We start from the raw sequence: 144,179 nt of genomic DNA, 5'->3' as shown, positions 1-144,179 counted from the left end.
CGTGGTGATTCTTCTGTAAAACCGAAAATCTCCCGATCTTAGAGGACAATCGATGATTTTTCTGCAAAATCATTTTTCTGCGAAATCTGGAATTGCCCGATCCTAGAGGAGAATCAGCGATTCTTCTGTAAAATTAGGAATTGCCCGATCCTTGAGGTGAATAGGCGATTTTGAACAGTGAATCGCCTCTTATTATTAGGTCATAAATCACGATTTCAATCGCTTACGATTCTTCTACAAAATCGGGAATCGCTCGATCCTAGAGAAGAATCGACGATTCTTTTGCAAAATCGGGAATTGCCCGATCCTAGAGGAGAATCGGTGATTTTGAATCGTGAATTGGCCCTTATTACGTCATAAATCACGATCTTTAAAACCGGTAATAGCCTGATCTTAGAGGAGAATTGGCGATTTTGAATCGTGAATCGCCCCCTATTACATCATAAATCACGAAGAATTCCCAAGAAAATCGGGAATTGCCCGATCTTAAAGAAGAATCGGCGATTTTGAATCGTGAATCGCCCCCCTATTACGTCATAAATCATGATTCGTAAAACCGGGAATTACCCGATCATCCTCTAGGATCGGCGATTTTGAATCGTGAATTGCCCCCTATTACGTTATAAATCACGATCTGTAAAACCGGAAATTGCCCGATCATCCTTTAGGATCGGGGATTTTGAATCGTGAATCAAAACCGGGAATTGCCCGTTCATCCTTTAGGATCGGTGATTTTGAATCATTAATCAAAACCGGGAATTGCCCGATCATCCTTTAGGATCGGCGATTTTGAATCGGGAATCGTCGTCATAAATCACAATTCCAACCGCAATCAAAACCGGGAATTGCCTGATCATCCTTTAGGATTGACGATTCCAACCGCAATCAAAACCGGGAATTGCCCGATCATCCGTTAGAATCGGCGATTTTGAATCGTGAATCTCCCCCTATCATCCTTTAGGATCGGCGATTCCAAGTGCAATCAAAACCGGGAATTGCCCGATCCTACCCGATCATCCTTTAGGATCAGTGAATTGCCCGATCATCCTTTAGGATCGGATCGACGATTTTGAATCGTGAATCGCCCCCTATTACGTCATAAATCAAAACCGAGGAATTGCCTGATCATTCTTTAGGATCGGCGATTTTGAATCGTGAATAGCCCCCTATCATCCTTTAGGATCGGCGATTGCCCGATCATCCTTTAGGATCAGCGATTTTGCATCATAAATCAAAACCAGGAATTGCCCGATCATCCTTTAGGATTACGTCATAAATCAAAACCGGGAATTGCCAGATCATTCTTTAGGATCGGCGATTCTGAATCGTGAATCGCCCCCTATCATCCTTTAGGATCGGCGATCGGCGATTGCCCGATCATCCTTTAGGATCGGTGATTTTGCATCATAAATCAAAACCGGGAATTGCCCGATCATCCTTTAGGATCGGGCCCCCTATCATCGGAATTGCCTGAAAACCGGGAATTGCCTAATCATCCTTTAGGATAATTATAATTTTCATTTTTATAATATGGTAAGCTTTAACATAAATTTAAGAATATTAATTTTAAGATATGATTCATATACATTTCAAATATTTCTCTGTCTCTACCAAAACAATCTCTTCCATTAAGTTTATTCTAGAATTCTAAAAAATTATATCTTAAAAGATTTGAAGTATTATTTCGAAAATTGATGCGCATTCGAATAAGTATGTATTGATAATCAAATATTTTATTTAATTATTTAATTATTTAATTATATTATAAATCTTGTAATTTATTATTTTTCTTACAGTTTTCAATATAACATTTTAAATTAAATGATATTATAAAATATTTTAAATTTGCTATTATTTATATAATAAAATATAAATCAACAATTTTCGTTGCAATATATAATATTATAGTTAGATAGGTTGTAATAATTTTGGATTATAGTTAGTTAGGTTGTAATAATTTGGTTTTTTTTTTTTTAATGGATTAGGTTTTTCCGTCAATTCGAGATTTTAGTGGCCATTTTTTATCGATTTAATCCATTATTTATTGTAGTCTATGTATGATTATATACTTTATCCATGGTAATTCTATGTTTTTTGTTTTAACTTTTATGTGATGAAAATTATAAAAATGACCATAGAATTACCATGGATAAAACTTTTATGTGATGCAAATTTAATGGTTAGCATAAGTTCATACAGGGAAATAACATCTAAATTATTCATAAATTGATTAAAAATGAAAGTTAATAATGTAATACCCATATTTCTTATTGGATTATTAAAAAATAACATTTATAATAAATTTTTATAATTGTTTTGGATTTTTTTTATGGCTTAATCTGATCGATTCGGCCGATTTCCGATTCGGATCGCTGATTCACCTATCTAGATGGATTTTTGAGGTACCTGATCAGGGGCACTGATCCGTTTTTTAAATTAATGGTTTAAAGTATATATCGCATTCTGCATTTTTGTGTAAAGAAAACTTGGAAAATTTTCAGAGCTTGCTATTTTCATAATTTTTATTCTCAAATATTTTACTGATAAGAATATCGACTTTTCATTTTGGGTTTTATTTCATAGAGGGAAAATTTCGCTAATATCTCTTTGCCTCATTAAGCAAATATCTATGATATCTTATATTCTGCATTCGTCTCTTGCTTTTTTAGGGAGTCAAAATATACGTAGGATGTCACTTATTTTCCATTCTACCCATATTTGATTTTAACATACTCACAAAAATACACAAGACCATGAATTGGAATAGCAGAAAAAGGCCAAACTAATAAATTGTTGAAAAGTTAGGTGTATTTTAATAAATTTATTTTTTTAACTTTTCTTTTTTAAATTTTCTTTTAAATAATCCATGTTCTAAGCTCTAAGTTCTGAATGGGGGTGTTTTTTTTTTTGGACCGAGAGATCGGTTTAGAACTTCTAAACCAATTTTTTTTTGGTAAATAAGCCGGTTTAAAACTTCAAAAAGTTCCTGAATGGTTGTTCACATAAATAAATAAATATATATATATAAAAAAAAAAAAAAAAAAGAAGCCTTAGCCCAAAAATTTTGACCAGAAGGAAATATTGCGTAGTAACTTGAGACTTTTTAGCACAATTATGGTGTGGTCCAATATTTGGAAAATTTACTTGAAGGTCTCTCTTTTTTTGTGTTTTTATTTTTATTTTTTATATTCTAGTTTTGTGCAAACATAGGCCCGATCTTTTAATTCATTCATTTTTTGATTTTTTCCGTTTGATCTGCACTTTTATTCATTTTATATTTTTGCCGTTTCTGACCAATCCGCTCTCCAATCGGATCGACCCACTTCTGCTGTTTGATATTGAAAACTTCAAACTGCCCCATGCTTCTTTTGTTTTTTTCTTCCCAAAATCAGAACTTTTAAAATCAGTCTCCCATGGGTCGATTTGGTTAAAGCTCTAAAAAACTCCCCATTGTCCTAGATCTATCGGATATTGTTGGAATGGATGGTCCAGATTGGAATTTGGGGTGGGGCATTTTGCTCTAAATCCATTGAGTGCTATCATTTCCGTTGGTTTATTTGCGATGATCTGATTTTGAATGCATTTTTCCAAGGATGTATACACTGCTTCCCAAAATTTCGTATTAGAAAAATCCAACAAGCTCTTATTCCAAGAAAAAAAAGAACATATCTGAAGAAAAAAACAAAAAAAAATTAAATGTCAAGCAAGATGAAACTAACACCTTCACAATGTAGTACCACACACAGTAATCACCATGTTGTGGATTTCATTTCCACCACTAACACCACCCTCTTAATGCCGATCACTACAAAGTAATTTTGGGCAAAATCGAAACTTCAAATTAACAAGGTATAAATTATTTTATTTAAAAACCTTCATAAAAAGTTTTTTTTTTTTTTAAAAAAAAATTCAAACCCTAAAAGACTTTGGATTTTATATCAAATATGTCAATTTTTTAAGCGTTGCAAATTATCAAGATGCTAACCAATTAAGCTTAGGCTCTTTTCCTAAATATATCAAATTTTATAGTTAAATAGAATAGAAGTTAGGAATTATTGTTGTAGGGTGATGTTTCAACCAGTATATTCTTTTGTAGGGTGATGTTTCAACCAGTATATTCTTACTAGTCTATGTGAGGCTAATTATCTACTCATGGGTTTTGTTGACACATATGGCTATAAGGCCTCACATGTCTTAACCTACATTTGTGGGAATTCAATATATCCAATGGTCATATGGTCCAACGTCTATATGAACGTTACCCCTTGTTTTTCTCAAAGACTCGTTGGAGATTAACAAATCCTTTCGTTTTCTCAGAGACCCGCTGGAAAAAATACAACGGTTATCCCTTTTTCTCCTTATAAAATGGGAAGTCAGAGAGATGATGCTAACAACAAGGAAAATGTGTACTCTCTCTCTCTCTAAAAAGTAAAGGGATAAAAAATATGGGCTCAGTGATCACCAACCTTATTGCACCCCTTCTCTGATATTGGGTTTAGTCTCTTCCACGTTTCATCAATTTTTATTATCATTGGTATCAGAGAGCGGTTGCTATAATGATCTTGGTGCTGTTGTAATTTTCTCGATCTCAATTATGTGCTTTTCTTTGTTGTCTCGTGTACCTGAGCCGTGAGTTCTTTCCCTTAATTTTTTTTTATTTTTATTTATTTATCTGTTATCATTTTTTTGGAAGGTTGCCATCTTCCTACTTTTAGGAAAGTAAACTATTGGCATTATTGCAGTAAATTTCAGTGCATACCACGTATTATCACAGAATATCACGCATTTTGATAAGCATGTATAGTTACCTGGAACCTTACTCTGGCATTTTAGACCAACTCGGCCATCTCAACGTGTGTATATCTCATTCCTTTATCATCGCAATTGTTTAAAGGATTAGCATGTATATCTTTGTTTAAGAGATTGCTTGGAATTACAAAGTGATATTGATAAAATGATGGAATGATATATATTTTAGATTTCATATGGTAGAATTTTGTGTCACAAAGATATAATCGCCACTGTGAATAAAATTATCCGTGCGGCTAAACTTTTTTTTCTTCGATAAATATCAGCGGCTACAAATTGTGTTATTCTATTGCCGTAGATATTGCCGCTATATATAAAATAATTCATGCGGTTGAATTTTTTTTTTCTTCACTAAATATCAGTGGCTACAAATTGTACTCTTTTGTTGCTATTAAAAAAAAGAAAAAAAAAACGGAAGGGTTTGAATACATATTTTTGCTTTCACATATATTGCTGATATTTCTATTAAAAAGAAAAGAAGAAAGGGGAGGCAAAAATTATGGAAGACTTATTTTTTGCTCATTTTTTTTGTATTGCTGATATTTGAATGCAATTAATGGACTTACGGCCAGGGCTCATACACCTTGATATTGCTCTTGCACCCTTGATAAATAATAATAAAGGGGAATTTTATATTATTTTTTATAATTGTAGTACTTGCTTATAGATTGAGAGATTGCCTATTTCATCAATTTTTTTTTGGCATCACTTAATTATTGATATTATTTATTAAATAATTGCAGCTCTCTCTGTATATGTATTGACCATATAATAAATAATTTTGGTGGCTTGTTTAGCTTCTTTAGAACTTAGAAAGTCTAGATTACTCACACATAACTTAGCAAATGGTTAATAGAATTGTAATGGCTGAACTTCCTAGAGTTGAAAAATTAAATGGAAACAATTTTGGCATGTGGGAGAGAAAGATGAAGTATCTCCTCATTCAAGATAGAATAATATATATACTAAGGGAAGATCCAGCAATGGTTGGTGATAAACCAACTGAAGAAGAAAAGAAAATGTTAGAAATTTTTTTAGAAAATGTTAGAAATTTTTATAGAAAATGACCTCATAGCAAAAACTTCTATGTTAACTTTTATGCAAGATGACTTTATTAAAGTTTTCGAGCATTATGAAACATCAAAGAGCATGCTGGAGGCAATAAAAACTAAATATGACTCAACATCTGAAACGCACATCCAATTGCTATTAGAACAATATAACTCATTTAAAATGAATGAGGGTAATAATATAGTGGAACATAAAAATAAAATGCTTGTAATGGCTAAGGACTTAGCCATTGCTGGGAATGAAGTCCTTGAGCGCATGCAAGTTTCCACAATCTTAAATAGTCTTCCACCTTCATGGAGGATGGTAACAATTGCATTTAGGTTGAATGTAAAATCTCTTACTTTAGGAGACCTACCTACACAACTAGCTTTAGAGCAAGAACACATGAACAAAGATAAAAGAAGTGAGCTCATGCTTGTTCAAGGATATCCCAAATCTAATCAACCCAAGCTTAACAACCAGAAATTTCAAAGGAAGTTTAATAAAATGAACAATAAGTTAAAAAAAAGAGGAATTAAGCCCTACAACCAAGAATCTAAACTACGACCACCAAAATTCTTCTTATATGGTCAGCCAAGTCACTTCAAGAACCGCTGTCCACATAATAGAAACCCTCAAAATCCAAAGAATAGGGAAAATGGAAGAAAGATGCATGAAGTTGTTTGTATGGTTCATGAGTGCCTGATGACAGACCATGACATCAAAGGATGATGGGTAGTCTCAGGTGCTAATCGACATATCGTAAGCTCAAAATGCCTCTTCGATGACTTTAAAGAATTAAAAGCTGGGGAGAAACGTATTTACATGGGAAACAACCCTATTCTGATGTTTTAGGTGTAGGAACTTTCAGGTTATATGTAGGGGCAAATGTCCTTGTATTAATTGATGTATATTTTATCCATTGTATGAGACGATATATTGTATCTGTCCCCTTGCTCATTAGAAAGGGTTTTGAAGTTCGCTTCGATCATTGAAAGTATCAATAGAAAAGCGTGGACAAATTTATGATTGTGGACACTAGGTTGATGACCACAACTTGTTCATTCTTCATGTAAATGAGAAAGCTGATAATAAAATTACAACTTATTCTGATTATGTTGATTGTGCAATGGTTGTTGATGCATATATTTGGTATCTTAGGCTTGGCTACATAGGAAAGACAAAATAAATATATTAATAAAGAAAGGTCTTATTCCAAATCTAAATAATGTCAAATTTCCAACCTATCAACACTGCTTATCCAGAAAAATGACTAGGAAATCATTCAATAAAATGGAGAGAGCTAATGAGTTATTGAATGTGGTCCACTTTGACATTTGTGGGCCCCTCAATGCTAAAACTTAGAGGGATGTCAAACTTTATCACCTTTATTGCTGATTTTTCTAAATTTAGATATGTTTATCTAATCCACCATAAAGCAGAAGCTTTAGAAAAATTTAAAATATATAAAAATGAAGTAGAAAACCAATTGGGTAGGAGCATCAAAGTTCTTAGAGCTGATAGGGGAGGTGGATACACATACGAAGCATGCAATACTTATTGTCAAGAATATGATATTAAAAGACATACCACTATGCCTTATACACCACAGTAAAATGGAATAGTTGAAAGGCGTAATAGAACCAACTTAGAAATGACTAGATCCATGATGACTCATATTAATCTACCCAAGATCTTTTGGGGAGAAGCTATAAACACATCTATGTATATTTTTAATAGGGTTCCAACTAAGGCAATAAATTCTAACCCTTATAAACTGTGGATAGGTAGAAAACCTGATCTATCTAACTTAAAGAAGTGCAGGTTGACTGCCCATATCCTAATCTCATATCAGCATAGAAATAAGTTAGAAAACAAAACACTTATTTGTAATTTATTAGGATACCCCGAAGGTTCAAAGGGATGTCGATTTTATAATAAAGATAAGTAACTTATAGAAAGTAGAGATGTTGAGTTCCTATAAGATTTTATTGAAGAAAACCTACGTGTAGTGGAAATAATAATCGACTTAATATCATAGATGACTTAGAACCACTACCTACAATGGATATGGATAGCCCTGATCAACTTGATGATGTTGAAATACCCATACACCCAATGTAAATGGTCAAAAGAGGTTTAGAGCTCATCCATCATACCTTGATGATTTCTATATCTATATGAGTGAGGAAATAGACAACCTTATTGACCTAGATGAAATTTATGACCCTTTTGACTTTAATGATGCTATGAAGTCACAAGTATCTCAATAATGACTTAATGGCATGAGAGAAGAATTAGATTATATTGAAAAAAATAAAGTTTAGGATCTATGTGATTTAACATCAAATAGGAAACCTATATGTTCTAAATGGGTACTTAAAAGGAAGTTAAAATCTGATCGATCACTTGAAAAATTTAAAGCTAGGTTAGCAGCAAAGGGTTTTATCTAAAGAAAGGGAGTCAACTATGTCGACACTTATTCCTCGGTTGCAGCGTTTATATTCATTAGAATAATTTTGACAATCATTGCATATTATGACCTACAACTTTACCAAGTGGATGTAAAGACTGCATTCCTGAATGACGAACTAAAGAAAACCATCTACATTGTAACAATCCTAAGCTTTTTTTTTGAAATATATATATATATATATATATATATATATATATATATATATAATATTAATAGTATTAACAGAAATAAATACAAATAAATAAATAAATATATAAAATAATAAGTATATATTAGTAATGATAATAATCATAATAATATTAATATACTGTTAAGATATTGTTGCTTTTATATTAACAACAAATAAACCATCAGCTTAAGATTAAAAGTGAAGATGTACTTAAGACAGCTTTCAGAACAAGGTATGGCCATTATGAATTTTTAGTCATGCCTTTTGGATTAACCAATGCACCGGCTGCATTTATGGATTTGATGAATCAGATCTTTAGGCTCTTTTTGGATAAATTTATTGTGGTATTCATCGATGATATTTTAATTTATTCCAAGAATCAGAAGGAACATGAGCAGCTTGTAAGAATGGTATTGCAAATATTAAGAGAAAAGAAATTGTATGCCAAACTTAATAAATGTGAATTTTGGCTTGAACAAGTGACATTTTTAGGACATGTTATATCAAAGGAAGGTCTATCAGTTGATCCTTCAAAGGTTGAAGCCGTTGTTAATTGGAAACAACCAAGTAATGTGACTGAAGTTCGAAGCTTTTTGGGATTGACAGGATATTACAGAAAATTTGTAGAAGGATTTTCTTGAATCGCAACCCCATTGACTCGATTGACACAAAAAAATGTCAAATTTGAGTGGACAAGTGAATGTGAGGAGAGTTTTCAAAAACTAAAAGTTCGATTAACTTCATCACCTATTTTAACTATTCTTGAGGGGAGTGGGGGATTTGTGATTTATAGTGATGCTTCACATAAAGGCTTGGGCTGTGTATTAATGCAATATGGGAAAGTAGTGGCATATGCATCCAGACAGTTGAAAGAATATGAGAAAAAATATCCAATTCATGACTTGGAGCTAGCTGCAATAGTATTCGCTCTAAAAATATAGAGGTATTATCTATATGGTGAGCAATTCGAAATATACACGGATCATAAGAGTTTGAAATACCTCTTCTCTCAGAAGGATTTAAATATGCGGCAGATAAGATAGATGGATTTCTTAAAAGATTATGATTGTACAATCCATTATCATTCAGGAAAAGCTAACGTTGTGGCCGACGCTCTAAGTAGAAAATCTACGGGAGTCTTAGCTCATCTAATGATCCAAGAAATGAGATTGTTAGAGGAAATAGTGGATTGGCATCCAACTCAGTCCATTAATGGTGTGGTAAGTATGATTGCCAACATTAAGGCAGAACCCCAATTAATCCAATAGATTCGATTGGCACAAAAGAAAGACCCTCAGCTTATAAACTTCTCTTTCCTTCTCTTCTTAAATTTGGTTATTTTGATTATTTTTAGATAGATTTAATTTTGCAGTAGATTTTCTTTATTTTGGCAAAAAGATCATGCTGGCACTGCCAGTGATTTGAAGAGAAATTGGCCTTTCGAGATTAATTAGTCTTTAAATCATAATTCGATACTTCTCTATAAAAAAATTAATTAATTAGTTTTCATAGCGATAGATCAGGGGATCTTAGATTTGAGATCTTCTCTGTTTAGCACGGTAAACACTTATTAAGGGGTCCGAATTTCTACGTGTGAGTCCGTGGACTCATAGAAACCGTGTCCTTATCTAAATTTATTGTCAAATCAAATAAATTATAGTGGACTAAAAAATAAAACAGAATTAGGCTTGGGCTTGAGTGGTTCGTAGTTGGCGTTAGCAATGTAGTATCTCAAGTTTGACTAAACATGAATCCCCACTGAAATAAAAATTCTAGTAAAACATAATTGGATATCTTTTTTTTAGAAATAAAGTTTTGACATTTAAATATCATAAAAAAAAAAAATTAAATTTTTAATTTTGGAAAATTATAAAAAATATACATTAATTTTTGGATTATTGAAAAGAAATCCCAAACTTTGTAAAACCTAATCCATACCCTTTTTTCAGTGAATAGACAAAAATAGCCTTGATAGTAGTTTTAGAACCGTGAAGGCATCACAGTCTATTAAAAACCGTGATGGTCATGTCCGGTTGTAAATCAAATGTAATTTTGAAGCATCACAGCACTTAAAGAATCGTGATGATTTATTGGACTATCATGGTTCTAAGTTTGCAGTTATGCCTTTGTCACAGGGCATAAGAACCCTTAATGACAATCACGGCTTTTTAAGTGTCGTGATGCCTCAAAACATTAAATCGCCCATGACCATAACGGTAGCGAGCCTACCGTGGTGCCTACATGGTCCTAAGACTACCTATGAAGGCTATTTTGGTAAAACAAATACAAAAAATGATAAAAAAGGGGTATAGATAGGATTTGGAAAGTTAGGGATTTATTTTCAATAATAAAAATTAAGGTATAATTTTGATAATTTTTTTTGAATTTTAAATATTTAAATTTGACTATCCAAAAAATAGAAAGTTTTTATTCAATCTTAGCACGACATTATTTTCTAAGATGATATGGGGTGCATGTGAAATTGATTTTTTCTAGGTTGGTGGCTAGGTTGAGAAGAATAAATTCCAAAATTTAGAGTTTTAAAATTACTACTCGCACTTTACTTAGGAAAAAATTTATATAAGGTTGCAATCTTAAAATGTAGAAATAAAGATGTATCTAAAAAATCTATCGAAAATGGTTGTTTTAATGTTGGAAAACGCTTTAGTTGATCATCTCGACATCGATATGTATGAGTATGAAAAGAAAAAGATTTTGAGTCCTAGAAATAGTATATCTTGCAACACATTATCTAGATCGTCCATTTTCAAGATTTTTATATGTTTATAGATCTACTTGATTTTAACCATTTTGGCGTTAAAAATTTTATAATTAGATATGAAAATAGATTTTTAGATAATCCTAAGAATTTTTTTCACCAAAACTATATGTTATAATAAAATTTGGAAATGCGTCTTAATTGGATTGTTTAAAGTTGCAACCTTATAAAAACTATACCTTTTTACTTAGGGAGTGAATATACATCATGCTTTAGGAAGCATATAACCATTTGGCATTTCAAATTACATCAAATAAGTCTTTTTTAAAACAAAAAACAAATCTTTGGAGCCGTGCCTTTGCACTAAATTTTCAAAGTTTTAAATAAGTGTTTTAAAGCTTAGCAGTCCCTAATGGGAATCCCCGATTCACACTGGGAAATGTCACGAGTCGATTTGGGAAGAAATCGGTACAACTCGTTCCCCTAAAACCCCCAATTTCATTTCTTTCCTTATTTTTAGCTTATCTAATATTCTTTTACATCATCTAAATCCCTAAACCTTTCTTCTACTTCTTCTTTTATTTTTTTTAAAAATAAAAAAAATTATTTCTACATCTTTTAAGACCCCAAAACCCCTTTTCTAATTTTATTTTTATTTTATTTTTTTGATTTTGATTTTATATTTTTTGAATCATTGATACTGTTCAATCGGAATAACCAATATGATAAGAACACGTCGTGGACAATCCACCCCACCAATGAATGATTATTTTTCAAACCGTGAAAATCTGGCACAATTTTCAATTATATATTCAACTTCCAAATATATTTAATTTTTTTCCATTTTCTTTTCTCTTTTTTGCAGTTATCCAAACTTATCTTCAAACAAGAACTGTGGTACACTTGAACTTATCCTCAAAATAATGTCCTAAAATCTATCCAAATTTTGCACGGGTATTTTCGGCTATTTCTTAAAAATAAGATAGATTATTATTTTTAGTTTTTAAAATTTTCTTATTTTTTCATTATTCATGATCTCCATCCATGTTAGAGATTACATGTCTTTAAAAATTAAGTCCAAAAATCCATTTCAAAAATAATTTATTAATAGGACCGCATTTCTACATATGTGGGCTTGGCTGCATAGAAACCAGGTCATTTTCTAAGAAAAATTGTCTCATGCGGGCTGAACCACATGACTACATATGCGGTCCAAAAAGTGCAAAGCATCCATCTTAAAGATGGACGCAAGTAGGTGTTCCATCTAAAAACTTTAGAAACTAATGGTACAAATATTTTCTTATTAGAATTATTTTTTTAAATTATTAAAATTTACTTTTTTTCCATGTTAGAGATTACATGTCCTTAAAAATTAAATCCAAAAATCCATCTCAAAAATAGATTTATTAATAGAACCGCATTTCTACACATGTGGCCAACCCACATATTATAGAAATGCGGGCTTGGCAATAGATGTATTTTTTAAATATAATTTGATCATAATTTTTAGTGAATATATAATTTTTAACGTGGAGATCATGAATATGAATTTTTTTTTTGAAAATTAGAAGTATTAATTATGGGTGCAGTTTCTATAAAGTTGCAACTTTAAACAATTCAATTAAGGCGCACTTCCAAATTTTATCATAAGATGTAATTTTGTTGTAAAAATTTCAAAAGATTATCTTAAAATCTATTTTCACATCTAATTAAAAAATTTTAAACTCCAAAAATAGTTAAAATCAAGGAGATTTATAAACATATGAAAATGTTGAAAATAGACGGCCTAGATAATGTGTTGCAAGATGCACTATTTTTTAGGTTCAAAAACTTCTTTTTTTTTTATATATTCATACATTTTGATGTCGAGATGATCACATAGAAGGTTTTTCAACATTAAAACAATATTTTCGATAGATTTTAAAGATGCATCTATAATTCTACATTTTAAAGTTGCAATCTTACATAAACTTTTCTCATTAATTATATTAAAAATATATTTAATAAATAATTATAATTATTTTTAGATAGACCACGTATTTGTATCTATATGATTAATATGAACGCTTTACACTTCTGGACAGCATAACATAGAAATGCCGTCTAGTCCGCACGAAACGACCGTCCTTTTTTAATCCCCTTTCTTTTTCAAGAGTCCAATCTTCTTGGAGATGCTTTAGAACTTTCCAAATCTAACCCCAGTCAAATCTAGAAACGGTTAATCTAACCCTGGTTAAACTCTACTCAACCCAATCCTTATTAATCGGAAACTCCTGATTGATCGATAAACCCTTCCGCATCGAACCAGATAAAGCTTTCTAGGGTTTCTTCTTTATATTCCGAGATCTTTTGCCTTCTTTGCAGATATCGTTTACCTTCTGGTAGTGGGTTGGAGTTTCGGAGTCCCTTGGTTGGTGTTTCTCTGAGTTCATTGCTCTGAGGGTTCTCGAGCTTTTCGCTTTATTTCTGGGTTTTCTTGAGAACTTCGTGTGTTTGCTTTGGTCCTGTTTGGAGGGAATTAGGGTTTTGGAGGGAATTAGGTTTATCAAATAGGAAGAACTAGGGTTTTCTGGTTCGAGGGATTAGGGTTTTGGTGAAAGATTTGGTAGGATCATACATGGCTGCAATTCAACACGTTCAAGAAGCTCGCACCTCTTATTTCCTTGTTATTTGCTCCCCTTCAGTGTTTATTTAGCCCTTTGGTGAAGCCCTAGGGTTTTCGAGGCGGAGCTTCTTTCTTCTGCTATCTGTTTAGGGTTCGAGAAATCCTAGGGTCTTTAGTTCCAGAGCCTTCTCGTTCTCCTCTTTCTCCCTTTCTCTCTCTCGCTATCTATCTATCTATCTTGCTTTTTGATTTCGGAGATTTTCTTGGTTAAAGAACCCTGGCGATTGTACAGTTACCCAAGTTTTCTCTCACATCTCTCTGCAATCTCTCGATCAGAGAGATGCCTAGCATAAAGTCTGATCCTCTGTACAATGACACGGAGCCATTTGTGGAGACTGATCCTTCAGGGAGATTTGGGCGTTACAATGATCTTCTAGGCTCTGGGGCTGTGAAGAAAGTTTACTGGGGTTTTGATCAAGAAGAAGGCATCGAAATCGCATGGAACCAGGTTCACCTAGGAAAGTTCTCTGGTGATGAACGAATGGTGAAGAGGCTTCAGTCTGAGGTCTGTTTACTGAGGTCTTTGGGGCATAAGAATATCATTACTCTCTATGCTGTGTGGTTGGATAGAAAGAACCATACCCTAAATTTCATTACAGAGGTCTGCACTTCTGGGAACTTGAGGGAATACAGGAAGAAGTACAAGAATGTGTCTCTCATGGCTTTGAAGAAATGGGCGAGGCAAATTCTAAGGGGTTTGGAGTATTTGCATAAGCATGAGCCTTGCATCATTCACAGGGATCTCAATTGTAGCAATGTCTTCATCAATGGCAATGTTGGTGAGGTTAGTTTTCAATTTCTTGTCTAGTCATTGTGTAATATATATATATTTTTTTTATTTCTTGTTTTGATGATTGTGTATTTTTCTCGATTTCTGTTTTCTTTGGTTGGTATAGTTTATGGATTATTTAGTTATGTACTTGCCTTGAATTATTATTATATTTTTTTTTGCTTTTTATGGTGATTTCATTAGTTCTTGAATTTCTGGTTTAATCTTACATTGGTTAGTTACGATTTATGGTTTTTATAGTTTGGTTCGTGTGTCCTTCTTAGTAGGGGTTACTCGACTTCTTGCTTAACCTTTTACTCTTTTGCTGTTCAATAATTTTCATTGCTTAACCTTATTCTCTTTTTCTGTTTGTTTTTATTGCTAGTTTTGCTGGCAGGTATTGCACACTTTTTCTTCTTGATTTTTGTAATTAATTATGAATTATGTTGATGTTCGATTTTCAGATTAAGTCTTTTTATGGTTAGGTTATTCTCCGAGTTCCTTGCTTAATTGTACACTGTTTTTCTGAGTACTGTGTTTTTATGTTTCTCTTTTATGCACTGATTACTTTTCATATAATAAGATATCTTTGTATTCTTTTTGTCAAAATTAACTTTAGTGATTGACTATCACTGATATGCCTGACCTTTGCAATGGTTATCTTCCTGTTTTGTGGATGCCAAATAATACAGGTATCTTATCAATCTACTACCCAATTTAGTTGTTATGATAACGATTAAAATTTGTAGGAGGTGCCAAGTGCTCAGCAGTCAATTTTTTGAATTTCAATCCAAAATATAGTTGCTATCGGGTTCCTCTTATCGGTTTCAGAGCCTGGTTCTTGTGACAATGATGTTTTCTCGAGTTACGCAATAATATATTTCAGTTACCAAAACAAAATTCTAGTAGTATCCTAAATTTTGAGAAAATCAATGGTCTCAAGAACCCTAGTAGATTGCTTGGGAACTACATTTAAGTACTTTCTAAGGTGTTGGACAAATCTCTTGGGGAGGTTCTGAAACAGGGGAATCAAGACTTGACAGGGTTGTTCTGGTAACCTAGTGAGTAAAATTTTGAAGCTTCAATATCCATGGAACTTGGATGGTATTCTCTAACCAAAGCTTTGCTTCAAAGGGTTTTTTGGATGTAGTGTATGGGTTTGAGTTGGCCTTTTTAACATGCTTTTTGTTAAGGATCTCTTTTTCCAGTTCCTTTTCCTTGCAGGTTTACATAGGTCTGAAACTTCAATCTCTGTAAATCTCTCATTCCTATGTAATTTATAATACCACGCATGAAGACTACGATAGCTGATCTTGCTTCCCTCTGTTTTGTCTTTTCCTTTTGTCCTTTTTTACTGGTTTTTGCTCCTGCGTAACCCAGAAATGGATGCGCAGGTGAAAATAGGAGACCTTGGCCTTGCTGCCATTGTTGGGCGTGACCATATTGCTCACTCCATACTTGGTACGCCTGAGTTCATGGCACCTGAGCTTTATGAAGAGGACTACACAGAGATGGTTGATATATACTCCTTTGGTATGTGTGTGTTGGAGATGGTCGCCGTGGAAATCCCTTACAGTGAATGCGACAGCGTGGCCAAGATTTACAAGCGGGTCATCCATGGCATGAGGCCCTTGGCTTTGAGGAAGGTGAAAGACCCTGAAGTTCAAGCTTTTATCGAGAAGTGTTTGGCGAAACCACGTGAGAGACCATCAGCCTCAGAGCTCCTCAAAGACCCATTTTTTGATAACTTGGAGGATCTGGTGTAAAGAGGTTTATTATTCTTAATTTTCTTTTGCAGTCTTTTGCTATTGTTTCACGGGAAGTTCTGGTCTCATTCTTTTGGCAAGTGTAAAAAGTGGTGGTATTTTTTTTTTGGTAGTACATAGTCATGATTCAATTAAGTGGGATGCCTCTAGATTAGTCTTTTTGTACCATTCCACTAATTTTGTAAAAAATCATGACTCCCTGATTTTGGTGACCACGTTTTTTATGTTTATATTGTATTTTATTTTCATTACATGAAGAGATGGATTTAATTTATGTCATTCTTTGTCTTTTACTTCAGTCATCCTTTATTTTGTACATCAATTTTCTATGTTGATTTTGTCATATAAATGTGGATTGAATTTGTCTTAATTATGTGATGTATTGTTCTATTACTTCAGGGCAGAATCCAACTTTTTAGCAGTTTTCTCAGCTTTGAACATGTGTGATTTTTGTTTTATTTTTCTTTTTGTGCAAATCGGGAAAAACTTTGGTACATTTTTGTGAAAAAGATTTGACGATCAAGAACGACTGGATAGTGATTTAAAGTATAAATCAGATTCTGCATTTTTGCGGTAAGAAAACCTAGAAAAGTTTGAGAACTTGCTATTTTCACAAGTTCATAGTCGATATTTATCTGGAAAAGAATATACTGGACTTTTCATTTTGGGTTTTCTTTATTACATGGAAGTCTCCACTAATATCCCATGTTTAGTGCGGCATTAAAAAGTGGTAATGGGTGGCCCTGTCTGGTCGGCCCAGCCGTAAAAAGTAGTGCCTGGGCCACAGGGGCTAGGGCCCAGTGCAGGCTCAGCCGGCCTAGACTTGCCATTTTTTTTTTTTTTTTCCTTGTTTTTTCTTTTATTTTCTCTTCATTTTTTATTATAGGGCTGGGCTTTTCTTTGATGCGCGTAAAATTTGCACTTGGATGGAATTATAAAGCCAATAACAAGGCCTGGGGTTCAAGTTTGTTGCGGAGGCTATAATTCTCAAAGCCCACAGGGAATAACAATTTCGTTTTCGGACTGATTTTTCATAAATTGTAATTTAACATAACTCTTTTTCTCTTCTAATTTTAATTAACTAAGTTTGGATATGAATCGAGATGGGATAGACATTGGCTGGTCTTCTTCTCAGATTTCGCATGTAAACAATAAGGTACTAGTCCACAACTGGTGTGATGCACTAGTGTAACTACATAAAATTGAAGGAAAATTGATCGAATTACTGTTGAGGGATTAACAATTTAACACTTCACCGATATCTTTTGATTTAATTTTAAAATACTTATAAAAAATACAAGATCTTGACATTGGAATACTTCCAAAAAAGTTAAATTGTTGAGTAATTTATCTTTTGAGTATTTTGATAAACTATCCCTTTTTAATGTTGCTTTTAAGCTAAAATAAATTATTATTTATTTAGTATAAGCCAATAATAAAAATTATAGTAAAATGTCAAAATATAAAATATCATTTATTTTTATTGGAAAATATCGAATTTAAAATCATTTTATTTTAATAATTTAAATTCATAATATATGGAAATAAAATTTGTTATTAGAAATCTATTATACCAATATAACTTATTTTTTAAAATCCTCTATTCTAAAATTTTTAAAAAGAAGGTCAAACGATAAAAATGTCTATTTTAAAAGTAGAGATTTACAAGGTGTACTTCTTATTTATTTAAAAATAATAAGTTATTAAAAATAGACTCAAAGCATAGGTGGTCAGGATGGTGGATGCCACAACCTGATGTTTTAAGTTCCATTATTGTAACGGTGAGTGACCCCTTCCCTACTAATCTACAAAAAAATATATATTCAAAAGCTGATCTCATTCATACTCATTGAAAGAAACTTCGTTACAATAAGAGGTCCTTACCTTACAAAGAGGAGTTTGCTTTGTGTAAGGATCCAATGAAAATGGATGTAAGATCTAATGAAAATGGATGTTCTCCACTATCTATTTTTATTGAATGTATAAATTTGAAGTCTTTTAAGGCTGCTAAAAAAGTAACATGTCTTTTAAGATAATATTAAATCTACATCGTTCAAATAAAATAGATAATATAGATTAGTGCAACCTTACTTCCACAAGTAATGTTGCGACCTTATATAATTTTTTTCTTATAAGGAAAGAGTTATGCATAAAATTACATTGTTTATTAGTACTAAGGAATTTCTTACTTCATAAGGAGGGATGAGAAATCTGAAAGTAATGTTAATTCATCATCATAATCATTTGAATCTCATTTAAACTATTTGGGACTAGTATCTATCATTTTACTTTATCAATGCTAATACTCTCAATTAAACTATAACTCATGGTATCCTTTCTCATTACTTCCATCAATGTCCTTTGTGGCTTTTGCCTTGCTCTTTCAGAGCCTTCCATTTAACCAAATTATCCCTCCTAACCGGTGTTGTTCTAGGTTGACGTTGCACATACCACAAAAGTCTACTTTCCCTCACTTTTTCACCTATTGGAGCTACCTCTAAGTTCTCTTGAATGTATTCATTCCGAATTGTCTTTTTGTCTTACCACTCATCTATCTCAATATCATCATCTCAGCTACACACAATCTATGGATATGTTCTTCTTGGCTATTCATTTTTTTTTTGACAATGTTATGGGCTTTTATTAGAAAAGTACTCAAAAAGCATGAGATTGTAAAGAAGGTATAAAAGCATTACAAATGAGTCGTGAAGGTACAAGAACTCCATGCTTAGCAAGGCTATCCACTGCGTCATTATCTTCACGATGCGAATGGCAAAACGAAACTCGCAGTCTTGGAGAAGCACAAAGATTGAGTGTTTTAATCGAGAGTAAGGACCAAGGGACCTTCTGCTCCAGCCTGCACCATTTAACAACATTCAATGAAAAAGGTGTTATCCCCATTACCTAGCCATCTATTGAACCAGAAAAAGGTGTTATCCCCAGTCCTAACTAACCATATGATATTGCTCATGACTATATTTTTGCAACTGAAAATAGCTTTCCAAATCTGTGAAGAGAATTTACCACCTCTACCTTTCTTGATAGAATTAGATGTATGATCGTAACCATATTTAGCAACGAACACATATTTCAAAAGATGGCTTGAATTCTAAAAAATTCTCCACCACCATTTGGACAAGGGAGCCCAATTCATGAGTTTCAATTTTCAAATACCCAGACCCCCCAGCTTAGTTGACTTACAAATCATATCCCATGTCACAAGATGAAACTTTTTATGAGTATCATCCACATTCCCCCCGATGAAGTTATGCATGTATTTTTCAATAAGCTTAATAACTTCACTGGGCATTTGCAGGATAAGCATCAAATATATTGGCAAATTCGCATAAGTAGATTTGACCAAGGTAATAGGACAACTCATCGATAGAGTTTTGGTCTTCCACATATCTAATTTAACTTGATATATGTGAATAAGAGGATCCCAAACTGCTCGTGTAAGCTTTGAATCTAAGATAGAAACCCCAAGGTATTTTATAAGAAACATATCGACTCTACAACCAAGGATAGAGGCAAGAGAATCCACCTGGTCGTTGAAACAAGAAATACGCACGATCGAGGTCTTATGAAAGTTAACTTTAAGACCGAATGTTAGCTGGCAATAAAAGAGAGAAGTACTCAAATTCTTAACTTGGTCCTGATTAGCATCACAAAAAAAAACAAAGTGTCATTTGCATATTGCAGATGAGAAATAACTAGCCCTGAAATGGAAACTTGGAACCCCTTCGAAAGGCCAACCCCCACAATAGTTTTGAGCATCATACTGAAGCCTTCCGTTACTAAGGTGAAAAGAAAGGGTGAAAGCTGATGTCCTTGTCTAATGCCTCTAGAAGCAAGAAAGAAACCTTTAGGACTGCCATTGATGAGGATAGAAAAATAGGCTGAAGAAATACAACACCCAATGATCTAAAAAATCCATTTAATTCCAATCCCCATTCTTCTCATAATTTCCTGAAGAACTTGTCATTCTACTATGTCAAATGCTCTCTCCATGTCTAACTTGAAAACTACTCTCGTCAAATTCTTTCAATGAATGCATTCATGGGCAATCAAAATGTTATCTGTAATCATGCGATCTTGGATAAAGGCAGATTGCTCGCCAGAGATCACAAATGGAAGAATAAGTTTAAGCCTTTCAGCAAGAACTTTTGCAATGATCTTGTAAAGACTAGATAATAGGCTAATGGGCCTAATATTTCTAATTTTAGCTATGATATATTTTTAAAAAATTAAAGAAATATAGTTTGAGTTTATATCTTTAAGCACTTTATCACTACTCAAAAATTCCCTTACCATAAGATCAACATCTTCTTTGAGAAATTCCAAAACTAGTGAAAGAAAATTAAAAGAAAATTATTTGGGATAGGGGCTTTGTCCGTAGGAAGAGCAAAAACTACCTTTTTGACGTCCTCTTCAGTAACTTCCTTTTCAAGCTCCATAACCAGATAAGGAGGCAAACTCTTGAAAGGTACACTATCCAAATTAACACCATACTGGAAGTCATTGGAGAATGACTTCTCAAAATGACTAATAATGGCGTTATCCTTACCTAAGGAGTCACCTTCTAGAACTCCAGGCAGATTCAAAGCGGGGATGTCATTTTAGCTTCTGCAGGCATTCACAATTGCATGGAAGAATTTAGTATTTATATTATTTTCTTTGAGCCATTTGATCCTAGACCTCTGCCTCCAATAAATTTGTTCCATTATGAGATAATAATGCAACTTATTTAACAAAGCTTCTTATTGACAACCATCTCTTCCAAAAGTAATTGATTTTCTTGAATAGAGTTTTCCAACATTTGAATATCATCAAGAGTAATGATCCTATAGGAGCCTCCCCCACCCATATGTGTAGGACTCCAAAGGATCACCATTAAAGTTAGCACGGATCTCTAGAAAAATTATCATATGGGTGTGGGACTTGATTTTTCTATAGATCCGTGCCAAATTCAATGATGATTCTTTGGGGTCCTACACACATGGGTGGGGGAGGGTCCTATAGGATCATTTCTCGATCATTAAAGTGGTCTCTATCTTTCTTTTATTTTGATACTTAGTTTATTTCTTCCAAGCAATAATTTTATGCTTAAAGCAAATTAGTTTTTTTGTGAAGGACAAACGCCAAGGTTCCATGAACATAACAACCGGCCCATGTTTGTTTGATGATGTCAATAACATTAGGTTCTTCAAGCCAGTTATATCCAAACCAAAAGGTTTCGGCCCAACTATAATATCCTTGGTATGGAGACAAATAAGCAGGTGATCACATGATAGTTTTGTTAACACATTAACTTTAATAAATGGAAATGCTCGTTCCCAGTCCCCAGAGACAAGAAACCAGTCTAGCTTTGAAAGAATAAGCTGACTAGTGTAATTGTTAGACCAGGTGAAGTGAGCCCCCATCACAGGGAGATTAAGTAAATCATTCTCCAAAATGAAATCATTAAACATATGCATATGAGAGTCATAACAAGAATAAGAAAAGATTTCATCATAATGACAAATTAAATTAAAATCTCCCAAAATGTAAACAGGAAGCACAGAAGAAGAGATAAAACCCCAAAGACCATCCAAAAAAACACCCTTTAAACCAAGGGAATTTGGCCCATATACATTTATGAGTACCCAATGGAAGTCCCTGATATGCCTTGGAAAGTGATAGCCAAAAAATGATTGCTTTAAAACCTTGGCTACAAAGAAGGGCCATAGGGTCACAAAAAACCCACAAGCCAAAAAGCCCCTATAGCATCAATAACCTCAAAACAAAAAGACCCATTGTGCCAAAGTCTTTTAGCATCCAAAAAAGAAGTAGAATTTCACTTTGTTTCTTGAAGAACAATAACATAAGGTCTACATTTAGAGACTAAGAAATTAACCTCCTTCTTATGGAGGCCATCGCCCAGACCATGTACGCTCCAACTGATAATCTTCGTAGGTGAGAAGAGGATTCTCCAGGTCCCTTGAAGCCACCATCTTCATAGGGATTCAAAGATAAAGAAGAAGAGCTTTGGAACTGCTACTAGTGCTTGAAATATTATGGGGTTCCGAAGCATCAATATCGGAATTGGAGACTATACCACCAAAGGGACAAGAGATAGGGCCGCGTGCCGCTAATCTAGCCAAAGAGCGAGGTGGCTGAAAGAAGGGCTTGTATTTAGTTTTCGATTGCCCTTGAGAAACAGAGCTAGAAGCAACCTTCGAGATGTTAGAATTTAAGTTTCGCTGAGGACATATTAGCAAGATCTCTAGCAGCCTTGACAACTATGTCCAGGGCAGATAAAACTTCTTTTAAAGGCGATTGGAAAGAAACACCCATCTTGCCAAATATCTTTAGGTAAGCGACATGATCTTCGGAGACGTGAAGAGGGGATTGTGGCTCCCATCAATTGATTTGAAGCGGGCAAAAGAGCCATCATAAATTCTTGGTTTTGTCCCTCCCTAGCCAAAGGCACCACCAGGGATGTTCCCAACCCCACCGAAGAAGGTTCTTCATGTTCTTCCAGTAGGGTCTCTTTTTGAAAAAAACATAACAATCCTGATAAATAGGCTTGTCAACAAATTGCAGTTTATTGAAGCTCGAAAAATCCACCAAAAAATAATGGCCAGTTAGCACGCATGTTTTCTTTTGGGAAACTTGGCAGAGGAAGATTCTGAAGAACTGACATGAGAAGGAACCGTTACGTGCCCATGTGGCTTGCCAGATATGGAGCCTAGAAAAGGGTCCCTCAGTTTCATCATGAGACGATGGGTCCAAGCAGGCTGATCATGGATTCCTCTAGACGAATGACAAGAAGGCTTAGGTTTTTTAAGAGCATCAACCCAGGTTTCAGAGAGACGGTCATCCTTAGTATCAGTAACCTGCTGCGGTTTCGAAGAAGGTGTCAAAAAAGAATAAGGACCTTCAATCGTGAGCTCTATAAGAAAATGTTTCCATCCAATAGAGAGGCAATTCTTTGAAGGAAATGGTAATTTATAAATTTTTAGGTAGTTTATAAATTTTTACTCTAACAAAAGAGAGATCCGACCCCACCATAAAATTCCCATCAGCATCAATGAAAACACCAGCAAAATTACCTGGGCGGGCGCTGAAAGGCACCCAAATTCCATGCATGAAGTGGGATACCTCAAGAACGAATCCAACATAAGGCAGTAGGGGTCAGAGAGACATGGTCACTAGGTTTCCAAGGATCCACATAGAGAAGTTTATTTCTGACTCGCCAGTGTTTGTGGATAAGAAAAACTCTGCGAACATCATCAACAAAAGAGAGACAAAAGGTAATCCTGTTACCACCAAAGGAACGGAGTGGCGGTGTTCATAGAAGAGGACAACCCACTACCTGTGTGAGAGATCAATCACCATCTCTCTTTCGTATAGAACAAACTTTCACACATCTCTCTCCAAAAATATATTCTTCTTTGGATAATTTAGTAATACATTATGTCCAATTAAGTATAGTGGGTTTCATAACTGTCTTATAGAACTTCTTTTTCCGTTTTATTGATACTCAACAAACACATAAGACTTCAGAAGCACATCTCTACTTTGTCCTTCCAACTCTAATTCTATAAGCAACTTCTGCATCAATATCTCATTTTAAATGAATTATCAATCAAAAATATAAAAATTAATCTCTTTAAGTATTTCTTGGTCATCATTCTTAACTAATTCATTATTTCTACCCTTAGTAAGGATTCACTCGTTACCGCGAAAATTGTCACTCAATTAATATATAAGACCCAATATGTAGTTAGTAATTGAGCTAAGCTTTAAGAGCTTAGTTAGCTGTTGCATTCACTTATTTATTCAAAGGTTGGAGGGTAGGCTTCTTTTTTAAAGGGTTCTTAGGAAAGTTTACTTCATGGACTTTAATTTATTCAAAAAATATATTTTAGCTCATATTTTTACAAATTTTTACATTGAGGTCTTATATTTTGTATTTTTATTCTTTTATTTTAGTTTTGCCTCCGGTTTGATATTACAAACATTGGACCATCTTTTTTTTCTTTTTTTTTGATGATATTTATGGTAGTCTGATACCTCAGATATCGGATTGACCCATAGGCAGTCCAGTATTGAAAACATCAAGACGCCCCTACTTAGCTCAATTTCTTTTCCTTTCTTTTTTTTAAAGTATGTAGGTCTAATGCCACCAACATTTCATTGTAGGAAAAGGGCCTAGGCTTAATTGGTTAGTGCTTGACTATTTGCAACGTTACATCTTAGGCTCAATTCCTACAAAAGGGCCCGGCCCTCTCCCCACTCACTTGGAAACAAAAAAAAACCATTTTTCACTGTATTTGAAATTTAGAAAAAAAAATATATATATAAAAATGGGCCGATCACCTAATTTGTCTTTTTTGCTATGTATAACAGCTACACATGCAATAATAAGTTCTTTGTGGGCCCTCAATCTCAACGTCCCATCTACTTCAATCTTCATGCCCTTTTCTTCTGTTAACATAACCTTGGCTCGCTCGTTCGCACCACAATCTTCGATTTCCTTTCTTTACTTGGCTTTCGCTCCTCCCCGGTCAGCCTAGGCGACTACTCACCTGGTAACATGATGTGCTTACCCATAAAAAGAGCCCGTAAGATGTTGGCATTTTAAAATTTTAATTACAAAGAGAAAATTAACAATAATCGTTTTTCAAAATTCCTAAAAAATAAATTTTCTTAAGCTATTTTAGTAGTAAAGAAATTAATGAAAAATTTTGGTATAGAAAAAGGAAGAAAAGATGATTTTCCTATGCCATTTTTGTAGAAAAATGCGTGTGATTTTATGAAGTACTTTAAAATTGGTAAAAGAAAATTTGAGAAAAACTATCTTTAAAGCATGGATTTTTTTCTATATATCTTTCAAATAAAAAATACGTAGGAAAGTGAATCACCAACTAAACTTGGAAACATAAAAAATTCAGAAAGTAGAAATAAAGAAGACTTTGAGATTGACATTCTATTTAAAATTGAAATCAGAAAGGCGAACATAAATTGTATGTTGGAAAAGGAGAAAACAATGGACATAATTTCTTAAAACATTAAAAGTTGTAGCTTAAAATCATTATAAACTAACTTTGAAGCATAAAATTTGTATTTAGACTTATATATTCTTACAAATTTCATGAAAAATATCGACATAATTTCTTAGAACATTAAAATTTGTGGTTTTAAATTTTAAAATTAGTTATAAACTAATTTTTTGCAAAACGATGTACATTTAAATTTATATATTCTTAAAACTTTTGTAGAAAAGAAATAAATAAAATTTCCTACTTTTTATATTCAATATAATATGAATAGTTTCTTACCTATGAGAAATAGTAACAACAAAGTGAAAATTTTGTCATAAACATTCAATTTTTTTTGACAAGATTTAAAAAAGAAATAGAATACTAGTTTGGCGTATTTGTAATCTGGTTAATAGAAATGGTACTAAATACTTTTAAAAAGCGTGGAAACATACAAATAAAAAATAAAATTTAAAATTACTAAATACCTAAAAGTAAAGGGAATATCTTTTAATCCTAATAAAAATAATTTATCATTCAAAACACACCATTGTTTTTTGTAATTTTGTAGAAATCTTTAAAAAATGGGAAAAGTTTATATACGGTTGCAACTTTAAAATGTAGAATTACATGTGCACCTAAAAAATCTATCGAAAATATTGTTTTAATGTTAAAAAACCTTCTATTCAATCATCTCGGACATCGAGATGTATGAATATATTAAAAAAAAAAAGTTTTTGAGTCTAAAAAATAGTGCATCTTGCAACACATTATCTAGACCGTCCATTTCAAGATTTTCATATGTTTATAGATCTCCTTGATTTTAAGTATTTTTGGAGTTTAAAATTTTCTAATTACATATGAAAATAGATTTTAAGATAATCTTAATAATTTTTTACAACAAAATTACATGTTATGATAAAATTTTCAGGTGCGCCTTAATTAGATTGTTTAAGGTTGCAACCTTATAGAAACCGCACCCTTAAAAAATTGGCCATTCATGAAATATATGAACATAAAAAATTTAAAATTTCTATTTTTAAAAAAATCAGATTTTAGTTTGATAGTAAAGATTTTATTTTAGAGATGATATTATTCTAGTAAAAAATATTAGAAAAAGTACAAATCACAATGTAGGATGCTAGAGAAAAAATTCAGGGAAGAATAATAAACTTGAAACAACCAAACAAACTCAAGCCTATTTTCTTTCTTTCATTAATGAAATGCACATAATCTAAATGATTTGATAGAGAAAATAGAACAAAGAAGTTCGAACAGTAAAGCAAAGTAGTATCTTTGAAGTGACAAGTTGTTTGGGTTAGAGAGAGAGAGAGGGTGAGAGAGAGACAGAGTTAATTTCAAGGTTTTGACCGATTGAACGTGAGGGCCCACCTAAAAACTTTTAGTGGGGTGAGAGAGTGAAAGATGAGAGGGAGTGGAGTGATCCTACAAACTTTTAGAGGGGAGACAAATTTCTCGTGTATCGATTTTTTTAGCTCTGTGTTTAGCTATGGACTCCCACGCGATCTAGATATCATAATATATCGGAATCTGGTGAGTCCATAGCTAAATACAGTTAAAAAAAAATAGTCCCACATGATTAAAAATTATAATATATCGGAATCCGGTGAGCCCATAGCCAAACACAGCTTAAAAAAAAAATCGTCTCACATGATTAAATATCATAACATATCGAAATCTGGCTGAGCTCTTCTCGCCCGGCCCTAAATAAACCGGTGCTTTTGTGTGTTTTTTCTCGTATTTTGTAATTTACGTTATTAAATTTTATTTAATTAAAAAAAAGAGGTGGTGGCCCACCAATATTCATTGCAACACTGATGCATGCGGCACTTGAGACCTTGCCCCATCCATACGCGCCTCACGCCACCCATCCTTTTTATATCCTCAATCGCCCGACGTGAGACTTTGTATCCCTCTTTTTTTCATGCAAGCACCTCTTCAACCTAGGAAATTTACTGGGGGGAGAGAGAGCTATTTATTTTGGGCAAGCTTTTTATGCTTCCCGTGCAACATAAAACTTATATATTTCCTCTTGTTCAACCGTTCATTATGAATGGAGGGTTAAGATTGCTTCAATTATAATATCACGTCTCTACACGATTTTATTTTTTAATATTTTTTTTTCAAACTATTTTAATACCAAATTTGATATGTCCAATCCTTTATTAAACTCGCACTAACGAAAAATATAAAAACATATTTTCAATAATATAAAATAGCCAAAATACCTTTGAAATTTTTAAAGGGTATTTTAGTTATTATATTTTATCAAAAAATTATTTTTAATATTTATAATAGGTGCCCCCCCAACGAGAAGATGACACGTACCAAATTTCATATTCATAAGATTTGTATAAAAAAACTAAAACTAAAACACTATGAGACGGCAGATCTAAGATCGAATGATGAGTAGCTCTTTTGATCAAAATTAGACGGCTAGATGGTAAGGGAACCATAGATCTTCTATGCTGAAGGGAAAGTATAGAAACCTTTCCCATTTATTTTTAGAGTGCGATAATGTTCTTTGTTTAGGGGTAAGGTTTGTATAAGGTGTTAACCTTATACTATTGATGTAAGGTGCGACTCAAAACTATGTCGAAAATGCAGTTTCGGTGCCACAAAGCTTAGCAATAATATGAAAACCTATTGTTGCCACTAATTATAAAATTTAGAGTTTAAAAAATAGTGACGATCAAATAAATCTATAAACACTTGAAATTCTTATAAATGGACGGTTCAATTAATGTGTTAGAAGATGGACTATTTTTAAGAATAAAAATCCCTTTTTTTAGCGTCAACTAATCTCGAGATCGAGATTATCAATTTGAGAGGAACAACCTTAAGGTTTTATAGATAAAAGGCGTTTGTTGGACAGAGATGTTTCTTTGATAGAGTCGGAAGGAGAGGGACATTAAGTTTTGGTCCTGTCTATGGAGGAGAATTTGAAAATTTTTGGGAAATATATTTGTATATTTGAGTATATATATATATATATATATCAAAGCTTATGTGAGCCAATGGGTTCATAAGAAAAAATGAGCTCAATGGTCCATATTGAATCTGAACCGATCTAACGATCACGGATGCTCGATAGTGTTTGAATTTTAATTTTTTTTAAAAAAATCTAAATCACTTGAAATTTTAAATGTGTGTTGATAAAAAATAGCTGAATATTCAAAAAATATTAAAAAAATATTTTACATAAAAAAAATGATCAAAAGACCCCCATAAATTTTCGGGGGTATTTTGGTTATTTTTAATTTTACATATTATTTTTTAAAATATTTTTATTAAGTACGGCTTGATGAGAAGAACATTCACCTAAAATTTAAAGTGATTTGGATTTGTAGAAAAAAAATTAAAATTCAAACACTCTCGACCGTTAGATCGGCCCAGATTCAATCTGGACCATTGGGCTTATACTGTTATGTGAGTTAGTGGGCCCAGATTCATTATAACTGGACTGCTATAATGAATAGTAATATAGGTGAAATTCCAGCCATCAGATATTCATCACGTGGTTTAAAATGTATATCACCCTATAAATTTTAATTTTTTATAAATCGAAGATGAAATTTTGTGTATATACGTATCAGTATTGCGCACCCTATGTTTTAATACACAGGTCTAAAATTTCATCATGATCTGATTTTTAATATGTATTCTGAACCACATGATGAAGATCTGACGGCTCTCATTCCACCTATATTACTATTCATTATAGTGCCCAGCTATTGTTAGATTTTTCCATATGAATGTGTAAAGAGAGATGTCCAATGTGCTTTTGCGTGTGTATGTGAGAGAGAGGGTCTAACGTGTGATTGGAAGAAAAATCACATGGTTAATACCACAAATTAAAAGCCCAACAATTAATTGTGAACCACAACATATAACATGTTAAAAATAGAAATCTCATGATTTTTTCCTAAACATCCCCACAATTGATTGTTCAAAGAATGTTGTGAAAATAAATACCTTTGTTTTTTTTTTTCCTAATATTTCAATAAATATTTTGCTTTGTGCACTCAAATATGAGACATGCTATCAATATTTATGTATTTTACGTAAAATAATGAAAAATTATAACCCAATGCCATTTTATTTTTTTTGAAAATCTAAAAAAATAGATATTTAAGCAAATTTAGTGATTTTTTGAAAATTTTTGAATGCTAATTCTTGCTGATCCGGATAATTCTCCTATCTAAATCGTCGATCCACCATTTAACACGGTTTTTTGAGGTGGCCGAGGTGACCGATTCGTTTTTAAAATATTGGTATTGAAAGGAGGTGCACGGATCACCTGGGGCAAGGTTGATGGCAGGGTTGCACACCAATTTACCTCACTCTATGATTTCTACTATTGTCCTCATAAATTGGTGTGGACTTTGGAACCCAGTGATAACTTCTCGGTGAGGTCCCTCTATGACCACATCTATCGGGATCGCTTCATTGAAGACAATAGGAAGGTGTACAAGCTCTGGAACTGCAATGATAAGAGCCTTTTTGTGGCTGGTTCGTCAAAAAAGAACTCTTACCATTGATCAATTACGCAAGAGACATGTGGTCGTTATGTCCGACTGCTTGTTTTGTAAGAACGATGAAGAGACACTAATCGTATTTTCATTCATTGCCCCTATGTAACGGCCTTGTGTTTATTTGGATGGAATTGGGTCCAACCCAACAGCATTGCCCAATTGCTAGGACAGAGTTGGACACCTAACTTAACAGCTGGTGGTTTGTTACTACGGAGGATCTTGCTGGTGGCAATACTCTTGAAGGAAAGCAACTTCAAAACTTTTGAAGGCAAAAAGATCCTGCTTAGGTCTGCCATGCTTTCAAGAACGCGATTACAATTTGGGCACAGGCCCTACCCCTCTTTTGGGCCATCCCCAAAGAAAACCTTTTCTTCAAAACGAGACGACATACTTGTTCAAGCTTTGGAGACCACAACCACAAGGATGGGTCAAGCTTGACTTTATTAGTAGTGATAGATTGGAGGAGCAGATAGCGGGCTATGGTAGTCTTCTGCATGATGCAAATGAAGCTATCATGTGGTCCTATCAGGGTTGTTTGCATTTCTATGGGGTCAATGAAGCTGAGCTATGGGCATTGAAGATAGGTGTGTCCAATTTGGATCCTAGCCACTGGCACCTAATTTGTAGAGGGTGATTCTGCTAATGTAATAACATGGTGCAAAGACCTTGTGCACCCTCCCTTGGTTTTGGACCTCCATCATGGATGAGATTCTACACAAATTATAGGGGAGAAAGGTCATATTCCGACACGTTCACAGGGAGCGCAATGGAGAAGCTGATAGACTAGCCAAGGAGGTAACAACGCCTTAATCACTTCTTACCCCTGCTTCCTGTCCCTGACTATCCTCCCTTTCATCTTCTCCCCTCTCACCTATTTCTTCTTTTCCCTTCCCTACTTCCTCTCGTTCTTTGCTTATTCTTGGAGTAGTCTTCTCACTTTGTTTCCTTCTCTATTGTACTTATTCATTATATCAATGAAAATGAGAGAGAGAGAGTGCGAGAGAGAGAGAGAGAGATTTCCCACCTATCTCTATTGTACTTATTCATTATATCAATGAAAATGTTCGAGAGAGAGATTTCCCACCCATACACTTTTGAGAGAAAATTTTCCAAGGAGTTATAGAGATAGATAAACAGTACCCTCACATAGATGATCAAGTAGTTTAGATACTAAAAAGATTTGGCAAGATCTTTGTAAGTACCAATTTTAAGAGGATTGAACCAAAAAATACAATTAAAAAAAAAAATCTAAGAAGAACCTACTTAGCCATCTAGATCATTCAGCGCCTGCTAGGAACTGGGCGGCCTAGACCTACCCAGTCGCCTAGGGTCCACCAGGCATTTGGCCCCCAACAGCCTCCAGCAAGGAACATGACAAGCCATTCCTATCAATGACGGATCTCTCTCTCCCCAACCATGCCCACCAGCCCAATAGTGAAGTTTTGTAGTCAACTTTGCCACTTTAGCTACTACATGGTCAACACTTACTTCTAGTAGGGCTGGCAATGGGCCAACTTGCCCTGCCTGGCATGGTTGGGCAGGTCCTAATAAAATAGGGCTTAGCTCACAAAATTTAGCTAGAGGGCCTGGCCACCACGGCCCAAGGACATGGTCAGGCCATGCCTAGGACAGGTCCATGACAGGGCCGGCCCCGTTCAGCCTGGCCAGGTCTAGCCCGGACCCTTTTTTTCTTATTAATTTATATTGTTTTTATAGTATTTCACATGGACCAGCTCTAACAGCGCCAGGGCCGGGTTGGATCAGTGCGTCTTCAGTTCTGTCAGAGCTGGCCTAGGCTGGGGCCATCCCTGTATGGACTAGGGCTAGGAATAGCCCATTACTACCCCTACTTTCTAGTCCCTTGCATCTCCATCTCCACCACCAGTTCATTGGTGCCACCGTGCATAGAAAATTTCCCCATATCATCACCACAACTCAGAAACAGTAAAAGAATATATTATCACAATAAATCCACCTAGAGAAGAAAGCCAAAAGACACAGTTTACCAGGATTTCATATGGACCATCCAATGGATCTGATCTCTTGAGAAAACCAAATGTCCAAGGAGTCAATCCTCATCCACAATTTGCTCACCCTTTTAAGGGAGGTTTGGTTAGCCCAGCCAGTTCTAAGATATTTGCCGGGCTAGCTAGCTAGTTCTAAGATCTAGGAGGTTCATTCACCATGATCTCTTAAACTAAGACCTGGATTAACCTTTATTCAACCAAAAATAGAACACCACATCAACCTTTTCATTGATTGAGTCAAAAACATTTCAAGGAAACTAAATTATCAAAAGTCTCCTAAAATCCTACGATTATGTCACTTATGTGATGATATTCATCTTGCGCTCCTTCAGGGCCAACAGATAATTATGTAATGTGATGAAATTGCCCAATAGTAATCATATCAGCAACAAGATTGCATCATAAACTTACATTTCCATGATAATGAAACTCATGTAATTTGTTCTTGTAGCACAAAGATATCTTACATCATAGAACCAAAGTTGACCAGTGACGTGGCTGTATATTCTTAGAAGAATCAATTTAAGAGCTACCAGGGACAATGTACAAGATATCATACCTTTCAAAAAATTTCACACAATATCCTTGCACTTACTCCTTCCATCGATACACAACACGCCCAAATCTACAAGTTAGGAAGGTGATCTTGTTGTATTGCAATTTCATCCATATATCTCAGGAATACAATGAAATGCTGATCTAATGGGTTCATGGTGCTTGAATACTACAGTCAAAATAACCTTCATATGCATCCCATGCTCCATTTATATAATAAGCATTAGATTCTCAAAACCACCTAGTGCTAGAAGAATGACTGGGTTCAAGTCCTCATACCATCCTACTACCTCAAATTCCTAGATAATGTTTACCTGCTGGCTTAGTGTAAAGACAAACCTTATGCATTCACTTGTACAGTTGTCAATGTCACAAAGAGCATGTGCAACACTCACTAAATTGTCATCGACCTTGAAGATTTTGTATGTAATAGCATGCAATAAGAAAGGGAAAAAAATCAAAAACAGTAAAATGAGAAAATTTACCATCCATGTGGTTCCATCGTTAACCCCCCATGTAAATATAGGGTACACTAGGAGAAAAAAGTATCAAGCTTGAAGCCCTTCAAATTCATTGCGTTGCTTGAAATTGCTGAGTCTGGGGGGCAAATTTATGATTATTTGGTTGTATGTATGCATGTTATGGTAACTTTAATCTTCTGTAGATTCAATTGGCTTGCACTCCATCAGCATGTCGTCACAGTAGATCAGTTGCAAAGAAGAGGCTTGCCCATTCCTAACCGGTGCATCATGTGCATGGAAGCTGAGGAACCAACGAACATTTATTCATCCACTGCCCTGTTGCCCATCTTCTTAGGGGCAACCTCCTCCAATTGTTCAATTGGCAATCTGTAAGTCATCAAACCATCCACATCCTCTTCTCTTCCCTCCAGCCATACCCCTTGGTCAAACCAGGGATTCTCCTTTGGAAGGTCTCCATGGCTACCCTTCTCTGGACAGTGTGGAATGAGCAAAACCACAGAATCTTTCGAGGTCAGTTTACTACTTCGGTTGCCTTGTTCGATAAGATCAAAATCTCAGTCACCTTTGGGCTTCCAACCATAAGCTTTTCAAAGGTCTCCATCCTTCGGCCTTCCATAGTGATTGGCTGACCCTGTTCAACCTTAGCCATCGTCGCATCCCTTGTGCTTCCTTGTGGAGACCAACTGATCAAGGCTCGGTTAAGCTCAACTTCAATGGTGCAAACCTGGACCTGCTGGCATTGGATGTCTCTTTAGGAACCACGAAGGCACAACTCTCACATCCTAGACATTTCGACTCTCACTCGACGGAGGCCTTAGCTCTCCTCGAAGGCCTGAGACTCTTTGACTGTAACTGGTTCTCGACTTTGATCACAGAAGGCAATTCAAAAAATGTCACTCGCTAGTCCTCCGGAACCGCCAAATACCTCGGCTTTTGTACAATGCTCCCACTTGTGTGAAGCCAATTTTTGATGTACACAGCTCCCGGGCCATGGGCGGCAGTTTTTTGTACTACTATTACACTTACATTATTAATTCAAGGTCAACATTCTCAAAAACACAGAAAAAGAAAAAGGAAAAAAAATCTCATTTTTTTGTTAATACCCTCCAGTTCTAATTATTGCATAAGAGCAAGGTAATGACGGGTCATAAACACTACCCATATTAGGCATTAAGGCCAGAAAACATCTCTTCAGACTCTCCTTAAAAGGAAATATGATTTTGTGCTAAGTAGAGAGTCGTTCTACATTTCATTGTCCAAGCTAGCAGGTTTTGTTCCCTCACTGCCATTTGCAAATGAACCCTCTACCTAGAGAGAAGTTACCATGACTGTTTATGTCAAGTTATTTATGACCATCATCATCAAAGCCTTTTCCCGATTATTTGCAGTTAGCTATACCAATCTTGGTCCGCCATTCTGCTCTATGAAGGACCATACTCTCAGTGAAGTAATAAATCCCCATATCTTTTCTCATCACTTCTAACCATATCCTTTTGGGCCTATCCCTTGCCCTTTTTGAGGCTTCCACTTGAACCAACTCTCACCTCCTAACAGGTGTTGTACTAGGTTTGTGCAGCACATGGCTAACCCACCTAAGTATACTTTCGCTCATCTTATCGCCTATTAGAGCCACACTGAAGTTCTCTCGAATGAATTCATTTCAAGTTCTATCCCTTCTTGTCTTACCACTCATCCATCTCAACATCCTCATCTTAGCTACACTTATCCTATAGGTATGTTGTTTCTTGACCGCCTAACATTCTGTCCCATAAAGCAAAGCTGGTCTCACAACTATCCTAAAGAACAATACTGTGCAAAATTACAACAAATGGATTGGGTGTAAGAAGGGTACACAAGGCCAAGATCATATCTGATGGTATTATCCGAAGACATGAAACATGCTTGGGGGGGTAAAAGATCGTAAGGAAGAGTACCATATGAACCCAATTGACAACAACAAAAGTTCTTCAACCCAAAACTACTATCAAAGGGTATGGTTTGAATCAGAATGATATCAAGAATGCGTACTGTCATAGTTTATGATGAAATTTATATACAACTGCTGACATATGTTAGTATGCTATTTGTCACATGAAAATGGTGATCAATGGTCTCAAACAACGTTCTCAAATCTTATTTTGAATGACTTCTTGATGTTGCACTTCAGGGAAGGTTTGGCAAGTGCCTTCTTCATTCCTCACTATCTGTAACACACACAGAGAGGCAGACTGATATTCCACCACTATACATTGATAATACTGCTATTCCTAGTGATGATATGACACTGTACAGAGTATAATATATATTTCAAGGTCTTTACATTAAGTACCTGGTGCCTTGTTACATATATTTCCTTATGCTCGAGATTACATGAGTTCTAGATGAATTGACCTTTTTTTTTGATAAATTACTCTTTGAATTATCGAGGTGAACTTCTGAGTCAGGAATTTACATTAGGCAAGAAAAGTATGCCCAATATCGTGTTTCTAGAGCTCCTTTAACTGATAGAAAATAGGTTGACACCTTAACTCAGTTCAAATGTTGGACCCTAAGCATATGATGGTGATTTTGTATATCCCAAACCACATTCTATTGACAGGAAGACCATCATGATATATGACAGTATGCCAATCTATTTGGGTTTGTTGTCTTGATTATCGGGGGCTCTTTGGTTTCTTAGCATATTTTAGATCAACTTCCCACAATTTTATCTGGCTTACGATGTTATTGGCTGATCTTGGTGTCCAGCTTACTTCTATAGCAGTTCTATTTCACAGTGATAACACTAGAGGCTTTAAGATTGCTTTTCAAGTCAAAGAAACCAAGCGCATTGAGGTAGAAACCCATTCCACTCAAGAGATAGCCAGTGTAGTTATTTCCCTTCTTCCATTCCCTCAGAAGACCAGGTTACAAATCTGTTTTACTAATATCATCTCTCATTGCAGACATATGGCTTAGAAATAAGTTGTTTCATATATATGTGGATGCTCCGGTTTGCGGGGTTTGGCATGAGTCACAGGGATAGATTTGTATTATTTGGTTGTATACATGTACGTCAGTTCCAATTTAATTGTATAAATCTACACAAGGAGATTGGCCCCTCATTTTCTCATTAATCAAATTCAATTCTTTTCTCACTTCTGACAATACTCCTACAAAGATAACTTATGCACTATGATGCACACAACATCAAACAAGACAAGTTGGTAGGAAATGCCATCATGCAACGTCTAGTTGAGTAATCGTGTTTCAAGTTCATTGCTCCAATATGCTGATAGCTATGGATGCATGCAGAGGGAGAAAAAGAGGGAATAAAATTGGAACTAGTGGAATGTCAATATCTACTCGTATTAGGAAAGGAAATGACTTAGAAATGAGGTGTAGGAGAGGGAGATGATTGAAGGTTCTGGAGAGGGATTCTTATCCTATGTACAAAGTTCTTGCAACTAAGGCGCTACCTTACACTAGTATAAGAAATGAGGGACTTTGGTCATCTCTAATTTAATCAGTGAGTTATGGCCGGTATTTTTACATCTTTGATATTGATAAATAATATCTTATATAGATGTTGCATTTATCATGCTTTAAAAAAGAGCACCTCATTCCAGCCTCGAAAATAGGGGCTTCAGTGTTCCTAGTTCACATTGTCCTTGCCAATGACAACTGAAGAGAATTCAATGGAAGATAACATAATCAAGATAGCACCTCAAAGCTAACAATTAAGAACCAAGGTTCCGATTTCTGAAAACCATAACATCCAGTGATATATAACTCCAAAACACAGAGGGCTTAAGTAATGCACATAATACAAAAAGCATGTATATTATATGGATAAGTTAATTATTTGACAGCATTAAGAACAATGGTATATTATTATTCTTGGGAACTGATGATATCCCTAAAGAACTCACACTAGTAAATCAGCCAGAATTCTGGTACAATTCCAATGCCCAAAAAACAAACTTAACTGCAACACCAGCAGCTAGCCAGACATTACATCACAGAAACAATATTGTCTAGTATCTCCCTCGAAGGGGCACACTACACAAATAGGAAACACTCTTCTGAATATAATCCCGCAATCTGCCTTTACAACTCAATCAAACTCATGAAACAAAACTACACTCTCAATTTTAATAATAAAACAAATCCCTGAACAACACCTTGTATCCGTACCATTTGTGGTTGTCTTCAAATTTTTCAGATTCCGAAATAGAAACTCATTCCAGTTAGGTATTGAGTCTCAATAATCAATTCAGCTAACATACTAAGGATGGCAAAACACAAAATGCAGAGTTATGCACCTGCTTCACCACATTGCTTTCTTCTAATGAGCTCTGTTATATAAAGAATGATAAGCCTATGCTGCAACTCCTGAAATGAAGAATGAAAGCACAACATAACAATACAAATTAATATTTCAAGAAACAACATTCTTTCTGCACACAGTAATCTTAAAGCAACGGCTAAAAGGATGAGTAAAGTTCAAGAAAATGGATTGAAAACTTTTCTTGACAACAGTGAAGAAAAATCAACAGTAAAGAAAAAAAATGGCCAAAAGAATCATAAACTCTTCTCTGAGCTCATACACAACTCAAGCTTCAAAAAGAATGACAAGTTCTCCCCACAAAAAATAAATAATTATATCAAACATTATAAAACAAAAGGAAGCTTATAATATGTAATGCCCTCCGCAATTATAGCATTACATACCTGCATATGACATGCGATGCTACTGAATATTACAAAGCATACTATACCCAAATGGACGATGATAAAACACCGCCCATGGGGTACACCACCATCCAATGACATGACATACAGTGATGGAGTAGGACCCATCAGATGGGGTCATGCCCTACTCTTGCAGGTCCTACTCCTCTCCACCATTGTTCATCATTTCGTTCTATGGTGATGATCCCATATGGTTTTCCGGAGTCCATTGAGTAATATCAAAATTTCCCCCATTACGAAGAAAAATTTAAAAAGCAAAGTTTACCTCTGTTTGATTGCCTGTTGCTAACACTATAGCCTCCCATATAACTCCCTGAACCCTTTGTTGCAACATCAGAGGCCATAGTTCCTAGGCCATAGCTGAAAGAGCTGGAGCCATCGAGCTCAGTAGAACCAGACCTCCATGTTGGATCCCCATAAACAGAGCTCCCACCATACAAATCCCCATAGCTACCTTCATATCCACCATTACTTCCACTATATGAGCTTGGGGCCAAACCAGTACCACTAGTTCGACCCCCAAAACTGCTCATTCCCAATCCATAGCCATTTTCAGAGCTTCCATAACTAAAACTGCCACCCCCACCATAACCACCACCACTTCCTCCCACTTGTGAAGCCATCGAAGGAGAAGAACCCCAAGTTGCTCCAGTGTTTCCAAACCCTCCAATGCTTCCACTACCTGATCCAATGTATCCAGTTGAAGTTGCAGAAGCAGAATAATTCAGGCCGGAATTACCCCAAACATTACGACCAGTTGGGCTTAGGAAAGATCCACTTCCTCCACTACTACCATTGTACCCAATTGGACTGCCATATCTACTGGCATTGTTGCCACCATAGTATGGGCCTAATCCTCGACCAAAACCAAGATTACTACCAAAATTGCTTCCTCCATAGCTTGGGCTCACTGCTGGCCCATAATTAGGATAAGTTTGGGGGGAAAATGTAGGGAACCCACCTCGCGATCCTACTAAAGGTCCAAATCGACCATCCATTCTCATCCCATAGCCACCAAGGGAGCCCTGGTTATAACCTTGAGGATACCCATTCAAGAAGCTATTGACCCTATTCATTCCATATCCAAGAGGAATTCTACTTGGGCCTGGAGACAACTCCTTTGGGACTGCCCTTTTAACCTCGACTGTCTTTCCATTGAGCTTGTGGTAGGTTTCTAAGAGAACCTTGTCCACTGCATCCTCAGAATCATAAGTTATGAAACCGAATCCTCTAGGCCTTTGGGTGTTGTGGTCGTACATTACAACTACGTCTGTTATTGTTCCAAACTGATCAAAATATTTTCTGAAATCATTTTCAGTGACTGTGGAAGCTAGACCACCTACAAAGATTTTTTTGGTCCTTGCAGGGCTCGGGGATCCATGAATACTGTTACTGTTTCTGTTAAGGATTTGTTGGTCATCTCTTGGAACTGCCTTCTTTGCCTCTACCTGAGAGAGAGAGAGAGAGAGAGAGAGAGAAATTTAATTTTGAGTAGAGAGTCAAATTGATCTCAAGAAAGAGAATTTTCATAAATGCAATAGAATCAAGATTAAATGGAGTATGAGTACATACTGTTCGACCATCTATTGTGTGTTTTTCAAGAACAACTCTATCTGCAACTGCAGGGTCTGAAAAAACCACAAAACCAAAGCCACGAGCTCGGCCTGTGGTTCGATCCTTCATGATCACAGCCTCAACGATTTCTCCATATGTTTTGAAATACTCTTTGAGGCGATCCTCGTTGGTCTCCCATGAGATTCCCCCGATGAAGAGTTTGCCCATATCCGATTCCATTTGCCTGCTCTTTGGAAACACGTTTCTCTTATCAGACATTCTACAATCTCATAGAATGATAGAAATCAAGGAGATTGAAACATGTGTCTCCCATCAAATGAATTCAGGAATCAGAGAAAGAGGGAGAGAAACAAAGACCAAATTTGATCAAGAGGAATGACTCATCAGACAAATTCGACAATCTTTGTTAACATAGCCCAAAAGGAAAACATTGAGAGATAAGCTCAGGCCCAATTCAATTCAGAGAAGGCCAATTCAATTCAGAGGAATACAAGACAAATTCAAAATCAAGATACATCCATCTCTACAAAATTGTAAAAGGAAAATAAAAAATAATCCAATGTGGGAAATACGCAACAGATTCAATTGACGATGTCTTGAAACTACTGATCAGAATAATCAGATGTCAAATGGATGTTGAACATTCAAAGAATCAAGCCAAATCCGAGCAATTAAGGCCCCGATAAATCAAACACCCAGTTTTCAAAATAAAAAGTTGTTACGAATAAAAAACAGAGAAAATGGAACAAAAGCCAACCATCCTCACCTTGATTAGAAGTTCCCTGAATCAAAAGAACACAGATCGGGAAATGGGTCTCTTAAAATTCAATGCAGAGGCCTCGGATCCCTCATGAATCAGCAAAAGGAGATCCTGTATCCCAAAAAAAAAAAAAGCAAAGTAGAAATGATTAAGAAGATCAGATATTGCCATTCTCCAACAAAAGGAAGAAATTGAACGATAATTCACAGATGGGCTGCCCCAAAATAGGCCTGAAACTTACAATTTTCAAAGCTTTAATGGCCAAAAGTTAGCAATACCAAGATCTGGGAGGAACCATAACAACGGAGGGTGGTGGGTTCATCCCCCTCTTCTCCCCTTGTTTTGCTTTCCTCCTCCCATTCTGATGGCATATGACATATATATATATCTAGAAAGAGGAGAGAGAGATAGAGAGAAGAGGGGAGAGAGAGAGAGGGGAAGACAGGGAGAGAGAACCTTTTCTTTCCCCTTTCCTCCCCAAATCAAAATCTAATGGTATAAATTTAGAAAGAGAGAGAGAAAGAACCAATCTGAAAATTAGGGAATATGTACAAAATGGTATAAAATACAAAATATTTAGAGAGAGAGAGGAGGGAAGAAGAGAACCCAACATGAAAAATAAAGGAATAATATTAAATGTTATAAATATTTAGAGGTATAATTAACATTTAGAGAGAGAAAAAAAGGGTACCCAATGAAAAAAATTAGGGGAGCACCCCATTTAGAGGGAGAAAGGAGGACAGAGAGAACCAATCTGAGAAATTTTGGAATATATAAATAGAAGAGTGGATGAGATGGCGTGTTTATTTTAGAGAGAGGAGAGAGAAAGGAACTCCATTTTTAGAATATATAATTAAGGATTAACAGGGGAGGAGAGAGGAAGGATTCTAGAGAGACAATTTTGATTGCAGAAGAAATGTGAGATGGAGGGATGGGATCGCTTTGGGTTTCTATCATCCGTTATGCCTCTTTCTCTTTCTTACTTTTTACTTTTTTTTATTAAAAATGATATAATAATTACTAATTGGCCTAATCTTTGGGATTACAAATTGAAATGGTAACTAATTTTGTTGAAAAATTTAATAACCATTTAATTGCCAACCCTCCTATGTTCACCCATCTGGTCCACCCGGCATCTTAGAAAGGACTCTCTCTTCACTTTTAAAAATCGTGGTTCTTATATAACCCATCTCAAACCAAATTTGTTTGAGAGAGAAAAATCCCTTCTTTTTCTTGCATATGCAGAGAGAGGAGAGAAATTGACCTGCTCTTTCTTATATTTTATGATAGATGGTGCCAATGGGTTTGCTCTTTATACTCACTAGCAATGGATAAGGCCGCGCTGGCCAGGGCAGGCCTTAGCCCGGCCCTATTCCCCTAAGGGTTGACCCAAGTCCGGCCCAAGCCCTATCAAGGATACGGCCCTGATAGGATCAGGGTTGTGCCAGGCCAATTAAAATTAAAACAAAACAATACGAAAAGAGATAAAAAATTAGGGAAGAGAAAAGAAGGAACGGGCCGGGCCAGGCCAAAATTAAGGCTGGGCCAATCTTGGCCTAGCCCAAGCCCTAGGTGCTTTTAGAGTCGAGTTGACCAAGCAGGGAGGATTGGACCTTGCCACCCCTAGACAGAGAGGAAAGAGAAACACTCATTTCATTTCCAAATGCAAGTTTTAGATAGACCGATTAGGGCTGTGAATGCCCCTGGACAAGGCTGGACTCAGTCGGCCCAAAATATTTTTGAGCCAAGGTCAGGGTTGGTAGTGGCCTTGCCAGAAATTTTTTTAGTAATACATAACAGATATGTTTTGCCATAGATAGGGGGCCCACCCCAATTTTGCGGTCAAGGCTAGGTTCGGGCCTGATTGCAATGGGTCAAGGCGGGTACTCAATGTTTTGGACCGGGCTTGGGCCAGGGCTGCCCTGGCCCAGAAATGGCAAGCATGTGCATTGAGTTTGAACTTTCAACCAATAAAAAAAAAGCAAAAAAAAAAAAAAAAAAAGAGTCAGAACTGTAGTTCCATTAAACAAAAGTTGTTTTGGAAGAAGGTGACTATCCATCTTCTTGGAGCTTTAGGTGCCGTTTATATTTAGCTTTTCCCCATAGAAAATTCCACAGGGTTGATCAAGAGGACAGCTTTAATTAAATGTTATTTTGAATAGTGCCGATAATTGCCATCTTTTAATTATGTGGCACATTACTTCTTATGGTTAGTGTCTTTTAAAAGCTTTGCATCTTCTTTTTGAGTTATACGAAATAATCTTTTATTACTTTCTCTTGTTTCTTCATGTTAAAAGTACAAATTTTATTACTCTAACCTCCTAAACACTCTAAGAACTTTCAATGATTTTTTTTGTCTCTCTTTTTCCCTTCTTCTCTAAATAATATTTTTTTTACTCCAAACTTTCCACAAAAGATGACCAAAACACAGTGTAGTTCAGTTATGAGAGGCTTCATATAGATATTTACATTTTTCATTCCTTTCTTATTTCTTTACTTGTTGTCCAAGGGGTTTTGAGGAGATCAAATCAATCAATGTAGTCTTGTGGTTCACGTGTACTATTTTTTTTTTTCATAATTTTGGTTTCATGGTGTCTCTCTCAACTACATAAAAATATAAGGGTAGTTTTGTGGGATCTCTCTTTCTTTGATTAACATATCATGGAACTTCCAAAATAATGGTCCAGTTTTTTCATTAGCAAGTCTTGTAATTTTGGATTCATCATTTGTTTTTTTGTTCTTCTTTTTTTTTTTGACAGAGTAATTCATCATTTGTTTAATAAGTAAAAAATATTGTTTCATGTTCCAAAATCGTAATGCCCCAAATTTCATGTGAGATTCATCATTTGTTTTACGTTCATCATTATTATTATTACGGAGAAATAACTCCATACGCCCCATTTTTAAGTTTTATATCTCAATAGACTCAATGTTTCAAAACATATCTTGAGTCATAAAAAGTTTTATATCTTTTAACCCTCTTAAACTAATTTTATCTTCTTTAAACCTATTTTTTTTTACCCCAAACAAATATAAGAAAAACATATCATTTCTAAATACCATATTTTCTCTCTCTTCACGTGATTTTCTCCTAAATCTTTCTCTCCACCTATTTTCCCCATCTCTCTCCCCCCCCCCCCCGTGTGTCACACTCTCTCTCTCTCCTCTATTAGAGAGACATAGAGGGTGAATGTTAGAGAGAGAGAAATTTGAAAGGAATATATCAAGTAAAGAGATGAAAGGTTTAGAATGAGCATGTCGTTTTTATATTTGTTAGTGCTAAAAAAAATAGTTAAAAATGGGTAAAGTTAGTCAAGGGCTTAGGAGATATATTTTGAATCTTTAGGTCTATTGAGATATGAAAACAAAAAATAGAGGGCACGGAGATATTTTCCCTCTTATTATTTATTGAAAAACTCTTCTCAAGGCTTATAGGCGTAAATGAACAGTGATTTCGCCTACACTCATCACCATCCAAACTCTTCCCAACATACGGTCACAGTTGTCTAGTAGTGTTTCAAATTTCATTTTTTTTCTACATATCCAAATTAATTGAAATTTGGAGCGTGTGTAGATCTTAGTAAGGCACATCTAATAAAAATATGAAAAAAAATAATTCATAAAATTTAAATTAACCAAAATACCCCCGAAAATTTATAGGGGTATTTTAATCAATTTATATTTACGAATTATTTTTTTCATATTTTTATTAGATGCGCCTCACTAAGATATACGCACGTTCCAAATTTTTGATTATTCAGATTTTGTAAAAAAAATAATAAAAATTGAAATACTACCAGACAACTGTGACCGTGCGATGAAGTTGGGATGGAGATGAAGGTAGGTGAAATCACTGTTCATTTTCGCCTATAGGCGTTTTGGTATCTTCCTTATTTATTTATTACTTCCTTTTAATTCTGCCATGGGCTGTCCCTAGCCCTCATAAAGCATAAAACATTGCCACATCTTTTCATGAATATCGAACCTAATCGAGGATATTGGTTTAAATAGAGCAAAATGGCAGAAAAAGATTTTTGTAGCTGACCTTAAATAGTTGAGAGAAGGCTCAGATAATGATGATGATTCATTACTTATTTTTAAATTTGTTTTATTCAGTACTTTTTCCTCAATGTGACTTAATTTAAACCTACATTTGTAAAGAAGTTATTATTTATTTATATGATTGTATATCATAGGGCTATTTACCTTTGATACAATAAAGTCAAATCATCCTTGATATTCAGATGGGAAATCAGGTGCCTAGTATTGTACAAAAAAGTTCAAGAAAAACTTTATCGGACTTTGATTGCAGTCAATGATACAGCCCTAGCCACCCCAATTTTACATTTTATTGTTTAGGTTGGTTTTGACCTTCTTGTACCTAAAGTCGACGGGCTTCTTGTATATTTCCTTGAAGTGTATAGGTGCATATAGCGTGCTTTCGCAGTAGTACATTGTACCTTACTTGTATAAGCCAAATACCTATTTAGAACTTCACTGGAAGCCTGTAAAGCATATTTTATTTACCATGAACAAGCTAAAAACAAAAATGATTTTGAGGTCTGAAAACAAAGAAAACATAGATGTGACCCTCTACCAAGTGGAGGCTCTACATTGACTTTCGGAGCAAAATTTGTTTGGGCCATTTTTAGGGTTCAAATTCAAATTGTTTTCTTTAAAATGTTTGGGGAAAATGTTTTCTGAAAAATATTTATACGCGAACCAAACGTGCCCTAAGATAAAGGACATCTACATATTTTGGTTCTAAAATAAATTATTGGCTATAGAGCCTTGCATGACTACTAGTGCCCGAAGCTCCATAAAATCGCCAGTTGGGGAAACGACCATTGGTCCGTATGTCTTTGATTATGGAAGGAAGTCAAGATTGTCTTTGACTTTAAATGTTATGCACAACCTAAATAGGCCCTCCAGTTCCCTTGGCTAAAAACATAAATCTGTGCTTGCCCTTTGTGAAGGCCTAGCTGATCAAAACTTGAGATCCGAAAAAAAAAAGACACACTTGTTATTCATGTGTAAAGCACGCAATTTATTTGTTTACGCACGGTTCAAGACCGACTAGATTACGCAAAATCTGATTTGTCTAAGATCATGTCCAATATTAAATTTGATTGACTAGAAGATTTGGGTTCCATTGAATTACAATTTATGAGTAGATCAAACTTAAAAGGCCTCTCTTATCGCAAATCGTCTGCGAACAAGCTTAGGTTTGTATACAATATGAAATAAAGACAAAAATAAAGGAGAACAAGTAAAATAGTTGTAAAAGGAATTTTTAGAGTGCAAGATGGATAATGATGAAAATAAAGAAAATAACAAAGAAAAATGAAACAAAAAGGAAAGGGTGAAGATCAAGTCTTTCCTCAATCTTTGAGGTTGCAGATCCAAGTCAATAATGCTATTGATGAGGTTGTTTGGGATATAAATAAAAATAGAGTGTATTCGGTTAAGTCAATGTATTAGTTACTCTTCCAAGACAGATGGAGATGGTCTGTGCCAGAAGTATCTATTATTTGGAAATGGCCTTTGCCACTTAAGGTACAAGGCTTTTTATGGCTGGCCATTTAAAACAAGGTGCTAATGGTAGATAATCTCATCAAGAGAGGGAAGATACTGCCAAATGTTTCTACTGTGCAAAAAGGATGGGAAATCTAGTGATCATCTTTTTCTTCACTGCCTTTTTACTTATCGTATATGGACTTGGTTTTTTGCTTAGCTTGGGACTGCGATGGTAATGCCGCTAAAAGTTGAGGGAATTCTATTGAATATGACGCTTGATTTTTTACCATGTACAGAATGGTAATTTGGCAAATCACAAGAGGTGTGATTTTATGGGAAGTGTAGAAAGAGATATATAGAAAAGTATTCGATGGGACATGCTTGCCCTTTGAGAGAATATTGGAGAAGATTTTGCGTGCTATTTGGCTGTATCTAACGATTATCAAAGTTGGCCAAGATATTTTGGAAGTAGATGTTAAGAGAAATTTACGAAATCTCTTCCAGTTGGACTTTATTAAATGCAAACCTAAAGGAATGTGGGTGGCTGCGGTTTTAGGGGCCTTTAAGCTTAATTGTGATGGTAGTTCATTATAGAACCCTGGTCCAGCGGGATTTGGAGGTGTGGTTAGAGATTGGTTTGGGAATATTGTCTTTACGTATGCAGGCCCTCTTGTGGAGCGTACTGCAAACTATGCTGAACTCTATGCTCTCTTACATGACCAGCGTATTTTTTTGACGAGAAACTTGGGTGCTTATTGTATTATTTAAGGTAATTTCTTGAATGTCATTAAATGGTGTAAAGAGGAACAGAAGTCGCATTGGGAGTTGAGATCGATGCTGCTACAAATTTTGGACCTCTCTGGACCTTTTACGTTTTCGTTTGTTCACGTTTATAGGGAAGCTAATGTGTTGGTTGATTTCCTTGCCAAAGGAGGTCCCTCCTTACTAAGACTATTGTCTCTAACTCTGTAATGTCCTTTTAGTTTAATATAATAGTGGAATTTCTATAAAAAAGAAGAAGATCCAAGTCAATAATTTGTAGTCCAAAGAAGATAGATGCCTAGGAATTTAAATCTAGGGCTTTTGATTTGATTGGAGAAGGTTCTTTTTATATATGAATTTTGTCCGGAAACGGTGTTCTAAATTCAAAAGTCTTAAGAAGTCCTAAACAAATTCTCTAGGAAAAATACTCCCTAAGCAATCTCAATAAATCTTTAAGCAAGGAGAAGGTGTACTCATAAGTACGGCTTGATCTGATTCCCTAATTCCAGGCGCCAAGCCCCACGAGCCTCGTAATAAAAACAAAATTCAAAAGTCATAGTTTTTGTAAAGGCAACAATAGCAAATAGTGTTGTTTCCTTTGGAGAGAATGTAACAAGATAGAAAAGTGTATATTGTATATAACAAGATAGGAAGTGTACATTGCATATGATGAGATAGGAAAGTGTCTATTACACAAAAGACATGAAATATATTGAGATGTGCATAAATCTAAATATATGATCTCCTTGTATATTTTCCTTCTTTTCTGTATCTGTTTCTTTTTGTATAAATATGTGCAACCTGTCACATATAACAACCTTTGTATATTTAAACCCTTTCACTGTTAAAAAAATATACTCTGCCTCCCTACAAATTATCACATTACACCATTGTAGCACCCTTATATATACAATGAAAGAACCGCCACAAAGTTAGTGTGTGGGCACAATTATTATTATTAATTTTTTTAAAGTTCTTTTATTTTTCTAAAATTCTTTATGGTATCAAAGCCAAGGCAACAACCTCCTCTTTCTCCCAATGCTTCGACAAGCAATCTGACTCCTGAGCATGGTTCTCATTCAAACTTATTCCTTTTATCGATCCGCCTCCAAGTGATTCCCTACTTTACACACCCTTTTAAATTCACGTCTTTTTCCCTCTTCCCTCCTTCTTTGTACTACACGCCCTTTGTCTTTTCGTCTCTTTTTTGTTTTTTTGTTTTTTTTTTGTTTGAACAAGAGTATTTTGATTTCATTAATCATATAAAGATATTACAACTTTACAACAAATATAAAATAATTGTTTTTTTAAAGAAACGTCTCTTCACCAACTACCAAATCATTCAATTGAGCCCTCTTTTTTGCCAAATCATCCGATATGAAATTCGCCTCTCTATGCACATGTTTGAAAGAGATTGTCAATTGACCAATAATATCCATGATTTCCAACCACTTTCCTTTCAGTTTCCATGGCGCCCCAGTCCCCTTCAACAATACAATGCCATGACCTAAATCGCTCAAGTAGAAGACGCAACCGTTGTAGCATAGTCTCCATCTTCGCAGTATTTGTCGATGTCACTCCACAAGGCCTTGCATAACCTAACTACACTTCACCATTGGAGTTTCTTATGACACCGCCATACCCAGCTACCCCCGGATTCCATAAAGAGCTACCATCAAAATTTAAGCTAAGTGTTATATTAGTTGAAGGCCTCCACACACTCCTTAGCTGAACCTTAACCATGCTTTGTCAAATCAAATTTGAAAGATTGACTAAAACATGGACTTTCGTTATTCCAAATCCCTCTTTTGTAATTGAAAACCAACTTCAAATATGGTGAATGATCCTTCTTTTTAATACACTCATTTCCACTCCTTTTCTTTCGAAAACTCTATTGTTGTTTCCACTCTACACTCCATGATGTCTGCCAAATTTTCCATTACTTTATGCGTACAAACAATCCCCACTATTGAAGTCTTCCCAAAATTAACTTTTAATCCCAAAACCATTTCATAGCATTGAAGCATTTGCTTAATATTCTTCACTTCCTCCAATTCTACCCCACAAAGCAACAACATATCATCTACATAATGTAAGAGTGTAATAACCAAATCATCATTACTAACAATCCTAATCCATTGAAGCGATTTCTCGATACTACATTTGAGATCATAAGACTGAAAGCTTTTGCAACCATAGTTAAAAGAAAATGAGCTAGTAGATCACCCTGATGCAATCCCTTGGTAGCTCCAAATAAACTTTTAGGGCTACCATTAACTAGGACAAAAAAGAATGCACTAGAAATACATCCCTTGATCCAAGACCTCAATTTCTCCCAAAATCTCATACACTTCATAATTTCCAACAATACATCCTACTCGACCCTATCATAGGCTTTCTCCATATCCAATTTTAACACAATTTCTGGCATCTCACTTAATGTCACGACCCCGCCCCGTGACCCCCACCGGAGGGCGATAGAGTGCAGGATCATCACCGGAGGTCACGTACGTCACTCAGGTGGGAGTGGCATCAACATGTATTAAAAAAGTGGAATCAAAGCAAACCACTTTAAGAAGATAAAACTCATTCATCAAGCGACATAAAACTAAATAAATTAAAACAATTAACTTCATTCATCTCCAAAAGTCTTTACAATAAGGTTTGAGGCTTACAAGCCTAACATTCATCTACAAAATATTACATAAAAAAGAATAACATGTGGCAACACCACTAGACACCTACAAAGTCAAGAAGAAATCCTGAACCGGTTTGAACTTCAAACACCTGCTATCATTGGTTTGCTGCTTGCCACACACAATCAGGCACTAACGCTCTATGCAGATGAAATAAGCGGAGTAAGAAATAAGCTCAGTAAGTAGATCATTGCCCTTACAGTAAGTAGATATTGCCCTTACATTCCTGACTATCAGTGAATACATTATAATATGCCCATGGTTCGTCAAAAATCACATTTGTCTCACAGAGTATGGTCACAATCAGAGTATATATGAATGATGTATAAAAATGATAAGATTCAATTAACAAAGTATTTCTTGTTCTCAAGAGGACATCAACCTTTGTAAATAGTACAGATACAGTCAGATGTTTCTAGCGAATATCGAATTCAAATAAGCAGAACAAATGAATTCAGATAAGCAGAACATAACAAGTTACTCCCAAAGTAGAAGTCACATCGATCAAGTCAAGCTAACCCTGAAACTTGAGACTTCTGTCCTCATTCAGGAGGGAGGATAATGACAAGTGGATGTCCCACTTCGTAATATCCTCACTCACACACACAGCCCCAACGCACTTTAGGGTTTTCAATAGGCTGAGGCCTTGCAAGACACGATCCTCTCATGTGCCCTCAGGCGAGAGGGCGTTACACTACCATTGGAGGACCCAATGCATAGTGCCCATGACAATTCGGGGGGGCACGACCCTCCCAGTTTGTAGTCGATACATCTCGACTCCACTCCTATCATAGGAGTCGAGGTACAGTATATCCTTCTACCAATGGAGGACCCATCACGTAGTAGTCATATATAGGTTTCAGTTCTAATATATCAGAGTCAGAATACTTACTACCAATGGAGGACGCATTACGTAGCAGTCATAACATGCATAACAATATCAGTATGACATAAATTACAGTACTCACTACCAATGAAGAACCCATTGTGTAGCGATCATAACATGCATAATGGTATCAATATAACAGAATTACAATATCCACTACCAATGGATAACCCATTGCGTAGCGGTCACAACATGCATGACAGTATCAATATAACATAAAAACATTTGCGGTATCCTAGAACGTCCGTATTAGAGTGACAAAGTAACAACAACAGTATCATACATTATCAGAGTCACAGAATCTCGGTGTCGATGTCACAGAATAATAGTACCCATATCATAGAATAAGTGTTACAGCTGCAAATTCTAGCCGTGACATCTAATCACAATTAAATTTATAACTTTCCATTCATTTGGAATTTAAAGACAGTTCAAAAATCAATTTTGTGCTAGACATAGCCATCTGTCAAATAGGGGTAGTTTGAAAGCAATTGGACCTTGTTCTTCCCCTCGAAAGTATAAAATAATAGAGATATTAAATCTGAAATCTGCTGTGTAGTGACGGCAGTAACATGTCTTTGAAACTCACTCCATAACTCAAAATCAAGAAGAGATTTCAAAAAGTGCTCAAATATGTGAATTGAAAGTTACTTATATACCGCTCAAATGGCAGTGGTTTGGTAGAAAATGGACACATTTTTTTTTGTCTAAATCTGTGACATCAGAGACATCAATTCAGTGTTTTCATTAAAACTGTCCACAGTGACCTACTCGCCTAATTCGAACTATAACTTTACATAAATGAAAAATTAGAACAAGATGAAAACATGAGCATTGAAATAGACTCAGAAATGTTTCTAACGGAGGTGGTTTGGTATTATTTGGACTTCAATTACTTAGTCAAACTCTCAGTACAACCGAAGTAACATTTCTGAAATAAGAATAAAAAAAGGCATATCTTCCAAATTATCAAGAATCTCAACTAGTCATAAACACCAAACAGAAAGTAGACTCATAGATCTTTCCAATGGTTATAATTTGAGGTCAATCGGATTTCATTTTCTTATTCAAAATCTCATCACAACAACATGTGAATTCCTTGAAAAATTACAGTGCAAGCATGGCATGTTCCAAAAACTATTTCATAACTTCAAATCCATCCAAGACATCAACATGAAACCAAATCTAACTTAAACTAGACTCACAAGGGCATCAACTCACTACTTTTTGGGCTCAACAGAAATAATATACAAAGAAGGCCAAATTTCTGGAAAAACAAAGCACAAATACGTTCATGATATCTTATTCTTTTACCAAATTTTTATAAAACCTCATGTCTCATCTCATGCTTAACTCAAAATTCATTTATGGCTAAATTCATACAACTTGATGCAAAGGGGTCGTAATCCACTTACCAAAGGGGTCCTATCCTTTTCCCACAGTCCTATCCTTTTTCCATTGTCCTTCAACTCTAACAATGGCTGCTCCAAGGTGAGGGTGAGAGCTTCCCCAAAGCTTGTCTTAGAGAGAGAGAGAAAGATGTGGAGGAGTGATCAGTGAGGGACGTGAGGGAGAGGAGAGGGCTTAAGTACCCCCCCTCAAGGCAGGTTGCAGCCCAAACCAACAGGTGGGAGCCCAACTCTCATGCAGTTTGACAAGTGGCTAACACCACCCATGCACGTCAGTGCTGCACACGACGTTACGCACACGGCAATACCCCCCGTTCACTTGTGGCGTTACGCTTTCGCTGTCGCGCGTACACTGTCGCGCTCCCTTCTGTCATCGCGTGCTCTCCCTATTGTTGCGCGCTCTTCAACATCACCGCGCACTTCCCCTTCTGTTCATCGCACGCTCGTCTTCTCTTCTCTCTCTTTACTGCCGTGTGCCTTCCACTGTTGCGCGTGTCCCTTTCCTTCCCTCCTTCTCCCGCCATGCAAACTATTTGGCCAGGAAAATCTAGGTCGTTACACTTAATTTCCTCGAATGTATTCATTCTTGTGCAATCAAAATTCCATCTGTGATCACCCGATCCTTAACAAAAGCCGTTTAAGGCCCAAAAATAACATGTTGTAGCACCTTCTTAAGTCTTTCTGCCAAAATCTTAGTAATAATATTATACAAACTAGTCAAGAGACTAAGCAGTCGATCATCAGATATCTCAAATATTGACGCTTGTTTTGGAATAAGAGCAATAAACGTTGCATTAATCCCCTTATAGATAATTCATCTGTCAAAAAATTCTCGCACCATCAACATAAGGTCTAATCTAACAGTATCCCAAAAATTTTGAAAAAATATAGGTGGAATCCATCTGGCCATGGTGCCTTGTCCCCTGGCAAAGCAAAAACTATTGCTTTCAAATCCTACTATGTTACCATACTTTCAAGCTCCTGTGCCATGTCAGTAGACAACCTTTTACAAGGCACCCCTTGATAATTCACCTGGAATAGCATCTCAAAAGAGAAAATTCTTTTAAAGTGTTTGATAAATTCTAGAGCCCATTCCTCTGAATTACCCTCCTCTACTCCTTCGAAACCAATGGCTGAAATATCATTATGTCTTCTTCAAACCCAGGCAAAGCACAAATTTCAAGCTTATGCTTCCTAACCAAAAGCAACACTTCTCTCTTTCTCTGCATCTCCCCCAAGTCCCTAACGCTCTAGCTAATTATTTTCATCGTAAAGATGAATAATCACCAGTACCCACCAGCCCACTTTTTGAGGAAGTGAAGCTCTCTTAAGTGCTATCAACATGAACCACATCATACTCATTGTTTTCAGCAATCACCACCCCTTGATTCAAACGATTGACTCTCTTGGCTGCAATTCTCACCGAAGATCAAGTAGCCTTTCCTTCATCCTTAGATAGCTCTTTGCCCTTTGTACCAAGCCTACTGGAATCATAACACTCCCCCGCATTCTTTTCTACATTCATCATTGTCTTGTTCTTAACCTTTAATCTCTCCTTCATGACTTTTAGCACTTATCCTATTGGCACATCAAAGGAAGCACCTATATCATTAAACATGTCCACCACTTTATTCTACTCCATCTCTCCATACAGCTGGTTCATCTCACCACCGCCACTTCCCTCACCTTCATTCTTAATCCCCTCACCATCAGTCTTAATCTCAACAATCTCTACACTAATCTTTAACTCAGCCTCAGAAAATGGTAGATTTATATCAACATTCATATCCACACCACCAAAATCTCCAAAATGTTCAGCGAGCCGGTAGCACCTGTAGTGGATGTGCTCCCTCCACTTCATCATCTGATCTTGCTTCAATCTCACCACCATATGATAAAGGCATCGACATGGGTTTGTTGCTCTATAGCTAGAGCCACTCCATGCATCTCCAGATGATCAACACCACCCCCGTTGTTATTAAGAACAATAATTGGCAACCCTTGTAACTCTGATGGCGTCCTTGGCTCATCCTCTTCCTCCCTCTTCTTATCAGCAGCCTTACGAAAAGGTAATATTCTTCTCAATGCATCTAGAATGACTTCCACCAAAGGTTTGAATCAACGCTGTTTGAAAGTCTTAATAATAACATTAAAAGCTCCGTAACTCTCTTTCTCTCAAAACTCTCCTTAGGCACTTCCAGCTTTTCCTCAAAATGAAACCCCTCTACCGCTTGATCTTCTTTTAAAACAAAAGGAATAATATTTTTTCCAATATCTTCCTTCACCTCAATAAAATCCCTCTCCTCCCTTCCTCCGCCCACCTGTCTCTTTCCCATAACGCTTGAACTTTCCCTAAATGATCGTATCTTATCATCATTTCCAATAGATATGCACTTTATTAAAAAATTATTATCTTTTCTAAAAAAAAATGTGGTCTTTTACTCCAATATCTCCCATACCCTTAGAAAGTTGACCTTCTCCACCCTCACATCTACCTTTCTCGGTCTCTAAGATAACACTTTCTTTTAAGACCATTTGTAATGAATTGTGAATAGACGTCTTCTTAGTAACTGACTTCCACACCTTTTCTAAATTTGAATTTCGAATTAATCTATCCCTTCTTCTATCCCCAACAACTAACCCCTTGCCACGTGCATACACCGTTTTTGGATACTGCATTCCCCCCTTTCGACCATGGCAGTCCTTGGATCTCAAACTCTGCCTACCAGCCCTATAATAATGTTAAGATGGCTATTGCGTTTATCCAACTTACCCTTCACCACCAGCCAGCCATCCCCAACTGTAGTTTCTCTCACAACATTCCTTTGCATAAGACCCAAAGAATATTGTTTATTTAATCGATTCTCACTCGGGCCCCCAAAAGTGATGTCAATCAACAAATTATCTTTACCAATTCTTAAACAGATCTTCCTTGGAAAATGTGAAAAATAATTCCAATCAACATCTACAAAATCACCACATTCATTTCACAACCTTTGAAAGATTCCTATGTTCCAAGCACAAAGAGGGACCCCCCAAAATCTAGTCCACTGACTATTTTTTTGAACAAAGGAAATATGATCAGAAGGCTTCCAAAACTTTAAGGATAAGAGCTTACCTCTCACCCTGTAATGTCTTCTGATCAAAATGCATCAAACCTCTTTAGGAGAACAAAGATAGAACACACATCGATTATCACCAAACTTTTTGCCCAATTGCCTAACCGAAATAGATCATTAGATGGAGGAGAAAATGAATCGATAATCACATTTTTTGCACAGTTCTCTGCCTTTGTCTTCTCCAATACCAACGAAGGAATGTCCTCCTTCGACACCTTTAAATCCTTATCCTCTCTACTGGTCTCTCCGATACCATCCACCAACCTTGTCACCCGATCTCCATCCAAAGTTCAACCCATCTCTTCGCTACCCCTCTCTCTCTTTTCCTTGTTCATGTTTTCTTTACCCCTCTCGTCGAACTTTATTTTCTCTCTCTTTCCCTTCTCCCTTGCAATAACAAAAATATCGATCAGCAACAAAGCTCTTAACTACCTTGTTGAGGAATTTGGATCCCGATGCCGTAAACTAAGTGGGTTGCTTCAATAGCCCAATTAGCACATCAATGAGGCATTGGCCGGTTTTTTGGGTTTTATAGAGGAAGTGAGAACACAGAGAGGTACCAAAGACAAAAAAATGAAGAGGAACTATGAAGACAAAGAAGAGACGCAGAGGAAGTGTGAAGACAGAAAAAATATACAAAGTGTGAAGATAGAGATTCGTAAGGAATAAAGAACGAAGAGAGAGAGAGAGAATTAAAAAACTTCGAAGGGAGACAAAGAACGAAGAGAGAGAAAGCGAATGTCCCTTTGTCTTGTCTTCTCTCTTTCTCACCTTCTTCCTCATTCGTATTTCTTCACCACATCACATTAATCACTAGCTTTGCCCATTCACTTTACATGCCCTTGCACCATCCTCATTAATCACTGGCTTGCTTACTACCCTACGTGACCCATTCAATTTACTTGTCCTTTAGCTTGCACCATCCTCATTAATCACCAGCTTGCCCCATTAATCACTATTCCCTAGCTTGCTTATTATCCACAAGTTGACATTGACTATTATACTTACCCAACCCACCAATTTATTCCTAGATCCATCTAAACCCACTCTCAGCCAATCTCTATTTATCATAAAATACCTATTTGCTAGAATGGCTGCTTCATCCACATCAAACAAGTATCCCTATCCCTCCAGACCTCCACCCTTTATGTAGGAAATTTGGTGTTTATTAAATTGACATAAAATAACTATTTGTTATAAGAAACCCAAATGCTATTGTTGATTGAGAGTCATAATCCTTTTGAATTCTTTAACGATGATTGCCTTATACTAGGTCAAACTATTTGCTCTCATGATGGTAAGAGTGAAATTGAAAACCCAGACTACCTATCATGGCTAAAATCCGACCAACTTCTTATAACGTGGATCACAGGAACACTGTCAGAAGAGTGTTTCAGTCTTGTCGGTGGCCTTAAGCCTTCTGTAGAAATATGGAAATGTTTGAACAATTCCCATGCAGGTAATTCTTAAGCTAGGGAGTTCCAACTTATCTAACAACTCCAAGTCTACAAGAAAGAGAATCCGGCCTTATCAAAATGCACACGCATATTCAAAAGTATTTGTGGATGATTTGGCAGCTATTGGTAAACTATACCAAATGAAAATAATGTATTTTGGCTTCTTAGTAGACTTGGTCCCAAATATAAGAGTTTTGTTACCACTATGCTTAAGCCTCTGATTCCTTGCTATAATGAAATTATGCCTCTTCTTTAAAGCCATGATATTAGAAATCAATCTCATGTCTTTGAAGAACACTCAAAATCCTATCAGAACGTAGCCTTTGTTGTACAACAAAAAAAATTTGGACCCAATAGACGTAATCGAAATTAAAGAGGTAGGGGGAAAAACAACTTTGGTGGTCAACAATTTTTCAACTCTTAGGGATGTAGGTTTTTTCAAATAGAGCAAAACAATAAGAGGGGATGTGGTATACCCTAGATAAACCAAGGCGGTGTTGGTACATCTCCTAATCAAGGTTGCCAGTAAAATTCCCAATTCCAACAGCTATCCCAAAAACCCCAATAAAAATGTCAAATTTATGGAAAATTTGGACATATTACATCAAAGTATTGCCATCAATTCAATTATACACAGCAAGCACAAGACATTCCTCAAGCTCTTGTTGTAGTGATTATAGCTGATTCTTAAGACTAGAAATGGCTCCCAGACATTGGTGCCTCAACTCGCATGACAACAGACCCAGCTAGATTGTAAAACCTTCACCCCTATAGTGGTATAGAGACAATCATGGTTGGTATTACATGAAACATTTGGTAGAGAAAATCTAACCTCTACCTCATTTTCATGTGCAAACTTGTCAATAAAAATAGTAGATGATAGGGTCAAATCAAATTATAACTCAGGAGAGGATTCGGTCGTCGGACCGCTCTTGTATGGATTACTGGTAATGCCGGCTTGAGGGGCGAAAAAAACTGAAAATCTGCTTGAGTACTTGAAAAGAGTTTTCTGATAAGAGGGGGAGATTTGGGAAAAGGGATTCAAAATAGACTAAAAAATAAATAAGAAAATGAAGAAAAGCTAATCTTAAGCCAGGCCCCCAGGCCTCGCACTCGAAGTCTATGGCCGATTCAGAATTGTGTCTGATACGTCGACTTTTTCCAGTCTTTTGGAGTCCATCGTGTAGAAGACATTGGTATCTGATAGATTAGTGTGTGGTAGTGCTGAAATTTAGGTTTTAGGATGATGGGATTAAGGCTTGGGCTTAAGTCTCAGGGTCCGAAGATTCGAGTCTTGAGTGCAGCAGAGTTTTGGTTAAGGTTCGAAGTCTCAAAAGTTCTTAAATTCGAACCCAAGGGCCTCTATTTATAGAAAAACAATTCTCAAATAATGTCACAAAATTTCGAGTCAATTTGGGCCGTTGATTCCTAGCGCCACCAGTGGTAACTCTAGAGTTGGTACCAACAACTCTGCCACATCAATAATTTCAAAGTCTCGTCTACAATGTCAGCGTTGTTGATAATTCACTTAGACGTGTTCAAAACGTCTTATTTCATTAATGGAAACATTATTCTGGTGGTCATGTATTGGTTGGGTTCACTGATTTCCAGTGCTATTGTCACCAACTCTAGAACTACCACTGACAACGCCACATTTCTAGTAACTGCAATCACCAACATTAGCTTTGGCACTGTCAGATTTGTCTTCCTTTTCTGCCTTCGATATTGCCAGCTCCAACTCTGGCGTTCGCTTTGCCAATGCTCACCGTAATGATTTCATTTTCAATAATTGTCCATTTCATTTAATAAAAATATTGTTCTTGAGGTGTATGTAGGAGACTTTCTTCAGTGTTGCTACCTACAGTGTTGACGTTGACACCACCAACTCTGGGTTGTAATCATTCAAACTCAATTATTGATTCTTTTCATTTAATGAAAACACTATTCCACATGTGTTTGAAGATGATTTCGTGCAATGATGCCACTAGCAGTGCTGGCATTGGCACCACCAACTTTGTGTTGTAATCATTCAAATTTAATAGAGGATATTTTCTTCAACCTTGCTACCTATAGTGCTTGCGTTGGCACCACCAGATCTGAGTTGTAATCATTCCAACTCAATTATTTGTGTTTCAGAGTCACTATTCATGACGTTGAGTTTGAATGGGGTGGAGTTGGCCCCCCCAATGCTAGAATTGGCGCAACCAACGATGCACTCCCTTGACTCCTTGGGCCTTGTTTTCCAGTGAGTCTTCAGGTTAGTGGCTCAGATAATCATTTCAAACATTATTGCTTCCAGTGTTGCCACCTCTATTTTGGGTGTTATGGGTCCCAACGCTGTGGTCTTCGATGTTATTGGTGATCACTCTAGCGTTGGGGACTGCAGATCTAGGGCATTGGTGGTCCCCTCTCCAACATTGGCAGTGGTGTCTCTAGGGGACCAAATGATCCTTTTCTCAAACAAATTCTCGAGGCCCATAACTCTCAAATCGTATATCGTATCAAAGAGATTCTTGAGCCATTGAAAAGGGGACCATCAATGGCTATAGTTCTGCATTTGTGAAATTTCATCGTATGGTTGAAAGGAGATTCGGAAAAAGACGTCGAATTTTTCAATCTGGAGTTAGTGAATTTCTTAAGAAAGAATTGATTAATCATCTTAGTGATAAACAAATTGTCCAATATATATCATGTCCGAGAACCCCGGGATAAGATGAAATAGCTTAAATGAAACATAGAAATATCATAAAATTAGGTCTTATAATGATATTTCATGCATGAATTCCTAAAAGTTTTCTGGTTGAAACTTTCCATACTGCAGTATTTGCATTAAACATGACTTTCGTAGTCAATTTGCAAATAAATTCACCATATTCATTGTTGTTTGGTTGCATACCAAACTATTCTTCACTTCGAGATTTTGGGTGTCAGTATTTTTCATACCTTCGAGACTATGTTACAGATAAATTCAGTCATCATTCTCTTCCATGTGTATTTTTGGAATACAGTATTTAATATAGAGTTACAAATGTCTGCATCCACCCATAGGATGAGTCTACATGCATACATGTTGTATTCGATGAAAATATTTTTCCATATGCTAATCCAATTTTTTGTTTGATAGTGTACAAGTTCAGAGAGAGCTGACTACTCACGCATAATGATCTGGGTGTTATGAATCTAACATACAATTTTTTCTTTTTTTGATTCATTACCTCCACATAAACCACCCACAAGGGATGCCTTAGATGTATATTCCAGTTACTTTGCGCCTCAATAATGATAGCTCTCCAACTTCTCTTGTAAAGGAAGATGCCACCATTATGACACCAATACAAGACATCCAAGTCAATATAACATATACTCATAGTGATGAAAATGTTGTCACCCAAGATACCAACCAATTTGATTTTTCACCAACCCCTGAGAACCCTTGTCATTACAGGGTTACAAGAACTCAAGATGGTATTCCCTCAAGATGGTATTCGAAGACATCAGGTTCTATTATTCATGGCAGTAGTCTCAAATGCTTCAAGTTTAAAAATTATCCCTACCAAACCTAAGTCTATCAAGCCTGCCTTAGCCCTGATTGGCACTGTACAATAGAAGAAGAAATTAAAGCCCTACATGTTAATTCCATTTGGGAGCCACTTCCACGTCTTCCAGGGATGAATGTTGTTGGTGGTAATTGGGTCTATAAAACTAAATTAAAGTCTGATGGCAATCTAGAGAGACTTAAGTCCAAGTTATTTGTTAAATGATATAATCAGGTTGCTGGAGTTGATTTATTTGAAATATTCAGTCCTGTTATTAAGCCTGCTAGTATTTGGATTACGCTCACCATAGCCACCATAACCCATTGGCCTATCAAACAACTTTATGTGATTGTTTTTTCTGCATGGATTTCTTAAGGAACCTATATTTATGGAACAACCTTATGGCTTTGTTAGCTCAGAGTATCCAAGTCATGCCTATAAATTAAAAAAGCTTGTAAATTAAAAAGGGCTCTACATGTTCTTAAGCAAGTACCTTGGACTTGGTTTAATCGATTTAATACTTACGTATTATAGTTGATTCATCTTTATTGCTTGTCACACTCCTCAAGGCACCATTATCATTCTCCTCTATTTTGATGATATTATTGTTACAAGTGATAATTCAGATCTCTTAGAATGGTTTACTTCCCAACTTGGAAAAGAATTTGCAATGAAAAATCTTGGACCCGTTATTGCTTTTTAGGCATCAGGGTATTTTATTTTTCAGGTGGAATCTTTCTATCATAAAGAAAATATGTTGAGATTTTCTTGATCATGCTCAAATGTTAGATACCAAACCTATTTCAACACTAGTGGCAATGGAGAATAATGTTCAAGTGAATTCTAATCCCTTTCTTGATCTGTCTACTTATCAAAGTATTGTTTATGCTCTCCAATATATTACTATAACGTGGCCAGACATTTCCCATAGTGTTAATAGAATCTTTTACTTTATGCCTGCGCCTATAATTGCATATTGTCAGGCAGTTAATCGGATTCTTTGGTATCTCTATGGTACACCATTGTATGATATAATAATCTTATCTACTAGTTCCTTTGAGTATATATGCCTTTTCAGATGCAGAATGGACTGGGTGTCCAAACACTCGTTGTTCAACTACTGGTTTCTATACATATCTCGGTTCCAACTGCATACCTTATAATTCTTAAAAACAATTGACTGTTACCCCACATTGACACTATTTTTCTTCTTACATAGTGGGAGATTTTGGCTCTATAAAGATGGAGAATAGAGGTTCCTCAAAGATTGTAGGTGAGGAAGATGTACATATTAAGACCGATATTATGATGAAGCTAATGCTAAAAGACCTTAGATACGTACCAGGTACCCGTCTAAAGCTCATCTCCAGAGGGTGCATAATGAAGAAGGGTACCACTTACTGTTTGGTAAGGGATATTAGAAGCTGACAAAGGGATATCTTGTCATAGCAAAGGGCAAGAAATGTTATTAACTCTATATAACACAAGTATAAGCCTCCAATGGTGAAGTTAATGTTGCTATGGAAGAACCCTCTCTAAACCTGTGGTATAGACATCTCAGCCATATGAGTGAAAAAGAAATGCAAATATTAACAACGAAGCAAATCATTCTCCATATTAATAATACATCTCTGACCCCATGTGACCATTGTTTGTTCGGAAAACAATTAGAGTTTCTTTCTTTAGTAAGAGCTTTAAAGATAGAAAAATCCTTGATTTGTTGTATTTTGATGTGTGTGGTTCCATGGATGTGAAGTCACGTAGTGGCACATCATACATCATCAACTTCAAAAAAGAGTGGGTGTACTTGATAAAACCAAAATATTAGGTATTTGAAATCTCCCATGCTAAAGTAGAAAGGGAGATAGGCTAGCTGCTGAAGTGTCTCACATTAGACAATGGGGGAGAGTACACATATAATGCTTTCAAAAGCTATTGTGCCAAGTGTGGAAAAACCAGTGTCGTATACCCCCTAACATAATGGTACAGCCGAGAGAGTGAATCAAATCATTATAGATAGAGTTAAGAGCACACTATCTGCCATCAAGTAACCAAAGTATTGGGGTGAAGCAATCCTCACAACATGCGACATAATAAATGGATCCCTGACATTTCATTTGGATGATTAGATCCCAGAGGGAGTTTGTACTAAAAAAAAAAGAGTGTTTTGTGCTTCTTAGATGAAGATATTCCTTTTCTTGGGAGAGAGCCTCATTATTGTGTACACACAGAGATAGATAGATAGATAGAGAGAGAGAGAGAGAGAGAGAGAGAGAGAGAGATCCTTTTTGTGTAAAGAAGAAGAAGACAAAGAAAGAAGCATGTTAGAGAGAAAAAGAAGAGAGTTCATATGGATTCATTATAGTGCCTCTTAGAGAGAGAGATAAACCTAGGGGAGAGATAAACCCAAACAGAGAGAACCTATGAGAGATAGAAAAACTTCAAAGAAAGAAAAACCTAGAGAGAGAAAATATCTAGAAGTCAGAATCCCTATAGAATCTTGGAAGAAAATTGTAGCCATTATTTTAAATAATGGATTTGATCTCTTTCACCTATAGAAGTAGCCTAAAAATGTAAGCCACACAAATCTCTTTGCCAATAACTTATTATTTATCTATGTGCTTATTGCAATTAATTTTTTCACTAATACACATATGCACATGCACATTTTGGTGTTTTTGTCCCATAATCTGGATTTTGCTATGTGTATCCACAAATTTTGCACAGAGCTGGAATGGGTGAGCCCAACAATAATTGTGAAGCTTCTGAGTACTCATCCTTTACCAGATTAGTGGGGCATCCAAAAAGCTTCAAATTGGTTGAAAAATTTCAAGGAAAACCAGTTGTGTTGATGTCAATAAAAAAAAAAAAATTCAAGGAAAACCATTGGAAATTGACAAATATGGGTCTCACAAGATTGACCAAACTCAGACTGTGCACAACCCATAATCCATGGGTTTCCAATCTAAATATTCAAGCTTATCAAATTAGAATTGATTCAAAGCAGGAGAAGTTACCCTCTAGATGTCCCAGGAATATCTCCAATTCAAAATCACAGAAATCCTGAATTTATCTCATTGTTTCATATGTTTCAAAAGCATAATTATGAATTTTGGATTTTTCCATGGTCAAATGAGATTTCGGGGCTTTTAAATGACTTTGATTTGCTCCAAACTGGCAACGTTATCCAGCAAATGTTCGTCAACGATCTTGCACTTAGAGTGGTGTACAAATATTTTCCGTAGTTAAAATTTAACAAATTGCAGCTTTCTCAGATGGAGGGACAATGGATTTTATTTAATTTAGTTGGACCTTTATCAGATCCAAATCAAACAACATTTCAACCATATATGTAGAATACATTAAGCTATCATTCTACAAAATTTGGGCTTAAAATCAGCCGTTGGGATTTGTTTTTATGGTCTGCAATAAAGGTTTAGTGTACTGCCATTATGCAAATCTCAATCAAATGCGTGAGACTCACTGATGCCGGAATTTTATTTGATTTGATAACTTGAGAGTCTATCGTTCGTTCAAAACTGGCACATGGTGATGCAGGGGAAGAAAGAAGTCATAATGTCAGGACGGAAAAGAAAGCAGCGTGAGGTTCTCTACTCGAACTCGAGAGGTTAGAAGGTGCTAAATCAATACATGTCCAAATTCCATGAGATTTTAATTTTAGCTCTTTGACATTATCTACTAAACTACAAAGTTTTAGCTCAAAATAAGACTATAAGGAGGTCTTTTGTTTATTGTAATCTAGCATTCAATCTTCCTCACAGTCAAGCTACTTAATTAGGTGAGGGGCCAATGTGGTCACAAAATATCATGACATTTGGATAGAAATTCTTAAGCTGTCATCCATGTCTCAACCAAATTTTATTTGAAAAAGATGTCATTCAAGTTAGAGTTATTTATGAACAGATATAAAAATAGTATGCAATGTACAAAAAGGGTCCAATTTACCCAAAAAAAAAAAAAAAGCGTCATTCCCCTGAAGTTTTTAATTTTTTATTAGTTTGCCCCTCAGTCCGATGATCCCATCGTTGGATTGGTTTTTATTCTATTTTATTGTTTCCTTCGTAATTGGGCCGTGTCTTTTAATTTAGGGCACCCACTTGGGGACCAGTCCAATGTCCAGACTACTAGATAGACCTTCTTAACTCAATATAATGTCGTTGACATCAAACTGCTTAGGAAGTGACCTGTCCGATATTTATAATATGGGACCAGTCTTTTTATCTTCTTCTTTTTCTTTTTCCTTTGTTTTTTTTTTTTTTTTTTTTTTTTCCTTTTTTTTTTTAAGTTTTGGGGAAAAGCGGAAGGAATTACAGCCTATAACTCCAACATTTGGTTATTTCAAACGTTGTCTGCAGTAAGGTGGTTCATCCTAACATTGGACCAGAGATCAATTTGATGCTCTTAATTATGTCCAAATCACATTCTTTACAGCAAGTTCCTGAGACATTTTTATCATATTAGCTCAAACAGATATATGAAATAGCAAATTCAAATATTTTACCGTTGCTAAGTGGTTAACCAAGTCTTGGGTTGCTGCCAATTTTGGTTCCCATGATGAGAGAGCTCTAATCCAATTGAAATTTTGTGTATTATGTTTGAAGACTTCCCTAAGCTTGTGTACCGATTTTCTGATCATTTGGCCACTTCCAGAAGTACCGTGTTTGGGCTATATTTTGACATGTTTTAACTACACCAATTTGAATCTCTAATTAAACAAATATTTAAATGATGTGAAATTTTGTATACAAGCTATTGGGAATTTGTTATGCTCCAGTATTGAATTTGATGGCCTTTAGAGATTTGAGTGAGAGGGAGATTGTAATGCATATCTATATGGGAGACTATATGGATTATATAAAAGGTGTGGTTTGTATAAGGCTTAGGCTCTAAACTATCAAAATAAGGTGTACCTCTAAATAGTGTCGAAAGACATTTTCAAGCATCACAAAAATTTTGTCAATAAAAATACATATTATTTTTTTCAATCTCAAAAAGAAAAAAAGAATTGTTTTATTGGCAAAATTTTTGTGAAGGCTTAACAATTTATTGTCATATCTAATTATAAAAATTTAAAGCTTCAGAAATAGTGTAGATTGAGCAAATCTATATACACTAGAAAATATTGAAAATTGACGATCTAGATAGTGTATTATAAGACGCACTATTTCTCTAACTTGAAATCCATCTTTTTTTCACGCCTATACATCCCAAGGCCCAAATGATCGACTTAGATTTTTTCGACATCGAAACATTCGTCAACCATATATAAACTTTTTCCTTATAATAAATTAGAAGTAATTAATATCTTGAAGCTTTATTGGTTAGTGAGCACACATTTTACTTACTACGTTTTGAAGTTTGTATCATGTTATACTAGTATGTTAAATATTTTTACATACTTCAAAAAAATTAGATCAATTCAAACTGGGCCTACTGTGATTGGTAGGCTTGGGTCCGGCTAAGATTCGTGTAGCCGACACTAAATAATTGAGAAAAAGCTCTAATGATGATGAGGCTTGGGTGAGGCCAGCTCATCATGAGGCTTATTTTGTTAGATTTTGTGCTATCCAAAATCACCCACATAAAGAAATTGGAGATTGAGATATTTGTGGGAATGATTGAAATATTCTTATATTTTGTGAGATTGATATATTATCATATTACGTGAGATTGAGATGTTTCCATTTTATGTGAGATTGAAATTTATATTTATAAGTTTCCTAAAAGAAATAGAAATCCAAAAAGATTAGGACTCTTGGATTTATGTCTTGGTCTTTTGAGATATATGTTATATCAATAAGAAGTTTCCTATTTTGTGTGGATTCCTAGTTATATATATAGGTTAAAAGTACGTTTTAATTATATATATGGGATGAAGGTGCAGAGAATTTGTGTGTCCAATTAGGTCACAATATGGGAATAATGGTTCCTCTAGAGAGAGAGAGATAGAGCCTTCTGTGCATAATATGCAATTTCCTCTTAAAGAAAAGAAAACTTCATTTGGACAGAAACATTGTGATGTGCCTATTTTGGACTCTCGAAGATTGAGAGGTTTGTTTCTTGTAGAAAAGCGGTTCCATTAAGATTTTGGGTGGTTTCCCTTTTAGTGAGATAAAGTCTCGTTTGCTCTTAAAGTTCTCTTCTTTGACAATGGTCATGTTATGAAATAGAGATGAGAGATCCGTAGTGGTGCCATTTGGGAGAGCGGGTTTAAAAGGGTTACCGTCTGGGAGAGTAGGTTTAAAAGAGTTTGTTCGACTTGCATTTTTGTCAAGGTTTATTCCAAAATATTTAATGTAATTTTTATTGGTATAGTGGATTTCTGTTTGTCGTGCCGGTAGATGTAGCCCTTTTGGGGCGAACAATGTAAATCTTTGTGTGCGTGTTGTATGTGTTTCATGTTTTATTTCTCATACTTTATTTGCCAATATTAACCTATCGGGTTTAAAGATTCTACCCGCATAACAAGTGGTATCAGAGCACCGGTATCAAAGCATAACAAATAGTATCAGAGCACTAGTTTTGGGGTTTCGGTAAGGCAATAAAAGTTTCGAATGCAAAATTCGAGGTAGGGTGGAGATATTTGATGGCAAACACTATTTTTCAGCAAGAACAATAATGAATTTATTTGGCAAAGGATGAACAATTTATGAAGCTATCCAATGGATGTTGGCTGAAGCTATCCAATAGATATTGGCACGGTGAGTAGATGATTTTGATATCAAGGTGGAAATTGTTGGATTTGGTGTTATCAAAAATCACCAACATAAAGAAATCACATATTTTGTGGGATTGATTGAGATATTCTCATATTTTATGGGATTGAGAATATTCTCATATTACGTGGGATTGAGATATTCCCATATGTGGGATTGAGGTTTATATTGATAAGTTTCTTAAAAGAAATAGAAATCCGAAAAGATTAAGACTCTTGGATTTATGTCTTGGTCTTTTGATATATATGTTATATCAATAGGAAGTTTCTTATTTTATGTGGAATCTTAATTATATATCGAATGGAAATACAGATAATTTATGTGTCTAATTTGGGTCACTATAAGATAATAGTGGTTCCTCTAGATATAGAGGAAGATACAACCTCATGTGCATAAGATGCAATTTCCTCTTAAGGAGAAGAAAGCTCCATTTAGACAGAAACATTGTGATGTACCTCTTTTGGACACCCAAAGATTGAGAGACTTGTTTATTGTAGAGATTCCCGTTAAGATTTTGGGTGGTCTCCCTTTTAGTGAGATAAAGTCTAGTTTGCTATCAAAGTTCTCTTCCTTGACAATAGTCAAGTTTAAAAGGGTTTGCTCGACTTGTATTTTTGTCGAGGTTTATCCCAAAATCTTTTATGTAACTTTCATTAATATAGTAGATTTCTGTCTGTTGTACTCATGAATGTAGCCCTTTTGGGGTGAACCACATAAATCTTTGTGTTCTTGTTGTATGTGTTTCTTCTTTTATTTCTCATATTTTATTTACCAAATATTAACCCATCATATTTAAAAATTCTACGCGCGACATACTTATACTGTAAGTGCCCATATGCTATGCCACGATTCATGTATGTCCCACACTTTGTTGCCACATGTTGGCATGGGTTTTCCACCATTGCAGTGATCAATAGTTTTGACTAGTTTTGACCGTGGTTATTTGAATACCCCTTTGTATCACTTTGATCAATAGTTTTGACTAGTTTTGACCCTGGTTATTTGAATACCCCTTTGTATCACTTTTGAGTCTAAAATGCATTCTTCTCTCGGCTCTTTAATTTTGGCCGTATTTAAAACTTATATCGAATGACCTTTGTCTACGGTTAATAAAAAAAGCACTCCATTTCTTTAGACTCACACAATCAAATCGTTCTTGTTGATTCCAAATTGAGACCGAAGTGGCCAATTCTGTATCAAGGCAAATTATCTTGGAGTTTGTATGTGTTGATTTTTATTAGGGTGTGGTTTGTGTAAGGTTAAGGCCCTAAACAATCAAAGTCGGGCACACCTTCAAAATAGAGCCCAAATATGTTGTTTCAGTATAAAAAATCTTTATGATGGTATGAAAAATTATTTTAATCTCTAATTATAAAATTTAAAGTTAAAAATAGTGTTGATCGAGCAAATCTATGAACACTTAGAAATCTTGATAAGTAGCGGTCTAGATAATATATTACAAAATACACTATTTTTATGACTTGGAATCTATTTTTTTTTATATCCATACATCTTGAGATCGAGATGGTTGAATTAAAGGTTTTTCAGCATCAAAACAACATTTTCTAATGAATTTTTGAGGTGTGCTTTGATTTGATTGTTTAAGGCCTCACCGTTATATAAACTTTTTCCTTTTTATTAAGCATACATCTTAACAAAAGTTTAAGAATACTGTACAGATTTTACGCTAGGCATATTCTAATGGACCCGGTTTCTAGGCGGCCAAGTCCGCATATGTAGAAATGCAAGCCTCTTAATAAATCTATTTTTGAGATGCATTTTAAGATTTAATTTTTAAGGATATGTAATCTCTAACATGGAGATCATGAATATCAAAAAAAATAAATTTTAAAAACTATAAATAATAATTCTAGTAAGGAAACATTTGGACCGTTAGTTTCCATTGTTTCCATTGTTTTTAGATGAAACACCTACTTGCATCCATCTTAAAGATGGATGCTTTACCCTCTGAACCGCATATGTAGAAATGCGGTCCAGCTTGGGCATTAAATAAGTTGAAGGTAACAAGATCATCTCGTGCTTAAGTAAAGGGTTGATTGAGTCCTTCTGAAGACCAAGTTTTAGGTTTTCGGAACATAGTATTTTTCGCGAAAAGCGTTTAAGCTCAATATTCAGCATAGATTTCCTTCTCATTGTGAAATACAAACTTTTGACTCAAGATCGGTGTAGGTATTTTATCTGAATTGATCATGTGCTAAAGATAAGGTTTTGACTGTGGTTAAGGAGTGTATGAATGTTTGGTCTTGGTTAAGAAAAATTTAAATGTTTGATCACGGTTAACAGTACCATAGGCTGTTAAGATATAATTTAGTTAGAAAAGGGAGATCTTTTATAGCAGGAAAATTGTTTCATGAGTCAGGTGGCGCGCTGACTTAACATCCATCCTAAAGTTGGATGTTATCTAAAGTGTATTGTCCATAAATAAGATATAAAAGATACATAAAAAAAAAATACTAAAAAATTATATTTCAAATTTTAAATTTTCATTTTTCTTTTCATATTTATGATCATTTTGGCCTAGATTATGAATCTACAAAAAAATAATAATAATAATAATAATAATAATAATCAACATCTAAAATTAATTTTAGTGGGGGTTATGCATATGTACATATGAGTAGTATTGGTTTGGAGGAACCAACAACTAACAATATACTTTAAAATAATATTCATGAGAGGAGTTTGGATAATGAGATATATTGATACTGGCTGTCTAAAGAAGAAGGAATATCATATAAATGAGGGATAGGCGGTTTTCTGCAGCCACCATGGGTCAAGCCAAGAGGTACTTTGAATATGTTTGATTCAAATCAATGTCACTTTTGATGTTGAATACTTTTTATCTAAGGTTTTGCACAATAATATAGAATTCAAAGACAAATTTAATGGTCCATGTCTCACCTCAATGGATCAATGCTGTAGATTTTAACAGCAAATTTGACCTATTTTTTTGGTGTAGATTTTAACAGCAAATTTGCCTATTATGAACCCAACTGCTTTTACATTAGGGAATTATGGATAATGGGAGTTTGATATTCTTGTAGAGGGGCTCATTAGGAATACCTCCACAATATGGATCAAAAAAATTGACCCATTTTTTTGCTGTAGATTTTAACAGCAAATTTGCCTACTATAAACCAAACTGCTTTTACATTAGGGAATTATGGACCATGGGAGTTTGATATTCTTGTAGAGGGGCTCATTAGGAATACCTCCACAATATGGACCATGAGACCATGGGAGTTTGATATAAAATTGCATTAGGCAAAGCTAACACACCATACAAATGCAACTTTAAATAACATGAAAACTTAATAGATACACAGGCATATTATTCAATTTTAAGACATTATTATTTATTTTATAGGCGTTTAATTTATTGTGTAATTTTTATTCAATTTAATTTTCTAGTTTCTTCCTAACATGGATACGTATCTTGCTGAGATTGACTATATATGTTTCAAGGAGAAGTTTTGAGTTTTGTAGGAATAATTCACATATAAAAGCTTTTGTTTTTTAGACCTTTCTTAAATTTCCTATCCTAAATCTAAATATGCTTACTTTTTCTTCATAACTTTTTCTTAAAAAAATATGATTTGCATAACATTTCATGGAATTTTAAGTGAAGATGATGATCTTTCTTTTGGTAGCTTTACGATTGGATATAGAAGAGATGGCGCATGAAGAAGAGAGAGAGAGAGTGGAAGGCAAACGAGGGCAAAAAATAGTTGAAAAGAAGTTCTTGAAAGTCATGCCGTTGTTTCTTCACCTATGTGTATCATTGGGAAAATATCTTCGTACACACTGTTTTGGTGTACCACTTTTTCATACCCGGAGTTTTAAAAACTTGATGGCGATATAGGTTTTCTAAAAAATATATCTTTTAATCCCTTGGATCCAATTTCGTTTTTTGCCTAAATAAAAACTAAAAAGTCACCTATTTCTCTCTACTAAACCTCTCTCTATACAACATATTTATTTTTTCTTCTAAAATGTTTCTCTCTCCTACATGTAGGAGATGTCATTTTAGTTTTTGTTTAAACAAAAAAGGAGCAGTCAAAAAAGGTAAATTAGGTCTAAGGGTTAGAAGATATATGTTTTTGAAAATCTACTCCCTCGTAAAGTTTTTAAGACCTGGGTATATGAGGAAATGATACATCAAAACAAAGAGGATGGAGATATTTTTCCTATATAATTTGTAGGTAACGACCTTTCAAAATATAAAAGTTAATGTTAAAATAAATTGTGACTAGTATTTTTATTTATTAGAATACTATTTTTTATAGCTAATATAATCATTAAGGATATATTTGAGTTTTTCACAAAAGTACAATGACATTTTTAGAATAAGCGTCCTAAAAATTTATTAAATACAAATAATATTGACTTAAAGTATTATGTGGCTAGTCATTCATGGCCGATTCCAATAACTAAACTTATTGAATCTCAAGGTATCTACCTGGTTTCTCAATGTCCCTAATGTAGTTCTAGTGAGGAATCCACTTAATATGTACTTCTAGGGTGGGTGCTCTTTTTCCTAGTTATTATAGAAGTCCTATGAGGAGATGTGGGAAATGTGGGAAGTCGTTTGAGGAGGTAGGGGACGTGTTACAATTTTTTCAAAAATTGGAGAAGAGATTGTCTGGCTTTCTTCTCTTTTTTTTGTTTTTTTGATGTGGGTTTCCTTGTTTTCAATTATCGTTTGTCATGTTTGGCAGCGAAGAATCTGTCGAATCTTCGTTTAGGGAGTGGATCCTTCGTCGCATTGTAGTTCTGGTGCCAGAAGTGAAGAACTGGCATTTCCATATTGGTGTAAAGACAGGAATCAACAACTTCAAGTTGAAATGGGCTTAGGAACTTCCCTAAAGGTTATCTTTAGCTCAATGTTGATCACCCACTTTGGATGGATTTAAGCCGAGTATTGATATGGCTGCTGTGGGTTACCAAGTATGGGTAGTGGAGGGGTCTTATAAGATCATCTTGCTAGATTTGTTGAAGGTTTTTCATGGCCGTTTAGAGTAGATTCTAATAATGTTGATGAACTCAGGGCTCTAGAAGAAGGTATTCATTTGGTTAGAGAGTTTAGTCTTATTTTTTTTATTTATTTGAAATCAATTACCACGAATTTCATTTACCCATGAACACAAGAGGTTCAAGAAGAAAAGAATGTAATACCAATAAATGTTGGTACACACCGCCCTTTGCTAAAGGGGCAGCCTCCATGTTAGCCTCCATAAAACTATGAGATGACTCAAAAGAACCACTAAAAATGAAAAAGATTTCGTAAAAAATGCAGCATGATCTCCAAAGTGGTTTCATTTCTCCTTTTGTCCAAGCAATGATATTGCTTGAATCACCTTCAATCATCTTTTGGCCCTCGACATTCTTTATTATCTTTGAACCTTCCAAAAGAGCAATTGCCTCAACTTTATTCACTATTGTATGTCCATATGGTCCCGAGTAAGTGAATTTCCATATGGTCTCGAGTAAGTTAATTTGTAATTACCTACATGATCTCTAATAATACCGTCATAACATGTTGGGCTTGGGTTTCCAATTGAACTTTCAACAAAGTTGAGTTTTAATCCTACTTACCTAAAGATTGAGTATGATTCTAATTAGGGGTGGCATTGGGTCGGGTCCAGCTGGAATCAGACCTGGACTTGGACCCGAATATTATACGGGTCGAGGTTTGTACCTAGACCTTAATATTATTCGGGTCCAGGTCTTAGACCTAAGATCTAGATTCGACCTTTTGGGTCCAAATTTGTACCTATACCTGGACCTGCCGGGTCCCAAGTCTACCCGGCGGGCCCTGGGTATGTCGGGTGCATTGCAACGTTATGATTATGAGGTGTTTTTTTGTTGCCCTTTCTTTACCATCATACACCCATATTATTGACAACATTTATAGTATTGCACAACATTTATGAATACCTACATTCCTTACTGTTTAACATAATACTCGAAATTCTTAAGAAACAAACGTATTGGCAATATTTATGAATACCCATATAACATATATTCATATTATTCGGGTCAGGTACGGGTCTAGCCACACCGGAACCCGAATAGTATTCAGGTCCAGATTTTGGACCCATACCCGGATCTGAGGTTGGGTCTAACCGTTGGGTCCCGGGTTTGGTTGCGTCCATTGCCACCCCAAATTCTATGATTTTGGTAGGGGCTATGGTTGGTAGCTTGCGATCTCCTTGACCGCTCCATGACCTTATCCCCCATTGTCTTAGGAAGCTTTGTGATTGTACTTGGACAATTAACCATGTTCTCTCTCCTTCTCTCTCTCTCTCTCTCAACGTCTAGACAATAGGTGAGAGACATTATGCTATGTTGGATCCTGGTACATAATAAAGCCATAAAGTTGTTAAAAATAAGGTATTTGTTATGTTGGGCCCTCAATCACAGAGACGGTGACTACTTTAGGGCAATCGAATGCCAACTTCTCCCTTGTCTCGTGCATGGAAAAGCAAGTAAAGTTGGATTCCTCCTCATTCTCATTGCGCTGCCTTCCATGAAAAAGATCAAGCAACCCAAATTTTAAGAAAATAAGCGACTTTTTGTTTTTGGGCGACCATATGCTAGACACACCCCCTTTTCCTGATGTTGGGTGGGGGACAACATAGCAAGTCCCCATTTTCTAAAGCGACCATTTTTATTTTATTTTATTTTATTTTTTTATTTTTTTTAGAGGATTGTATATTATGAGACTGTTTAGTTTTGGTACAAAGTGGTCATAATCATTTTTTGCTAGTGGATATGAAATCTAATACATAAAAATGTGTCCTAACATTCGAGAAATTTTGTTTTGGACTTTGTGCCTAAACAAAGACACATCTTCAACCACTCAATTTCAAATCTAATGGTCAATGGTGACTATAATCTCTATGTATTAAAAGTAAATGGCCTCATTATATACATTTCATTTTTGTTAGTTATTTAAATCTATGACTTTTTCAAAGGATTGGCAAAAAAAAGGCAATATCTTCATTAAAAAAAGTTTAAAACGCATTGTATTTAATTTTAGAAAAAAAGTACTTCAAAATAACTTTTCCATTTATTACTTCATAATTTAATTTTTTTAAAAAAAATGTATAACTTTTTCCTCTTTTATGAAATCTCTATTTTTATCCCTTCTATAAGAAATTGTGTTTTTCTTTTTTTCTAAAAAATTCATTCCCTACAAAAGAATTTGTATCCCCAAATATTAGGTTTCTCTACTGCTAGGGTTTAGTTTCTTGTACTAGGGTTTATCGCCTAGTTGCAAATTAAAAGTGTGGACATTTTTTTTTCTTTTTTTCTGAACTTACAGGTAGGTATAAGCTTTTTCATATGGTTGCAAATTTTGGTAGTTACTGTGGAAAATCAATATGTACAGTTCAGATTTTTTAATTAAATTTTATTTTATTTATGATTTGGATTGGATTGAACTATGGTTTATTTGTGATTTTTAATTAAATTTTATTTTGTTTGAGATTTTATTTGGTATTTATTATATAAAATCATTGTTTATGGAATAAACTTTATGCTCAATGGGTTTTTCTCCGCCGAAAGAGAAATTTGGCGATCTCAGGACGAATTCACCTAATAAATTATAATAAAAAGCATAAAATCATTGAAAGAGAAACTTGAATCAGAATCCCTAAATTTAGCAAGATTTTCATGTAGTATTGGCAAAGTTCTACCAAAATTCATCCAAATTCTTAACAGGAAGCATAGTTTATGGAAATTCAAAACCTTCATACCAAAATCCATGATTTTCATAAAAAATTTACCCAAAACTTCTTAGAATCTTGACATTTCTGAAAGAAGACCTATGTGATCTTTTATCGGGAAATACATTTTTTTTTTTTTTCACCCCTTTCTTTGGCAAAAGATCACTTACAGATAGTCTTTATTATAATAAGATAAATTTCAAAATAAAATCAACATAACAATAAAATCAAGATCTAAACAATTTGATGCCATTGAAACAACTATGCACTATGCTTGAGAATAAAATATAAGATTGCATGAAACAAAAGGAAGCGTGCAGGAGATTACCTCAACCGGGCTTATTACACCCCACACCGAATCACCACCATCCGATGGCGCAGGATCAACGGTCTAGCTTCAATCTCGAACAGAAAACCAAATTTCGGCCTAGCCACACCAATGGTACATGAATCCCTTTGATCACAAACTCAAACCCTATGTGAAGTCTCCTAGCAACCTAGTTTGAGAGAGATGAATTCTCTTTTTGTTAAACCCTAAAACCATTAGCCATAAATCCATATTTGAGAGATAGGAGAGAAGAACTTCATAACCTAAACCCTTAGGTTCTTTCACAATGTGGGAGAGAGGGATCAAACATAAGAGAGATAGACTTTCTTAAGGGAGAGAGATAGAAAGATAGGGTGTAGAGATTTTTTGGTAGAGACAATCCCTTTTCATCGGCTTTGAATAAAATTAGGGTTTCTTATGATTTTCTTTGGCTAGCCTCTTTTGTGAGATTGAACATAGACCGTCAATCAAAGGTGACTTGCGGGGTAAGAGATCTGAGTCATCCATTTCATAGATGGGTCATCAACATTATAGAATGTGCATGAACCATTATCCCCCTTTTCTAAACTATTTTCCCATCAATAGAAATTAAATAAATTAAATCTAATCAAAATATTGTTCATACCATAAAATAGCACAAGTCTACTCAATCTTTCCACCAAATCTTTCAAAGATATTTCAAGTTAATATTTAGTCAATATCTTACAACCATATGACCACATGTCATATCACCTAAACAAAAATAAGAAAGAGAATAAAGGTGGGGAGTGCCACCCAAGGGAGGCACTTATGGGTTCCTACCTTCAAAAAAAATATGACGGACCCATGTGTACAATGGGCTCCTATGATATTTTTATATATTTAAAATTAATAAAAATATTTTAGAATATTATTTGAATATTTAAACAATTGTAAAATCAATATCTTTAATCTTATAAATCCAAAATTATAAATAAAATATCCAGGGGTTCATAAAAATTCAAATAATAATTTTAAAATAATTTTCATTATAAAACAAACACAATTAAATTAATGTGATGGGAAAAGGATCCATATGGTTTATGAATCATCATGGGGCACTCTACTTTCAACTGTGGACTACAGACCATACTTGCTTTATCAAACCGACCCAGTGTTTCTCATGACCCACAGTCCAAGCAGGGGCTCATTAACGGGTCACTAAAGTCCGACCGATTAGCCAAGGGATCGCAATCCCAGTATGTGAATTTCAGGTCTTCCCCTAGAGACAAGTCAATGTCACCAAGACCTTATGCAACCACAGCTCTATGACGCATAGGGGTGTCTCTGGATAATGCATACGCTTCACCCTAAAAGGTGGATTTTTGGCTTTTCCGAACGATATATCGATATGCATGCCGTATGATGGTACATGGATGAGGTTTTTACCCCTACTTCTGTAGACCATCATCACACACAAGGGTCATACAGTCCCTCAGCTCACTCATCCGAGCATATTCTCCGACCTTATCAAGGGCTAACCCATTAGAAGCATTCTCGGTTTGTTCTTTATGCCCAGGTAATATGAGTTTTTCCGAACCGACTAGCCTAGATCGTCAAGCACAGTCCGGTATCTACAAATATTATCTGCTTAGTATGGTCCACAAGGGACCACACTCTCATTAAGTTCACGTTCCACTATATCATTTCATTTTACAAGCACTTCCTCACTTGGCCTTTAAAAGCCTTACATTTTCTCTTTCTCACTTTCTCTCACTCCGATCTCTCTCCCCCGATTACAATCTCTCTCAAGCATTTTTACTTATTCTCTCAATACATTAATCATGGCTTTCGCCATCAATACTTTCACAAAATGATTTATAGATGCAACACAATTTTTTCTTTGCTACTCGGATCTCATCCCAAAAATGGTCGTAGCTTCTCTTTCATATCGCATCGCGAATCATGGACATGTTGTTGCAAAATACTATCTCATACCCTCATCGCATGGGATTGTATGTTCATGGGCTCAAAAGAGTTCTTCAAATATGCTGCTCCCTTTTGTAGCCATACAACCAGCACCAAATATTTGGGTTCTATGGGTGAACAACATTATAGTCTATTGTTCCATTTGACACGTCAAATACTAACAGGTGCTCCCACTGGAATATTTAATTTATCTGGATCTCAATCTTTCTCAATCTCACATCATTTTTCAGGTGATAAAAACATGGTTTTATATGCTTAGAGTTCTTATAGAATCGTGGTTCGTTTGACAAGCATATCGTCACCATGCTGTCGTAAAAAATTCTTATTTAAATTAATCAAATGCTCAAAGAACATACAGATTAAGGCTCAATCCTCAAACCTAATCAAGATAGAAAACTACATATCAGCTACAAAGGAGAGGCTTTCCACTTCCAAACAAATGCGCATCATTTGCTTGCAGGACCAAGAAAACATCGAGAACCAAACTACATATCCGCTACAAAGGAGAGGCTTTCCACTTCCAAACAAATGCGCATCATTTGCTTGCAGGACCAAGAAAACATCGAGAACCTATTCCTCTACTGCTTGGTGGCCTCTCTGATCTCCCTATTGCAAGCCTTTGACAGGTCTTGGCCAAACCTTCGGTCTATTAAAATAGCCAACGTCCTCTATACAAACCAGTCAATGGCTTTTTAGATAGGGAATCACAATTGTATAGAGTAAGATGCCAGTCACAGTTCAGAGAGAGAGAGTAATATGGCTATGATAGCAGATTATGATCAATATATATGAAATATTTTCAATACACATAAATTTAGTGTCTATTATTTTTGTTTGCTTTTACATTTAGATATAGAAAGATATTCAATAACTGTTTGTAAGATAGTTGACAATTCTAAACATATTCTACGAAGTTCCATTGAAATATCAAATGCCAACTCCATATAGAGCGTTGATATTTGTATGTTGTGTAGTTTGCACTAAACCTGTATTTTTATTTCTTTTATATTTTGTTATTTCCATGATCAAATTTGCTTATCTATATTTATTTTTATAAAAAGAAAAAAAAGAAGCAACAATAATTAGGCCAAACTATCTTTTTTCGTGATTATTGTGAAAAAAAAGAAACTTAATTTGCAAATTTTGTGGAGAAGGCTTTCCTACAAGAATCATACGATTCAACTATCATTTATGAGAACAATGGAAATATACAACATTGCCCTCTAATATCTGATGATGTTCACACAATGGTTGTATATGCAACACATGAGTATCCTCAGAGCACCCCAAAAAAAAAGAATAAAACCACATCATATGCTCAAAATTTTGTTGCAAATTCCAAATTCAACAGGCCTAGGTAATTCTTATGTTTCATTTAATATTTCTACTGGTAGTTCTCATTTACAATAAAGTTTTTTACAATTATTATTGAACAAAAAAGATAAACACTTTGGGGACAAAAGGATTGCCAGTGCTTTTCTCATAAATAACATTGCATTTTATGTTATCAATGCACAATAGTCTGATAATATGATAAATGCATTCTTATTTTCTTATTTTAATTTAATGGTTGCTATTTTTTTATTTTAAAAAAAAAACACTGCTCATGCCCGTCCTCAAGATTACGAATTGAATGATGCCTATTTCTTTTTTAGTTTAGTTTAGTTAAGTTAATTTAGCTCAAGATGCTGTAGAAGATCAGCTTCGCAATCTTTTTCATGCAGGTGTGAGGTTTGGAATATAAGGGATATAGCCTTTGGTAATATGATAAATGCATGTATCAATTACGGTGTTGTTACGCATTGTCAAGTTACTCATCTCTTTGTACTAAATTGGTACAATAACTTATGACATAATTTGATGTATATATAGCTTCAATAAAAGAGTCATGGCTTCAATCAAGATGCGCTTTGATGTCAACTCTCTAGTCGGATATGAAAAACCGTTATTTCCTCAATGTTGTTGCTTATTGTCCTAAGGGGTCAACTTTTATAAATTCATTTGATGTATTTGGTTATAGGAAAACATGATTATATATTGAAAAATGCTTTACATTCATTAAGAAGTTAGGGTCCCAAAATATTGGTCAACTTGTCACTAATAATAGACGATCTAATAGAATCTAGGTTCTCTCATATTCATACAACATGGAGTGTTGCCGATGGTATAGATTTGCTTGTAGAAGGCACTAATAAGAAAGCCATTTGGGTAAAAGATGTCATAAAGGAAGCCAATGTCATAAAGGAAGCTAAGGTGATAATAAATTTTTTGTAGCAGCGTACAATTGTTTTAAATTTAATGAGAAAGCACACAAGTGGAAATGAACTAAAAAAATATTAAAATCATATTTTCCACTAACATTTTTATGATTAAATTTATACTACAAGCAGAAGAGAGTTTGATATTGATGGTAGCACCCTCTGAGTGGAGAAACATGATTTATAGCAAGAGTATAAATGGGGCAAAATCATTGAAATAATTTAAAGCTCCAATATTTGGTATGATGCAGTAGATACAATCACTGTGCTAGAACCTCTTATCAAGGTGCTTCGTTTAGTTGATAATGAAGGGTCAACCATGGGCTACTTATATGACGCAATATAAAAGGCTAAAAAAAATATTAAAGATGAATTGTAATGGTAATGAATCTAGATATCTTGAATTGTTGGAGAATTTTGAAAAGAGTCAAAATAAAAATATATTTGACCTCATTCATGCGGCTGCCATATTTATTAATTCATCTTTAATGTGTGGTGAGTTTGTTAGACTTGATAATTATGAGGTAAAGGCAACATCACCTTGATTTCAAATATAAAGATCCCCAAAGAGAACACAAATACATTATTTTCAGAGTTGTTGGAAGTACCATACACATGATCTAAATATATTTCATGGTATGGCAACGGGATTATTCTCAACAACTCATCATCGTCAGTGTCTTTCTTCTATATTATTAGTTTTTCCATTACTTTAAGAAAATAAGTTTTGTTTTACTTTTAATTGTGTCTTGAATATGTGCCTAAAAAAATTGGTATTGCGTAAAAAATTGGTAGGAAGCATGTGGAGAAAGCATTTCATAAGTTCAAATGATTGCTATTCAGATTTTGAGCCAACCATGCAATTCATCAGCATGCGAAAGAAATTGGAACGTTTTTTAGGAGGATACAAACCAAAAAAAAGAATAAATCCAAGCCAACAACTATATTTACTTGGTTTATATAATATTGAACTCAAAGATGATAGATGCATCTCGTGAAAATAAAAAGTACAATAATAATGCGATTAATTTTGAAGAATTTGGTTCATTACTAGAAGAGGTTTTTGAAAAGATGGATATAAGGACACCTCGACAAAAGATATGATGGATTGATGCCTATATGACTTGAGAGATACACATTCCCAAGCTCTTAACCTTTCTATTACTTCTAATGACTCTGTCATGCCTTATATTTAAATTTTAAATTTTCTAATAACTCTGTCATGCCTTATATTTAAATTTGGATCATTCTAACAGTATCATTGCTTTTGCTTTGTTTTGTATATAATTTTAGATAATGGGATGAGAGTCATGATATATCTAAATTATTTTACTTAATTATATTAGTTTAGTAAAATTTTCATATACGCTTTACTAATTGATTGCTTTGGCAAATTACTTGTTTCTTAGAATTTTAAAGATATATTAATTTTCACACCTATTTTTTGAGCCAAATGCAATATATTTACAGCATTTTTATTTACAGTTTTTTTTTTTTATCTGTATTTTTCTCCCCAATTTTCACAGCTGATTTTTTAAAGCAAAACCAAATCAATTTTGATTTTGTGGTGAGCCGATATATAAGTATTCCCGTACTTATCATGGTAGAATAATAACGTATGAATGTAGGGAAAAATCAAACGTGCGAACTTGTTGCTAATTTAGCAAGGGAAAGTATATATCATGGCAAATGTTGTTCACATTGGTCTAGTATGGTATCTAGAATACACTCCAATTCTGGGGTATTGAATGGGTTGATATTTTTGGATCAGCAATTCCCGATCTGAATCGGTGGGTTTTAAAACACTGATTTCGACAATGGATGGCTGGTCCACGTAACAAACTGAACATCAATGTGCACCATAGTTTGTCATCTGTTTTGCGATAGGAGTGGCATTAGTTAGTGTAATTCCTATTTTTTGAAGGAATATAAAATGGCAGTTTTCCAACCAACAGGTTGGTTAAGTTCAAAAATGGTTATCACAATTATGTTCCACCAACTTTTGTCTACCTGTGCAATGTTTTGACTTGTCTAAAACTAAGGAAAAGAGGAAAAACCGAAGCTTGTGAATCATAGAATATGAAGAGGTCAAGTTCTCTCTTCAGTGAGGCTCTCCACAAAATAAGCAACATAGAAAATCAAATTTATTATTTCAACACGCCCCCTAAAATGCGCAAGAAAAAAAAAATGAAAACTAGTTTTTATTGTAACGGGCGGGCATCTGGAAAACAAGACCTGGGAGGAATAGCTAATGTTGATCTATAGACCTTAATAGTTTTCCTCCCTGGGCTACACAAACTTGATATGTTGAGTCCTAGCTAGCCTCTAGTCTCTCTGCCAGCCATTTTGTGGGTGTCTATGTGTGTGGGTGTGTATGTGTGTGTGTATTTTGTAAGTGTCTATGTGTGTGGGTGTGTATGTGTGTGTGTGAGAGAGAAAGAGAGAGAGAGAGAGAGAGTTAATTTCATGACAAGAAATTTTCTAAAGGATTAAATTCTTATGTTGCTGGGCTTGGATGTTGGCTCTCATCACATCCCCACATATTTTATCTTGACAGCAACATGAGTGGCGATACCAGTTACACACATTAATCAAAGAGTGGTTGTCAATGCATAGTTAAACGCGTATGCAGAGTTTTTACTTCGTTGATGGCAATCTCGTTTTCTTCCTCTTGGATGCTTTTGGCTCTCTTTCCATGATATTGACGGCTGTTATGGTTTTATGGCCTATACAGTGCATGTTTTTCTAGAAGAGAAGGCATATTCAAACAAGGCCTCAAAACTCATCATGTTTTTCTAGAAGAGAAGGCATATTCAAACAAGGCCTCAAAACTCATCCTGCTCAAAATTGGCGAATGCGTTCATTTCAAAGTATCAGATCTTCCTGCTGTAAAATAGTGAATGCGCCCTTTTTCCAGCTTTGCTGTCATAAGTTAAGTTCAACAGGCAAGAAACCATCACAAGACTACAAGAAACTGCCCTTTTAGCAAAACTAATTTTCCTCGTAATATCAGTTTTCCTTTTTCTTCTATATAATGAAAGAAGCCAATATGCTAAATAGTGCAATAAGAAAGAAAATATGTCAGTACAATTTTAGACACGAAGTGACCATTTCAACCATGGCTGAACATCCAAGTCGGTTGTTAGTGTGGAGATGAACTCACCCTATGGAACTATTTGTTGCCATGTCAAGGTCACGATAAGATAGTCTAGAGACCTGAAAGTTCAGGTAAATTCTCAGTCTCTTCTTAAAATAGAGCTTTCAACAACATCCAACCCAAGCTATAACCTTACGATTGCTCCAGCCACTAATTGGTTGGTGATCTTAAACACACCCCTCGCCTTGGACACATAGAACTTGCGCATCCATCTACCATACTGATGCTCGATGTGCAGGGAAGTTGAAGATTTGTAGACCACTTATTCATACACCTCCAGTCAGAATGCTTGAAACTATTTGAACTTACATAGGTCTACCCACCACCAGTTGAGAGCCTTTTCCAATGCTTTTCCCCTCCTTTTCCAGCCGTCGGTTCCTCTCAGTGCTGATAATCATTTGGTCCATATGGTTGGAACGCAATCACGTATTTCCAACAATAGATGACTGCAACTTTCCACCCTATTCGACCAAACAAAAGCCCACATCATCTCATGGGCACTTGCATTAAAAGAGTTTCTGGGGTACTCAGTCCTTGATCTTGACAGGGAATGGCAACATATCATCCAGGCGCGTATACCCACCTACAGAGAGAAGTCAATTTGAATCATAGCTGTTGGAAGCAAGCACGGGTGCAGCAGCGAGGGATAGTGGATAGGACGGATCTCCCCAGTTTGGGAGTGTCATAGGAGTGTTCTTACAATAAATATATAAAAAATATGTACACACTATTTCCAATAATTAAATTTATATACACAATAAACATAGTAAGAACATCTTAAATTACAAATATGTTTTCTCAACTAAATTTTAGATATCTTCGGTTCGATGATCCATGAGAAATGAGAGATTGAGAAAAAATTTAATCTTAGAATTAGAGCAGGGTAGGCTTCTAGAGTCTTATATGATCGTCGCCTACCAGTGAAAGTGAACGAGAAGTTCTATAGGATTGTTGTAAGACCAACTATGCTTTACGGGACGGAATGTTGGGTGGTCAAGAAACAATATATCCATAGAATGAGATGAGGATGGTGACATGATGAGTAGCAAGACAAGGAATGATAGAATTCAAAATACATATATTTGAGAGAACTTAAGGGTAGCTCCAATAGGCGATAAAATGAGAGAAAGTAGACTTAAGAGGTCTGGTCATATGTAGCGCTGACCTAAAAACCACCGGTAAAGAGGAGTAATTTAGTTCAAGTGGAAGGCTCTAAAAGGGCAAATGGAAGGCCGCAAAGGACATGGATGGAAATAGCCAAAAAAAAGACATGTTGACTTATGGTCTGACTAAATGTATGACCCTTGATAGAGAGGAATAGCTGAACATGATTCATGTAGCCAACCCAAATAGTTTAAGATAAAGCTCAGATGATAAGCATTTACTACGACTGGATCTCATAGAGGAGTCTCAACCTCTAAACACAAACGAAATACTCCTTAGAGCCTAGCTCAAATACGACTACCACAACCACCTTAGAAAGGAAGAGGTATCCTGGGCTCAGTGATCTAGGGTAAAATGGTTGAAAGGTGGAGACTTGAACACGGCTTTCTTTCCCAAAATGGCCAATTGCAAGAGGAGGGACAACAACATTACTCAAATCAAGGGACAACAACATTACTCAAATCAAGGTCCAAGACATCACCCTTGACCAACCCTCCCAGATTGAGAACACCATTATCGACTTCTTCCAACAGCTCTTTCAAGCACCGATCAGGCCCACTCCTAGGATGGCTGATCTCTCCTTGCTCTCTATTCCCTCAGCCCAAGCCCTTAGGCTAGAACACCCCTTAATTGAGGATGCGAGATTCTTATAGCCATTAACGAGCTAGGCCAAGACTGCCTTGGGACTGGATAGCTTCCCCATGCTCCCTTCAAACACTTTTAGGAACCACTCCATGCCAACACGCTATCCTTTTTTGTGGAGTTCCACAAGTGAGGTGTCATCCACGAAGGCGTGCTCATTGCTCTCATCCCCAAAGTGGAAGGGCCGACAAACTCAAAAGACGTCAGATCCATTAGTTTGATCAAGAGCTTGTACAAAATCCTAGCAAAGTTTCCAGCCTCAAGACTCAAGGCAGTTCTAAACTGGGTCATCTCCCATCATCAGGGCGCTTACGTCAAGGACCACCAGATCCTTGATGGTGCCCTAGTGGCACACCAGTGTATCCACTCTAGAAACTACTCCAAAACCCCGAGGCTCATCATCAAGTTGGATAGGGAGAAGGCTTACAACCATGTCGATTGCGCAGACCTTGATGAAAACCTCCTAAGGATGGGCTTTGGCAATCGTTGGAGAAAGTGGATAAGCAGGTGTTTCTGTCACCCCTTCTTTTCAATCCTTATAAATGGCTTGGGGCTTTTTCTCCTCATCTAGGGGCCTTCAGTAGGGAGACCCCCTTTCCCCCTTCCTTTTTGCCATTGTAGTTGATTTAGCAGATCTATTGCTAGGATGTACCAACACAGAATGCTCGAGGATTTCAAGATCAACAATAATTGCCCCATAATTTGTCACCTGCAATACGCCAATGGCACCCTCGACCCCCTCTCCCCCTTCCTGTTTTCCATTGTAACCGAGGTTTTTAGCATATTTATTGCTAGGATGTACCAACATGGAATGCTCGAGGGTTTCAAGATCGGCAATAATGGCCCCATAATTCCTCACCTGCAATATGCCAATGACAACCTCCTCTTTTGTGGTGCATCAGAGCAGCAGGTCAACACCTTACTCCTCGTCCTCAAGTGCTTCGAGCTAGCCACAGGATTCAAGGTGAACATGGCTAAGTCTAAGATGATTAGCATCTCTTTAGACCCTCAATCCACCCGTGACTTTGCTAATAAGTGGGGTTGTGGGGTGTATCTTCTCCCATCTACCTACCTCAGCCTGCCACTCTGCCCTGGGAAATCCAAGTTAAGCCAATGGAACTACATCATTGATAAATTTGATTCAAATTGGCCACGTGGAAGGGGAGGTTCTTGTCCCCTACAGGCAGAATCACCCTCATCAAGACTACCCTCACAGATGTTCTAATCTTTCAAATGTCCTTCTTCCAAATGTTTGCTTCAGTCGCCTGTACCCTTGAACAAATGTTGCGCAATTTCCTCTGGTCCAGTGACAGGGAATCAAAGAAATATCACCTCATATCCTAGCTCTCTGTTTGCAAGCCAAAAGCCATAGGTGGTCTGGGGATCCGCAGCTTACAAAAGAACAATTTTTGTCCTTCCTCAGCAAATGGTGGTGGCATGGCATCTAGCAACTCAGGAAGGCCACCTGTGGCAACAGATGCTCCACCACAAATATCGCCTCGAGTCTTCATCCTGGCTGCCTCCTGGTAGTGCCAACAACTCTTCTTCTGAGGTATGGAGGTCGATCCTTCACCATCTCCACCTTTTCAATTCCCATATTGATACCACTAACAGACAAGGAATAGAATCAAGTTTTGGTCTGACCTTTGGATCGGCCATACTCCCCTCATGGTCCATTTCCCAAACCCCTTCTGCCTAGCTAGAAACCCGAGCGCCTCGATCGTGGATCATTGTCTTAGAGGGGAACTCTCGCTCTTGGAACTCCAACTTCCGAAGACAACTCAGCGACAGCAAGGTATATGCTTTCTTGGAACTCTGGTGCATCCTCCACTCCTTCTACCTCCCTTCGTAGGGCGAGGAAAAAATCATCCGGTCTCCTGCCCCCTCTGGAGTATTGACTATTTCCACTTTCTACCATAAACTTAATGCCCCCTTGCATGACCCATTACCTCCCCACTCTATGTTGCCAAAGCAAGATCCCTTTCATTCCCCCAAAAATTCAAGTCTTCAATTGGATTGCCCAATCGGAGAGAGCTTTAACGGTCAAACAACGCCAAAGGAGGGGCTTGACTATTCCTAACTGCTGCGCTATATGCTTGGAGAACAAGGAAACCAACTCACCTTTTCATCCACTGCGGTATTCAGTGATTTAAAAGTGAACCGCTCAGTGCCTAAGCTGTCCAAAAGGCCTGGGCATTGCCCAAGCCTAGGCGGCCAAATTAGGGGGGATATCCCTAGGCGGACGCCCAAGGCCTGTGCCCCACCCAAGGGCAGAAATGCCCTTTATTGAGGGGCTTTTTATGGGTTTTTCTAAAAAGCAATTGTTTTTAAATGTGGGTTTTAAGTTCATTTGAAACCTAAAACCACTAGAGTCCATTTTAGAGACAGAGAGAAAAACCTAAAACAAAAACTCGATTTTGTGATTTTCATTGGATCAAAGTGTTTCTCAGAGTTACGGAAAATGGATCCAAACATCACCCATTAAGATTAAATTTAGTTTTGGTTGTCTTTAGGCAATTTAGCACTAGAAAATATCTCAGAGGTGGAAGTTTGGAGATCCATCAATCAAAATAAGTGCAAAATTTTATTTTTTAAATTGCTTGTATTAATTTGAGATGTCTTCTTCAGGATCTAGTCGTAGTGGTGATGCGGGTTGGAAACATGGATATAACCCAAATCCTTTAGATAAAAATTGCATAAGATGCAATTATTGTGAAAATGATACAATAAGGGGGCATAACCGGTTTAAGAAACATCTTGTCGGTATTAGAGAGAATGTTACCCCTTGTAAAAATGTTTCTAAAGTTATCAGAAAGGAGATTAACCAATATATGAGTTCAGTAAAACACAAATAGGAACAAAATCCTTGTCATTTGGATAAGTCTATTTCTGGTTCTGCTAGAAGAGGCGATTCGGGTTGGAAGTATGGTTATAACCCGAAACCAAACGATAAAAATTGTATAAGGTGTAAGTTTTGTTAAAAAGATATCAATGGGGTATTAACAGATTCAAAAAACACATTGTTGGTATTAAAGGGAATGTTTCTTTTTGTAAAAAGGTTCCTGAACCTATTCGGGATGAGATTAGACAATATTTAAATTCTATAGAACTCGAAAAGGAAGAAAATGAGCCTTGTTTTATAAAAATATCTCCTCCAGGTTCTTCTAGAAGTGGTGATCCGGGTTGGAAGTATGGTTATAACCCGAATCTGAATGACAAAAATTGTATTAGTTGTAATTATTGTGGAAATGATACTAATGAGGGTATTTATCGGTTTAAGAAACACCTTGGAGGCTACCAGGGAAGAGATTATACAATATTTGAGTTCAAGGAAGTACAAAAAGAAAGAAAGGGTGAAAGGGCACCGGGTAGAATAGCCTAGACTCTTAGGGCCTCATCGGCATAGAGCAAGAGGGAGATAGAAGAAGAGGAGAAAGAGGCAAATTCAGAAGAAACAGAGGACGAGCGTAATGTTGACGAGGGAGATGACTCTGATGATGATAGCCTCAAATCTTATGCACATGATGAGGCTTACCCTACTCCTGATGATGATTGAAGAATGAAGACACTTGACTCTTGGTATTGACTATTGAGTCTTAGACTGTATATTTTCTGTATATATATATTTTTTTTAGTTTCTAATTTCTACTATCTAACTCTTGTGTGTATGCTTGTATGGTTCTAGCATTGTATGAAAATATGGATTATGGACTATCTAAATTCTCTTCATTAATGGAATTATAGATTATATGTTATATAGTTATACTGTTAGACTTAGACACTAGACTACATACATTTTTCCTTCTATTGGGCCGCCTAGGTTCTGGGTGCCCACTTAGGCGTTGGATGGCCTGGACCCCCCCAGTTGCCTAGGTGCCGCCTAGAGCTTTTTGAAACACTGGTAGTATTGCCATCCAACTGTGGGAAGATCTTCTTCAACAGTTCAATTGGACTTGGGTGACACCAAAGTCCATCAGCCACCTCTTTCACCCGATGCTTTTACTCCCTTGGCCCAAATCAGGTACCTTGGTGTGGAAGGCCCCAGTAGCAGCCATTTTTTGGACAATTTGGAATGAACGCAACCACCGGATATTCTATGAACAAATAACCCATCCTCAAGCCTTAAAGGAGAGCATCAGGTCCACAGTAATCTTCTTGGCCACTAACCACAGCCACTTCAAGTATCGCTCTACCTCCAACACAGGCCCAGTCAAATTCCCCATGCCTCCCTCTGGAGACTATCGGATCCCGACCAAACCAAATTCAACTTCGACAGCTGCTCCCTGGGCAACCCTTGCCTGGTGGGTATAGGGGGGATTTCAAGAACCATGAAAGCCTCTCCTTCCTCTCATTTGTACTCCCCATAGGCCGAGCGGATTCCACTACGGCGGGAGATTTTATGAGATATTTTACATTTGCAAGCATATTCAGGTCTCATGGACACATACCTGGCGCAAAGCCAATCACTTAGCCAACACTCTGACTAAAGAACGTGCTTCCCAGGTGACTCACTAGAGAACCTGTTGTTTGTGATTTCTATGGACCCCTGTTCTTTGTATACACATGCTTGTATAGCAGTTTTTGACACCACCACTGTCTAGGTGGTTTTTGTACAAAGCTCCCAATCTGTGGATAGCCATTTTTGGCATCTTGTACAAATCTCTATCGTCAATACAATAATACAATGGCAACAGTTTTGAAAAAAAATTATATATATATATATATATATATATATTTGACCAATATTTGTCAAATTTTAGAAAATGACATCCATTGATTTCAATCAGAATAGGTTCTGCCCTTTTCTTCCCTACCACATCATTATAAACCGAATACCACATCATTATAAACCGAAAAAGAAAAGCACATACAGAAAGTGAATAAATATATAGAGAGATTCCAATCAACTTCTAATGAGTTCATTCGCGAATCCAAACTCTGGTACTATTGGTGTAATTTATACGGACCTCGTAGTCCATGCTCTCTTAACCCACTAATGACTTGCTGCTGCTAGTCATTGTGACACCTCAATGCACGAAGTACTAGCACTGTTAGAAGTCAAGAGCTTTGTCATAAGTTGCGAACTAAATCTGATTGCTTAAGGAGACTCAGTCAATGCCACAGCCTGAGGAGATCAATTTGCCCCTCGTCCATGGAGATTGGATCAAATTTTAGACCGAGTTTAAGATCTATACTCTGATTTGTATGTAAGGTTCATGCATATATGGAGAGAGGATAATTCCCACATGCTAACGAAAGAGGGAATTAGGGTAGACTTAACAATCATTATCTGCCCCAGTCCCACAATACTTTTGTACAGAACATTAAACCTCACAAAAGTTGCACATAATTGCATGATGATACCACAATTTTGGCATTCTAAGGCACATTCTTTATCAAATTTTGTATTTCCGAACTCCATACCGAGGTTTTGGGAAAATACACACTATTTTACAAATCAAAGGCAGCAGTTAGTAATTGGAAACAGAGAAAGAATAGAGAGAATACCTCATAGAGTCTTTTCTTTCCCATTGTAAAACATAGGCTAATAGCTGTTTTCTCCATACTGGCTCAATTGCAAAAGATGCTAGCAAACAGTGTTGAATTGACCACATTAGGCACCCTTATTCTGATTGGCTATTTATTGCAAAAGGACTCCTTCCCAAAGACATCCTTCAGATCAACAGATAGTGAATAATGATTGATGAAGGAGAGGTAATCTTCTTTGCAAGTAAGTTCTAATTTCTTATCTCTCTCAACTACAATTAACTATTCACTGAAGAAACACACAAAATGTCATCATTGTGTACAAGCATGTACATTGGCTTGGGAAGAGAATAAAGCTTAGCACGGACTCTGCAAACTTCATCAATCTGTGACTTCCTTGTATCGAAGACTTCCCACCATGGTGGATTTTCTGGAAGGGGATACCGAAGCCGGCGAGAGGCAGAATACACAACCGCACATGCAATGACTTCACTTTTGAAGCGAATGCATAAGGTTGTGCGTAAGCTGCAGGAAAGGAAACCAACTAGCGCTTCAGAAATACAATGAACAGACATAAGCACACACATATACAAAACGGATGAAATTGTGTCCCCAAAATGTATCACTTTTGTTTGATAAATAACTCTTGTCAATGAGTAGAAGCCTAGTACGTGTAGCTCATATTAAAAGAATCAAAATGATGGAAACAACATTTCAAAAAGGATCAGAATGATGGGCACAGCTCCCAAATCCCAATTAAACGACCAAAAATTAGTAAAACTAATAAAAAAGGTAAACTAATAGTGATGATTTGTATCAATAGCAAACTTTCATAACTCGGTTAGAGAACCCAATACGTAGAAGGGTTTGAGTTGAAATTTCAATGACAGCAAATTAGCATGCTAATAGTATTTCTACTCGGGCTTTGGTCAAGTGGGGTAAGACACATGGTTGATAGAAGGAAGATAATGGTTCAAACATTAAAATTTGTTTAGAAAACAAACTCTCCCAACATGGGAGCAGGGTTCTTGGCTCGGTGGTGAGGGCAGTCAAACCGAAATTTAATATCAAGGGTTACAAACCCACCACTTACCCACCCAAAAAGGCAGGAAACAAAGAAAACACTAATCTACACATTTTTTTCAATTCTTGTTTGTGCCCAAAAATTCTTCAGATCCCGCATTTAGTAACAATAGAGCTTTTCAAGTGAGCATAAAACTTTAAATATTCTTCTCTCCTCAGACAACGGAATCCAAAAGAATGGACCATACGCCAAAAGAATGGATAATAATAGGAGAATGCATTGCCTGTAGCCCTCACTCGCTTTCTTGTATGGGGTTACTAATAGGGTAAGGAAAGAAAAGACAAATTGGGTGGGGGAGGGGGGTTACCTCTGTTGTGAGAAAGAGTGGTTCGACATCGTTTTCTTTAAATTAGTAGTAGAAAAGGAGGCTTGCATAGTGCCTCCTTTGAAAAAGGTCGACTTCCAAATGAGCATCATAAATTTCATTGAAAAAAGTGGACTCACAACGAGTCATTGAAAAAAATGGACTTCTAAATGAGTGGACACAAAGTGGTGAAGTGTCCTGAAGCTGAGATGCACAAAGAGGTCACGAAGAGACTTTCTATTCCTAATTTATATCTGATGCATGGAGTGGCACTGGAGCATCTCCTCATTTGTTGTTAGTTTTCCAAAGTGATTTACACCTCCTTTGTATGTCTATTTTTCATCTTATTTCTTACAAAGACTTTGGCTCTCCTCATTGCGCCTTGGTCTTCAGACTTTTCTAGACCTATTGGTTAGTGATCTTTGCTTACCCTTTTTTTTTTAGTGATATTTTCAAAGATGTACAAGGAATCAAATAATACAACATCAGGGTTCTCAAACGAGGGAGTTGAGTCATGGGAGAGAGCATTGAGGCAAATTGCATATGAAGAACAATAGTGATGAATGACTTAAAAGCTTTGTTGTTGGAATTGCTGAGGAATTGTATATGGGATTGGAAATGAGAGGGATAAGAGACAAATCTCATTAAGAATGACAACGGTGCCTTAGTTTTAAAAGCGAGAAGACTAACCATGTAGCAGTTCACTGCAATTAAAGTTAAGGACAACTAGTGTGTATAAATAAAGGACGATTTGGTGCAGTGAAGCTCCTTGGCATGATAAGGAGTGAAGGTGTTCCAAGTTCATTCTATGAGAACCTTGGAGCTTAAATTTGATGGGGGTTGACATGGTAACTTCGGAAAGTTACAAATGGAAGTGAAGAGAGATTTCCATTTAAGATGGCAATTGCATGTTCCAAAAGGAAGTCTGCAATGTCAAGTAGGAGTTTGATCTGATTAAGACCAAGTTAAGAGCTCCTTGGCTGGAAAAAAGCCTCTTTGTAACCTATTAATCATGGAAAACATTGCCCCTACTCCTTATGGACAAACCAATATACCAAAGTATATGACTAGGACCACCTATTCCTCGAACAAAATATTACAATGAGGATGTTCATCGAGATGAAAATGGTGACAAAAATTGTATAGAAATAAAAAAATATATACACAAATTATTCAATTGATGAAGTCCAAAGAAATGAGACACTTAAGTTCTTAAATGTGAATACGAGAACTACATGATAGATTGTAAGCCAAATTAGTGATGTTAGATGGTGAGAGTAAACTAATTAATGTCCAAACCACTCTAATTAGATTGAATGAAACAAAGCAGATTACAGCTTACACTCAGACCAGGAAGCATTAAAGAAATAGGAGTCCCCAGAACTGGAACTTATAATATCAAATGTGAGCATGGGAAACTAGACATAGATTTTGAGTCAAATAAAGGTGTTAGATGGTGAGAGTTGAACTAATTAAGTGAAAAGAGTCCAAACTAGAGTAGTTGAGCTTGAAATATGATATTGGAGAACAAAACACAAGGGACTACCCATACACAAGCTAGATACATTTATAACAGATTACTTAGTGTACATGAACCAAACACAATTCTTATCATGAACGAGCATTTGCCTGTATCAGATGACCATACTCGGCTAATGTTGTACCCGTCATTAGCAAGATTCCATGCCTCCTGCCTCACCTTATGTGGGGTCTTGAGGGTGTTAAGATAGCTCAAAATAAAATCATAAGGATGTTCACAATGACATTTAAATCCCATCTCCGTGAGTATATGGTGCTCCATTTCAGCTAAATCCATTTTCAGCACTGCATATTCCCGGATCAGAATCACCAATATCGAAAGGAGTACTCCAATGCATTCAAGAAAAAACTTCAAGCATACTGCAATTAATTAACAAAGAGATAACATATAAAGAGAAATATATCTCATGTTATGGTCGGTACTGGTAAATAAACTCAACACAGCTTTCAAAATCTTAAAAATAGGGAGAGAGTGTGCCTGGAAAAGGGGGGCGGTGGTGGCAGGGGGAGCACAGTGGCATGAGAAAATATCAGTGAAGACAGAGTGGCACACCTGAGAGGAGAGGCCCACGTTTTTCTTGGGTAAATTCTCTCTCTTGCATTCCATCCTATGGAATATGCTGATTATGTGTTTTGCCTCTCTTTGGTTTTCTTCTGATTTAGAAGCGATCCATATACAAACTTGCAGCAACTCTCTGCCAAAACTCGCTAACCAAACCATTAATGAAGACCACAAAATCAACCAAAACCCCTAAAGAAAATTAAAACAATAGCAACCACAAATTATAGACCTGTTACCAATGATTCATTTTATTTCAGGTGGTTCTTTGAGAGAGTAGAAGGCTTATCGATATAGTGTCCTGCAGGGGTTTAAAGAGCGAGAGAGAGAGAGAGACCTTAACATTGAAGTGAGCAAAAGATTTTTTGCTGTAGAATATTTGGAGTAACACCTGGCCTGTAGACATTACCTTTTGGAGGTCTGTAAACAATGGAGTTACAGAACGGGTAAAAAATGCAATGGAGAGAGAGAGAGAGAGAGAGAGAGAGGATACAGTCTTAGAAGAATGCCGCTCCCCTGGATGAGATCGCAGCCATAGTGGCGAAGGGCGGTCTCAGTCTGTTCATTGATTCCATCCTTTCGAGAGGGAGAGTTTTGGAGCTCCTCATCGGTCACATAAAAAGTGCTGATGGCCATGCAAGCCATTCTACATCACCATGAGAACCCCACAATCTTAAAGGGAATGACAGAAACAATAAGGATAGGTGAAAGAAACAAACAAGAGCAGATGATAGACACAAAAAGAACAACCAGGTATCCGAAAATCCAAGAGTTCTACACATTGACAAAAAAAAAGAAAAAGGAAGAGATTAATCAAAATAAGAAGACACAAGATTAAAAATTTTATTCAAACACTTGACAAAAAGCACTAATGCATACTATTAACAAAGACTCAGATGATAAAATTAAATTCTAGGCAAAAGAAGAAGAAAAACACCACAATTTCATATATTTCAGCGGTTAATTTTCATAGAGCTTAAATGCTTCATGAAACTTTGTAAATTTCATTGAGACTCATGGGGAGGTCTTCTAGAACTAAACTTTAGTGATCACTATTCGGCCAAGAATCCCATAAATTTCACCCACAAGAAAGAAGGACAATCTTTTTAAAAACTCTGAAAAATAAGAAATTCTTCTATGAACTTGACAACCAAAAACTCAAAATATTATAATTGTTCCATTGAGTTGTTGTGCAGAGTTTCAAATCTACAAATTAGTCTAACAAGAAAGTCAAAAGTTGGCAATAAAAATAAAATTCTTTAACACTTTCAACAACTAGAATTATAGCAACATGCAAATAGTTCAAATTAGAATAAGGGTTCAGGTGAAAATTATGAATTATATCCCAAACACCTCAAAAAGAGCAAATTTTCTATTGCAAAGAAAAAAATGAAGAAGGAAGAAGAAAAGTATTTTTATTGAAATGATAAACACCCGAGAGTTTCATAAAAATTTAGCCGAATATGTTAAACTTATGAAACCCTCGAGAGAGAAACTGAAGAGAACACCAGGATTCATTTCACATACTTTGTTTACATATCTAGTATATTTACATATACCATGGACAGATTTACCCTTAAGGGTAAAGAATAAAAGAATGACTAAAGCCCTATACAATATTTCAAAAGACAGTCTCTCTTTAACACCACCTTCAATCCGAGCATGCATCTTGTGCATTGAGAGCTTATCTGTGGTCTCATGGTGTCCTAATCTTGTAACTGCCTCAGTAAACAAGTCTGCAATCTGACGAGATGAAGGAACAACCGTCATAAAAATATCACCTGATACTACCTTCTCTCTATTGAAATGATAATCAACTTCTATGTGTTTGGTGCGAGCATGAAAGACATGATTGGTGGCTAATCACATGGCACTTTAATTATCATAAGCTAGAATGGTTGGCTTAATTGTAGAAACTCCAATTTCCTTGAGACACATGTGTAGCCAAGTGATTTCTGCTGATATAATACTCATTACTCGATATTCTGACCATGTACTGGATTTTGATATTGATGCCTGTTTTTGATACTCCATGAAATTAGACTCTTTCCCAAGAAGATATAAAATCCTGTAATGGATCTACAATCATTGAGGCACCCCGCCCAATCAGCATCAGAATATCCTTTGAGATCAAGTGAGCCAAAAGAAGTATAGAACAAGCCATCATGTATAGTACCCTTTAAATACCTCAAAATTATTTTTGTGGCTTCCCAATGAGATTGTTTAAGAGTCTGCATGAACTGACATATTGTATTCATTGCATAAGCAACTCCCCTTCTTCAGTCCTTAACTTCCTATTTACTTCAGTCTATGTGGAAATAGATTTGTACCGCAACATCCTGGTTTTAGAAAGTAAATCAAGAATATACTTATGTTGGGTGAGAACAATGCATCTTTCTATCCGATGAATTTCAATACCCAAAAAGTATTTCAATTCTCCAAGATCATTCATCTCAAAGTTGAGCTTCAATGCTTTCTTAATATATTGAATGCCCTAAATATCATTTCCTATAACAATGATGTCATCCACATAAATTAGAAGGAGGCTCCTTTGAAAACCAAGACTATGAAGTAGACAGCAGAATTTCTCAAACCATGCCCGGGGAACTTGCTTGAGTCCATAAATAGCCTTTTTCAGTTTGCAAACATGGTGCAACCGTAAGATATCTTCAAATCCTTTAGGTTGCCGCATGTACACTTCTTCTTTCAGATCACCATGAAGAAATGTATTTTTCATATCAAGTTGATGAAGTTTCCAATTGAACATAGATAATAGGGCCAGAATGCATCGAATAGTGGGTGCCTTCACAATTGGACTAAAAGTGTCATCATAATCAATATCATATTCTTGACTAAACCCCTTGGCCACTAGTTTAGACGTCAATCTTTCGACTGAGCCATCTGATCTGACCTTAACTTTGTATACCCATTTTGAGCCCACAACATTTTTACCCGGAGGCAATGGCACTAGTTCCCAAGTATGGTTCATTTTGAGTACATCTATCTCCTCTTTCATTGAGACCTGCCACTCAATGTCTGAGGCAGTTTAGGTGGTTGGTTCTTGAATTTGAGAAATTTGTATTACAAATACCTTATGAGCTTAAGACAGTCCCTCTCCCAAGGTAAAATTTCAATAGGATGTTTTGTTCTTATGGGCTTAGAGGTGGAGTTAGGAGAGGGAATGGTTGCAAAGTAAACCTGGTTGTCAGACAAATGTTTAGGAGGTTGTGTTGAGTGAGAGGATCGGCATAGGGGTATAGGTGAGACTTCTATGGGTCCTTCCAAGTAAACCATATTGCATTGTAGGTGATGAATCTAAGTTTGAAGCAAGAGAGATAGACAATGGTGGTGAGCATTCTACTGAAGAAAGAGGTTGTAGATTAGACCTGTCAGAGTGAGGTGATGACTGATGAGGGTGATGCTGCTGAGATGGTTCATTTGTAACCTCAGATGAACTAAAAGCTTGTGATTGATATTTTCCCTACAAGTGAGAAGGCATTGAAATAGGGACAAACACATTATTTGACATAACATCACTTGTATTAATTTGGGAACACTGGTCCTTAAAATAGAACATAGTTTCATCAAAAGTTCCATGTCTTGCAATAAAGAAGCGATGTGACACCTTGTCATAACATCGATAGCCGTAATGTTTTAAGCCGTACCCAACAAACCCACACTTATAAGCTTTAGGAGAAAATTTATTTCTTTGAGAATAATGAATATGTGAGAAACATACACAGTCAAAGACAAAGAAATGAGTAATCTGGTGTGCTACCAAAAATCTTTTGAAAGGAAGATATGAAAGATAATGTAGAGCATGACAATCTATTAATCAGATACACCGCAGTGGAAAAGACTTCTGCCCAAAGGACTTGTGGTAGACCACTTGCATACATCATAGAAAGATTTGTATTGGAGTGTATGGACATGAATATTGATGATGAATTTCAAACTGACTCAATATTCTTTGAAAGCATGAGAGGTCAATTCACCTCCACCATCAGTCCTTGAGTTTGCAAGCAAATTGACGCTCAACACAGGTATGAAATTTAATAAAGCAATTAAAAACATCAGATTTTTGTTTCAAGAAATATATTCAAGGATATCAAGTGTAATCATCCACAAAAATAACATAAAATCTAGAACCAAATAAGGAAGTAACTGGGGCTCGACCCTAAACATTACTGCGAATTAGATCAAGAGGAGCATTAGACTTTCTAATAGTTGAGTCAAGTTTAGACTCACAATGTTTTCCTAATTGACAAGATGAACACAATAAACCAGAAGGGTAGGTCATCAATAAAATTAGGTAGAGCTAACTCTCTTCCAAGACGAATAACAATATAGAAATTAAGATGACCTAGGTATTCATGCCACAAAATAGAAGCGCATCTTCTAACTTTGGAGATAGTTGTAGCAAGACCATAGAGTTGATCATTTTGGAACACATATAAGCCTTCTCTCAGTACCCCCTCAGCAATCACCATCTCACTTTGTAGATCATTCACAAAACAACCACGAGGGGTAAACTCAAAACAACACTTAAAATCTTTAGCAAATTAAGATGCATATATAAGTTATTTCTTTAGTTTGGGAACAAGTAAAACACTAGGGATATTTAAATAACCAAGGGTAGTGGAAACGGTCACAGATCCAATGTAGGTTATAGGTACGGCAGTACCATCTCCAGTAAAAACCATGCAGGGACCGTGGTAAGGAATCATACCTCGAAGTTAAGAGTTGTCATCTGTCATATAAGTAGTTGCACTAGAGTCCATAACCCAAGATTGATTGATTGGGATAGTGGCCGATAGGTTGCTAAAATCATGCACTATCGCATTGTGGGATGATAAAACATTTTTTATGTCCCATCAGTGTTTTAGCAATATGTTCATGTCGTACACAATACTGATAGGTTACACGAGATGGCATACACATTCCTGGTTGAGGAGGTCGATGGTAAGATGGGTTGACTCTCAGAGTGCTTTGTTGATTTTGGTTGTGACCTCTACCTCTATAACGCCCACGTCCTCGGCCATATCCACCTTTGTGCCCTTGGGATGTTTCCACCAAAGCTTGAGGATTACTCTCAATGGCCGATGAAGATACAAATCGAGTTTCATATGTGAGAAGGGAGGATCGAAGCTCTGAGAAGGACGGAAATGGAGGTTTGGTCATAAGAGAAGTCCCAAAAGACTTAAACTCTAGACCAAGACCTTTGAGAGTACATATGACCACATCTTGATCACGTACTGGAGTACTAATTGCTGCAAGGTGGTCACATATAGTTTTGAACTTATTCAGATATTCAGTCACTGATTGAGGAACTTTTTGTAAACTGATCAATTCAGTTGTAAGTTGGAGAACATTGACAAAAGTTTCCCTTTGATATGTATTGTAAAGTGTGACCCACATTTCTTGACCTGTTTTTAGGTGCATCACTTCAGTAAGCAAGTCATCATAGAGAGTAGAGAGGAATCAGCTCAATAATGTTTTATCCTTCAGTCCCCATTCTAGAAATTTTGGGTCAAACTCTCTCTTAGTGTGATCGTTTGATAATTCTAGATTGGTGCCTTGAATTTCTTGTGGTTTCTTAAAGATAAATTCATTTGAATGGCAACTAGACATCAAGGTGACTTTCGATATTCAAACCTTCAATACAAATTAAAATTTGGGTATTCCATTTGAAGCAGTTGTCTCTACCAAGTTTAATAGAAATGAAAGATGGGAAACTCAGCAAGACCATAACAAAGAAAGTTACTTCACTTGAGGTTTTGGAAATAAAGTCTTCACCAGAAGGGAACAAAGTCCGAGAGATAACAAGGAGTTCGTCAGTACCACAATTTCTGAAGTTAAGAAACAAAACACGGCCTACTTCAGTAGATAGAGTACCGAAGTTAAACAAACCAGGATCTATTTCGGAAGAGAATTAGTGCCAAAGTTACACATAGACCACAAGAACTCAAGAGAAACACCAACCAGCACTTTTGTTTCACAAGATGACCAACACCAACAAAACATTTTTTTCAGGATTCAAGTACTAGAGAGGACAAACTTTTGCCAGAATCAAGCACTATAGATGACAAACTTTTTGGGAAGGAGATAGAGAGTTGACATGTGAGAGAGAGAGCCTACTCAACAACTTAAAGATAGAGAAGAGAGATCATACAGCGGAAAACCAACCAAGGTTTAGAGAAATATTTTTTTTAAAATCAATCATTTCCTGTTATTCTTCCAAAATGATAAACGCTTATTTACTGAATGCGCCCCTTAAATTCACTTATAAAATTCCACAGTTTTCGAATGGACAACAAATAATGCTATAATTTCAAAATAATTCCTAAATATGTATTAATCTGAATTTCCTCAATCCAAATTAGAAAACCCCATAAAGTACTTCATCCATTTGAAAACTCATTGCCATTCTCTAGTTCTGGTGAATATCAGAAGCCAAAAATAGCCCAAGTTCTACATGTTTCTGGAATTGAAACCCAAATTAATGAGTAGAGAAGGCAAAATATTGCAGAAGGAAAAAAAAAAACAAAAAAACAAAAAAACAAAAAAAAAAAGAAAAGAGAGAGACAGAGAAATAATTAATATTTTTTCTTGAAGTGCAATCAACTATATCTTTATAAGTGGACTGTGGACATATCAGGGCCAATACCATTGAGTAATTGACAAATTGAAGAGAGAGAGAGAGAGAGAGAGAGACCCAATACCATAGATTAATAGGCGAGTAAAATAACATATTTACAAGAGGAAAAGAAAATTAAAAAAAAAAAGGAAGAATAACAGAAACCAGTAAAAGAACCACATATAAAAACCCTGCATAAATAGGCGACGAAAAACATCAGGTCCTATGCCTGACTCTTTCTTCCTTCATCGAGACAGAGACAGAACAGAGAGATGGATACCCAGACCCAAGCTCCCCTGTGCTGCCTAGCTCTATAGAGAGAGAGAAAAGGTTCATTTTACATTAAAAAAGAAATAAAAAGAGAAAAGATTCTTATATTAAAGAGACGGAGCGATGAATTGGCTCTTACCCTTTCAAGCAGAGAGAGAGAATTTTACTTTAAGCCTTCGACTTTGACAGAGAGAGAGGAACTGATGTTCGATATATATATATATATATATATATATATATATATATATATATATATATATATATTTATATTTATAGCTTAGTGGAACTTAACCTTATGAGCAGGAAATCATTTCTCAAAAATAAATACTTATCGGAAATGGCGAGTTATTTGCTCATTCCCTTCCCCACAAGGAGAACGTTTACAGGTCAAAAGAAGTAAAGTCTTACCGCAAAACTCACCAAAAGTAATATTTTTTTTATGGGAAAATCTCAAAACTTATAAAATAATTACAGTTCTGACGTCTAAAGACCATTGATGAGGCCTTAGATAGTGAATATTATATCACATTATCTAGTCCATTTATTTTATTTTAAAAATAAGTATTTATGGATTTACAAAATCTACACCATTATTTTAATTTCAAAATTTATAATCAATGTTGAAATTTGATGGATCCACAAAATCTATGCCAACTTTTAGTGCCAATTTAAAAAAAATTAATTTTACAGTCAGAATGGAGATTTCAGCCCGAAGTGCTTTGCAAATGAAGATGGGTTTTATTTTTCCTAGGCCATATACAAAAGCATCCCTTCCCAAAATGAGGTCCGTTTTGGGGGGCATTTTGGTTTTTTGGTCCCTTTTCAAATAAGAATTCTTGATGACCATTGATTTGCTAGCGCCGTGATATGTCCTACTCAGCATTCAGACCCTCAGTTCTCCACAATTATCTGCACTATCCCTACTCTGGTTTTGCTAAAGAGGTAAAGAACCTATGCATATCAGGCAGATTAAAAGAAGCAATACAAAAGTTATGGAGGAAAGGTCCATTAATGGTGAGCTCTGATTCCTATGCCTCTCTTTTACAGGAATGCATCAATCTAAAAGCTTTTAAACTTGGCCGAATGGTCCATGCTCACATGGTGGTTAATGGGTTCTCTCCTGATCAATATCTAAGAACCAAATTGGTTATTCTCTATACTAAAAATCGTGATTTACGAACTGCACACCAGTTGTTTATTAGAATGGAAGAGAGAAGTTTAGTTTCATGGAATTCTATGATTTCGGGTTATGTTCAAATCAGTCGATTCGAAAAGGCTCTAGAGCTCTTTTTTAATATGCAATTGAGCAGTTTGGTACCTGATCAGTTCACTTTTGCTCCTGTCTTTCGAGCTTGTGCTCAATTGGCCATGCTTGAACAAGGTAGAAGAATCCATGCAATTTCTATTAAGAGAGAGACTAAGGACAACTTGGTCATTGCTACTGCACTCATTGACATGTATTGCAAGTGTAGTAGCTACGAGGATGCGCGTTTGGTCTTCGATAGGATGCATGAGAGGAATGTAATTACGTGGACTGCCCTTATAGTGGGTTATGGCCAACATGGGCGAGGGGGAGAAGTTTTCAAGCTCTTTAGAGAGATGGTAGATGCTGGTTTTAAGCCCAATTATATTACGTTCTTGGCTATTCTATGTGCTTGTAGCCATCGTGGGTTGGTCAATGAAGGTTTAGAATATTTTGATTTAATGGTTCAACATTATAAGATTAGGCCTAGAGCTGAACATTGTTCAGCCATTGTTGACCTTTTGGGGCGAGCAGGTAGGGTAAATGAGGCCTTTGAATTTGCAGAGAGGTTGGCTTTCTTGGATCACTCTGTTATTTGGGGTGCTTTGCTTAATGCTTGTAAGATTCATGGAAATTTGGAGCTTGCAAAGGTAGCTGCAAAAAGGCTTTTTGAATTGGATCCAAGCAATGCAGGTAAATACGTTGTGCTATCAAATGCATATGCTGATAATGGGCTGTGGAGAGATGTTTCAGTTGTAAGAGAAATGATGAGAATTAATAGAGTGAAAAAGGAGCCTGGGTATAGCTTAATTGAGGTGAGGGAAAAGGTGCATATGTTCCTTGTTGGGGACAAAAGTCATAGAGACACAGATACGATCTTAGCTGTGGTCAGAGAGCTTGCAGACCAATTGAAGTATGCAGACTAGTTTCTTTATATTAATGCATCCCAAATAGAGAAGAAAAGTTGAGCTATGTTATGCTCTCTCTCTCTCTCTGAGAGGAAGATTCTTTTTCTTTTCAATGTGCCATAGACAAAAGCGATAATTCTTCTAGATCTAGAACTTCTCTAGCATCACAAATTCAGGGAGAGGAGAGGGGCAAGGGAAGGGGTGACAAAGAAAGGTAAGCCATGCCTTACCAATGCTCATGGATGGAAAATGATAAACCATGCTATTGAACTTCTCTAGCATCACAAATTTTGTTTTTGGGGGGAAGGGAGGAGGGAGGGGATGTTTGAGAAAGAAAGGTAAGCCAGGCATCACAATGACTAAGTCATATAAAACTTGGAGATGCTACTTTACTATATCATCTCTATTATACAACTTATTTGTCCAATCTAGCTCTTAAATGCAAGAGATGGAAAACCTCTAAGGTGCCTTAAGATGATAAAGAAAACTTCTTCTTCATCCGAATAAACATTTATGGGATCGTATACAATGAGCACACTATATAATTTTTCTACAATATTTCACACCCTCCCAAATTGTCAGATGTGGAAAGTGGCAGTTGGAATGTTCAATTTATCCGCTCATTGGCTTTGGAGAGTGTGAAATGCTATTTTAAAAATGTAGTGAACTCATTGTACAATTTCCCACCATTTATTGCCTAATGAGGAAAAAAACTTTTTACGCACTCTCTCTTCAGTGATATGAACCAGGAGTTTCATATGCCTCTGGTATTACTGTGTGGAGAAGGCATCCATCCTGTCGGTCTGAATCAATGGATGATGCTGATGAGGAAGAATTGTCTTCATATTGTCTTTCCGCCTCTTCAATCTTCTCTAAAACCTCTGTAATATTTGGTCGATTTTCTGGCAATTTGGATACACATCTTAATGCTACATTTAGTAGAGGAAATGCCCACTGTTTGCCTGCCTTTGCAACCTCTTTATCAAAAACTTCACCAGTCCATTCCTCGCTCACCATTGATTTAACCCATTTTGGAAGGTCCACACCTGATTTTGCTACTGTTTTTCCTGTTAAAAACTCCAGAAGAATGACCCCAAAGCTATATACATCGGACTTTTGAGTCACTTTTCTTTCAGGTGCTCTGTAACCATTTGAGGAATAAAGGCAAGACCTTCTTGGATCGAAGAAGTGTTGAAAACCATATTCACTGATGCAGGGTTCTTCGTTTTCATCAAGAAAAATGTTTGAAGGCTTTAGGTTTCCATGGGGGACGTTATCCATATGAGCTTCTCTGTACAAATAGTCCAAACCTCTCACAATACCACAAGCTATTGAAAGCCTGAGGCTCCAAGGGAAATCTCTGTTACCTTCTACATAATCTGCACAAAGAAAGCCACTGAAGAGTTATTTAGACTTGAGAGAGAGAGAGAGAGATTTTCAAGGAAGCCAAGATGGTTTGGTCATACTTCAAGGCAAGTTAATCTGAACTATTGAGAAATTTAAAAAGAGAATTTACACTGGTAAATAACATTCTTGTGGAATGAAACATAGATGGGTCTGATCATATTCAAAGTGCAGTGACTCAGATTCATATAGATATTTAGCTATGTTACCTAGATACGGACGCGGGAGCCTGAATCTGATGCATGTCTAAGTGTCTAATGCTTCGGCCTTGGAAGCCAATACGGCAAGACACAGGCTTATGATTACCATGTAATATTAAAATCATAGATTTTTATAATATAGCAATAAAAATTATACATTTATACTTAGATGTGGTTGGTGCAGTGATAGATCAAACCACAAGACATCTTGGGTTCAAACACCACCCTTGTACCTTATACATTTTTCTAGTATCATGTGCTTGGAAGTGATGACACGGTTTCCAAGTGTTGACATGCCATACTTCTGCAAGAATGAATTATTTGGACAACACAACTATTTAGTTAGAGAGAAATGCAAAGAATATGATCATGTTTGTCAAGGAAATCAAGATAGGTGAGGTCATATTCAATAAGACCATTTACCTTTGGTATAAAAAGGATGTCAATCGTTGTTGTAAGATGTGAAATCAAATGGCTGGGAGCGTGCCATTGATTGCACTCAAAGTCCAAGAAATTTATCTCGGACTTTGTGTAGAGAAATGACACACCCCCTGCTGCCTGATTCACATCTACCATCTAAATTTTATTGTGACTTTCTTGTACTAAAGAATTGTTCCATAGAGTAGGCATCTAACAGTATTCGTCAAGGAACCCAAGATGTGCCTCGTCATATCAAAATTACTTTTAGGTATTTAGAGAAATAAATTCTGTTATAGAACAGAGAACTCAAGATGGGTCCTGTCATGTTCAAGCAAACTTACTCCTAGCAACTTAGAGAGAGCAAAACCATATTAGGAAACAGAGTTTGAAGGACCCAAGATAGTTCCAGTCATACTCAAGAAACTTACTCTCTAGCAGGCTTAACAGGCTCCCATGCTTTTGATATCTGTAGATTAGGAGCATCTCATCTCTCGAACAATGGTACCCAACAAGGGGGAGAATATTTGGGTGCTTGAGGTTCCCTATCTTAAGCATAGTTCCTCCAAATTCTTCAATTGTAACCTGCAATTTCTTTAGTCTTTTAACAGCAAGAAGAGTACCATCTCTGAAGGTCACCTTATAGAGACTGCTGCAGAGGCTCTGGCCGTGTAGCTCAGCTGTAGATCCAAGAAGATCCTCCATTTTGAACCTTTCACTCTCTTCGACAAAAGACACAAGCTCAGATTGCTCCTCCTCTTTCTTGCTTTCCCTTTCTACATCCCCCATGAGAATCTTGATGGGGGATTCCTGAATATCCTCTTTCTCTATCTTCTTACCATTCCCTTGTTTTTCATCTCTCTTCTTCCTCAATATTAACATAAGCAAGATAAAGGTGGCAATTACCAAAAGCATTATAGCAAAACCATTGTACCAGGCCATCTTGTGTTCCTTAGGAGGAGGAGGAGGAGGAGGAGGAGGCCCTTTTTGTAATTGAAGAGGCGATTGAGACAAAGCATTCAAACTCTCTGAAGCTTTCAAAAATTTTGAAATTGTAACAGGTTTTTTTAGGCCATATCTGAATTCTGCATGTTTTCTCGAACCAACCCTTTTCATAATCAAATCATCGGTGTATCCTGAGAAGTTGTTATTTGAAATATCCAGGCTTTGAAGCTCAGACATTGCTGATAGTGATCGTGGAATTCTTCCACGAAGCCTGTTGTTACTAAGATTCAAATGGGTCATGCTTTTACAATCAGATAACTCTTCAGGTATGTTGCCTTCGATATAATTCCCAGCCAAATTCAAAACCTGCAAAGATATCAATTTGCATAGAGAGAGAGCATCAATTCTTCCTCTGAGTTTCTGATTCTCAAGCCTGATCTGTGTCACACTATGGGTCTCTAAGTTGCAGGTGATGCCTAACCAGAGACCTGAGCAACAACTCGATTCGGTTCCATTCCAACTAGTAAGTAAATCCATTGTGGGATCAATTGATTGCCTGAAAGTCATCAAAAGATTGGTTTCAGATAAACCATCTTCGCCGTTTAGCGAGAGAAAGAGTGTGAGGCTCATGATGTACATGAGCCAGAGTTGCAGGATGATATCTCTAGTTAGATACATGGTGTGTTCTTTAGGAGATAAAATTAGAGGGAAGAAAGAGGAGTCGTAGTTTGGTATGGAGATGGTTGATATTGTGTTTGTCAGTTGGAAATTGGAACTACCAATGCAGAAGAGACATAACTCTTCATCGATTCCAAAGCCTTGATTCTATTGCTGTTGCAATTTATAATCCTTTTTTTCAAATGTTGATTTGGTGCTTTTGTTTTTGCCTTAGATAGCTAAGCACGAAACTACTATATAAGAGCCCACAAAGAAAAGGATAATGGAGAATTTGAAGTTTACAAGGTGGAGGTTTGGAGCTACTGAACCTCCTTTATAGTAGGACTTGGTTTCTATGAATCCTAGGACTCATATGTAGAAATGAGTCCCCTCTTAAAAATAAATAAGGTTTAAAAATTAAAATGATAATTTCTTAGAACATTAGTTTTAACATTTTTTAGAGGGACCACACATACGCATCCATTTTTAAGATGGAAGTTTTATGCCTTGGGGGATGCAAATGTAGTAATGCATCCCCCGATGCATGCAACTATTTTCCTTTATAATATATTCATGCACACTAAGAGACTTAGGAGTAAAGTGCTACAGTAGTTCACTTATTGGCTCCTAACTGTCAAAGCAATTGAGATTTTATATGCCTCCCCCTTGTCCACCTAAAAAATAAATCCTAAAAGATAACGATCAAATGCCACTACAATATTTCGATAGCATTTGGCTATTTTATTTTTTAACATATTGTTTTATAATTTTTTAGGTGTGCATGGGTGAAGAATACAAATCTTCAAGACTTTAGTTCAATCTGATCTCTAAAAAACAACTAAAAGTTATAAACTTGCACTCAAATGCTTGGAACACTCCACTAAAGATTTTCTTTTTTAACATAGAGCACATACACTGCTCCCTTGGGACCATAATTTACTTCTACTTGCTCCATCAATAGACCTACTTGGGAGGATTTTTTTCAGTTTTAAATTTTGAGAACCACCAAAGAATCACTAGATGATTATTCTTAAAGTAAAAAAAAATTGAAATTTGAGTCTTCTAATACGTAGAATCACTAAAAACTGGATGGTCTCTATTCAATCTTGAGACAATTTTTTTCAAATACATAGAAGATGCAATTAGGAAAGTATTTATTGAGCTTAATCTATGGGTCAAAGAAGTTACATCGTTGGGATCCTAAAATTAATTCTAGGTGAGATTTTACCTAAGGGAGTAAATGAACATTATACTCCCATGGAGTATACTACCTTTTGCCTTTAAAATATGGGAAAAGTTTATGTAGAACCTAGGCTCTAACAATCAAATTAGAGCCTACCTCAAAAATTTCACTAGAAGATGTTGTTTTGATGGTCAAATACCTTCAAATTGATCATCTCAACATCAAGATGCATGGACATGAGAAAAAAATATGATTTCAAGTTTTGCAAATAGTGCATCTTGTTGTGTGTTGTTGGACCGTCAATTTTTAAGTTATTCAAGTTTTCATAAATCTGCTTGATCTACACTATTTTGAAGCTTTAAATTTTATAATTAAAGATGAAAATATATTTTAAGGCTAGTCAAAGATTTTCAATGTTGAAACTACATTTCTCGCCAATATTGGAAGGTAGGCTTTAATTTGATTGTTTAGAGCCTTGACTCTATACAAACTGCACGCTTAAAATATATATATACATTTGGAGTAGCCACGGCTAATAAAGCTGAGCTCTTGCCCTTGTTACAAGGACTTCAGCTTTTGAGATGGTGACTCATGCTGGATTGTCAAATGGGATTCTTTAAATATTATTAGTTGGTGTAATAATATTGGCATTGCATTTGAGGGCAGCATGGAATGAAATCTTAGATCGTTGCAACAATGTTTATCGAGAGGCGAATGATAGGACGGATGCATTGGCCAAAGCAAGGGGGTTTCTTTCTTTAGCAGTTACTTCGATACTGGAATTGTAATATCTTTTTTTTTCCTATCTTTTAGAAGACCATCCAATTTTTTGTGATTCTATCTTTTAGAAGACCATCCAATTTTTTGTGATTCTATCTTTTAGAAGGCCATCCAAGTTTTAGGGATTCTACGTATTAAAAGACTCAAATTTCAATTTTTTTTATTTTAAGAATAATTATCTAGTGATTCTTAGGTGGTTCTCAAAATTTCAAATTGAAAAAAATGAGTAAGTAGAAGTAAATTATGGTCTCAAGAGAGCATAGCGTATGTGCTCTATACTAAAAAAGAAAACCTTTAGTGAATTGCTCCAAGTATTTGAGTGCTAATTTATTATTTTTAGTTGTTTTTTAGAGATCAGATTGAACTAAAGTCTTGAAGATTTGTATTCTTCACCCATGCACACCTACAAAATTATAAAAAAATATGTTAAAAAATAAAATAGCCAGATGCCATCGAAATATTGTAGTGCCATTTTGATCGTTATCTTTTAGGATTTATTTTTTTATATTTTTTAGGTGCACAAGGGGGAGGCATATAAAATCTCAATTGCTTTGACAGTTAGGAGCCAATAAGTGAACTAGTGTAGCACTTTACTCCTAAGTCTCTTTAGTGTGTATGAATATATTATAAAGGAAGTTGGATGCATGGGGGATGCATTACTATATTTGCGTCCCCCAAGGCATAAAACTTTCATCTTAAAAATGGATGCGTTTGTGTGGTCTTTTTAAAAAATGTTAAAACTAATGTTCTAAGAAATTATCATTTTAATTTTTAAACCTTATTTATTTTTACACATTTCAAGTAATTTGAATTTATAGAAAAAAAATTAAAATTCAAACGGCAGGTGGAGAAAGCTTTTCGAGGTGTTGGATGCAGGTGAAGTTTAGCGAGTATTATGAGGTTGACCACTACATAAGCCGCTGGTGGAAAAAGCTCTTCGAGCTTCCCTTCATTTGTTGCTAAGCCAAGGTCCATGTTCTTCGAGTCAACCGACGCTAGATCTATATTCAAGGATAAAAATCCAGTTATCTAGTTGATGAACTGGAACCAACTGCAGTTAAAGAGTCAAAGTAAGGAAAGTGGCCGCCAGAGAGGAAGCCAAACTTGGGCCCATTGAGCGCGGCTAAGCCAATATGCACTGGATAAAGAAAGCCAAGTGCCAGAGGTAAGCTATTTAGACTCGTTACACTTAACTTAATGTTGGTTGATCGTCGCCTTGGTAAGCTATTGCCTCACCAACTAGCTAATCATACTCGAGTCCCTCCTGGGTAGATTCCTCTTTTTGCCCCTCAATGGCACAATTCCTTAGTTTGAACCAAAAGAGTTTCCTAACTCGCAAAGCTGCCACTCGCAATTCCTTAGTGGGGAAGGGAATTAGCAAATAAGGGTAACTGGCAACCAGGTATTTTGGTCCCACCAAAAGCTTTTGTGTTGTAATTATGACTAATCAAATATACTTAATATACTAAATGAATTATTATATTTTTATAATTATCAAAGTATAATTATTATTATTCATGTAGACATACAAAAGTATCTCTGAAAATAAGAAAATTAATGTGGAATATATTTTTATAATAATATTACTATTAATAGATTGTTTATAATAATACAATCTATAATTATAATTATTTGTGTAATAAATATACAACACTATATTTATGAAAGTAAACACAACAATTAGAAAGTACTATTATTCATTATTCAAATTACTCCGCCACAATTACTCAAGCCAAATGATATTCTTTTTTATTTTTGAATCACACAATAAATTAAATTTATAAATATAATAAATAAAATATAATTAATCTAAATGGTAACAACACAAATAAATATAGTACCGAACTACAATAAATAAAAGAAACTCATTTTGTTACCTAACATTTTAAAAGAGTATTTAAAATTTGACAATGTCCAGAGATCTATGATTAACTGGTATAAAACCACAACAATTAGAAAATACTATTATCATTACTCAACCACAATTACTCAAGCCAAATGATACTATTCTTTATTTTTGATTCACACAATAAATTAAATATACATAATTTAATAAATAAAATTAAATTAAATGGCAAATGTCGCAAATAAATATAGTACCAAACTACAATAAATAAAAGAAACTCATTTTATTACCTTAAATTTTGAAAGGGTATTCAAAATTTGATAGCGTCCAGAGATATATGATTAACTGGTATATTAGCCTTAAATCAAAATTTGACAAAAAAAACATGTGAAAATTAGAATAAAACAAAATAAAATAGAAAATAGAGACTTTAGGAGGGAAAGGGGGTAGATATTGTAAGAAAGCTTTGAGACAAAATGAGAGAGAGATGGTGCATGTAGAAAGAGAGGGAGAGGGAGGGAAAGGAGGAGAGGAAGAGAAATTTAAAGAGAGATAATGAAAGATACATTTAAGGAGAGAGGGATGAGTGAGAGGGGAAAAAGAAATGAGAGAGGAAAATAATTACAGTTGATATTTAATTTAAGGAGAGAAAGTGTTGAAGATATTTAAGGAGGTAGGAACTTTTCACTTTGAAACTTCTGAAAAAAGAGACAACAAGTTGAACCGTTTTAGAGAGAGATTGTTGGAGAGATTTAAGGATGTGGGAACCTTTGGCTTTGAACCTTTTGAAAAGAGAGATAAGGGCATAACCTTTTTTTTAGAGAGAGAAAATAGGGAGAGGGACATGTGTCATAAAAATATTGTAGGTCTCTTTCTCGTTTAATATATATATAGTATACAGTCAATAATGATTGTGACTTCATTAAATCAAAAGTAAATTGTATTATCATATACATTTTGATATAAATATAATAAAATAGAACTGTTTCTATGCTTCCCCTACAACATAAAAGATATATACTTCCCCCTCCATCCAGTTGTTCAATTTAGATCAAGCGAGCCATTGACCATTTGATCTAGATCCGATGCCTTAGAGTATTTTATTTTTAGTTTTTTTCTATAAATTGTATGAATATAAAATTTGGTACATTCCATCTTCTCAAGCACCTAAAAATAGTAAAAAGAATTTTTTGATAAAATATAATAAATAAAATACCTCTTGAAACTTTCAAGGGTATTTTCATCATTTTATTTTATTGGGAGTACTTTCTTTTATATTTTTACAAGTGCGAGTTTAATAGAGGAGTGGACAACCCAAAATTTGGTGCCAAAATATTTTGTAGTTAAATAATTAAAAATAAAATAAATATGGTGACGTGATATTGTGATTGGGATCATCTTAGCTGTCCATTCAGAATATATGGTTGGATAGGGGAAGTATATAAGTTTTATACTGTAGAAAAAGCTTAGAAAACTTTTTTTTTTTTTTTGGGTAAGTCAGTGGGGGAGAAGGCCCCCTACCCGTTTTCTATTAATATTTTAAAATAAAGATGATTACAGGTCATTTCTTTACAACCCTGGAACATGGCACCTATGACCAGTGTTTGCAAAGCTGGCCGGTCCGAACCGGAACCGGCCGGTAAGATCGGTACCGGCAAGTTACCGATTCTAGTTAAGGCCGGTTTTGGGGTACTAGTAAAAATTTGGGACCTCCAAAAAAGATGAGCACCAAAATCGGCTGGTTCGAGTTCGAACGGCCGGTTTCTACTAACTGACCCGGTTTTCTGATATAACAGGCGATATATCGAACATAACGGTATTCTATTAAATAACAGTCGTTATTTCACACATGCCATTATTTTAATCAGAACCTGTGATTCACGTTTTGTAGCCTTTTTTTATTCAATTTTCTGGTTTTTTTTTTGTTTTTTTCGGTGAATTATTGCACCTACACGTCTGAAAGTTTCTATAATTAATTGTTTATTGAATTAAAAATCAAAGAAGAGCGATTTTTTGGTGGATTGAAATGGCAGATTTATGAAACTGTGAAATTTCCACCATTTTGTCAATATGAGCTTCAATAACCCATGAATATGTATGGAAATGGAGGGCTCTGATTCATTACTGAATCCTTAAACTTTTTCTATTTCGATTTGTCGAAAAAGATGAATTTTGGAGGTTGATTTCAGCTGAAAATGTTGTTGCTAAAAGAACTGTGTTCGATGAAAAAAAAGTTGATTTTTTATCGATGTATTGATCGTTTTTTATTGAATTGATCAGTTAATTTTGATCATCAAGGCTTCATAAATCGAATACATCAGGTATGTTGATTTATCATTCAGTATATTTATTTATATGAATTTGTTTTTGATGCGTTTTTGTTTTGAAAATTGCGTGAAGTGAAATATCCGCCATTTTTTGAAGAATGATCTCAATTGTGAATTGGTCTTCATGATATTTGGGGCATTTTAATTGTGATTGAAGTATCCATCGTATCGTCCTGTCAATTTGTTCAAAAAATGAAAGATTTGGGGCTGAATTTGGCTCTAAAGAATATGTGTTATTTGGCTCGATTTTAGGATTCTTAAAAAAAAAATTTGTTTCTTAATAAAATTACGTTTTTTTTTATAAAAATATATTATTTGTGATGAATATGAGAAAAAATAGATTCTTTCTTTTTAATTTTATATATTTTTGGTGAGCTTGTTGGATTGTTTTTAATGTTATATATATATATATATATATATATATATATATACCAAAATATGTCTTTTTGTGATGAATATGAGAAAAACATTTCTTTCTTTTTAATGTTATACATTATATATATATATATATATATATATATATATATATATATATATATATATATATATATATATATATTACAAAACTATGTTTTTTGTGATGAATATGAGAAAAATATTTCTTTCTTTTTAATGTTATATATTTTTGATGAGCTTCTTGGATTGTTTTTAATGTTATATTTTTTTTTACAAAAATATGTTTTTTTTTTGGTGACGAATATGAGAAAAAAAATATTTCTTTCCTTTTAATGTTATATATTTTTGGTGAGCTTGTTGGATTGCTTGTAATGTTATATTTTTTTTTTATATAAAAGTATGTTTTTTTGTTCTACTTTCTTCTTCAGTGTATAAATGTGGAATGAGTTTGTGTTGACTGAATAGTATCAAAACATTCACCTTTCTTGGTTAAGTTTACAATGAATTATTTGGGCTTTTGATAATAAATCATAGCAAGTGGTAATGGTACTCCATTCTTTGCTATATTTTATCTTTCAAATCGTATCTTTTTGCAAGTTGGCATGAGTACATTCATCATAAATTTCCAGCCACATCTAGTTTGGACTTTGAAATAGTTACGACCTCGTTATATAACATTTCATTAGGCTAGATTTTATACGTACCGATGTATTTATTGCAACACTATTGACTGTTATTCAGTGAGAATCTATGGAATTATTATAGAAGTTTTGTGAATTTATTACAACTTAATCCAAATGACTAATATATGACCAGTCTAAAAGATGAAAAGGAAAAAGAAAAATGACTTATATATAGTCTAATCTAAGTTTTTCTACTTTTAAAAATATTTTGGGGGTTTTTGACCCAATTTTTTTTTTAAAAAAATCTACTTGACCAGTTAGTCGGTTCCGGTTCGAACAGCTCCTAGGCTCATGGCCGGTTAACCGTTCTGGTTCAATTTTGCGAACACTGCCTATGACAAATTATGAAGTAAAGCAAGAGAAATGAAGTCCGGCGGAAGCGAACGCTAGACAGTGGCTTGTGATAGAGATGTGGCCCTCTTTGCTACAATGTTCGCCACTATGTTGGCCTCACGAAAAATGTGGAAGATGAACCACTCACGATTAGAAAGACGTTGTCTACAATTTGCTGCAATCGTATATAATTTCCAAGGAGATCGACAATGTTCATGAATAATATTGACGAGTAAAGCCAAGCCACTTTCAATCTAGAGAGGAAAACACTTTAGCTGAAGGGCTAGCACCATACCTTCTTCCAGAGCAGAGAATTCTGCATAATTATTGGAAGCGATTCCAAAAGGTTTTGAGAATGCTGCAATAAAAGCACCATCACAATCTCTAATTACACTACCCCCACCTGCTCGACCTGGGTTATGCAAGGAGGTCCCATCAATGTTTAACTTGAAATGATTAGGGCTAGGAAATGACCACGCCACTAGGACAACCAATTGATCCATCTGTTGCTGCCAATTGAATTGCATATTATCAATAATTGCTTTTTTCTGAGACATGAAATGCCTTGGCTTTAGCATCAGCTAACTGCCGAACATGAGAAATGATTTGTTGAAGCAATTGTCCCCTCCTGATCAATCTTAATTGGGAAACTCTTCGATTACGCTCCGCCCATAAAAACCAAACAGGTGTGAAGAATAAAGAAGTCAAAATATTGAAAAAACCATTGGATTTGAATATAAAAAGATAACCAACTTCTCAACATATTAGGAATAGAAGAGCTTGAAATAAAACGTTTACCACAATGCCATGCAAGAGATCTACATATAGCTTGTGAGAAATCATAAAAGAATAGTAGATGACAGAGACTATCATCACTGTTTTTATAAAATGGACATACATGAGGAGCCATGGCTATCCCCCGTTGCTGCAGGAGAGAGATAGTGGGTAACCGATCATGAAGTGCCAACCAAGAGAATCATTTCGCGCGGGGATGATATTTTGATGACCACAAGGTTCTGAAAATTGGCTGAGAGGTGCCATTGTTTCGAATAAATTCCCAAGCTTCTTTAGTTGAAAATACTCCACTCGTAGAATGAATCCATAATAAAAAATCCCTATGCGGCTGTAATGGGATAATAAATCTCTCAACTTCCCGCTATATTTGAGTCAAAAAACCAGAGGTAGGGGTGGGTAAGAGCCAAGACTGAAGATGGCCTCCAATATAATTAGAGACCTTTAGCATAACAATCTTAAGGCCCCGATGAACAGTTGTATCATAAGAGTCCCATATTGACCTTTCTGATAACCATGGATCTGTCCAGAAATCCACAAGCCGACCATCTCCAATAACCCATCGAACATTATATTTCAAATGAGATAATCTAAGCCAAATACCCTTCCGAGCTTAAGATTAATAAATTTTATATTTGGTTTCCCATATGGAAGAATTCCTAAAATAACAATGCTTAAAGAACTAAGCAAATAAAGATGAAGGATCCGCCAAAATTCTCCAACCAATTTCATCATCCCTGCAATATTGAATTCCACTATGTCACGAACTCCTAGTCCCGCTTCAGTCTAAGGAAAACAGATTGTTTTTCATTTAACAAGGGGCACTCCATTTTTCTCCTCCACGTTTGTCCATAGAAAATTTCTCTGTAGTCAGTTCAATCATACGGCATATTCGTTTTTGCAGGATAAATGAAAGAATCCAAAATATAGATGTGGTACAAAGAACTGATTTCAACAACTGAAGACGCCACGCATAAGATAAAGTTAAAGCCTGCCAAGAGCCTGTCCTTAAAAAATTTTTGCCAACCAAGCTATGACATTGACTATATTTCAAATGGCTGTGAAATAAAAGCAACCCTAGATAGCGCACTGGTAGAGATTGTCACACCCCAATAAATTACAATACAGATATTCTTGAGATGTGACAGTCCAAAACATATGTACATCTCTTGATAGGACAAATTTACAGTGGTGAGGTCTTACAAAGTAACAAAAGAAAGCTAACACAACAACAATATCTTCCAATGTTGATCTTGACTAGCACTCAAAATGAATCCGCAGTTATCCTGAAAAAATGTTTACCATAGTTTGATGAGTTTGGCTACTCAGTAAGTGATCATCATAATCCTAAAAATAATCATGCTTGAAAGATATCAATATTTTCAAAAAAGAGATCTATTAACAAAAATGCATCAACAGTTTCACTTTCAATAAATGCATAATTAAGTATAATCCGAATAATTGAAATGCATATAACACTTTAACACCAGTGCATAATTCAAAGGATTTCACAAAATACCCTACTGGCGTCCCAAGTAGGTCACCTATATATGCCATCAGCGTCCTGATGGGTCCACTTAATCCCTATCGGCGTCCCAAATAGATCCACTTAATCCCTGCAGGTCCACTTATACCTCACCGACGTACCGGATGAGTCCATTTAATCCCTACTGGCGTCCCGGATAGGTCCACTTATACCTCACCGGCGAACCAGATGAGTCTACTTGCATACTTAAATTATTTCTAAATATCTTTAAACATTCGAAAGCAGCAAATATCATGTACTCAACATATCACTGAAATCATTAATATGAATTTCACTGAAACCATTAATAACAGCCACTTTCAATAACATTTCAAAAATAACCAATCAAATATTTTGGGCTCAAATTTAGAAAGGTAGCAGTTTGTAAAGACATTCTAGCATAATTGCCAATTTAATATGTATAGAAAAACTATTATAGAAATTCAAGAATACAGAATTATCACAATTTATGGGATATCAATTCACAAATAAACATTTCACAACAATGTTATAATCAATTGCAAAAATACCAATTTTTAAGTAATAAGGCAGTCATTTACACATGAAATTTACAATGTCTAAATATTCAAAAATAGTAGAAAGAAATCTTACAATTTTACTAACAGCAGAAATATCATATTTATTTTTAATAATTTTACAGCATTTAAAATTTCTAATATAGTTAAAATATCACAATTCTATTAAACATATTATTTTTCAAAATAATGAGGTCACTTGCGCATAAAATTTATCGTGCCTAAAATTCATGATAATAAGCAGAAATAATTATTTCATTTCATTTTTAAAAATAAAATTATTTTTATTTCATTACACTAAACTTATAAAATAAAGATCTTGGACGGAAATATCACTATTTATTAAAAACAGACTATGTTTTAGGAAGACGATGTCACTTACCTAAAATATTTGAGAGGGAGCTTCCGATAAAAATTCGCCTAGAGAGAGAAAGAGAAACATGTCGACAGGGTTTTCGTTTGAGAAAGAAAAAGAAAAAAAAAACTGATGGAGTTTCAGCTTTAAGAGAGAGAGAGAGTGAGAAACCCGTTGAGGGGGGTTTTCGTTTGAGAGAAAAAAAGAAAAAAACCTGATGGTGTTTGAGCTTTAAGAGAGAGAGAGAGAGTGAGAAACCCGTTGATAGGGTTTTTGTATTAGAAATGCAGAGAATAGAAAAGGAGAAGGGTGTAGAAAAAGGGTAGCAGTAGAAAGTACAACGAGATGCCAAATTTAAGTTCCCCCGAACCCGCTTGGGAAGAGGCGAGAAGACATGACCTACTTTAGGAAACACGACGAGAGAGAGAGGGGCAGTTTCTTCTTTTGACAAAGTGCAAGGGAAATGGCTTTCCCTTTTGATTATCTAAAAGAGGTGAGAAATAGTACAGGTTCATTGGAATGATGAAGAGAGGGAGAGGGAGAGAGAGAGACCAATATAAGGAAAACACCTCAGATGCAAGGTGTTGTAATAAGAGGTGTTAACATTAAGGTTTAAGATGGTGGACTTAAGGTCTGCCCAAGTAAAATTGAATCCTCAAATATATTAACAATAATATCTTTTATTTATTGTTAATATAAAAGCAACAATATCCTAACGGTATATTAGTATTATTATTATTATTATTATCATTACTAATATATACTTATTATTTTATTTATTTATTTATTTATATTTATTTATTTTTGTTAATACTATTAATATTGTTATTATATATATATATATATATATATATTTTTGAAAGCTTAGGATTGTTATAGAGATCCTTCACCAAAGCCAAGCTTCTTTAGAATCAGTAATTTATTACCCTGCGAAACCCCAAAACAGAAGGCTTCGCTTTTCGCAATATTAAGTTTTTGACCAGTAGCTGCCTCAAAAATGTAGAGAAACGATTTAATAGCAACAATAATAATAATAGAAGCATCACAAAAGATAAGAATATTGTCCGCATAAAATAGATGCGACACTACACGATGACAACCTGAAGGAAACTTGCCCATAATAAAATATGCAATGAAGGAGTTGAATAACTCATTTGATGAGTCAAGATCTGAGGCAACAAATAAAAATATTCATTTTTCTCATCAAAGTATATAGAGCTGAGGCTCTAAATAATCAAAGTAGAGCCTGCCTAAAAAATTTCACTAGAAAATGTTGTTTTGATGTTCAAATAGCTTCAAATTGATCATCTCCGCATCAAGATGCATGGACATGAGAAAAAAATGGATTTCATATTCTAGAAATAGTATATTTTGTAATGCATTTTTGGACCGTCAATTTTTTAGATTTTCAAGTTTTCAAAGATCTACTCGATCTACACTATTTTTGAAGCTTTAAACTTTATAAATAAAGATAAAAGTATATTTTAAGGCTATTACAAAGAATTCTAATATTAAAACCACATTTCTTGATACTATTTAAAGGTAGGCTCCAATTTGATTGTTTTGAGCCTAGGCTCTATACAAACCATACCCAAATATGAATCCGCTATTGTGTTATAAAATAAAAGAAAAATTATAAATAAGCCCAACAAAACTCTTTCTTTGCAACTTACCCCAACCAAACTTTTCTCTCATGTTTTTTCCCAAAATATAATTTTTAGCAAATACCCCTAAGTACAAAAAGCGCACAATTTTTTTTACCCAAAATACCCCTTTTCGTAAATTTTTTTTTATTTTGACCGGACATTCACATGGGCATACGTACAGTACCACAAGTCACATGGGCTGCCGGATCGCTGTGAACCCATTGCTGGAACCCATTAAACTAAAAAACATGCCGGATCATGTTCATTCTCCGTCGGACCGCATTGTGTCCAGGAAAAATATGTTGGACCGCTTGTTAAATTTGCCAGACCGCACTTTTGTCCAGAAAAAAAAGTATAGGAGCGCGTGTCTGTTCTATCCACCGTACTTTTATCTACAAACAAAGTGCCAGATCGTTTATTCAATTTACCGGACCGCAATATTGAAGAATGAAAGTGCCAGACGACATGTCTGTTCTGCCGGATCGCACTTTTGACCATAACGAAAAGTATTGGACTGCTTATTTTGACTATCGGGCCGCAGTTTTGATCAGAACGAAAAGTGCTGGACCACTTGTTTTGACCGTTGGACTGCTTCATCTAATGAGGGAAAGAGGTGAGAGAAACATGGGTAAAAATTTAATTTTGACCAGACATTCACGTGGGCATACGTAAGTACCAAAAGTCACATGGGCTGCCGGATCGCCGTGAACCCATTGCTGGAACCCATTAAACTAAAAAACATGCCGGATCATGTTCATTCTCCGTCGGACCGCATTGTGTCTAGGAAAAATATGCTGGACCGCTTGTTAAATTTGCCGGACCGCACTTTAGTCCAGAAAAAAAAGTACCGGAACGCATGTCTGTTCTATCCACCGTACTTTTATCTATAAACAACAGTGCCAGATCATTTATTCAATTTGCCGGAACGCAATATTGAAGAATGAAAGTGCCAGACGGCATGTTTGTTCTGTCGGATTGCAGTTTTGACCATAACTAGACTGCTTATTTTGACTGTCGGGCCGCAGTTTCGATCAGAACGAAAGGTGCTGGACCACTTGTTTTGACGGTAAGACTACTTGACCGAATGAGGGAAAGAGGTGAGAGAAACATGGGTAAAAGTGTCAAGGTAGTTTAGTCTTTTTTGTTTTTTTTGGAGGTATTTGCTACAAGAAGTATGTTGTGGCCTAAAAAATGAGAGAAATAGTTCAGTTGAGGTAAGTTGCACAAGAAGTGCATCGTTGGGGTTTTTGTCATTTTCCCTAAAATAAAAATATTACAACCCCAATTTACGGCGGCATAAATACCATGATCATCACATACTTTTTCTTTTTCCTTACAGGAATCGTACAATGATTCCTCTCTCTCTCTCTGTCTCCCTCTTTTCCCTTGCACAATCCAAAGTGCATAATCCAGAGCAAACCCCATTAATGTAATCTTCTCACTGTACCTATTAGTGTAATAATCTCTCCCTTCCCTGTTTTCTGTCATCTCTGTATTTTTGGAGTGAGCCTCTGACTCCAGCGCCATGTTAAGTATGAAAGGTCTTCTCCTTAGTCCTCGCTCAAGCCCCTGCAAAACCCCAAACTCTTTACTCCATCTTCATCGTCTCTCTACCCTTCTTAGAAGAACAAATTTTCTCTCTCCTCCACCCCCACTCACTGCACGTGGCTGCCGTAACCCATGTCCCACTTCCTCCATTTTCAAATCTTTATCCACCCATGAGTCAACTTTGAAAAACTGGGCGGGAAATTGTGGGTCTCTGAAAAAAAGCAATGAAGCCCCTGTAAATTGTTTGGGAGAGGGTGGATCTGTGAGCGTGGGGGGCTTTGAATCACATATGGACGTGGCCTCTGCAACTTCTTTCTATGGGGAGATTCATGTCATTGTTGGCCCCATGTTTGCGGGGAAAACCACTGCTCTTCTACGGCGTGTCCGGGCTGAAACCGAAATGGGCAGGTTCATGTTCTCTCTCGATCCTATTTTCTCTTGTTCTCTCTACATTGAAGGCTCATTTCTGAGGTCTTTGGTGTGGGTTTTAGTCTCTATCTCTCTCTTCTCAATGGGGGTCGATTTCTGAAGTTTTGGGTGCGGGCATTCTCTCTTTTTCCTCATCTCTTTCTATCCCTTCTCAGTTGCTATCCATTATTTGAAGCTTTGAGTTTGGGGTCCCTCTCGTGGCCCCCTATTTTTGAAGTTCCGGTTTTGGTTTTCTTGCATTGTCAAATACTTATGTATTCTCTATTTTCTTTTTCCTTCTCTTATTACATTGTTGTTTGTTTTTGTTTTATGTTGGGATTTGGGGCATCACAGTTTTTTGGTTATTAGGTGTTGTTTTTTTTCTTTTCAGTCTTTGTAGATTGCAGGGTGTTCACATACTTGACAAAGGATTTCAGTGTATTGCTTGTTATTTAATTAGAATAAGCTGGCAGTGTGGAATTGCAAATTTGATTGATGACATTATTTCTATTTGTGGGTTGATGATATAAATTTGTGCCTTTTTTACATTTTATGTCGATGCAGAAGTGTGGCGGTCATAAAATCTGACAAAGATAACCGATACGGATTGAATTCTATAGTTACCCATGATGGTGAGAAAATGTCTTGCTGGGCTATGGCTGATCTCTTAACTTTCAAAACAAAGTTGGGGTTTGATGCGTACAGTAAGGTAAGAAAATTTGAAATGTTTAAATGTTAACTTGTTGGGAACTTTATACCTTTTGTTCCTAGGCTTCTTAGGTCAAAGACGCATTATAGTTGTGATTTCCTGCAGATTAAGAAGTTTGATGATAGGATCATGCCTAATTGTCTATTTCTTTCTTTATCATGATACTTGTAGTCTTGTACAGTTGTGCGATCTTTCTTAGTCATGAATCTTTTGCTTTGAACCAATGTAGATGCACAAATATGTGTATATTCGCTGATTGCCCATAAGGTTAATGTGGGGCTAATACCTGTCACTGTGATGTTGAATGAATTTTCTTCCAGCTAAGGAACTAGAGCAAGATTCCCTTAATTAATGACTTTCTAATGAATGTGATAAAGTGCTGAATTATAAGTTATGTTGATAACTAGGTGCCTTCATGTGCATTATATAGATCATTAAGAGCCTAATTCAGAGAGGTTGAGAGATTTTTGTGCCTTTTATTGATAAATTTCTCTATGGTAGATGAACCAAGAATTCATCAGCTTAGAAAAGCTATAGCATTAGAAAGTAAAGTAGATATTGTTATCAGCTAGGAGCAATGCTCCGGCGGATAAAGTTATTATATGCTTTCTGTGGGAGTATGTGGTGTTGGTTAGTTTTAGCTAGAGAGAAAATAAAGATCTCCAAGCCAAAGTTGCAGGTTTTCTAGGTTGCTGACAAAACATAGTTCCAATGCAACGTCACTTTTGTAACAGTTTAATAGCGGCTTGTTCTTCTTCTATAGAGGAAATTTGTTTCTAAACTCTTTAATATGGAGTTTTTTGTTTTAACTTTTTTGATTAATCCTGAGGGAAGCTTTTCCATATACATCATCAATAACTAGATCTTCATTGGGCCCTTCTTTAATGTTTGTTCTTTTATATTTATGCCAAAGTAAGTAATATTTATGTCCAGAAAAATACTTTTCTTATTCTTTTGATGAATCGGATAAGAAACCAATTTACATAAAGTTGCTTCTAGTAACCAAGAGACAAAAGTCATAGAGTGATGAAAAGGAAAGGGAAGATAAAGGGACGAGAAAAGAAATAACACCAGACATCGTAAATTCCCATGATGCTTGAAAAGGTTGATCCTCTCACTTATTGGACAAACCAACCCTAGAATTCCTTGGATATCATCCTACAAATGCCATAAAAATAAATCACTCCATTTTGCACTGAGTTCTTAGTTTTGAAGTAAAAAGTAACTCCTTGAGACTGAATACCACGTGATTAGAAAATCCTTTATACGTTTCCTGAGCAAAACTCTTTGAAGGGACTGTTGGCACAAGTGACGACGGGAGGTCATAGATACATTTGTAGGATTTAGGATGTTAGAAGTGGAAGAAGCTTTGAAAAGGATGAAGATAGGAAAGGTTTTAGGACCAAATGGTATCCCGATAGAGGTTTGGAAGTGCATAGGGGAAATTGGCATTGACTAGCTGACAAAGCTATTCAACAAGGTGTTGTGAACAATGAAAATGCCCTATGAATGGAGAAAAGGTATTGTGGTACCTATTTATAAGAACAAAAGAGACATACAGAATTGTACAAACTATCGAGGGATCAAGCTTATGAGCCATACTATGAAACTTTGGGAAAGAGTCATTGCGCAACGACTAAGGCATGAAACGAGTGTATCTGAAAATCAATTTGGTTTTATGCCAGAAAGGTCAACAACTGAGGCTATTTTCTTACTTAGGGTGAAGGGAAAACCCCTCCACATGGTCTTTATTGATTTAGAGAAAGCTTATGATAGAGTACCTCGAGATTTGATTTGACGGGTGTTGGAAAAGAAAGGCATCTCTAGACACTATATCGACTTGGTGAGAGATATGTACGATGAAGCAGTTACTAGTGTACGACAAGTAGTGGAGAGACGAGTGAGTTTTCAGTGACAATAGGTCTACACCAAGGGTCAGCATTAAGCCTGTATCTCTTTGTTTTAGTTATGGACGACTTAACTAGGCACCTACATGATGAGGTACCGTGGTGCATATTGTTCGCAGATGACATAGTTTTGATTGATGATACCCGAAACGACGTCAACTCAAATTTAGAACTTTGGAGGGATGCTTTAGAATCCAAAAGGTTTTAAAATTAGTCGGAGTAAGGCATAGTATATGGAGTGCAAATTTAGTAATAATAGGAGTAGAGACGAGGAAGTAGTTAAGATTGACAGCCAGGTAGTACAAAAAAGATCGCACTTTTAATATCTGGGATCGATAATCTAGGTAAATAGAGAGATCGATGAAGAAGTCACGTATAGAATTAGAGTTGGGTGGGCGAAGCTGAGATGTGCAACTGGAATTTTATGTGATCACTGCATACCAATGAGGTTGAAGGGCAAGTTCTATTGGACAACGGTAAGATTAGCTTTGCTCTATGGAGCGGATTGTTGGGCGGACAAAAAACAATATACCCATAAAATGAGTGTAGCGGAGATGAGGATGGTGAGATGGATGAGTTGCAAGAGAAGGGATAGAATTTACAATGAATCTATTCAAGAGAATTTAGGCGTGGCACCAATAGGCGAGAAAATGAGAGAGAGTAGACTTAGGTGGGCTGGTCATGTGTGGCACCGACCAAGTACAATACCTATTAGGAGGTGCGAATTAGTTCAAGTGGAAGGACTGAAAAGGGAAAGGGGTAGGCCCAAAAGGACGCGGTTGGAAGTAGTCCGAAAAGATATGGGAATTTATGGCTTCACTGAAAATATGACCTTTAATAGAGCAGAATGGAGAACCATGATTCATGTAGCTGACTCCAATTAATTGGGAAAAGGCTAAATGATGATGATCATAGTTATAATATTCAACTTTGATAGGAATATACTAACACCTATTTAGAGTAAGAACTCAAGAAATCCTAGTTCTAATTAAATTGGAAATCCTAATTTAAAAAACTCATAATGATTATTTTACCCCTAGCAAAATAAATACTACCATAAGGACATTAACTGCCAAACGACCCTAAAAGTTTTTTAAAATAAAATTATTTTAAAACAATCCCTAAAATTCCCTAAAAGATAGTGCTAAAAAATTTAATTAGATCATTATCATATCATCATTAGAGCTTTTATCCCAACCATTTGGGGTTAGCTGTATTAATCATGCTTTACTATTCCGCTCTATAAAGGGCATACCCCTAGTTAGACCATAGGTCGCTATGTCTCTTCTCACTACTTCCATCCATGTCCTTTTGGGCTTTTCCCTATCTTTTTAGAGCCTTCCACTTTAACCAAATCCCCCCTCCTAACCTGTGCTATTCTAGATCGACACTGCATATGTACAGACCACCTTAGTCTAGATCGACACTGCATATGTACAGACCACCTTAGTTTACTTTCCCTCATCTTATCGCCTATTGGAGCCACTCTTAAGTTCCCTCTGATGTATTCATTCCGAATTCTATCTTTTCTTGTCTTGCCACTCATCTATTTTAACATCCTCATCTTAGCTACACTCATTCTTTGAATATGTTGTACCTAGTTGCCCAACATTCCATCCCATGAAGCATGGTTGGTCTAAAACTTAATTAGATAAAATAAAAAATAAGAGGTATCCAATTCTACATGGGACTCCCTTGGTTAGAGAAAACTCAACCTTGAGATTTGAAGTAGGCTACATGAATTCTACCAACTAATGCAGTAGAAAATTTACTCGAAAAAAAATCAAAGAATAAAAAATTGATTGAAAATAATGGTGTAGGCCTACAAGCCAAGCATCTTAGCTCTCTGGCATAACCATGAGTCTCAAAAGAAACGATTTTTAATTTTGAAAGAAAACCTAATAAAACACCAATTTATAATAAAAGACCTTACTTAGAACCATCTTCTAAGAGACATCCGATACTTTCAGTACAGAAAAAAGAACTATTTTGTTTTTTAAAAAGACCTTACTTAGAACCCCAAAAAATCCTTATTCGAATTGAATTACAAGTCCTAGTTAAATTAAAAATTGTGATGACACCTTTTCCATTGATAAAATAAATAATTCCATTAGGACATGAACTATTTTTCTAAGCAATGCCTAAAATCATAAAAAGGTGCAAAAGCCCTAAAATCCTTAAAAACATAAAAATTTCTAAAAGTAAACCCTAAAAATCATAAAAATATATCCCTAAAATTTAATAGGAAAAAATTCAAGAATAAGAGGCATCCTATCCTGCGTTCCCCTCCACCCCCTCCCCGAAAAGAAAAGAAAAACAGATGGCCAGAGGTCCCATACTCCAAAGAATGCATCTTCTCTCAAATAGCATCAGATTGATTAGTAAGCCCAAGGAAGCCAAATAATTTAAGTAAGAATTTTATTTTCATGTATGTAGAGGCAATGTAAGTTGAAGGAGTTCATAGTTCTCTCCATAACTGAACATAGGAAACATACATTTGGGGTTTGCACTCTATCTAGGTAACCAAGTTACTAATTTTCTCTAGGGTTAGGGTCTATGACCAACAAATGATGTGATCTCAAAGTGAGGTCTGAGTATATTGGGTATGGTGTCCAAGAGCCAAAAATGGCCTTAAATTTCTTTGGTGTGTGCCTGCATTTGTGTGGTGTTTTTGTGGAGGTGAAAGGTGTATCCATTGAATGTACTTGTTTTAGTATGTTTAATAAACATAGTTTGTTCTTGCTTACAAGTACAAGTTATAATCAGTGATAAACACTAATATATCCCAGAGATGACATAACAGTTTGGTGTTGTCCTTATTTGAATAGAAATACTAAAGCAAATGATATTCTTTTTGGTGCTTTTATATGATGTATATCCAATAATAGAATAACAGTTTGGGATGAACCCTTATAACAACTCCAACAAGAGTTTAGAGTTATGGGATTGAAAGTTTGCTCACAATAGAGCAAGAGGAAGAAATTTTGAACATTATGAGTATGTCATGTTGGTGTCTACTCCAAGAACTCTCGTTCACCATACTCGGTTAACCTAAAGAGGGACTATTGACCTTAAGTCCAGGTAGCTTTGCCTTGAACCCCTCACTATGTGGCCTGCAGACTCTAGATTCTGGGCTGTCGAACGACATACATTGTTGGTTTCTCAATCTAAAACTTGGAGCTTCTGTTTGTGTTTCTGTTTTGCAGGTTGCAGGAAACATATGACTTTGATGAGCTGATTCTTTACTACAGTACATTGGTGAAATTTTTAACATTATAAATACTTCGAGCCTAGTTTATTTATGCAAAATTTCAGCTCACAACAATTCATATTTTATGAGATATTAATGAATAGGAGTGTTGTCTCTCTGTAACTGCAATTTTTTCAGGACATGTCCCATTATCTCTAAACCACGGCACCAACATTTTTAACTTGAAAATATAAAGATATCGCAAATCCAGGATTTGTATGAGATGATCCAAATAGGGGATTTGCGTATCCTGGGTTTCATCTAGAAGCTCTCCAATCAGTTTTATCCCAGTAATCCGAGTTCATGATGTAGGAGCAACTGACATGGACATAAATTTATATTTTTTGTTATTGGTCAATTTGGGATTAAAAGCATAGAGGGATTAAAATGGATTTAAGGTTCTTAAGGGGAAGAATAGTAAAAGTTTCTCTTTCCTATTTTCTATGATTTTTCATGAGTCTTATTTTTGTGGCAATTGTTAGAAAGATAAAGGTGGACAGAGAAGTGATCACTTATGTGTCCTAAAAGATAGGAATTGGGTAGTAATATGTGGGTCCAAGGGTTTTTAGAGTCATGGCTCTCTTTTATGGAACTTTGGAGAGAAAATAAGGAGTAGAGAGGCGTATGTTATTAAGAGAGGGAAGACAATGATGTTCCCTAAATTGAGGATTTAGAAAGAGAGTATGTTAATTATATCTTTCCTATAGAGGGGGTTTACATGATTTCTTTACGGAGTCCCCTAGATGTGAGTTAGAGGGAATTGCTGGGAGGAACCTTAAAAAAAGAAGAATTGTATGTGTGTGTGTGTGTGAGAGAGAGAGAGAGAGAGAGAGAGAGAGAGAGAGAGAGAGAGAGAAGGGATGTGTTTTGGTTTTTATTTTATTATAAATTTTCGTTTTTGGAGTCTATCAATAAGGTATGGTAGATAAAGAGCTTACAGTTTTTGAATCTTGAGATTTTATTTTGTTTTCGATTGCCAAAGAGAATTTTATAGCGTTCGAGAGAGCCATTGAAGCTTGGTTTATAAGCTTCGAGTTACTACTTCAATCAGTTCGTTATAACTTTTATTTTCTTCCTTTTTGTAGTTTGCTCTTCTGTCAATTGGTACTAGACAAGGTCAACCCCAAGCACGCTAGATACTGGAAGTTGGCATGATGCCTACTAGAGGCGTCTAAGGGGGTGGAGCTTGTGGTGGTGTTTTCATATCATGGGCAGATTTCAATGATCTACTGAGAAGATTTGAGGAATTGCCATATGGAGTATGTCAAACTGGTTGAATTGAAGCATGAGGTTTCCCGAACCTGTTCTGATCTAGTGTGTTCATTCGGAACAATAACAAAATTTGCTTGTAGGCATGTTTTCAATTTCAGTTTGAATCCCCACCCATAATTGTCGGGTGCGGGTGCATTCCTGGGAGCGGGAGCTGGCTCGGGTCTGCAGAGCTGTGGATTGTTGGAAGCTCCTGTGGTTGGGATTGTCATCCCTATGATCCTATATCAAGGGATCGTGATCCTTGTCACAGGGAAGCACGATTTCATGAGGAAGGAATTGCAATAGTATGTTTTAAGGGATCAAGATTCAAGAATGATGTGTTGGTTCACAGTACCATTGGGCACAAACCTGAATCAATGCATATGAATCAGTGCTGGATATAGAAAACATCATGTGCACTGCGTCATACACTTGAGAACCTCAGTTCAAACCTGCTGGGAACGAGGATCATAATATAGGGATCCGTGTTCCATCCAAGATCCTTTGCTGGAACCTCTCGTGATTCCAGGTTCCGGAGCGGGTCCATGACCTTTCCTACGAGGTTCCGGCAACTATGATTCCCACTCCTAAAAGTCATGGGTGATTTGATCTATTATGAGGAACGAGATCTCGTTGGAGAATCGATTTTTGATGAAGAACCTTTGAAGTAGAAGGTGGTATCTAGATGGTGAGATTATTTTTTGAGGAGAACCTTTAGATGAAGGTGCACAAGTTGGAGATCCCATCTATAATAAAGAATAATATTCAGGTGATGATGATCATGTTGGTGATGATGGTGATGATGTTCATGTTGGTGATGATGGTGATGATGTTGGTTAGAGGTAGAAACATGAAGCAATTAAAGGAAACGACTGTCAAACGCTCATCTCTTTTGCCAGTGGTAGTGCTGACTTACCTATTTCAAATAAGAGGATTTCACCGAATACATGCATGCAGCTAAACTTTGAGGTGTCCAAACGCTGATTGTGTTGGAAGATAGTTTGATTATGCTCATAAACCATGTGTCCTAGCATCGCTGTGTTGTGTGAAGAAGACAGTGGGCTTAGCCAGGAGTCATCTTATCCCACTTTAAACTCAAGGACCAGTTTTCTTCAACCTGGGGAGTCTAATGCTGGAGCAGCTGACGAGGACATGGCTGTAATTTTATTTATTGTTATTGGTCAATTTGGGATATCGGGCATATTTTTATTAAATTGGATTTTAATTTGCTTTTAAGGGCCAGGTAGTACAGGTGTCTCTTTCCTATTTTCTAAGATTTTTTAGGAAGTATACCGGTGAGAATTGTTATTTAGAAAGATAAAAGTGGAGTAGAGAGGTCTATAAAAAAGGGAGTCCTAAAAGACAGAAATTGGTAGGAATTACGTGGAGTCCAAGGCATCAATTCCAAGGTTTGAGAGAGAGATTTCCTTCTTTTATGGAAAGAAGAAATAGGGAGTAGAAAGGGGCACGTGATTTAGAGAGGGAAGAAGAGATATTCATAAATTGTAGGATTTAGAGAGAGAGAGAGAGAGAGGTACATGATTTTTTAGAGTCCTAGGATGTAGGAGTTAGAGAGGAATTACTTGGAAACATAAAAAAGTGGGGAATTGCATGAGTTGGAGAGAGAAAGAGATGTTTTTAGTTATTTCATCTATTATTATTATTATTATTATTTTATTTTTTGTTTATTTTTTATTTTTGTTCTTGGAGTCAATACTCAGGTAGGTTAGAGAAAGAGCTCAAAGCATTCACGTCTTGAGATTTTATTTTGGTTTCTAGTTTTCGAGAGAATTCTTCGAAATTCAAGGGAGTCAATGAAGCTTGGCTTGTCACTTGTCAGCTTCAAAGCGCATATGCAGGCGCATCCCACCAAAGCGCATATGCGTTGTTTAGCGTTGCGGTTGCCAACGCATCCCGCATGATATGACCACATTTTAAAACACTGTCTAAGAACTACGCCTTTTGATGATGTGGAACTCGCTTCCAAACATCATGGATTTGCGATTCCAAAAAAATTGGAATCAACATCTTGCACAAGTTGAATCGCATTGTTGGGCAACTATGAATGGTAGACTCTGTCATATGGAATCTAGATTCCAACCTTCCAAGAATCGAGATTCAGATAATAATCTGGAACGTGTTCCATGGAACTAGGAAACGTGATTCATATCTTCCATATTCGGGTTTCATCCTGGGAAACACGGAATCATGACCTTGGTACGCGATTCGGGTAACTATAGGGGGTTGCCATTCCTGCATGGTGCTCATATTGCATTATGACCATGCATTTGATACCAATGATTGATAGGGTGACAGTATTTGGGCACTAAGTGGAAAATAACATAAATGGAAGGTGATTCTAGTAATATAATTTCGTGGGGAAGCATGAAAGAAGAATGCCCAAGGCACTTGTCCCGAAAATTTGCACCAAGTGGAAATGAATAGAAATAAAGGGTGATTCTAGTAAGGATACGGTTTCTATGTTGCAAGCCCGCATATTGTAGAAATGCGGGCTTGGTAATAAATATATTTTTTAAAAATAATTTAATCCTAATTTTTAGAGAATATGTAATCTTTAATTGGAGATCATGAATATGAAAAAAAAAAAAATTGAAAACTAGAAATAATAATTATATTAAGAAAACATTTGGACCGGTAGTTACACTTGTTTTTAGATGGACCACCTATTTGCATCCATCTTTAAGATGAATGCTATAAACCTTTGGACCGCATAGTGTAGAATACTCGCTTGTGATTTCAAATTTTTGAATTTTGAGTAGGTGCTAACATTCACTATGCTAAACTTTCATAGTCCAATTTTGTAAAGAAATTTCTTACTTTTGTAAAGGATGTATACATGTGTATCAATGTTGTCATTAATTAACCACAAAAAAAAAAGGGGGGCGGGGTGGGGGGGGGGGGGGGGAGAAAGAAAACGATGGAGCTCGTGTAGAAATTTGTGCCATGCTGGTCTTGGAGATGTGATGAAGATAGATCATTACGTTTACATGCTTGGTTTTCTTGTGAATAGCTGGGTTGTCATTGAATTCTTTAATGAGAGACCTTAGCCTTTATTTGTTTGGGATTTCCTTTAAATTTGAATTTGTGGATGATAATGATGATGACGATGGCGACGACGATGATGACGACAACAACAATAATATAATCAGTTCAATTTTAAGGGTTTTTTGGATAACTAAAGATGTGCATTGATGTTTTACTTGTGTGCTTTCATTTTTTAATTAATTATGGTTCTCGTAAATTTTTGTGTGTAATCACCATGTGTGCATTGCTTTTTTTTTTTTTTTTTGTGTGTGTGTGTGTGTGTGTTTATTTGTGGAATGTATAGGGTGCAATTGGTGTGCATTTTCCTTAACTTCCTAGCTGATCTCATTCATTCATCAAATTTAGTAAGGATAGAAATATTAGGACGAAAGATAAAAAGGGGCACAACATATATTGATTTTGTGTTTGACTCATCAAAGATTTAAGAACATTGAGAGTCTGAACCTCTAAAGTTCTTGGTATAAATTCTTTTTGGTTCAAACCAGGGGTTTAAGAATCGGTGAGTCGACCTGGAATCACCTGGGTCGACATGGGAATCGGCCACTGCGTGCTGCTTCCTATGAAATACCGCAAATCGGACGAATCTAGAGCTGAAACGACGATTTTCAGGAAAATCGGCGGTCTCGCTATAGTAAATCGTGCGAGTCGCTACAGTGTGATCGACGCAATAATTTTTTTTTATTTTTTTTATTTTTGATTTTTTCTATTAAAAATTTGAATTACACGACCCCCACCTGCTTACATCAGCATGCTCCAATTCTCATACACCAACCCACTTACACGTGGCCCTCTTCACATAATCACCTAACACAAACACTTGGGTTGCTTGTTTTATGGGGCTTCTTCATCCCACATCTCTTCGATGTGGGACAATTCTTATATATACACCTTTGCTTTTTACTAACACTGTAACATGTGAGGTTTTAATAACGTTTGAACTTTAAATATAAAAAGCCAATGGTGTGCCCCACGGTGCATGCTTGACGGTGTACGCCCGACGGTGTATGCCCGATGGTAGTAATCAAATTATATGATAAGAAAAGGAAAAAATTATTAAAAACTCTATTAGGCTATTATCTCATGGGATTATTTCATTATATGATTAATAATTAATTTAGTAATTAATTGTGATTAAAAATTAGTATTAGCTCATAGGATATTAAAAAAAAAAAAAATACTAATTCTAGTTTATTGAATATTAAAAAATATTAGTTTAAAGGATATTTTGAGAGAGAAAAATAACATTAACTCATACCACTTTAGAATTTATTTCTACATTGATAATCAAATCTTTTATTTTATTTATTTTAATTTATTTGCATTATAAATTATGTGATGTACTATTTTTTCTTACAGTTGTCAATAATACATTTTAAATTAGATGATATTATAAGATATTTTGGATTTGTTATTATTTGTATAATAAAATAACTATAAAATGTAAACCAACAATTTCAATTTCAGTATATAATATTATAGTTAGTTAGGTTGTAATAATTTGGTTTTTTTTAGCTGATTAAGGTTTTCTGCAAATTCGAGATTTTGGTGGCCATTTTTTCATCGATTTAATCCATTCTTTATTGTAGTCCATGTATGATTATATACTTCATCCATGAGAATTCTATGATTTTTCTTTTGTGTGATGTAAATTTAATGGTTAACATAAGTTCATACAGGGAAAGAACATCTCAATATTCATATATTGATGAAAAAAATGAAAGTTAATAATGTAGTACCCTCATTTCTTATTGGATTCCTATAAAACATCATTTATAATGAATTTTAATAATTTTTTTGGATTTTTTTAAGGCTTAATCCGACCAATTTGGCCGATTCCTGATTCGGATTGCCGATTCACCGATCCGGATGGGTTTTTGGGGTGCCCGATCTGGGGCACCGATCTGTTTTTTAAACCACTGGTTCAAACCAAGGCTTAAACAAACGGATCGGTGAACCGGATCGGCCACTCCTAAAACCGGGTTCGATCGGTGGATCAACAACAGGATCGGAGAATCAACCAGTTTGAGCCTAAAAGTTTTCAAAAAAGCACTAAAAATCCCTTAAAATAGTGTTTTTTGAGTTTCAAAAAAACAATTGGGGTAATGCATTATGTATTTTAATTATTTTACAAAAATACATGAATATTGAAATGTCTTTTTCCTGTCTAGATGTTTGTTAATCATTGAATATTTTAGGGTTCTTTTTTCCTTTGAATGTTAAAAAACCCAAAGAGAAAAAAAGAGATAGATATCGCATTGTCTTAATTTCCTTTGTTGGGAAAGTTTTCTTTACACCTTATAAGCTTATTTATATATCTTTGAAATTAGCTTCATGTAATAAAATCAAAGCTATATGGTGTAAATAAGCTATGTGTACAATAATTAGAAATTAGCTAATTAAGAATGATGTTGTAAATTTTTAAATCAGCTATGGCGTAAAATAACTCTGTTGTAGATTAACTATGCTGAAACTATGGCATGAAGAAAAATAAAACTAAGTTTATACTATGTAAATAAACTATATAAATAAAGTAGCTTTAAATAGTGACTATGTAAATTAAGTAATAAATTATGTAAATAGCTATGTAAGTTTGCCGGGCATTGTAGATGTCTTGCATGTAAAATTGCTCCCAAAGTGAGTGAAATAGCAGAGGCTGACAACAAACTTCATCTAGAGAAGTTGTCACGCAGAGAGAGAGAGAGAGAGAGAGAGAGAGAGAGAGAGAGAGAGATCTACTTCAATGTAGAGAGCAAAAGCATGCGTTGAATTGTTGTAGTGAAGAAATGGAGGAATTGTCCCACATCGAAGATTAGGAGTGAGAGTTTCCATAAAAGCATCACACACAATGAGAGAGAGAGAGAGAGCAGTTCTCAAAAAAAACGTAGAGAGTGAGATGGGATGTTAAACATTCACAGGTATTGTTGCATAATTATATATATTCATAGGCGATATGGCAATAGAATTATATATCCAAGTATTCAGCTATACCCTGTGTGCAATTTCCACGGCATTCAAAAGCTACAAAACGAAGAGAGAGAGAGAGAGAGAGAGAGAGAGAGAGAGAGAGAGAGAGAACAAAAGCATGCGTTGAATTGTTGTAGTGACGAAATGGAAGAATTGTCCCACATTGAAGATGAGGACTGAGAACATCCATAAAAGCATCACACACAATGATCAAGGCAGTATGTTGAGTTTCACACCTTGATGACACGTGTGAGTTAAAGTGTAAAGTGGTTGGGGCCAGTTAAAGTTGCTGCCTTTTCTGATAATATAAATCATAGGGATGGGCCACTGCCCCTCTACCAATTTTTTTTTTAAAATATGGGGTGGGCCATTGGATTTCAAAAAAAATTTAAAACCCACTAAAACTGGTTCAGGTCAGAACCAGCTGGTTCGCTCTGACAAATCTGGCCGGTTTCTGACTGATCCGGCTAGTGAGCAGGCCGGTTCAAGGCGGATCTAGCTGGTTCCCGATATATGACAGGAACCAAACCGGGTTTGACGATTCCCGATCTGGATCAGGCAATTCCGATCCGAATCGCCAAATTTTCAAACCTTCGTTCAAACCATGGCTGAAACCATACATGAGATTTTAATTAAATCTGATGGAATCAACCATTCACCCAGGGTGCTTAATTTTGAGAGTTTCATTTATGAGAGATCTTGCTCAAAAAATAATTCTGTGCTTTTGAAATGGTCAAACCAGTTGTATTAGATTGGAGAATAAATACCAATGTATTAATAACAATACCAAAATTATAGCCTAGTGTCTGATCTTGGTGGATTTGTCTATGTTTATTGGATTGTTACAATGGCTACAGCATTATGGTGGATCTCCACTGCTTTTGTCATCAAAACGATATTTGCTTCTTATTATTTGGAGCATGATCTCATGCTAGTTACTCAGATAGACAAATACAATTACATTGTCATCAAGCATTTTTGGTTGTATTGTTGACTAAGGAGTCATTTTGTTATTGTTTATGCTAATATCCATGATTTTCCTTGAAAAGTTCTAGTGAGAATTTCCTCATTTATGGTTTCATCAATGGTCAAGGGATATTGTACTTAGGGTGGCTTTGTCCAACTTTTATCAATTTACCACGTACAGGCTTCATTTGTTGTTGGATATTCCTGCTTCTTTCTAAATGCCTTTGTGTATATGTATGCATGTACATCTATATGCCTGAGTGTGTAGTATGTGTATGCTTATATAATATTGGAAAATTTTTCAGTTCTTGTGCTTCAAGTGCTGTGGCATATTACCCATATTTCAATGCTTAGTATGCCATGAAGTAAAATTTATTAGGAACTTCTTCATTGCAGTTGGATGTAATAGGGATTGATGAAGCTCAATTCTTTGGGGACCTTTATGATTTTTGTCGGATGGCAGCTGACTATGATGGCAAGACTCTAATTGTTGCGGGTCTAGATGGCGATTACTTGAGGTGCTGGTCACTCTCATCAAATTCAGATTTTGTTTTTGTTTTCCGAACTTTTGAAATGTTATTGGTGCTTGCGTCCATCATCTTATTGGATTTTCATGGTGTGGATGGGCTCTGTATAATGTAGTCCAATAGATCTAGTATTCTTTCCCTATTTTGATATGTATATTTTGATATGTATAGTATAGTGCTTGAATTCTTTCGACCTGCCCATGTTGGACCACAGGAAAATTATTTAGAATGCATCATAGTCTCTGGGAAAATTGGCATACATTACTAACCATGCTGGTATTTTTATTTTGGGATGCTCATTTTGCGCACGTGTATGTGTGTGTGTGTGTGTGTGTGAGAGAGAGAGAGAGAGAGAGAGAGAGAGAGAGAGAGAGAGAGAGAGAGAGAGAGAGAGAGAGTGCGGTGAGGGGGTCCGGCAAGGAGGGGGGAGAGGTCATAATCAAGAGAGCTCTTTAGATACACACTATGTTGAGGAAGTTTGTACACCTTTACTGATATGGAAATGATTTCTGGTTGGCAGGAAGAGCTTTGGATCCATGCTTGATATCATCCCTTTAGCTGATTCTGTTACTAAATTAACAGCCAGCTGTGAGCTCTGTGGAAAGAAGGCCTTTTTCACGCTACGAAAGACTGGAGATACACAAAAGGAGCTAATTGGTGGAGCCGATATCTATATGCCAGTTTGTAGGCAGCATTATGTCAGTGGCCAAGTTGTTATTGAAGCTGCTAGAAATGTCCTGGAATCTCAACAGATTCAAGAGGATGTTTATCTAGAGGCAGCTCCACTATCAAGTCAACTTGTTCCCTCTTGACTCCAAGTTCCTTGATTCCTTCCAATATATGGGTTGAATCTTGTTTTATCGTCTTGGTGTTTATAATTTGGTGATCAATATTGTTTTCCTGTTTTGCTTATTTAGTTTTGTGTGCCTTCAATGTACATAAAGTGGGCCTGTTAAATCCTCATTTTATGCTCAAGACTTTGAATTCAAATCTGTAGCTCTTTTCTGCTTTAAATGAGTGTAACTGTGTTGTAACTTATTGGTAGCTAAAGCTGTTGTGGGAAATTTACTCTGTATCTGTATGGCAACTCTGGCCAATTGGGCTTTTTTACTTAATTGTCCGGTCGATAGTATTGAGTTGTTGTGCAGGAAGTTATTTTATTAGATCTTCATAATTGAGAAAGCTTGGTGCTTCGCAAAGTTGTTTTTCATATTGTTGGTCTCAAAAGTATGACAGGTGAACTTGTGGTCATTTTTGGGATCTCATCCTTGAGGTTCTTGCTGCTCATGTGCAGCTCTTTGCAGTAACATCGGATTAAGATCAAGCTTCAGAAGATGTAATATTTTGATCGAATTGTTGCTAGTCTCAGACCTAAAGTTCATCAGTTTTAGAACTTAATAGTATCCTTAAAAATAATATGGATGTGAATGAGGCAAATATTTTGATTAGTGAACAAGGATTATCAATAGAAGGTAATGTGTTGACCTAATGCACTGTTGGTATTGATAACAGTCGTCATTGCCGCCTATAGGGGGTGATCATTTGGGTGCTCAAAATCATATGGAATGGGTTAGAATAATCAATTGGTTGGCCAGGAAGGAATGACTTCACTCAAATCAGTAACTTGACTAAGAGGGTGGAATGATCAACAACTTGACCAATAGGGGTGCCATCACTCAAATCAAGGTTCTTTTGTCTTCTTTCACTTATTCCTACCCAAAGAAGAAATCTGGTTTTGTAATCTTTGTGTAAGATAAATTATTTGGTGTGTCAAGAGATGCAGATGCTGGACCGTGTCCCCTAACAACGGACAGTGCCGATCGTACCCAAATTTTGATTTTTGGATGCAGTCTCAATGTCAATTGTAAATAGATGGTGCAAATCTTAGTGGACGATTTGCATTGTCCATTGAAAATAGATGATGTAGATATCATGGGATGATTTATGATAGATGGTGCAGATGTGAAGGGATAGAGTATCCACTGTGTGATGGATAATGTGGATATCATGGTATGATTTATGATAGATGCTGCAGATGTAAAGAGAGGATATCCACTGTGCAATGGAGATGTGCAAAAGTTATCATCAAATACAAGGAAAAAGTTTATATAAAATTGACACCTTGTAAAAAAAAAGTTTATATAAAATTGACACCTTAAAAAATGTATAACTTACGGTGTACCTTTAAAATCTATCGAAAAAGGTTGCTTTGATGTTGAAAAAACATCAAATTGATTATCTCGTCGTCGAGATGTATAGACATGGAAAATAAAGCGGGAGAGAGATTTCAAATCTTAAAAATAATTCAACTTGCAATACATTATTTGACCCATCTATTTTCAAGACTTTTATGGGTTTGTAAAACTGTTTGATTTGAATTATTATTTTTGAAATTTAAAATTTTATAATTAGAGATAAAAATAAATTCTTGCATCAACTAAGAAGATTTTTGACACGGGTCCCCTGACAAATTTTGGAAATGCACCTTATCTTATGCAAACCACATTAATAGTAAACAAAAGTACAAACTGATGAATAAAGAGATCTTCACAAAAGAGGGACATGACCGATAGTGTTCCTCTCATTATTTTATAGGCTCACGTATAAAACAAGGCGTAAAATCATTTGAAAAACGCCATAGCACACGGGACGTAATAACTTTTTCTTCTTTCCCGTGTAACCTTCACAAAGTACAACTCTCTTTTTTCTTTTCTTAATTTTGGTTTTCAAACTTAGCATTATAATTGAGGGGCCCAAAAATCTTTGAAGAGAGAATTTATAACTTGGATTGGACGCAACAACTGCAATCCCCAAATCCCAATTTCAAGCACACATCCACGTGCACAACAGGGCTTTGAGAGGCAAATTTAATCTGATGAGAGAGGAGAGAGAGAATTAATCTGATGAGAGAGAATGTTGGCACTCTATCATGCTTCTTTCAACTTTTAAGGAAAAGGCCTCCTGGAGCTCTCTCTCTCTTGCTAAACTGTTTTTCTTAATTTTATGAGTCCTCCTGTGGGAGCATAGTGTTAACCTATTACCTCACTCAAAACACCTATTTAGGATTTGTTTTGTCTAAAGTTTTGGAAACTATATTAGGGTTAGTAGATGATTATTTTCAAAATAAAAAAATTTAAATTTTTGAATTTTGTGATATTTAGATCAAGCCCTTAAAAGATTAGACAGTTTCTATTCAGTCGCATGGCATTAGCTTTTTTTTAATATATAAATAATGAGATTGTCTACGAAAGAGATCGTTTATCTTTTGTATACGGAAGTCACAATCACTTTAAATTTCAATATGGGTGGTTGTAAGAATGTCACTTATTAGACACATAATTTTAAAAAAAATAAAAAAATTTTTAGACTTCATTACTTATCTCGAGCCATTCAGTTTAACGTCTAATGAGTGAGAATGATTATGAGTACAAAAACTAAATAACCTCTTTATAGACAATTCTATAAATAATTTTATTTCAAATTTTTTTTTTGTTGAGATTATTTTATGGGTTATAGAGATCTCATCTCTAAAATTTGAGATCTAAAAAGTATCCTTAATTAAAAACAGTAAATGTACAAAATACTTCTAAAGAGCAGGAAATCTTTTGGGACTTATTTATTTATTGAGAGGGCGTGCCGTTTCGGGAGTTGCAGGGAAGAGTGGAGAAGCCTGAAAGGGAAATAAGATAATGATCGAGAATTTAGAGTGAGAAAGAGAGAGGGAATGGTCAAGAATTTAGAGCGAGAAAGAAAGAGGGAAATAAGATAATGGTCGACAATTTAGAGAGAGAAAGAAAAGGGGGGCAGAGAAAGAAAGTCGCATGCCTTACCAGTTTTACCTCTAACCTTCTTCAAATACCGGAGACACCCTTAAAAGTAAAAAAACGGGCAAAATGCTCCAGCAACTTCCTTGATCGCTTCCACCAAAGAAGAGGGATTCAGATCCCTCACTAATTTAGTCAATAATAATAATAAAAAATCCACTTATCTAAAAAAACGTTTCTTGCTTCTACCGATAGTTTGAACGAGGTTGCAACCTTAAACAATCAAAATAAGGTTTACCTCCAAAAAATTCTTACTATGGTGCGGAATCTATTTTTATCTCTAAATACAAAATTTTAAATTCTAAAAATACTTCAAATTAAATAAGTCTATAAACATGAAAATTTAAAAAACAAACGGTCTAGATAATGTATGGTAAGACATACTATTTTTAGGACTAAAAATCTCTCTTTTCTCCATATCTATAGTTCTCGATGTCGAGACGTCAATTAAACATGTTTCTAATATCAAAACAACTTTTTTTGTATAAGATGTCATTTATGATAATGTCTGAGGCAGTGTTCGTAAAATCGAACCGGAACGGTTAACCGGACAAAAACCTGAAAGCGGTTTAACTAGCCTAACCGATAAACCGGTCGATTCAACCGCTCTAACTGGGCAAGTCCCTGGCGGTCAAAAAAATATTGAAAAAAATAAATAAAAAATCTACTAAAATATGAAAAACATATGAAGAAGGATTAAAACAAAATATATTCACATAAAGTTGAAAATTAATGAAAAAAATGGATTTAACCTATTTTATATTTTTCAATAGCTATTTTTAAATTTTTCTAAAAAAGATGTGAAAATATAAAAGTGAGTATTAATGACAAAAACAATTTTTAATATTTACCATAATGTAAAAAAAATTTAAAAATGTATTACAAATCAAATTCTTTATTTTTATAAATTTATATATAATTATTTTTTTTTTTTTTTTAAAATACCTTGATTCTCCTGACCGTCCAAAACCGAAACCGGCCACTAACGGGTTCCGAGCTAACTCTGAGGATACCATCAGTTTCCACGTCAGCCGTTGATATATGATTCATTTGAATAATAATAAAGTGGCGTCTATATATGGGTTTATTAAGGCATAAGCTTCTCTTCCCAGTTCCCTATATCCCGGTTTAGAAGCCAGGAAACCAGGCTCTGACCTCGAATTCCTTGAGTTTGGTCAGCCAACTGTTTGACAAAAATGCCTCAACCAACTCAAACCCACCTCTTCCCCATGCTTTCTCTCTCTATATTTTCTCAATCTAGAAGTAGCTTACGATTCCTCTGTTTTGATGACTTATTAGCTGATCTTTGGCTTTACTCCATTCCAAGTTTCCTTGTCAAATTCAAAAAAGTTGAGCTTACACTTTCTTACTATAGAGGTCGAGGCTTCATCTGTACTGATCATTTACTTGTAGAGCTTGGATTTCCTCCATTCTAATTCACTGTTTAATTTGAAAAGGCTTGAATTTACAGTAACCCAAGAACCAGATGCTTTGTACCTGAGTTGTAGGCGCATCCATATGCTCAAAATTTTTGGTTTTGAATTCTTAAGCTTGTTAAGCTTGTTTTAAGTATTCGAATTCCCATTGGGGTACTTTTTGGGGTTCAAATTCTGATCTATGTGAAGCTCTTGTGAACTTTTTGTCATGAGTTTTTGCTGATTCTCGAATTGCGTTACAGTCTAGTTGTTGTGGTTATTGAAGGTTGGCATGGGTTCTCCAAGCCCAAAATACACTTCTTTGGGTTCGACCCCTCTCTTTACTCCAATTGTTGGGGAATTACTGAAGAAAAGGATACAGGCTTGGTATAAACAATTAACTTAATCATTTCTTGTTTTCATATTTGATAAATGTTCATCTTTGGTTTAATGAATAACTAATGTTTGTTTTCAGGAGCATTGAGACTGGTTTACCAGCAACAGTCAGAGTGTGCATTGGAGATAAAACTTATAATCTACACAAGGTTGGAAGGAGTGATTCTTTGTGAACATATAGTTCATTGAACTTCAGTTTAAAATTTTGTTTGAATATCTCCTTTTTTTTTTTTGACCTTTCTTGTTTCTTCTAGTTAGTCAGTACCCACTTATGTCAAAAAATGGATACTTAAAAGGGGCAATCTAAAATCACTTGAAATCTGAGTTTGCAGAGTGCAACTTAAAATTTGATTTATGAATTATAATTGTTCTTCAGCACTCATTTTTGTATTTTTAATTTTTGTTCTACTTTGTACAGCACCAACTTATGGCAAAAAGTGGATACTTTAGAAGTGCACTCTCAGTCTCACATGAGGCGGAGTTACCAAAGCAATTCCCTGGAGGACCACAAGCTTTTGAAATGGTTGCTCTCTTCTGCTACGGCTCTGTTCTTTTATCCATGGATCCTTTTAATGTTGCAACTCTTCGATGTGCTGCTGAATTCCTAGAGATGCATGAGGATTACAGTGCAGGAAACCTATGTGAAAGGTCTGATCTCTATCTTAACCAAGTGGTTTTACAGAGATGGGAGGATACTCTGATTGTTCTCCAAAAATCTCAAATCCTCCTTCCTTGGGCTGAAGATCTCTTAATGGTGAGTCGATGTATTGAATCTCTTGCTTTCATGGCTTGCATGGAGGTTCTAGACCCTGAGCAAAGAGGAAAACCGGTACCCAATTTGCAGGCATTGGCAAACCAGCCATGGAACTCCGAAACTGTGAGGGAAATTGCAGGTAAGGAGCTATGGATCAAGGATTTGATTGCTCTTCCTTTTGGGATTTTTGAAAGGATTATTGGTTCCATGAGAAGACAAGGAATGGAAGAGAAATTTGTAAGCCCCATCATTGTTTTCTATGCTAACAAATGGGTTCTTTCAAGGAAGACCCACTTGTATTTGGAGACTATGAGTGAAAACAATGGAATTCAACATGAAAATAGCATGATTACAGTTATATTAGATGGACTAATAGATTTGCTACCTCTTGGAAAGAAGACTGGTAGAGTAATTCCCGTAGGGTTTCTGTTCTCCCTGCTTTCAAAGGCTCTAAATCTTGATCTAAGCAGTGGAAGAAAAGAGAAGCTCAAGGCTCAGATTACCTCACTGTTACATTTTGCACAAAAAGAAGATGTTTTCCTACCTCCAAAAAGTGTGGAGTCCATTACCTCAAGCCATGAGTTTGAAACAATTGTGGATATCTTTTCAAATTTTGCATCATTATATGCACATGTCAATTCTCATGGTACATCCATAGTTGCTGATCTTTGGGATAAATTTCTTACCCAAGTTGCCCCTGATCCTTACCTAGGCCCCAGTCGATTCATGGATCTTTTGGAGATTGTGCCTATTTCAGCTCGAGAGACACATGATCATCTCTACACAGTGATTAACACATTTTTATCGGTAATCTTGCGATCCTTTATTATTCTAGCATTTCTGGATGGTTTAGCTTCACTTTGAATCGATCTTCTCTTTGTTCTGTGTAAGAAACCTATCAATCTCTTTCAATATTTCACTCCAATATTTGTATCTGTTGGTATGTTTTAGCTCCATTCTCATGGACCTGCTCTTCGTGCTATGAGTGCTGGAACGATTAGTATCTTTCAGTATTCTTTTATATAAAGAATTCTATACTCTTAGATCATTTAGGTTCCAGTCTATGGACTTCTCTTATAAAACTACTCAGATTTTTTAGCTTCAGCTCCATAATCTACTTCTCTTTGTTTGATGATTAATAAACCCATCAATTTCTTTCATTTAAAATATTTGAACCATCTGGGTATTTTTGTGTTAGTTCTATTGATCTTCTTCTCTTTATCACCATCGATCTCTAACTAGTTTAACTTCTGTTTTGTATCAGTCGCACCCTGATGCATCTCAGCATGAGAAGATATGTGTGTGCAGACACCTCAACTGTGAAAAACTATCTCAAGAGACATGCATTCAAGCTGTTAGAAATGAGTTCATGCCTTTACGACTGATCATCCAAGCTCTCTTTGCTCAACAGCTCAAAAACCATCGGGTATTTAAGGATTGCTCTGATTCTTTTCGATACATCTCTCATTCCTCTGAATTCTCTGGAAGCCAATTGGGGCAGATATATCAAAAGCCCAATAACCAAAGGGATAGCCCTTACAAACCATCAGAAAATGGGATAGAGGGAGAAGATGAAGGCATTGACGGTGCACCTTTGGGTTCTCTTTTAGAAAGGGAGATGATCAAGGATCAATCAGAGTCCATGAGACGAGAGTACGAATCAACAAGTTTTAGAGTTCAAAAGTTGGAAGAGGAGATTATGTCCCTGAAAACAAAGCTTCAATGGAGGAACCCAACAAAAGAGTCTGTTTGTTTGGATGAGTCTAGAAGGGTGGGTAAGCCATTAGGCCATGTGAGTAGTTGCATTGGTTCCATGAGTTGGGTATCTCATAGGAAATATGCTAATAGGCTTTTGAAGGTGTTTTATAAGATACGCGCGCTTGGATGGGGCAAATCAAAGAGAAAGCAAGCAGCTTCTACCCCAAATCCTTGTCATACGCTTAACCCCATACATGATATTTATGACTGCTGATGCACATGTATGAGATGGAAGCTCTTTGGCCCAAGTCCTTGTCATTTGCTTCATTCCATCCACTATGTATTAAGATGGAAGCTTTTTGTTTGGGATGTACATCTTTCAACAGACCATTTCATGCCTATAGCTTTTGTCGTCACTATCTCATGTATCTACTGATGCATTTGTTTCTTACACAGGTTGAAAAAATTCTAAGCGAAGTTTAGGATTTGGATAAACATTTCAGTATCAGAAAAGAAAAACAATCCCTTTACTTCAGTTCATAGGAAAACTTGTATAAGATGCTGGAGTTTACACCAGCTTTGGATTGATTCAGCTGAAATTTTGGGTATGACAGGCTATCAGACGCTGGCAATTGCATTCAATGTCCTTTTGGTAGAGGATAACAAACGAAACATAACTGGAATTAAAACCAAGGTTGTAAAATTCATTGGAACATACCTTAATGGCTAAGGATCGTTTCGGCTACGTAATTGTAATGATTGTCATATGGGAGTAACTGGAATTTGAGTCCAAGTAAATCACAAATAAAATTTAAGGAAGCGGAAATAACAGGAGTTACCACAAACAATGGATAACAGGCGTTTCTTCAAAAGCAATACCAAAAACAATGTGTCGTGATGTGTATCATGATTTTTTAACTCCTTATAAACTCTTACACTCGCAAGATGTGTACGCAGGGACTCAAAACATATGCTTTTGTTCGTGTGCACTAGTGCGTACAGACTGCAAAGGCCAACCAACACAAAACTTATGTTGTTTTTGATAACTGGAAGAAGCGGCTGCCAATTACCATAGCACTTCCCGTGTTTGTTCACGAATGTGCTAAGCTGTTTTGGAACCTCCCGAGGCTCCCAAAACAGAGTTAATATGCACTTAAATGGCGATGCTGCTGCTCTCACGCTAAGTCAAAAGCTATGGCTTTCAAAGCTTGTGGAAGAGATGCAGCTCTTCCACCAATCAAACATAAAGGAAAAAGTTCGAGTAACTGGTCTTTGTTACTAATTCATGCAGTTCTTGTGAAACATGGCTGCTCTCGGGCCTGAAAATTATGTCAAAGGCCAGGGCTGGGCCCAACCAGTATTCATGGTAACGAGGCCCTGGCTATAAAAAATCAGGACAGTCCCTATATAAATACGAGAAAAATATTTAATAGATGTAATAAATTTCCTTTAATAAATTTCGAGCCAAACTCAACCTGAGCTAATGCTAATCTATTCCTGGAGCCCGAAAATATTTTGGGCTACCACGCCCAGCCCGGCCCCCAGTCTGAGGCCTTTAAATGCAACCCGAACCCAGCCTAGCCCGGGCCCATTAGCAGCCCTACTTAGGGGCATCCTTAATGGGTTAGTCAGCCTATTAGTCTTCAACAGATCCTTCCCATGTGGCAAGTATGAATTAAAACTGTAAAAAACCCTAAAAGCAATCCACAAAAAAAAGAAAAAAGAAACAAACACAAAGTAAAGAAACAACCAACCACAACGCAAAGATATACGTGGTTCCGCAACGTGCCTACGTCCACGGGAGATGATAGCTTTTTTACTGGCAATGGAGAAAAGGATTACAATAGCTCTCTTCCTCACGCCTCTATGTTCTCTCTGATTACAAAGAAATATACGTTTTTTTTTAATCCTAAAAAATAACCCCATCGCTACAATA

The 144,179-nt window shown here is 35.8% G+C and overlaps 7 protein-coding genes and 1 long non-coding RNA gene across 16 annotated transcripts; 5 read left to right on the top strand and 3 right to left on the bottom strand.

The window, feature by feature from the left end:
- The first annotated feature begins 13,510 nt into the window (after positions 1-13,510).
- Positions 13,511-16,702, top strand: LOC18442692 (putative serine/threonine-protein kinase WNK11). 2 transcript variants are annotated; one of them, XM_088849683.1, is made up of 2 exons: positions 13,511-14,672; positions 16,052-16,702. In XM_088849683.1, exons 1-2 carry the CDS (start codon positions 14,169-14,171, stop codon positions 16,421-16,423), a joined length of 876 nt encoding a protein of 291 aa, XP_088705809.1. In that variant the 5' UTR covers positions 13,511-14,168; the 3' UTR covers positions 16,424-16,702. The 2 variants fall into 2 exon arrangements, with proteins under 2 accessions (XP_088705809.1, XP_088705810.1); XM_088849684.1 differs by having other exon boundaries at positions 16,038-16,702.
- Positions 16,703-36,912: 20,210 nt separating this feature from the next.
- Positions 36,913-40,497, bottom strand: LOC18427671 (RNA-binding (RRM/RBD/RNP motifs) family protein). 2 transcript variants are annotated; one of them, XM_020663276.2, is made up of 5 exons: positions 40,380-40,497; positions 40,145-40,249; positions 39,376-39,606; positions 38,069-39,251; positions 36,913-37,443 (listed from the first exon to the last, which is right to left on the bottom strand). In XM_020663276.2, exons 3-5 carry the CDS (start codon positions 39,595-39,597, stop codon positions 37,430-37,432), a joined length of 1,419 nt encoding a protein of 472 aa, XP_020518935.1. In that variant the 5' UTR covers positions 39,598-39,606; positions 40,145-40,249; positions 40,380-40,497; the 3' UTR covers positions 36,913-37,429. The 2 variants fall into 2 exon arrangements, with proteins under 2 accessions (XP_020518935.1, XP_006836782.1); XM_006836719.4 differs by having other exon boundaries at positions 39,376-39,601.
- A 41,024-nt stretch (positions 40,498-81,521) lies between these two features.
- LOC18427674 (cyclin-L1-1) lies at positions 81,522-99,596 on the bottom strand. 7 transcript variants are annotated; one of them, XM_088849681.1, is made up of 6 exons: positions 99,524-99,596; positions 92,971-93,123; positions 92,472-92,613; positions 92,009-92,278; positions 89,013-89,516; positions 81,522-82,281 (listed from the first exon to the last, which is right to left on the bottom strand). In XM_088849681.1, exons 2-4 carry the CDS (start codon positions 93,120-93,122, stop codon positions 92,270-92,272), a joined length of 303 nt encoding a protein of 100 aa, XP_088705807.1. In that variant the 5' UTR covers position 93,123; positions 99,524-99,596; the 3' UTR covers positions 81,522-82,281; positions 89,013-89,516; positions 92,009-92,269. The 7 variants fall into 7 exon arrangements, 4 of the variants coding, with proteins under 4 accessions (XP_088705807.1, XP_088705808.1, XP_088705804.1 ...); XM_088849682.1 differs by having other exon boundaries at positions 92,079-92,278; XR_016042698.1 differs by lacking the exon at positions 92,009-92,278 and having other exon boundaries at positions 92,397-92,613.
- Positions 99,597-99,668: 72 nt separating this feature from the next.
- Positions 99,669-101,697, top strand: LOC148780182 (pentatricopeptide repeat-containing protein At4g16470-like). Its single transcript, XM_088849677.1, has one exon. It carries the CDS (start codon positions 100,252-100,254, stop codon positions 101,551-101,553), a length of 1,302 nt encoding a protein of 433 aa, XP_088705803.1. The 5' UTR covers positions 99,669-100,251; the 3' UTR covers positions 101,554-101,697.
- Positions 101,698-102,187: 490 nt separating this feature from the next.
- LOC148780181 (uncharacterized) lies at positions 102,188-105,179 on the bottom strand. Its single transcript, XM_088849676.1, has 2 exons — positions 103,988-105,179; positions 102,188-102,914 (listed from the first exon to the last, which is right to left on the bottom strand). The coding sequence occupies exons 1-2, from the start codon at positions 105,177-105,179 to the stop codon at positions 102,268-102,270; spliced, it is 1,839 nt and encodes a 612-aa protein (XP_088705802.1). The 3' UTR covers positions 102,188-102,267.
- On the top strand, positions 104,721-105,327 carry LOC148780180 (uncharacterized). The gene is made up of 2 exons (XR_016042701.1): positions 104,721-104,827; positions 104,965-105,327. It is a non-coding gene; the product is annotated as an uncharacterized LOC148780180 (long non-coding RNA).
- Positions 105,328-118,757: 13,430 nt separating this feature from the next.
- On the top strand, positions 118,758-135,288 carry LOC18427677 (thymidine kinase a). Its single transcript, XM_088849675.1, has 4 exons — positions 118,758-119,516; positions 120,081-120,225; positions 134,026-134,147; positions 134,677-135,288. The coding sequence occupies exons 1-4, from the start codon at positions 119,086-119,088 to the stop codon at positions 134,966-134,968; spliced, it is 990 nt and encodes a 329-aa protein (XP_088705801.1). The 5' UTR covers positions 118,758-119,085; the 3' UTR covers positions 134,969-135,288.
- Positions 135,289-139,085: 3,797 nt separating this feature from the next.
- On the top strand, positions 139,086-142,738 carry LOC18427678 (Phototropic-responsive NPH3 family protein). Its single transcript, XM_006836726.3, has 4 exons — positions 139,086-139,782; positions 139,871-139,940; positions 140,210-141,352; positions 141,810-142,738. Exons 1-4 carry the CDS (start codon positions 139,688-139,690, stop codon positions 142,515-142,517), a joined length of 2,016 nt encoding a protein of 671 aa, XP_006836789.1. The 5' UTR covers positions 139,086-139,687; the 3' UTR covers positions 142,518-142,738.
- Positions 142,739-144,179: the final 1,441 nt, after the last annotated feature.

The sequence above is a fragment of the Amborella trichopoda genome, chromosome 10 (assembly GCF_054954075.1).
Source record: "Amborella trichopoda isolate Santa Cruz 75 chromosome 10, AtrichopodaSantaCruz75HAP2 v2.0, whole genome shotgun sequence".
NCBI lineage: Eukaryota > Viridiplantae > Streptophyta > Magnoliopsida > Amborellales > Amborellaceae > Amborella > Amborella trichopoda.
Note: the sequence above shows the minus strand (reverse complement) of the source record. Positions and strands in the feature narration are given on the sequence as shown.

Excerpts from the sequence above, each read along its gene's own strand:
- LOC18442692 (XM_088849683.1), top strand. The coding sequence starts at position 14,169 with ATGCCTAGCATAAAGTCTGATCCTCTGTACAATGACACGGAGCCATTT. Across the intron at positions 14,673-16,051 it reads TCAATGGCAATGTTGGTGAG|GTGAAAATAGGAGACCTTGG; the intron begins GTTAGTTTTCAA and ends ATGGATGCGCAG.
- LOC18427671 (XM_020663276.2), bottom strand. The coding sequence starts at position 39,597 with ATGGAATCGGATATGGGCAAACTCTTCATCGGGGGAATCTCATGGGAG. Across the intron at positions 39,252-39,375 it reads ACACAATAGATGGTCGAACA|GTAGAGGCAAAGAAGGCAGT; the intron begins GTATGTACTCAT and ends TCTCTCTCTCAG.
- LOC18427674 (XM_088849678.1), bottom strand. The coding sequence starts at position 93,122 with ATGGCTTGCATGGCCATCAGCACTTTTTATGTGACCGATGAGGAGCTC. Across the intron at positions 92,614-92,970 it reads AGCGGCATTCTTCTAAGACT|AGAGTTGCTGCAAGTTTGTA; the intron begins GTATCCTCTCTC and ends GAGTTTTGGCAG. Across the intron at positions 89,517-92,471 it reads ACGTGGGCCTCTCCTCTCAG|CTTACGCACAACCTTATGCA; the intron begins GTGTGCCACTCT and ends CCTTTCCTGCAG.
- LOC148780182 (XM_088849677.1), top strand. The coding sequence starts at position 100,252 with ATGTCCTACTCAGCATTCAGACCCTCAGTTCTCCACAATTATCTGCAC.
- LOC148780181 (XM_088849676.1), bottom strand. The coding sequence starts at position 105,179 with ATGTATCTAACTAGAGATATCATCCTGCAACTCTGGCTCATGTACATC. Across the intron at positions 102,915-103,987 it reads CCTGTTAAGCCTGCTAGAGA|ATTATGTAGAAGGTAACAGA; the intron begins GTAAGTTTCTTG and ends TTCTTTGTGCAG.
- LOC18427677 (XM_088849675.1), top strand. The coding sequence starts at position 119,086 with ATGTTAAGTATGAAAGGTCTTCTCCTTAGTCCTCGCTCAAGCCCCTGC. Across the intron at positions 119,517-120,080 it reads GCTGAAACCGAAATGGGCAG|AAGTGTGGCGGTCATAAAAT; the intron begins GTTCATGTTCTC and ends ATGTCGATGCAG. Across the intron at positions 134,148-134,676 it reads CTAGATGGCGATTACTTGAG|GAAGAGCTTTGGATCCATGC; the intron begins GTGCTGGTCACT and ends TCTGGTTGGCAG.
- LOC18427678 (XM_006836726.3), top strand. The coding sequence starts at position 139,688 with ATGGGTTCTCCAAGCCCAAAATACACTTCTTTGGGTTCGACCCCTCTC. Across the intron at positions 139,941-140,209 it reads AAACTTATAATCTACACAAG|CACCAACTTATGGCAAAAAG; the intron begins GTTGGAAGGAGT and ends TACTTTGTACAG. Across the intron at positions 141,353-141,809 it reads TGATTAACACATTTTTATCG|TCGCACCCTGATGCATCTCA; the intron begins GTAATCTTGCGA and ends GTTTTGTATCAG.